The sequence below is a fragment of the Aegilops tauschii genome, chromosome 7, assembly GCF_002575655.3.
Source record: "Aegilops tauschii subsp. strangulata cultivar AL8/78 chromosome 7, Aet v6.0, whole genome shotgun sequence".
NCBI classification, from domain to species: Eukaryota; Viridiplantae; Streptophyta; class Magnoliopsida; order Poales; family Poaceae; genus Aegilops; species Aegilops tauschii.
The window spans coordinates 267718940-267863118 of NC_053041.3; the positions used below are offsets into that span (position 1 = coordinate 267718940).

Here is a 144179-nt window from a genome sequence, read left to right on the forward strand (position 1 = left end):
GAGCACATAGGGATCGAAGATTATCCAAGTAAAAAGCTTCAGGAGTGTGATACATTTTGAGTGGTTATTCAACCATTGGTTCAGTAGGTACAACTAATTTTTTTGGTATTTTGCATTTCCTACCCATAACTAGAGATAGAAAACAACTAAGAGCAGCAAATAAAAATTACTTACTGATAAAGCAAACAAGCACACACGAGAATATTCACCCCACGCTAAGACTCCCCGGCAACGGCGCCAGAAAAAGGTCTTGATAACCCACAAGTATAGGGGATCAATTGTAGCCTCTTTTGATAAGTAAGAGTGTCGAACCCAACGAGGAGCTAAAGGTAGAACAAATATTCCCTCAAGTTCTATCGACCACCGATACAACTCTACGCATGCTTGTCGTTCGCTTTACCTAAAACAAGTATGAAACTAGAAGTACTTTGTAGGTGTTTTTGGATAGGGTTGCAGGATAGTAAAGAGCACGTAAATAAAAAGTAGGGGTTGTTTACATAAAGACACAATAAAGTTAGTATAGCGAGTGTGGAAAAGTGGTGGTAGGAGTTGCGAAATTGTCCCTAAGCAATTGACTACTTTACTAGACCGATAGCAAGTTTTATGTGAGAGACACTACTGGAATCAGCTAATTTGCCATCTGCCAGCTCTTTGCCGTCTGCTAGCTGACGGCAAAGAAGCTCTTTGCCATCAGCTACCCAAAAGCAGACGACAAAGAAATGGCAGACGGCAAAGAAGCTCTTTGCCGTCCGCGAGCTCTTTGCCGTCTGCCAGCAGACGGCAAAGAATCTTTGTCGTCCGCTGGCAGACGGCAAAGAGAGAGGTGGCCCCCACCCCCCGCCCATTTGGAAAAAACTTAACGGCCCACCTCTTTGCCGTCTGCCAGCAGACGACAAAGAGGCAAAAGGGCGGACGGCAAAGAGAGGCGGACGACAAAGAGAGGCGGACGGCAAAGAGGAGACTACCTAACGGCCCGTACCCCCCCCCCCCCGCCCGTTACTCTCTGTTCTCTCCTCGCCGACGCGCCCCGCCACCACTTCCCACCTCACCGCCGCCGCCGCCGCCCGCCGCCCCCACCACTCGCCGCCGCCCGGTCGCCCCACCACCCCGCCGCCCCACCGGCCCCCCGCCCCGTCGCCACTGCCGCCCGGCGCCGTCGCCCCCGCCGCCCCGTCGCCCCTGCCGCCCTGTCGCCCCACCGCCCTGGCCCCCCGCCGTCCCACCGCCCCGTCGCCCCCCCCCCCCCCCGCCCCGGCCCCCCGTCGCCCCGGCGCCCCGGCCCCCCGCTGCCCCGCACCCCATCGCCCCGGGCCTGGCCCCCCGCCGCCCCAGGCCGCCCCCGCGCCCCGGCCACCTCCTCCACCGCCCCGCCCCCCTCCTCCACCGGCCACCTCCTCCACCGGCCCTGCCCCAGGTGAGCCCCCCTCCTTTTTTCTGTTTTTTTCCTTTTTAGTTTTAGTTTTAGATTTAGTTTTAGTTTTCGGTTTAGGTTTAGTTTTAGTTTAGTTTTAGGTTTAGATTTAGTTTTTTCCTTTTTTCTGTTTTATTAGTTTTAGGTTTATGTTTAGTTTAGATTTAGTTTTAGTTTTAGTTTTAGTTTTTGTTTTAGATTTAGGTTTAGTTTTAGGTTTAGTTTTAGGTTTAGTTTAGTTTGAGGAAAGAAGAAGAAGAGAAAAAGAGGAGAGGAGGAGAAGAAGAAGAGGAAAAAGGAAAGGAAGAAGAAGAGGAGGAGGAGGAGGAGAAGAAAGAAGAAGAAGAAGAAGAAGAAGAAGAAGAAGAAGAAGAAGAAGAAGAAGAAGAAGAAGAAGAAGAAGAAGAAGAAGAAGAAGAAGAAGAAGAAGAAGAAAGAGGAGAGGAGGAGAAGAAGAAGAGGAAAAAGGAAAGGAGGAAGAAGAAGAAGAAGAGGGAAAAAAGGAAGAAAAGGAAGAAAAGGAAGAATAGGAAGAAGAAGAAGAAGAAAAGGAAAAAAGAGGAAAAAAACCCGACCCGACACGGCACCCCGACCCCGACACGACACCCCGACCCCTAGACCCCGACCCCGACACCCCGACCCCGACCCCGACACCGACACGGCACCCCGACCCCGACCCGGCACCCCGACCCGACACCCCGACCCCGAGACCCCGACCCCGACACCGACACGACACCCCGACACCGACACCCTGACACCACACCCACCCTTACCCCGACACCGACACGGCACCCTGACCCCGACCCGACACCCCGACACCGAGACCCCGACCCCGAGCCTGACCCGACACCCCGACCCCGACACCGACACGGCACCCCCACCCCGACCCGGCACCCCGACCCGACACCCCGACACCGAGACCCCGACCCCGACCCCGACCCCGACACCCCGACCCCGAGCCTGACCCGACACCCCGACACCGACACTGACACGGCACCCCGACCCCGACCCGACACCCCGACCCCGAGACCCTGACCCCGACCCCGACACGGCACCCCGACACCGACACGACACCCCGACCCCCGACACCTCCCGAAAAGGTGTTCTTTGGCCTTCCAGAAGCCGACGGGGTCATATATTTGTGAATTATTAGTTAGGTCATATATTTTTCGATTTTGTTATGAAAAACATCATATATAATTGTGTTGATCGGGTAGTTTTAAATGTGCAGTTGTTTCATCGCTGCGAGGTTTGGTGTTTGACGACCTCGCCGTGCGTTTGACAAGCTCTGCCCCTTCGTTCGTGGGTGAGCACAAATGACATGTCCTCCTCCCCCATTAATTATTTGATCTATTCCGATGAAACTTGATAGCTAGCTATATATGTCTCTTGAATCATCAGTATGCGTAACCAATATGTGTCTCCCGTTCGAAAGCGTCATAGTTATAAATATGCATGCATTTGCATATTTATAACCTTGATTCTTTCGAATTTTCCAACGCTATCCATGGACAGCCCGAGTATGTTTAGATTGGGTTCGTTTTCCCATATGCTTTGCTCCGGATCCGACGCATAAATTTCGTCAGTGCCTCCCCTGTTGTTCTCCGGGTACACATCCTCTCTGTTTATTGCAGAGACGTGTATCAGGAGAACAGCGGGGAGGTGCTGCCGAAATTTTGCGTAGGATCCGGAGCATAGCATGGGAAAATGAACCCAATCTAAACATACTCGGGTGGGATTAGGACCTATCATTACCTATTAGAGTGTAGGTTGCATGGACGTAATAAAATTGACAAAGTAGATCAACTGACGAATATATACATGGTGAATTATATATATATATATATATATTTGTTGTGTGTCTAGTAGCTCTGAAAGTCAAGATGAGTGATCGTGTGTGGATGTACACCGGTCACACTGGTCAGAACAAATGGAGCACTGAATGGTTCACAAAAACCAAGGGGTTTGTGCGAGCCGCATTTGCAAATGGCCAGAGGAAAACCTGGTGCCCCTGTTTACGGTGCGGCAATTGGGAAAAGAGGACAGAGGCTGAAATGGGCAAACACCTGCAGAAGAGTGGTTTTACGCCCGATTATATGGTGTGGACATTTCATGGTGAGTCTGCCCAACGTGACCGAGCTAAGGTGGATCGTCGTCGCACCGAAGAGCATGGTACCGGGATGGAAAACATGGTGCAAGACTTCGATGATGCTCGGGATTCGGACGAGGAGATGGAGGAATCTGCAAAGGCCTTCAATGAAATGTTGGAGTCTTCAAAACGTCCGCTCCATGAGCACACTGAGCTTTGTCAGTTGGATGCCATCTCACATGTAATGGCTCTGAAGGCTCAGTTCAACTTGGGCAGAGAATGCTACGATGCAATGATGACAGTATTTAGACGCTTTCTACCCAAAGGCCGTGTAATGCCTGCAAACCTGTACCAGTCGGACAAAATCCTCCGTGCACTGAAGATGCCCTATGATAAGATACATGCCTGTGAGAAAGGATGTGTCTTGTTTAGGCTTGACTATGCGGACTTGAACTATTGTCCCATTTGCAAGTCTTCCAGGTATGTTGTGGTAGACAACGGTATGGGTGAGAAGACACAGACCAAAATCCCCGTTAGTGTTCTTCGGTATATGCCAATCGTACCAAGACTTCAACGTCTTTTCATGGTCGAAGAGACGGCCAGACAGATGACATGGCACAAAACGGGCAAAAGAACCGAACTAGATGCAGATGGGAATCTGATGATTGTACACACATCAGATGGTGTTGCGTGGAAAAAGTTTGATGAATTACATGGTGACAAAGCGGCAGATCCAAGGCATCCTCGAGTCGGCATCAGCACGGATGGGTTCAATGTGTTTGGTATGACGGCAGCCCAATACAGTTGTTGGCCCGTATTTGTCTTTCCACTCAATCCCCCCCCCCCGGACAGATTATGCAAAGAAAGAACATTTTCCTGACGTTGATAATTCCAGGGCCCAACTATCCGGGGAAAAATATTAATGTGTACATGCAACCGCTTAAGGACGAATTGCAAGAAGCCTGGGATAATGGGTTCAAGACATATGACGCCTATAGCAAACGGAACTTCATAATGCGTGTCTGGTACATGTACTCGACGCATGACTTGCCGGCGTATGCGCTATTCGTTGGCTGGTGTGTGCATGGAAGGTTCCCGTGCCCCACATGCAAGGGAGCTCTTGAGTTTCATTGGCTTCAGGCCGGTCGCAAGTTTTCTTGCTTCGACATGCATAGACAGTTCCTGAATCCTCGCCATAAGTTCAGGAAAGACAAGAAGAACTTCATCAGAGGTAGAGTTGTCAAAAACTCTGCACCACCTGCATTGACAGGCCAACAGACCCTGGATCAGTTAAACGCTCTCGAGCCAGATCCAGAGCGTCCAGGGTACTTCAAGGGGTATAATTCTAAGCACGCCTGGACTCACAAAACATGCTTATGGGATCTGCCTTACTTCAAAGACCTCCTTTGCCCACACAACATTGACGTGATGCACACTGAGAAGAATATCGCCGAGGCACTTTTTGGTGCATTGTTGGCATAGATGGGAAGTCAAAGGATAATACTAAGGCTAGAGTCGATCTGGAGGCGCTATGTGATAGGCCGTTACAAAACATGAAAGAACCGAAAGGAAAGCAGAACGGGACGAAGCCAAAGGCATGGTTCAATCTTGGAAGGCCATCTATGAGGGAAATTATCTTGTGGGTGAAAATGCAGTTCATGTTCCCCGATGGGTATGCAGCGAATCTACAGAGGGGAGCCAGTCTTGATAAATTGAAGATATTTGGTCTCAAGAGTCATGATTGGCACATATGGATTGAGCGGGTAATGCCGGTGATGTTGCGTGGCTTCATCCCTGAGGATGAATGGCTAGTACTGGCAGAACTCAGCTATTTCTTCCGTGTTCTTTGTGCGAAAGAACTATCGCCTGGCGTGCTAGAAGAAATGGAAGAGTTGGCGCCGGAGTTGATCTGCAAGTTAGAGAAGATCTTTCCACCGGGCTTCTTTAATCCAATGCAACATTTGATTTTGCATCTCCCGACCGAGGCAAGATTGGGGGGGGCCCGTGCAAAATCATTGGTGCTACCCAACTGAGAGGATGCAGAAGACGCTTCGACAAAAATGTAAAAATAAACATAGAATTGAAGCATCGATGGCTGAGGCATTCATCACTGAGGAGGCGGCAAACTTCGTGACAGCACACTATGAAGCCAAAAATCGTCATTTGCATAATCCGAAGCCTCGGTACAATGCTGACGACCCTAAAAAGGGTGGATCCAACCTCAGCCTATTCAAAGGGAATCTCGCACCAGCCAGTGTTTCAAATCTAGTATCTTTGGATAACGAACAATGGCGGACCATTTCGTTGTATATCTTCAACAACCTGATAGAAGTGCGGCCGTACATCGAGTATGTTCTCGGTACATAGTTTCGCAACTTCTATTTCCTTTGAACTGCTCTTATTCCTGGATATTTCATACAGTCGATACGTCGCCTTATTCTCGTATGGAGCGGTGATCCAAAAGGATTCTGTCGAAGAGTATGAGGTTCTCGCAAAGCAAGGAGGCGGCTATCCCGGTTTCATCTCTTGGTTCAAACAAACGGTAATTTCTATTAGACTTTTAGGCTAATTTGTAGGCGGCTATCCCGGTTTCATTCGCTAATTTGTGCGTAATGCAACAATCCTTTCATATTAAACTTGTAGGCTAATTCAGAGTCTATGGACGCTGAATTGAGACAAGTCGCTAATGGTTTTGACTATAAGGTCCATTCATTTGACAAATACGACATCAACGGGTATCGCTTTCGTACCTATGGCAAAGAGCTATCTATGGACGACCGAAAGTCTACAAATTGTTGTGTATCTGCTATCGGCGAAGGAGGTACCGAGTATTATGGTAGAGTTGAAGCAATTTATGAACTTCTATTCTATGGTGAAAACCCACCGAATGTCGTAGTCTTCAAATGTTATTGGTTTCAGCCGAAGGAGACTAGAAGGACTCATGAACATATAGGGCTAGTTGAAATCAACCAAAGCACCCATTTAGATGTTCCTGATGTCTATATTACGGCTCAACAGGCGACCCAAGTATTCTATCTACCGTGGGCCTGCCAAACTAATCCAAATCTGAAAGGTTGGGATGTCGTTTATGAAGTGCCGCCACGTGCTAGACTATCTCCCCCAAAGGAAGAGGATTATGAACCTCACATTAACCCAGACACATATGTAGGAGAATTCTTCCAAGAGACACGTCTTTCCAAAAAGCGTTTCAAGAACCGCTATACTTCACCCCAAAACATTGAACTAGACAGTGACAGTGAATCCGACATCACCCCAGAGGAGGAACAAGAAGAGCCGGAACAAGAAGAGGTTACTGCTGCGGATGACCTATCATTGCTTGACCGAATACGTCAAGGTGACCTTCCACATGTTGATGCCACTGAACCCTATGAGCCCGTCATTGATTATAGTGATGATGATGATTATGCATTTATTGATGATACTAATCGAGATTATCAGTAGTGTCAGGTATTAAATTTTTTTATGTTGTACTTGATGATGATACACTTAAGTGATACACATATTATTATTCATGTCGGTCTTTTTTTTATGTTGTACTAATTTCGTTTACTGTTTGTCATGGCAGGTGTTGAAAGATGGTGGGCGCTGGTCGGGAGCGCGCCAAGGCCCCTTCTTCGTCGGCGCGTGGTCTGAGGTCTTCCATTCCAGACGCACCTCTCCGCCGAGCGTTGCTGGACAGTATGGCCACACCGCCGGGCCCTTCTTCGTCGACCGCGGTGCCCAGCAGGGGACGGGGTAGGAAGAGAGGAGGTGGGGCACGTGGTCGCGGGAGAGGAGGTAGGGTGACTGCTACGACGCCTTCCTCGCCGCCACCCCCAGCAGTTTCACCCGAGCACGTGACTGCTAGGGTGGACTCGTCCGAGGAGGAGGCTACACGGACTCCGGTCCACGAGCCTCCGGTCCACGGGTCTTGGGCCCACGAGCCTCGGGTCGACTGGCCTTCGGCCCACGAGAGTTCGGCCCACGAGACCCCGGAGGAGCACACGTCCGGATGGGGTACCTGGCCGGATCAGCCCGAGGAGCCGAGTGGCCATGCTGATGATGGCGGGGAGCCGACTGATCTTGAGGAGGAGGGGGGCACCGTCTACCAGCGTGGTGCTACACGGCTCCCGTCCGTGCCGGCGACCCGCGAGCAGAGGTGGTTGATTTTCCCTGATGGGGAGAGGTACGTAAGTGCATTTAATATTTTTGTACCTTCTGCATTCATGTTTCTTCAAATAACTAATGCGTTGGCATTGTCATGCTGCAGGGGTTGGGACCACCATCATAGTGTCCGGCGGCCCAACTCCGTCCTTGGAGTTCTTTGCCGGCAAAACTTCCCGGGGTTTGTCACGTTGCCTAGTGAGGGTAGGCTTCCAGAGCTTGGATTGAGCTGGGAGCACTACGTGGCTGCCCCGGCCCCGCCGGATGAGATTATCGACGGTGTCGTGTGCGACACGAGGGCAGACATGGTGATCAGAAAGTTCTGGGTAATTTCTCCTTTACACATTTAAAAATCTTCAACTAGCTAGTTATTAATTGTACTAATCAATATTGTCTCATTTGATTGCAGACATTCTACAGGTGTGAGGAGGGATACGAGGAGGACGCGGCACATGTTATCGAGAACGTCTGCAAGCGCCTACTCCAGAACTTACGGCACGAGGCTCGGGTGCAGGCTGTTCGAGACTACTACGCCTTGCGTGGTATCAAGAAGACCAAGCCGGCGTGCCGCGATAAGTTCCTGAGTAAGGAGCAGTACATGAAGGTAATTCTTAAGGCCTTCTACTTAAGTTCCTTCATTTAGTAATTCTTAGCCGTAGCGCTCAAGTTTCTATTTGCTAACTTAGGCGCCTCCGAGATGGTGTGCGGATCGGATGGATTGTTGGGAGGTGTTGGTCGATGAGTGGTGCTCAAAAGAATGGCTAGCCCTCCACAACGAGGCCAAGGACAAACGTGCCCAAATGGAAGGTGTGCCACACCATCAAGGCAGCTCCAACTTATATCAGTTCGGGCACAAATGGGTATGTGGTTTGCTTCATGATTCATGCAATTCATTCATCATGCTAGCTTGAGCCCTTTAATTACTAATTTACATTGTTTCTCTCTTTCAGGCACGCCACAATAAGGTGGATAAGGTGCCAGAGGTGTACGACCTGTATGCCATGGCCCACACTGCCTCTTTCAAGAAAGTCAAGGCTTTCTCTCAGTCTGACCTCGATGATGCAAACAACTTCACCAACATCTCCTCCCACAACAAGCTCGTGAGATATAGAGATGAGGGGAAGGCGAGGAAAGGGGAGGACTTTAACCCGAGCTAGGGTCCCATTGATCCAGAGCTGGTGATGATATCTGGTGGCGGGAGGTCCCATGGCTCCATAGCCATTGGATATGGACTTATCCGTTGTCCTAGCACTCTCCCGGAGATCAAGGCGCGCCAGTCGAGCTCCGCTCCTGAGATAAGGCCTCGTGAACGGCCAGTGCAACTTGCCATCAAGGTTAGTGATACGTACTCAGTTATCTTTCTCCATTACATTGTGTGCGCTTCCATCAATGATTACAAATGGTCATGTGAGTGGTGTTGCAGGCTGCTATACAGAGCGAGAGAGATAGAACGGAGAAACTTCTGGCGGAGGCGGCGGAGAGGCAGCGGGAGTTGGAGGAGAGGATGACAAAGATGGAGGAGGAGAGGGCACAGAATGACATGCAGGCAAGGGCCATGTACGAGCTCCTTGTGGTAAGTTTCTTCTGCAGATTAACCAAAACATTCATGTAGTGTTTGTCTCATTACTAACTAGTATGACTGAGTCGTCAAAACCAAATGTGCAGTCTGTGTGCGAGAAGACAGGTCAGACCGCTCCGCCGATGCCAGTGATTGCTCCTGGGACCACGGTGAGTTTTATTTGAATGGACATTACTTGCTAGTCTTAACATTTGAGTGTCATCATGCTAACAAGACATTGGAAATGATCTTTGGTGCAGCGTAACTCCAGACAAGCATCGCACGATCCTTCTCCAGCTACCGACACGAGCCACCCCGCTCCTACACCTCCTGGATCTTGGTAAGTTTATCTAGTGTTTTGCTTAACACATGCATAAAGACCTAGACTTAGCTTTATTTCCTCCAATGCTTACCATAATGACCTAGACTTAGCTTCTTCTCCTCCAAAATGACTTAATAAGCTTACTGACCTCCAAAACCATCCATTTTACCTAAGTTAGCTCTAAAACGATCTGTACTTAGCTTACTTATGTCAAAAATTGCATAATTAGCTTAGTTAGCTCATAGACGATCCATTTTACTTAAGTTAGCTCTAAAATGACCCATTTACCTAGGTTAGCTTATAAATGATCCAGTTCATCCAAGTTAGCTCAAAAATGACCCATTTTACCTAGATTAGCTCCTAAATGATCCATTTTACCTATGTTAGCTTTAAAATGACCCATTTCAACTAGGTTAACTCCAAAATGACCCATCTTACCTAGGTTATCTCATAAACGATCCATTTCAACTAATTTAGCTCATAAACGATCCATTTCACCAAGTTAGATAAAAAACGATCCATTTCACCTAAATTAGCTCTTAAATGATCCATTTCACCTAAGTTAGCTCAAAAAGATCCATTTCAACTAAATTAGCTCATAAATGATCCATTTCACCTAAGTTAGCTAAAAAACGATCCATTTCAACTAAGTTAGCTCATAAATGATCCATTTCACCTAAGTTAGCTAAAAAACGATCCATTTCACCTTAGTTACCTCAAAAACGATCCATTTGACCTTAGTTAGCTCATAAACGACCCATTTCAACTAAGTTAGCTCATAAATGATCCATTTCACCTTAGCTAGCTCATAAACGACCCATTTCAACTTAGTTAGCTCATATATGATCCATTTCACGTAAGTTAGCTCATAAATGACATACTCTTCTTGTTCTAGTCTTCTTCTTGTTCTACTCTTCTTGTTCTAGTCTTCTTCTTGTTCTACTCTTCTTGTTCTAGTCTTCTTATTCTAGTCACCTATTTCTAACTTTCTTATTTTTCATTCTGCAGATTTCATTCACTTGACGAAAGCTTGCATAGATGGAGTGCTCCTTATCCCTTTCTCTGTTTCTTTTGTATCGTTGAACTATGCATGTATCGTTGGATGAAACTATTGTAATATATATGGTTGGATGCCTCTATGTTGAACTTGCTATGTATGATGGAACTATGCATGGAACTTGGTAGTTGGATGGAACTATGCATGGAACTTGGTAGTTGGATGGAACATATGTGATGAAGTTATGTGATGGAACTATGTATGATGGAACTATGCATGTTGGATATCTTATATGTTTGCTCTGTAATTGCCTTGTGAAATATACCTATATATGTCATATATATTTTCTGTGAAAATTGTTGGATTTAAAAAAAAACAGAAAAAGACCCAATATGCAGGCTCTTTGCCGTCTGACACCAACGGCAACGGGCTCTTTGCCGTCTGCCGCGGACGGCAAAGAAGCCACGTGGCATCCAGCTGTGCTTCCTAGGAGCTGACCCATTTGGTCAGTTTGCCTACAGTGGCAGACGGCAAAGAGTAAACGAGTTTGCCGTCAGCGGCGGACGGCAAAGGCCTGCCATGTAGTGACGTGTAGATGACATCATACGGCGGACGGCAAAGACAGTAGAAAGTTTGTCGTCCGCTGGCAGACGGCAAAGGCACTAGAAAGTTTGCCGTCCGTGGCGGACGGCAAAGGCCTGCCGTTAGCCACTTAACGGACTGAGAGCACAATTATTGCCATCCGCCCTCTTTGCCGTCCGCGGCAGACGGCAAAGGGCCTTTGCCGTCAGCCGCCAGGAAGCAGACGGCAAAGTAGCTGTTTACCGGAGCCTACTTTGCCGAAGCCTTTTGTCGTCCGCGGCTGACGGCAAAGGCCTTTGCCATCCGCCGTTCATGCCTTTGCCGTCCGCCATGGCAGACGGCAAAATAGCTGATTCCTGTAGTGAGAGGCCACTGCTAGCATGTCATCCCTGACTTGGAATTCTATGCACTTATGATTGGAACTATTAGCAAGCATCCGCAACTACTAACGTTCATTAAGGTAAAACCCAACCATAGCATTAAGATATATTGGTCCCCCTTCAATCCCGTATGCATCAATTTCTATGCTAGGTTGAAGCTTCTGTCTCTCTTGCCCTCCAATACATAGTCCTATCAACATACAACTAACCCTATGGTGTGATCCACGCGCACGCTCATATGATGGGCACCATAGGACAACAACATAACCACAAGCAAATTAAATCAATCATAGCAATTCATCAACCACCGATAGGACAACGAAAATCTACTCAGACATCATAGGATAGCAACACATCATTGGATAATAATATGAGGCATAAAGGACCATGTTCAAGTACAGGGTACAGCGGGTTGCGGGAGAGTGGACCGCTGTAGATAGAGGAGGAAGGTGATGGAGATGTTGGTGAAGATGGCGGAGGTGTTGGTGAAGATCGCGGTGATGATGATGGTGGCCACGGCAGCGTTCCGGCGCCACCGGAAGAGAAGGGGAGAGGGGCCCCCTTCTTCTTCTTCTTCCTTGACCTCCTCCCTAGGTGGGAGAAGGGTTTCCCCTCAGGTACTTGGCATCCATGGCATGGGAGGGGCGAGATCCCCTCCGAGATTGGATCTGTCTCTCTGTCTCTCTCTGTTTCTGCGTTCTGGTATTCTGCCCTTTCACCGTTTTTATATATCCGAAGATCCGTAACTCCGATTGGATTGAAACCTTTGCCCAGATTTTTCTCTGAAAATTAGCTTTATTGCGGCCAAAGGAGAGCAGCAACCGCCTTATGGGGGGCCCACGAGGGTCAGGGGCGCGCCCAGGGGGGCAGGTGCGCCCCCTACCTCGTGGCCACCTCGGGAACCGTCTCGCGTTGATTCTTCTTCCCATATTCTCCAAATATTCCAAAAATATTCTCCGTCCGTTTTTATCCCGTTTGGACTCTGTTTGATATGGGGTTTCTGCGAAACAAAAATCATGCAATAAACAGGAACTGGCACTGGGCACTGGATCAATATGTTAGTCCCAAAAATAGTATAAAAAGTTGCCAAAAGTGTATGAAAGTTGAATAATATTGGCATGGAACAATAAAAAATTATAGATACGACGGAGACGTATCAGCTAGCCGGATACAACTTGTCTGTTCTAGCAACTATGACCCCTACGCCTGGTTTCCACGCATACCCCGGTCTATCTTGTCGCTCAGGTATTCGGAAACACTCCACACCTTCGGGTACAGAGGTTGAAGCGAAAAGGTCTGCCATGACGATCGTTTTACAATCCGACTAGGGACAAATATGTCAAGGAAAGTACATAGTCACTGCGACTCAAAAATTTCCTCCTCTATGGCATCTAACAGGTTGTCTAACTTACAATCCTGTTGGGAATATTTTGCGGCTACTTTTACCTGGTCATATACCAAACTAACGGGAATTTCCTTTCCGTCCGACCCTAGAGGTCCAACCCGGGCCATATGGTTTGGATCAAGCTTGGTGTACCGTGTCTTCACCATGGCTCAGGCCTCTCGCACACCTTCTTGGCAGGCTGATATCTTCCATAATTGAATACGCTGCCGGGCTCCTTTGAAAAGCTCCACGATCTCCGCCATACTTCCTGGAGGGGAGGTGGATGGCCATAAAGCCTTGGCAACACTCCGCATTGCTTGCCGAACTCGCTCGTGCCTTTGGGAAAGCTCTTGTAGCAGGTCGCCTTGAGATCCGGACATTTCCTCTTCGGGACGGCCATTCAGCATACCTGCAGACATAAATCTGTCAGTTCTGGCCCTCGCCGAATTACAGGGAGACAAGTTCGAAAAGCATACTGAATATGCCGCCTCGTAGCTTTTTATACTCCTTCACGGAGTCGGCTAGCTGGGCTCGCACATCTTTTAGTTCTTCGCCCAGCAGAGTGTTGGAATCCTGCAGCTTATTTTTCTCATCCCTGACCCGTGTCAGCACACGATCGCCCACGGCCAGTTGCCTTTTGGCTTCTTGCGCGACTTGCAGGGCCTCCTTCAGTTGATCTGACGATCCTGCCAGGGCAGATACAAAAAGTATTAATATTGCTGGTACATGATTATATTTTCTCGATGGATGGGAACATTACCAGGCGATGCCTCCTTGGATTTCTCCAGTTCGGCGGTAGCAGCAGCCAGCTGGGTCCGAGATTTTTCCAGCTCTTGAGAGAACAGGTTGTTCTTCTCCGTGAGCACCTGGGTATACAATGATCCTTAAAACAGTTGTATCAACTGCTTCAAGTCTCGGGGGCTACTGGTATATAATTATCAGATTCGTACAAATGTGTACTTACCCGCATATCTTTCAAATGCTGGTATGTGGCTCTAGTAAGCCTGTCTCGAGCAGCTCGGATGTATGCATCAGCCGAGCTGAAGGCGTTGAATGCCTCCTTTGTAAAGCCGGGGTCGCGAAGAGTGTCCCGCCGGCGCCGATGATTCATGGCGCTTTCCACTTCAGAGTTTGTGACGAATACACCATCCGACTCCTCTGCCGAAGGACAATCCGGCATCACTCCCGTATCAGCCCTTGCCTTTAAATTAGGTTCAGGAACCTGACTTGTGGAGGCGCGGCCGGCAAGATCCCCGGACATAGTCCCGCGAACGTTTTTCCTGATAAGACACAGCGGATAATGTCATAGTTTGATGTGAATGCTAGGGGGCATGATCAAAAACCATACCTATTTGTTGAAGGCTCTGCCGTGTTGTCGTTCGTTTTCCTCTGCGAAGATTTGCTTGGCGCGGGCGCTGCTCTCTTAGGAGATGCCTCTGGCGCACGTTGAGGCATCGGGCGCCTCCCCTTTGGAGCACAAAATTGTGCTGTGAGTGGGCGTAATGAGGAAGCTCTCTCAAAGAAGGTGTCTCTTGATCACTTACATGCGAGGCAGGGAGGAGACCAGGATAGTTGGCGGTGATGGCCACTTCCGTGCCGTCATAGCTCGCCTGGTAGAACACCCCATCCTCGAGCTCCACGAATATGTCCGGGTCCTCTTCGAATCCGGGGTCAAGGTCCCGGTTGTGATCCTCTGGATGTGGGGCGGGGCTATGGATCCCTTTGGTAACCTTCCGCCATCCCTCTTACAAATGGATGGGTTAATGTCCATTAAAAGTGACTTAGGGAGAGGATTGAGTAAGTGGTGGGATTAGAACTCACCCAACTAGGAGGATTGTACATGGAAAATCCATCTCGATGTTTAATACGAGTGAACTCCTCTTTCTCCCCTTTGTACAGTTCGGCCAATATTTTGGCCAAAGCGGTGGGGGTATCCGGACCCTTCCAACCACAGCGGGAGGCGTCATCTTCCCCATTATAGTGCCACATGGGAAGCCCCCGTATTGGAGTGGCTGAACCCCTGCACTATGGAAGTCGCCATTACCTCGACTATTGATAATCCGGACTGGGCAAGCGTCTTTATCTTGCCCATCAATTGACAGACTTCCACGCTATCTTCCTCCTCGAGGCTCCGAGGGCGCCAGCTGTGGCGTTTCTTTAACGGAGCGCTTGAAAATTTGGGAAGACCCATTCGGACTGGGTCGGGAAGGGCGACATCCTCAATATAGAACCACTTGGAAGACCACTCTTTGGACGCCTTCTTCGGCCTGCCGGACAGGTATCCGGTCTCGGCGATGCGCCATACCTCGGCTCCACCCACTTCGAATATTGATCCCTCTTGGTTACGAGGGACGAGGCAGAATAGTTTCCTCCATAATTCAAAATGGGCCTCACAGCTCAGGAATAGCTCACAAAGAGCAACGTAACCCGCAATGTGCAGGATGGAGGCAGGAGTGAAATTGTGCAGTTGGAGGCCATAATACTCCAGAAGTCCTCGGAGGAATGGGTGGATTGGAAATCCGACGCCCCTTAGCAAGTAGGGAATGAAGCACACTCGTTCCCCTTGGATGGATTGGGGAAATTCTCCGCCTGAGCCCCGTCGTTGAAGGAAGTCAATCCTGCTCGAACGGGGACTAGATCCGTGGGGGGAAGAAATCCCTATGTTTGCAGCTTCACTAGCTGACCGTGGGATATAGAACATCTCTCCCAATCGCCTTTTTTGGAGCCGTGGGGACGGGAGGAAGAACTGGGGAGCGCTAGCCATGTTGGACTGGTTCCTCCTAGCAAGCTCTGAGGATTTTCCGCGTGGTGTGGAACGGATCTGAGATCGAATCTCTTTAAATAGACACTTTTCTTACATGGCCGGGGTGTTGTGTGCAAAAAATACCCTGACCTCTCATATTCGCTCGACATGTGGAAGCTGAAGCCATGGATGCACAGAAGCCGATGGGTATGACATTAAATGGAAGGCCGAATACAACTCTTTGAAGTCATTAGAGGAGGAACCCGCCTTGTAATGTCGAAGACAATCTGTGCGCCGGACACATCGTTATTGAAAGCGTAGTTCGAGGACTACTGAGGGAATCCTGGATTAAGGGGTCCTCGGACGTCCGGCCTATTGGACATGGGTCGGACTGATGGGCTATGAAGATACAAGACCGAAGACTCTCACCCGTTGTCCGGATGAGACTCTCCTTGGCGTGGAAGGCAAGCTTAGCATTCGGATATGAAGATTCCTTTCTCTGTAACCGACTTTGTACAACCATAGTCCCCTCCGGTGTCTATATAAACCGGAGGGTTTAGTCCATAGGGACAATCATAATCATACAGGCTAGACTTCTAGGGTTTTAGCCATTATGATCTCGTGGTAGATCAACTCTTGTAATACTCATATTCATCAAGATCAATCAAGCAGGAAGTAGGGTATTGCCTCCATAGAGAGGGCCTGAACCTGGTTAAACATCGTGTCCCGTGTCTCCTATTACCATCGACCTTAGACGCACAGTTTGGGACCCCCTACCTGAGATCCGCCGGTTTTGACACCGACACCCCACATAACTAACTAGGCCATGGACGTCGTGAGAGATGTCTACGGGCACCATCGCCATCTTGTCAACCTTGGAGAACCTAACAGAGTAGTATTTCCACTCATAAACATGACGATGAAGACAGTCCGCATTAGATTTGTCGGGAAGCTTTACAAGAACCACACCCTTCGTAATCGAAGGAACAGCTAGGGAATTGTTGTGGTGAAGTACACCCTCGAGAACACGGCTGACAACAATGTTACATGAAAACACTTGTTCACGACACATGGCGACAAGGACACAATAGATGGATAGTTTAGTAGTAGAACTCATCCTCAGGTCTTCCAGTTCACATGGCATGACTTTGAGAACTTCATCTCCACCGCAGACCTAGATCTAAATCAAACAGAAACCAAATATTTTATTACCACCTCCGTTCAGAAATATAAGATGATTTTCGATATTTTAATCCATATAAGACTACATATACGCACATAAATGAGTGAACAAAGACACTAGAACATGTCTTCAAAGGCATGAGAGTAGAGGGATTACTTGCAATATCCATAACACACGTTACTGAGGCTACTATACTCTCTTCAAAGGCATGAGAGCTAAAATCTTGCATTGATGTTCATAAAGTAGTTGAAAGTAATCTATAAGAAATCAGTGCTATGTGCAAAAATCGTATTTTGGTCAAAAGAGCAATTTAGAACCATCATTTGGCACACAAAAATCACATGCAAGATCACCCAGAAAGTTGTACTACTAGTACTAGTACTGCATGTTAGATGAAAAGGCACGATTAAGATTGCCAAAAAGATCGTCAAGAAGAGATATTACCTGGACTGGCTTAACGAGGGATCCCGGAGAGGTGGGCTTGGATAGGGAGATGGCATTGAGGTTGTTTTCGATAGTCTCAGTGGGGTGCTTGCGCTTCTTCGTACCATGAGCCTCGACGATTTTGCCCACAACCATAGACATCACTTCGGCTGGTGCTCCAGGGTCCATCAAGAAACTATCAAATAGAAATAAAAGGAAAGAAACCATAATCACAAACCCAAAATAAGAACTGAGAGGGAGTTATAGGATCAATTGTGGGGTTGCAAGACCGGGCCTTGCCCAGAATCAACACCATTGATGCGCTCACCTTTCCTTCTTTGGGAGAGAAGAACAATGGCAGAAGCGTGTCGGGGTTTTCTTGAAGAAATGAGGAACAAGATGAGGGAGAAGCGAGCTGGGGTTTTCTTCAAAAGAGGAAGCTGAGGGAGAAGAGTGAAATGATGGTTGCTTCGTCCATCCAACTTACTGCTGGAAAGGTGGGGGTTTTGTGATTTGACGGCTCATTGGGCATTACTACGGCGCTTTGGCCGGGGTAGTCTACCGTGTAGTTGTGCACTCTAGTACTGAGTAATTTAATGCATGGCAAGTGGACCCCGATGCTGGCTGTCCCACATGTCAGCGAAAGTGAGTAGCAAGGTTCCCGACGACCGTCGAGGAGGATCCGCACGGTAGAGTGTGTCCATTGTTTCTGAAAAACAAAAATGATTACAGCGAGCGTTTCCACTCTTACGACGGAGGAGTGCAAAACACGGCAGCCACTTGAACACATAGTACTCCTACTACTAGGCATGTGCAGTGGTTCCCGACGACCTTAGACACACAGTACCATAATATTGTTGCTAGTGTAGTAAGATATGACGATAAAAATGATGTTGTGCGCATGTCAACTATGAACAGTAATGTAACATGCCCCTTTTTTGACTATCCGGTCGAGAATGAACGGTGAGATAAAAGTTAACAGAACTAGGTCTAACAACACACAGAGAGTATGGTGCTACAGTACTCCACAAAACATGAACCATATGAAGCACGGATCAGTGTTACGTAGGGTGTATGAAGGGCACATGGGAGCAAAAGTTCCCTTCTCAACCCACTTTTGGGTGTTTGGCAGAGTGCATGAGTCCACACTAGGTTAACACAAATACACTAGGAGCATGTAGAGCATGCATGAAGAGGGGTGCTGAGATGAGCATGTTGTCGGATTCAGGGCTCCGCAGACCCAAGAAAGGTTCGAACTCTAGGGCATGTGCGAAGAACTCAACCTATCCAGCCTACTAGCCCGTCGCCCCACGGCCTAGCTCGATTCACATGAACAAGGAAGAAGATGAACCCGGCAGTTTACCCAGGTTCGGGCCACCTTGCGGTGTAAGACCCTACTCCTGCTTCGTGGTGGATTGGCCTCACGAGGGGATGAGGATGAACTAGTCCAAGGGATAAACAACCTCACGAGGTTCGGGGGTGAAGGATTCAGTCGACCCCTTCTACGGTGGTGGCTAATCTATACTTATAGTGGCCTCGGTCCTCTTCCCCCAAAACTTAGGCGAGAAGGGATCCCACAGTGGCCAATTTGAAAGGGGACTGATACGTCTCCAACGTATCTATAATTTATGAAGTATTCATGCCATGTTTACAATAGTTTTATATGATTTTGGTATGATTTGATTAGAACTAACCCGGACTGACGCTGTTTTTAGCAGAACTACCGTGGTGGTGTTTTTGTGTAGAAATAAAAGTTATCGGAATGCAATGAAAATCAACGGAGAATTTTTCTGGAAAATATAAAAAATACTGGAACGAAGAGTTACCGGAGGGGAGGCCCGTGGGCCCCACGAGGGTGGAGGGCGCGCCCCTGTGCCTTGTGGACTTCCCGTGGGGGCCCCTGACTTGTTCTCGATATCAACCTCTCCTATAAATACCCAAACCTCCAGAAAATAACCTAGATCGGAAGTTCCACCGCTGCAAGCCTCTGTAGCCACGAGAAATCAATCTAGGCCCTCTCTGGCACCCTACCGGAGGGGGCCATCATCACCAGAGGCCATGGAGGAGGATCCCGGAGGGGCCATCATCGCCATGAAGGCCAAGGACCAGAGGGAGAACCTCTCCCCATCCAGGGGGGAGGCCATGAAGGAGGAAGCACAAGGGGGAGAAGCTCTCCTCCTCTCTCTCGGTGGCGCCGGAGTGCCATCGGGAGGGGAATGATCACCGCGGTGATCGTCTTCATCAACATCACCATCAACATCACCATCCTCATCTATTTTACGCGGTCCACTCCCCCGCACCCCGTTGTAATCCCTACTTGAACATGGTGCTTTATGGCACATATTATGATCCAATGATGTGTTGCCATCCTATGATGTTTTGAGTAGATATCCTTTGTATTTGGGTTGATTGATGACCTAGATTGGTATGAGTTGTATGTTTTATTTTGGTGCTGTCCTGTTGTGCCCTCTGTGTCGCGAAAGCGTGAGGGATTCCCGTTGTAGGGTGTTGCAATACGTTCATGATTCGCTTATAGTGGGTTGCTTGAGTGACAGAAGCATAAACCCGAGTAAGGGGGTTGTTGCGTATGGGATAAAGGGGACATGATGCTTTAATGCTATGGTTGGGTTTTACCTTAACGATCTTTAGTAGTTGCGGATGCTTGCTAGAGTTCCAATCATAAGTCCATATGATCCAAGAAGAGAAAGTATGTTAGCTTATGCCTGTCCCTCATATGAAATTGCAGTGACGACTGCCAGTCTTGTTAACGATTGCCTAGGATAATTCCCGACACCGACCCATCATTATTCCACACTCGCTATTTATAATATTTAGTAATATATTCTAACTTTATGATAACAACACCTACTTTTATATTTCAGCTCTCTGATACCATGCAAAGTTATCCTCTTCATACGCACAACGTAGTTTTATTTCTCGTTTCTAGTTGGAAGCAAACGTTCAGTGTACGTAGAGTCGTATCAGTGGCAGATAGGACTTGAGAGAATATTGATCTTACCTTTAGCTCCTTGTGGGTTCGACACTCCATACTTATCACTTCCACCATTGGGAATTGCTACGATGATTCCCTGCACTTGGGGATTATCAAGCTCTTTTCTGGCGCCGTTGCCGGGGAGCAATAGCGTGGGCTTGATATTCTCGCGTGTGCTTGTTTGCTTTCTTCACTAAGTAGATTTTGTTTTTCCTTTTTGTTTCTGTTTAGTTGTGGGTGAAAAATACAAAAAAAATTAAAAGAATGAAAATACAAAAAATTTGACTTGCCTCTCATGCCTAAAAAGTTTTTCAATAAGAGAAGTGATTGGAAGGTTATGCATTGAAGAAGTGAGGGTCGACCTTGAGCACTTGTGTTCATGCTCATGGAAACAATGCAAAAAAATTCATGGAAGCTTCTCTGAAAATAATTATCCCCTTGTATATATCCATTGTATTATAAAAATAATGTGCGAAGCTTCGCTTTTAGGATGATTAGTTTGCTTGTTTACTTTGTGCTGTACTAAAACAGAAATTTTGGCTGTAGCGCGTGAATTTACATTTTTTTTACTAGAAATTCAAATGGTTCTGAAACTTTTTGCACATTACTTCTATACAATTTTTTTACATTTTCATATTTTTTTAAGAATTTTTGGAGTTGCAGAAGTATACTAAACTTCCAGATTACTACGGACTGTCCTATTTTTGCCAGATTCTATTTTCTATGTGTTGTTCGCTTATTTTGATGAATCTATGGGTACTATCGGGGGGTACGAACCATGGTGAAGTTGGAATACAGTAGATATAGTTCTAATATGAAATTGTAATAAGTTTGCAACAGTACCTAAAGGTAGTGATTTGCTTTATTATACTAACGGATCTCACAAACTTTTTGTTAAAGTTTTCTGTGGATGAAGTGTTCGAAGATCGAGGAGCTATCAATATGAGAAGAATAAAGAGAGGCAAGAGTTCAAGCTTGGGGATTCCCAAGGCACCCCAAGTAAATATTTCAAGGATACGCAAGCATCTAAGCTTGGGGATGCCCCGGTTGGCATCCCATCTTTCTTCTTCAACAATTATCGATATACCTCGGTTTTTGTTTTGTTCACATGATTTGTGTCCTTTGTGTTTTTGTTTTTCCTTTAAGAACCATGCTAGTATGAGATAGACCTTCATTGATTTATAGAATACTTCATGTGCTTCACTTATATCTTTTAAGTATGATCTTATAGAATTGCTCTTTGTGCTTCACTTAAATCTTTTGAGTATGGTTTTATAGAATGCTTCGTGTGCTTCACTTATATATTTTGAGCTTGGATATTGGTTAATCTATATTAATTGTAGAATGCTCCATGAACTTCACTTATATCTTATGGAGTATGAATAATACTATAATCTAAAGTGGGGTTGGAAGAGTGTCAACTTTAGGAATTAGTGATCCCACTATTTTGGAGGGTGTTGAATCTTAGTGTGATATTTATGAAAGTAGATTTGGAAGAGTGTCAACTTTAGTTAGTAATGATTCCACTATTTTGGAAGAGGTTCCAATTGATTATGAGAACAAAGCTGCTATCTATGATGATTATTGTGGTGACATGTATGCTATAAAGAATAATGTTAACCATGAAACTTGTCATCATGATTTTAATTGGATTATGCCTCACATGACCATTATTCTGTTGAGTTTGCTCCCATTATTCCGAATGAGAAGAATTTTGCTTATGTGGAGAGTAGAAAAATTTCTATGCTTGTAGATCATGAAAAGAATGCTTTATGTGATGATTATATTGTTGAATTCATTCATGATGCTACTGAAAATTATTATGAGGGAGGAATATATGCTTGTAAGAGATGCAATAATATCAAGTTTCCTCTCTATGTGCTTAAAGTTTTGAAGTTATACTTGTTTTGCCTTCCTATGCTAGTTGATTCTTATTCCTATAAATTGTGTGCTCACAAAATCCCTAGGCATAGAAAGTGGGTTAGATTTAAATGTGCTAGTCATATTCTTCATGATGCTCTCTTTATATTTCAATTCTTATCTTCTATGTGAGCATCATTGAAATCATCATGACTAGCTAAAAGGCATTAAAGAAACGCGCTTGTTGGGAGACAACCCAATATTTAACCTTACTGTTTTTGTGTGTTTACATGATTAAGCTACTGTAGTAATCATGTTTTATAGCTTTTGTTTCAATAAAGTGCCAAGTAATACCTTTGGGAAGACTTGGGTGAAAGTTAATGTAATCTTGGTGTAAAAAATAGAAACTTTGCGCTCACGAGATTAGCTGACATTTTTTACAGAAGAGTGCTTTTGAGTTGATTATTTTTGCAGAATATTAATAGCCAAATTCCTCGCGTCCACCAATTTATTTCATATTTTTTTGAGTAGCAGAAGTATGGTTGCTGTTCAGATCATTACAGACTGTTCTGTTTCTGACAGATTCTGTTTTCATTGCATAGTTTGCTTGTTTTCTAGTTTATATGGCTTATATTTCTCAATATAAATTGTAGAAATGATATGGTACAGTAGGCATTGTGTGAGAACAATTATGAACCTTGTCTTTGACAGTACCAAAGTGAATGGTTTACTCTTTATCATACTAACCTATCTCACGAAGTTCCGTTAAGTTTTGTGTGATTGAAATTTTCAAGCTTTGAGTGAGATATCGATGTGAGGAGAAGGAGTGGAAAGACCCTAAGCTTGGGGATGCCCAAGGCACCCCAAGGTAATATTCAAGGAAGACTCAAGCCCATAAGCTTGGGGATGCCTCCGAAGGCATCCCCTCTTTCGCCTTCAAAACTATCGGTATACCTTACTCGGAGCTATATTTTTATTCGTCACATGATATGTGTTTTGCTTGGAGCGTGTTTTCATTTTTACTTGATGTTTGAATAAAATCATTGGATCTGAAATCTTGAATGAAAATACTCCCATGGCTAGTTAATTATTTGACTACTCAGTGTTCTTCACTTATATCTTTGTGGTGTAGTTTGTCATTTACTCACGTGCTTCACGTATATCCTATGAGTAAATGGTAGAATGAATTGAATATCATAAATCTGAATTTATATATGTTTCATATGCTTATAACATGGGGAGTAATGACTTCACACATAATAAGTATAGGTAGTAAACTTATTGAAAGTTAGCAAACGCATAATTGGTCACTTGAACAATTCATGAAAGAATGTTGAAGGAAGAGAGATTTCACATATAAATATACTATCTTGGACATCTTTTGTAATTGTGAGCACTCATTAAAATATGACATGCTAAAAAGTTGATGTTGGACAAGGAAGACAACTTAATGGGTTATGTTTTCCTATATCCGAAACGTTATATTGTCTTGGATCATCCAACATGTTGAGCTTGCCTTTCCCTCTCATGCTAGCAAAATTCTTGAACCAAGTAGAGATACTACTAGTGCTTCCAAACATTCCTTAACCCAGTTTTGCGATGAGTGTCCACCATACCTACCTATGGATTGAGTAAGATCCTTCAAGTAAGTTGTCATCGGTGCATGCAATAAAAATTGCTCTCTAAATATGTATGATCTATTAGTGCGAAGAAAATAAGCTTTATGCGAACTTGTGACAGGGAAGAAATAAAAGCGACGGACTGCATAATAAAGGTCTTTATCACAAGCGGCAATATAAAGTGACGTTCTTTTGCATTAAGATTTTGTGCATCCAACCATAAAAGCGCATGACAACCTCTGCTTCCCTCTGCGAAGGGCCTATCTTTTACTTTTATCTTCTACCCTTATACAAGAGTCATGGTGATCATCACCTTTCCTTTTTACACTTTTTTCTTTGCAAGCACTTTGTGTTGGAGCGATCCGGATATATATATCCACTTGGATGTAGGTTTTCATAAATTATTATTGTTGACATCACCCTTGAGGTAAAAGGCTGGGAGGCAAAACTATAAGCCCCTATCTTTCTTTGTGTCCGATTAAAACTTTGAACCCATAAATATCGCATGAGTGTTAGCAATTATGAAAAATTAAATGATAGTTGAGTACCTGGAGTTTGCTGAATCAAAGCTCTTACATAGACCCTTCCCGAAAATAAGATGAATTGCAATTGTTTGATAACTAAGAGCACGGTTTGTTAGTTTTCAAGAAAGTTTATGATCTATACTTTAACATGTGAATAGCTTGTTACTTGATCATGAGAAGTTTTATGAGTTGAGGTACTGTTATCATACATAATGATGCTAGAAAAAGTGATTGGAACTATCATTGATCAAACTTATGCACTTGCTAGCATTCACACTTCATAAATTATTTCTTTTATCATTTACCTACTCAAGGACGAGCAGGAATTAAGCTTGGGGATGCTGATACGTCTCCAACGTATCTATAATTTATGAAGTATTCATGCCATGTTTACAATAGTTTTATATGATTTTGGTATGATTTGATTAGAACTAACCCGGACTGGAGCTGTTTTCAGCAGAACTACCGTGGTGTTGTTTTTGTGCAGAAATAAAAGTTCTCGGAATGCGGTGACAATCAACGAAGAATTTTTCTGGAAAATATAAAAAATACTAGAACCAAGAGTTACCAGAGGGGAGGCCCGTGGGCCCCATGAGGGTGGAGGGCGCGCCCACCCCCCTGGGCGCGCCCCTGTGCCTCGTGGACTTCCCGTGGGGCCCCTGACTTGTTCTCGACGCCAACGTCTCCTATAAATACCCAAACCTCCAGAAAATAACCTAGATTGGAAGTTCCGCCACCGCAAGCCTCTGTAGCCACGAGAAATCAATCTAGGCCCTCTCTGGCACCCTGCCGGAGGGGGCCATCATCACCAGAGGCCATGGAGGAGGATCCCGGAGGGGCCATCATATCCATGAAGGCCAAGGACCAGAGGGAGAACCTCTCCCCATCCAGGGGGGAGGCCATGAAGGAGGAAGCACAAGGGGGAGAACCTCTCCTCCTCTCTCTCGGTGCCGCCGGAGTGCCATCTGGAGGGGAATCATCACCGCGGTGATCATCTTCATCAACATCACCATCATCACCACCATCCTCATATATTTTATGCGGTCCACTCTCCCGCACCCCGCTGTAATCCCTAATTGAACATGGTGCTTTATGCCACATATTATGATCCAATGATGTGTTGCCATCCTATGATGTTTTGAGTAGATATCCTTTGTCTTTGGGTTGATTGATGATCTAGATTGGTATGAGTTGTATGTTTTATTTTGGTGTTGTCCTATTGTGCCCTCCGTGTCGCGCAAGCGTGAGGGATTCCCGATATAGGGTGTTGCAATACGTTCATGATTCTCTTATAGTGGGCTGCTTGAGTGACAGAAGCATAAACCCGAGTAAGGGGGTTGTTGCGTATGGGATAAAGGGGACTTGATGCTTTAATGCTATGGTTGGGTTTTACCTTAATGATCTTTAGTAGTTGCGGATTCTTGCTAGAGTTCCAATCATAAGTCCATATGATCCAAGAAGAGAAAGTATGTTAGCTTATGCCTCTCCCTCATATGAAATTGCAATGACGACTACCGGTCTTGTTAACGATTGCCTAGGATAATTCCGCACACCAACCCATCATTATTACACACTCGCTATTTATAATATTTAGTAATATATTCTAACTTTATGATAACATCACCTACTTTTATATTTCAGCTCTCCGATACCATGCAAAGTTATCCTCTTCATACCCACAACGTAGTTTTATTTCTCGTTTCTAGTTGGAAGCAAACGTTCGGTGTACGTAGAGTCGTATCAGTGGCGGATAGGACTTGAGAGAATATTGATCTTACCTTTAGCTCCTTGTGGGTTCGACACTCCATACTTATCACTTCCACCATTGGGAATTGCTACGATGATTCCCTGCACTTGGGGATTATCAGGGACAAGTAGTACATCTTATCCTAACGAAAGGTTGTCTTCGCCTGCAAAGCTTCTGGTCATGACGCAGTAGTGGGCTCGGCGATGACATCCGTCCTACCGCACTGGAGGTTTTGGTCTCGTTGCATCAGAATGGAACCTTTGCCAGATTCCTCGGGAACCCATGCCTGTCCTTGCCTCCTTAGCACCAATGAGGAAACTTCCTTCACTGCGCCCGCTGGTGCCCGCCAGCCGTGGTCGTCATGGCCTGCGTCATGGTAGCCTCCTGAGGCTGGGTACCTGCATAGAAATCTCCGCTCCTCGGGAGGTCACCTGGGGAGGCCACTCCCTCGGGAGGTCTTGGTGTCGTCCGCCTCGCGAGGCTTGGCCCCTCGCGAGGGTCTTGCCTTGGCGGTCTTGTAGATTGGCCATACCAGGCCGTCGATGGAGCCACGCCGTGGGCCGCAGGAAGACAAGTATGGGTACCCTGGTTCCAGAACACCGACTGTAGCCCCCGGGCCCAAGGCGCGCTCAGACTTGGCTTCGAGGCGAAGCCAAGGGGCAAGGGCGAAGCGCCGCGGTCCCCAATCACCTGTGGGCCAGGCTGACGTGTGGCGCTCGACGGGACGTGGGCGTCTCCACTTCCTCACACCACCTCGGCAACTGCCCAGGCTCACAAAAGACTGGCGCCCGCTATCATGCCGTCATTGTCGCCCTTTCGCCTTGCTCCAGATCCCGTTTCTCCCAGCCGAGAACATCTCCAGATCCAATCGAGCTTGACCCCTCGTCCTTCTACAACTCCGACGTTAGTGACATCATCGATTGCTCCCAAGAAGCCGCAGCCCACGGCGCACGCTGCAAGCTCTTCCTCCTCTCATGCACATGCACTCAACGCGTCCTCCATCACCAAGTCGGGGCACCTTGTCCTCGTGCTCCCGTATACGGCGAGTGAGGAGAACGAGTGGAAGGAGACCATAGTCTGGGCCGGCTCCGCCAAGCAGCGGATCCCTGGCGCGGACAGTTTACCCCTTCTTCCTCCTTAGCATCTTCACGGGGCTCGTGCCCCCTCTCTCTGAGTTCTTCACCACCGTCCTCGACCATTACCAGGTTCAGTCCCTGCACTTCCAACCTCTCTCCATCCTCCTCCTATCCATCTTTGCCTTCTACTGTGAGGAGTTCATGGGCGTGAAGCCCTCCGTGCCGCTCCTCCGGCACTTCTTCTACCTGTGACTGCATGATCCGACCCATCGCTCTGGCTGTGGTCCTTTGTCGCAGTCCACAAGAGCAACGTGCTCATGAGCACCAGAAAGAAGGTGGAGAACTTCCGGTGCCGGTGGGTCTTCATGGATGCCAAGGGCCTGAACGCGTGGCTGGAACTGCCAACCCAGCTACCGGAGAAGCTCGATAGCTAGGGTCATGAGAAGTTCTCCGACCAACGGGCGGTGCCCTTCCCGAGGAAGATGACCGCAGATATGGACGCCAGGGCGCTGACGGGGGGCATGCTCATGAAGGAGTTCCTGAGGCAGCGCTTGGCTCCGCTCCTGTCGCACACGCACCCTATGTGGGAGCTCCAGGGCACGGAGGACAAAATCAAGCTGCGCCCGGGAAGCCTGACAGGCGAGGAGCTGGACAAGGCCAAGAGCATCCTACTCGAGGGTGAGCCAGGGGACCTCCTAGAGGCCTACGTCCCACTGTACTGCTGTGCCGACGGGGAGGCGATGGTCGCCGCCATGCCCGTCTTTAATGAACTGGGGCTCGCGTCGCCTAAGCACCCCAACGCCCCGGCGCTGGTGTCCTAAAGCGACAACATCGACAAAGAAGGCAAGGAGGACTCGGAGGCTACCAAGGATGACGTAGCGAAGATCTCTCCCCCGTCACGAGGTGAACTCCTCCATGGCTTCACTGACGACGACGACGTCGACGAGACACCAACCGCGAAATCCCCGCGCTCCACCGGAGTCCTCACAAGGTTGGCGGCCACCCCTCGGGCCCTCCGCAGGCCGGGACAAGCGATGCCGAAGAAGAGTGGGGCGGCACCCCCTCAGGGCAACGTCTCTGCCGTGCCAAGCGGCGGCGTCGCCCCGAGGCCGGCGCAGAACGCCCCACTCACTCCCCGGGCGCGACGAAAGCCGCGCCCAGTAAGAGCGGGGGTGCGCCAGCCTCAGTCAGGAAGAGGGTGTACATCGACCCCGACGAGTAAGTACCTTACCTTGTTTCTGTTTAGCATACATTTGCGCCGTGCTCACAGTGCTGCCGCCCTGATGACCTGGGTGGGCGTCGTGGTGAAGAAGAGGAAGGAAGGGGACCGTAAATCTGGAGGTGCCTCCTCTCGCTGCATCCGTAGCGGCTCCGGCACAGGCGGGGGAGGTTGTCCCCCATATCCTCGCGGCAGAGCAGGCCCCTCAGGACGCGACCGTACCGCCTCGGGAGGAGCTGGTCCCTGCAGGCCAGCAGGCCGCGGAGCTGTCTGCGCCCGTTGCGCCCGAGCAAGGTTCAGAGCCCGTGGCAACCCAAGTCGACCTCGTCAGCACCTACGGAGCCGTGGAGCCCCCACTGCGCTCGCGCCGCCTTCTCCTCCAACCCTTGTGCTTGCGAACTACGATCCCTTGGTGATGGTAGCTGCAACTACGTCGGTATTTCCGCGAAGAGGGAGGGATGATGTAGCACAGCGAAGGTAGGTACTTCCCTCAGTTATGAAACCAAGGTATCAAACCAGTAGGAGAACCAAGCAACACAACGTAAACAACACATGTACACAAACAACAACACCTTGCAACCCGACGAGTTAAAGGGGTTGTCGATCCCTTCCGGGGTACGGCGCCTCTAGATAGGCAAGCGAACGTGAGGTAAATTGTAGTAGATTGATAGATCGAACACCAAATAAAATAAATAAAGATAAAACGCAGCAAGGTGTTTTTGTATTTTGTTTGGTTTATTACATCTGAATAAAAATGCAAAGGAAAAGTAGATCACAAGGCAAATATATGAGAAAGAAGACCCGGGGGCCGTAGGTTTCACTGGTGGCTTCTCTCGAGAAAAATAGCAAACGGTGGGTAAACAAATTACTGTTGGGGAATTGATAGAACTTCAAATGATTATGACGATATCTAGGAAATGATCATTACATAGGCATCACGTCCAAGATTAGTAGATAGACTCCTGCCTGCATCTACTACTATTACTCCACACATCGACCGCTATCCGGCATGCATCTAGTGTATTAAGTTCATGAAAAAACGGAGTAATGCAATAAGAAGGATGACATGATGTAGACAAGATCCGTTTATCTATATGGCGGTAGATATAGATCTCGTCTTTTTATCCTTAGTAGCAACAATACATACGTGTCGTTTCCCTTTCTTTCACTGGGATCGAGCACCGTAAGATCGAACCTACTACCGGGCACCTCTTCCCATTGCAAGATAAATAGATCAAGTTGGCCAAACAAAACCCAAATACCGGAGAAGAAATACGAGGCTATAAGAGGTCATGCATATAAGAGATCAAAGAAACTCAAATAACTTTCATGGGTATAAAAAGATATAAGTGATCATAAACTCGAAGTTCATCAGATCCCAACAAACACACCGCAAAAGAGTTACATCATATGGATCTCCAAGAGACCATTGTAACATCCCCAGCATCACAATACAGTAATCTCCCCCTAATGAAGGTCATGTCATCATGATCATCATGCCAAAATGCCACTTGTCCAAAATCTGCTTCAAATTCAAATTCAAATTGCATGTCAAATATTTGCTTCTTCTTTCATGCAATTAAAATAGTTCATCCTATGGAAAATAATCCCTAGATATTTGTCATGTTGAAGCCAACATTTTTGGAATTCCCAAATTGCCCCTGGGAATTTATTACCTGGTCCAGCAGTATTTAAGATGTCCTTTTCATTTTCTAAAAATGCTTGGACAACTCCCGATGGCCCACAAACTTTTTGTGGCAGTGAAAAATATTGCAATATATTTAAATGGCCAATCTCTGTAATTTTGCAAAGTCATTTGGTGGCTTATTTAATTACAAACAGTGGCTGTTTTAATTGTCAAAAAAGGGGAAAAGGCAAACTAGCAACTGTGCTAATGGGCACTACCTACTACAGTAAACGGCCCAGCCCACTACCAGGGCCTTTCCTTCAATCTCTGTACAGAGGGAACAGAGGCCATGGCGTGGATTCCGCACGCCCGTCCATGCCGCGGATGTCGCTGTGGCGACCATCCCGCGGTCGTGTAGTTGGATAAGAGCATCGTCGCGAGTCTCCTGGCAAACCCTAGAACACTTCCCCCTCTCCTTTCCTCCCTCGTTCGCCTCTCTCTCGATCTGGATCGGAGCCGAGCGTCGCGATCGTCGTGGCTCTGGAATCGCCGCGGCCACCCTCCTCCCCGAGCTGCGCCAAGGTGTCCAGGAGGACCGGCGCCCTCGTTCTCGTCCTTCTCGAGTACCAGGACGAGCCGGACCGCCCCGCAGCTCGCCGACATCATCGTCCTTCCCCGCACACGCTCCTCTGCTTCGCCACCTCCCTGAGTCGCTCCCGAGCCCCTGTTACTACGCCCGTCCACGACCCGAACACACCCGCACGCGCCCTGCTCCCCTCAACCGCGCCCCGTCCACTGGTGCCTCCGCCCCATGCCCGCGCGCCAGCCGCCCTGCTGCAGCCGTGCCCACGCACTCCTAGCGCCGCCCGCATTTTGCTCCGGCCGTCCGGTGCCTCCCGCTGCTATACTGCTGCTGCTTTTGTTGCCCTTGGCAACTGTTCCTGTGCCGCTAGCAGCTGCTGTCGCTCCGGCCACCTGATACTGCCACTGTGTTGGTTGCTGCTGCTTGCTCTGCCCACTGCTACTCCACCCGCCACTGCCTGACCGCGCGCTCTTCGCGCCCGGGCCGCGCCCTAGGCTCTCCGGTCGCGTGCCCACCCACGCTAGCCGCCCCTGTCGCTGCCCCGCACCCCGCCGTGCGTGCCCGCCGATCCGCTGAACCGCGCTCCCGCCATAGACGCCTCCGGCCACTCCTTCTCGGCCAAGCCCGAGCCCCCACCCCACGCACGCGCACAACCGCGCCCTCCTGGCCCCTCCCGCGGCCGCGCCCGGCCCGCTTTCCTTCTCGCGTCGCTTCCCCGCTCGCCCCTCGCCTTGCCGTCGCTTCTGCTGCTACTCCTGCAACTGCTGCCGCCGCCGGTCGTAGCCGGCCGCTGGCCGCGCCCGGCCTCTGCCCCGAGCGCGCCGCCTCGCCGAGCCCCGCTGCAGCCTGGCCACCCGCGGCTGCTGCCGCCCACGCACCGCGGCCGCCGTGCGGGGTGCGCTCGCGCGTGTGCGTGCGTGCCCCCGCTTGTGTGGCCAATCAGGGTCACTGCCCTATGGGGCCGGCCCTTAAAAAAATAAAACAGAGGAAAAAAACATGAATGAAGATGATGCACTTACAGGTGGGCCCCCATGAACAGTGTTGTTGACTAATCAACCCCTTTGAGTGGGTCAACTGGGTCCCCCTGGACCCCACTGTCAGCCTCTGTGTACAATCTGTGTACACAGGGCTGGGTACCCATAGCGTTTTAATCTTATTTCCGAATTAAAATTAATTTCAGAATATCTCTAAAGTTTTAGAAAATCATATAAAATAATTCGTAACTCGGATGAAAAAGTTTTGTATATGAAAGTTGCTCAAAAAATCCAATGAATCCGAATACGCGGCCCGTTCATCTGTCACATGCCTCTAACTAGCTGAACATTGGACATTCCCCCTCCGGTCATCTGTCTGACATAGGTCCGGAACCGGGAAAACATTCCCGGTTGATTTCCCCCTTCACCTATATCGTGTAGCCATACGTTAGGCCACACCCGGCACATCATATTGTCATGTTATGCTTTGTAATGCTATGTTTGCTTTATATTTATTGGTTCTTCCCCCTCTTCTCTCCGGTAGACCTCGAGACCGATGCCGCCCGTGTGATCGACTACGTCGACGACGACACTTCTTTCTTTTCAGCAGAGCTTCCAGGCAAGCCCCCCTTTTATCATCCCGATATCGCCCATTCCATTCTCTCCTTCTTGCATTAGATTTTGCTTCTGTTATTGTTTGCTCCTATTCTGATGCATAGCCTGTTTATTGTAACATGCTGTTGTTACCTACCTGCTTATCCTAAAACTGTTTAGTATAGGCTGGGTAGAGACCCATCAGAGACCCCCACTTTGTCCTGACTGCCCCGCTGGATTATCAGAAGACCCAATCAATGGGATCGAAGACCAGGCCCCGGCACCGCACTTCACTTTCCCCTTGGTGTTAGACACACGATTACTTTGGTTACTATGACTTTACACTAAACCATGTTACTAAAGACGGGTCGGCCCTGAGGGGTACCCGCGCGAGCTTAATTGCGAGTGACGAGGAGTCGGGTTGACCTGGAGGGTGCCCGCGAGATAATTACGAGGCGTGGCTGGGCATTCTTAGCCCTTTCCGCAAGTCCTCGAGACGGGGCGACGCGGTCACATCTTTTGTGAGTCTCTGCTTATTACCGCGCGTTCCTAATCCACTACGATTTGGATATTTGATCCAAGGGGCCTCTGGCCTGATAGCATTTACCATCACGTGGGCATAGTATGGGCGTTCTGCGTCGTATACATCAGCCGAAGCTTAATAGACAGCGACTGAGCGGCGCGCGCTGGGTTGGACTGCGTAAGCACCTGCCTTTTTTAAGGAGGTAGCTAGGTCTGCTCACTGGCCGCGTTCACAACATGCAGGAGTTCCCGGGGCGATGGCCCATGACCCCTGGGGGCATAGGTTTAGTCCGGCGTGCTGACCTCTCTATTAAGCCTAGGTCGGGTTGCGGCGTATTGTTTGGCCGAGGCCGGGCATGACCCAGGAAAGTGTGTCCGACCGGAGTTAATCGAGTGTGGTGGGTAAGTTGGTGCACGCCTGCAGGGAAGAAAACATCTATCGATAGCCTGTCCTATGGTAACGGACACTTGGAGTTGTATCCCGATCGATACAACTAGAACTGGATACTTTTGATGAGAAATGGATAGTATGGCTCTTGCTTTCTCGCAGGGAGTCGAGAAAGGATCTCTGGCCAAGGTTGATAACACTACTACTACTACTTTACTTTATGCTACTCTTATCTCTTCTGATGTTGCAAGATGCTTGGAGCTGCTTGGGTAAAACTTGCGAAGATGCTCGATGTTCCAGGAGTTGCTCACTGGGACGGCATCTTCGGTCTCCAGGTGGACTGCACCGGGCCTGGTGACTCGTATTACCCGATAAGGGCCTTCCCACTTCGGCGTCAACTTTTTGGTATTCTTGGCCGACTGAACGCGCCGAAGAACAAGGTCGCCTTCCTCAAAGATTCAGGCATGAACCTTGCGGCTATGGTAGCGGCGCAAGGCTTGCTGGTAGCGCGCTGCTCTCACAGCCGCATGAAGACGATCTTCCTCAAGGTGCGTCGCGTCATCTTGGCGCAACTGCTCTTGCTCAAGCTCATCATAAGCGAGCACTCGAGGTGACCCGTATATGAGTTCCGTGGGGAGAACTGCTTCTGCCCCGTGGACCAGGGCAAAAGGTGTTTGGCTGGTGGCTCGATTTGGCGTCGTCCTGATCGACCAAAGAATCGCCGGCAATTCATCAAACCAGCGCCTTCCGCTCTTGCGCAGCTTATCAAAAGTCTTTGTCCTTAGGCCTCGCAACACTTCAGCATTTTCCCTCTCCGCTTGGTCGTTGCTCCGTGGGTGTGCCACGGAAGCAAAATAGACCTTGCTGCCGAGGTCTTGAATGTATTGCATGAAGGTGTGGCTCGTGAACTGCGTGCCCTTGTCGGTGATGACTCTGTTTGGCACACCAAAACGGCAGACCAGCCCCTTGAAAAACTTGACAGCTGACTGAGCAGTCACCTTCCTCACTGCTTCCACCTCTGGCCACTTTGTGAACTTGTTGTTTGCAATGTACAAGTACTCAAAGCCCCCCGACAGCACGGGGGAAAGGGCCCAGTATATCGAGCCCCCAGACCGAGAATGGCCAGGAGAGAGGGATTGTTTGAAGGGCTTGGGCTGGTTTATGAAGCTTCTATGAATGGAACTGGCACGCTTCACACTTGGTTACTAGTGCCGTCGCATCCTGGAGGGCGGTGGGCCAGAAGAAACCTTGCCGGAACGCCTTCCCGGCAAGGGCCCTCGACCCTATGTGGGAGCCACATATGCCTCATGTATCTCCGCCAACAGCTCCAGTCCTTCCTCCCGGGGGATGCACTTCGGTTTCACACTGTTCGGCCTTCTTCGGTACAGGACGTCATCGACGAACTGGTACAGGGCAGACCGACCAGCTACTTTCTCCGCTTCTTCCTGCTCCTTAGGAAGCTCCCCTGTTTGGAGGAATTGGACGGTATGATGCGCCCATGCCGGAGCCTGGGGCTCGACGGCAAGGACCAAAGGCATCTCTTCCGCCATGGGAGCAGTTGTCTCTACAGCCAGGGCTTGACGCCCTGCCGGAGCCAGTTTCTCTTGGGCAGGCTCAGCGTCCGCGGCAGCACCCTTGCCGGCAGCCCCAGGGGGCTCGGTAGGAAAGTACTTGCCGGGACCTGGTTTCCTCCGCTTGTTCTTCCCCGCTGATGGTTCAACGGATGGTTGAGTTAACCAGAGCAAAAAGGTACCTGGTTCCACAGGTAGCTTGAATGCGGCACGCTTTGACAGGTAATCAGCGATGTCGTTCTCCGCTCGGGGGACATGCTCCGCCTGTATACCGTCAAAGCGTTCCTCCAGCTTCCTCACCTCATCTACGTAAGCTTCCATCAATGGGCTCTGATAGTCCTTGTTGACCTGCCTGATAACGAGCTGTGAGTCACCCCTAATGATGAGCTTCTTAACCCCGAGGTCTGCCGCGATCCTGAGACCGGCAAGCAATCCCTCGTACTCAGCAGTGTTGTTGGTGGACATCTCCCTGGGGAAGTTCATCTGGATCACGTACTTGAGGTGTTCTCCGGTGGGTGCGACGAGCAGCACACCGGCACCGGCGCCTTGCAGCGAGAAAGCCCCATCAAAGTACATGATCCAGTCGCGGTCTGGTTCCTCGCCGGGGAGAGTGGTCTCCTGGATTTCTTTGTCAGGCGTCGAGGTCCATTCTGCGATGAACTCCGCCAAGACTCTGCTCTGAATTGTCGAGGTACTTTCAAACTTTAAACCGAAGCTTGACAGCTCCAAGGCCCATTCCACAATCCTTCCGGTTGCGTCTGGGTTGTGCAGTATCCGTTGCAACGGGAGGTGGGTGACGACAGTGATCTCGTGGGCTTGGAAGTAGTGACGCAGCTTCCTCAAGGCCATAAGGAGGCTGAAGAGCAATTTTTGCACGCCGGAATACCTCGACCTAGCCCCCTGCAAGAGGGAGCTGGCAAAGTAAATCGGGTGCTGCATCATCTTCTTCTTCGGCACCACCTCACTCGACTGCGTGGGCACTGCCTTGGTGGCACCAGACTCTGCCGGGGGCCGTGCCTTGTTGGCACCAGGCCCTGCCGGGGGAATCTTTGGCTTGCCATCCGCTGGTTCTGCCGCCATTGCTGCCTCCTCGTCGACCTCCCTCTGTGCCACCAGTGCAGCGCTGACCACTTGATTCGTTGCCGCCAGATACAGCAGCAACGGCTCTTGTGGTTTAGGCGCAACCAGTATTGGCGTGGAGGAAAGGTATTTCTTCAGATCCTGCAGTGCTGCCTCGGCTTCTGGGGTCCACTCTATTGGGCCTGCCTTCTTCAAGATTTTGAAGAAGGGAAGGGCGCGCTCGGCGGACTTGGAGATGAATTAGGACTTGGAGATGAATCGGCTCATTGCGGCAATGCAGCCGGTGAGCCGACGCACATCCTTGATCCGCTTGGGTGCCTCGATCTGCTCAATAGCCTTGATCTTGTCTAGGTTTGCCTCGATCCCGCGCTGTGGCACAAAGAACCCAAGAAGCTTGCCGGACGGAACACCGAAGACACACTTCTCAGGGTTCAGCTTGAGGTTGATCTTGCACAGGTTAGCAAATGTCTCTTCCAGATCTTGCACAAGAGTTGGCCTGTCCTTCGTTTTGACCACTATGTCATCCATGTAGGCGTCCATATTTCTATGGAGCTGAGGTTCAAAACCAATTTGGACTGCTCTTGCGAACGTCGAGCCAGCACTCTTCAACCCGAAAGGCATCCGTAAAAAGAAATACGTACCAGATCAGGTTCAGGCCGGCCCCGCCGTCAACCAACATCTTGTTCACTCTGAGGTTGCGTATCGTTGGTGAGACCAACAATGGCAAACACCCGACCGCGGTAGTGCGGTCAGGGTGGTCCTCGGCGTCAAAGATGAGGGGCATGCTGGACCACTTCAGTGGCTTCTGAGCATCGAACGACGGCTCTGCTGCTGTAATCTCACGCGCCCACTGCTTGAGCTGGCGATGAGAGGTATGCAGCAAGGCACCGCCATCGACGCACATGGCCTCCGTAGCCTTCTGGAACCCTTGCTCACCAGACTCGTCGTCCTCGTCGTGATCATCGTCTTCTTGTTTCTTGTCGCGGCCCCGGGCGGGCCTCTCTTGCTGGTTGTCCTTGCCGGGGCAGCCTCCTTGGCCGCCACGCTTCTTGCCGGACCCCTCCGCACCGTCCTGGTCCTTCTCCTTGTCCCACCTCTCGTACTCAGCCTTTTGCTTCTCAGCAAGCAGCTCGACTTGTCGGCAGTTCTGGAGGTCGTGGCCCTTGGTGCGGTGGATCTTGCAGTATTGCTTGCCGGAGCTTCCTGGCTTGTCGGTAGCCGCCAAGGCCCGGCAGGCGGCGCACCCGGCAATCACCTTCTAGGGGACGTATGCCCTGACCTTCTTGCTAGCACCGGTATCGTCAGATCCCTCAACGGCGAGCACGGCCTTGCCTTTGCGTTTCCTGTTGCAACGCCGGCCCTTCTTCATCGGGGTGGCGGCGTTTTCATTGGTAGAGTCGGTTTCCGTGCCGGCATCTTCGCCGGGGTACTTCCTTCCCTCTTCAACCCGGGCACACCTATCGGCCAGAACGTAGAGCTCGGCCACATCCTTAACCTTGGTCATCGCCAACTCCTCGCGCATCTTGCGATTGCGCACGTTCTGGTGGAACGCGCTAATCACAGCGGCGGGATGAACGTCGGGGATGTTGTATTGCACCCAGCTGAATCTCTGGATGTACTTGCGCAGGGTCTCCCCTTCCTTCTGGGGTATGATATGCATATCACGGGCCTGGCCATGAGCTTGGTGGCCCCCTGTGAAGGCGCCAACGAACTCATGGCACAGATCCGACCAAGAAGAAATGGAATCCACCGGCAAGTGCATCAACCAAGACATCACATTGGGCTTGAGCGCCAGCGGGAAATAGTTGGCTAGCACCTTGTCGTCGCGAGCTCCAGCAGCCTGCATCGCAATGGTGTAGATGCTGAGGAACTTGGACGGATGGGTCTTCCCAGTGTACTTCTCGCCGATGTCGGCCTTGAACGTGTGGTGGGACGGCCACTGGAACTGCCGCAGCTCACGTGTAAAGGCTGGGCAGCCCACCTCGTAAGGTAGGCCGCCGGAGCCCCCCGGTGCTGGGTGTTCCATAGCGGGTCCCGACCGCTTGTCCGACTGGCGGTGCATTTCGCGCCGGTGCTCGATGGTGGTTCGAGCGTCTTCGTGAGCTTGCTCCCGGAGGACCTGGAGCTGGTCGCGGAGGGTCTGCGGGTTGGAAGACGCCATGGAGATGTTATCACAAGCGTCGTCGTGACGGGCCGACGCTCGCGGCGGCTGGCGAGCAGGAGGAGAGTGCACCGTGGCCGCAGCTCCCCCGGTCCTCCCAGCGCCAGCATGTGGTGGCTCGGTGGGGCACCGACCCGAGGGCCCCGCTGGTCGCGGATCATCTTTGTTGGCGATGGCGACGAGGCTCCGGATGGTGGCCCTCCACTCGTCGAGCTTCTCAGCAGGAGGAGGGAAATCGAGGAGCAGCTGCGCGCGCGCCAAAGCTTTCGCTGGTGTGGGCGGCGGCGACAACTGCGTGGATCGCGGCGCGCTTCGACTTCTAACTATGTTAGAAGGAGCTCCGTCACGACCCAGCAGCTACGTGCCATTTCCGCCAGCGCTTCGGCGAGCGTGCTGAACCCCTTCATCTTGCGGGTGATGCACAGGGCTCTTCCCACGGCGGTGCCCAGGGTCACCAACATGGTGACGCTGCTCGACGTGCACACCATGGGACGAGCGTGCGGTGGTCGCCGGTGTGGGCGTCTTGGAGGTCACTGTGCCGCCCGGAGGTGGCACAACGACACCCCTGGAGGGCCTCGTGCCGCTTGCGGGGGGCCCGGCTCAGTCTTTGGATCTGGCGGCGTGCGGCCGGTCGTCTGGCGTGCGAATGACGCTGCTCGCCTGGCTCTGACTGCCTGGGCGATGCTGGTGCTCGCGAACCGCGGCCCGGGTCCTGTCCGCGACCGGTCCACTGCTTGTCCGCACCGGCATGGGCCGTTCGGCTCCCAACGAGCCGATCGCCATGGTCGTCTTCTTCTTAGGAGCCCTGGCGACGAGGACTGCTAGGCTAACTACTAGACTAGGTTCTCACAATTGCGTCCCCTACCTGGCGCACCAAAGATGTCAGTGTGGAACGACACCTATGGGATCACAAGAATCCCTACTACGGTTGCCGGGGCGCAGGGTTGCGAGGAGAGCAGGGCCTCCTTTTATAGTTGAAAGGGGCAGCCACAGTGACACACAGGAGGTGGAAGGCGTACAGTGCCCTGAGCTTATCGCTCGTATTACAGGACAAGACGCATTTAATGCGTAGCTTAGGTGTCCTCTCGCTTTATCGGGGACGGGAGCGAGGCCCATCCCGTCCGTCGCCGCTCCTCCTTGCTTCGACACGCGCCTCTGCCAGCGATGCGTGCGGCGCCATGTAGGCAGGCAGGCAGCTGAGGTGGCGCGGTGGAGGATCCTTCACGAAGATCTGCATGGCGCCACGCAGGCGCTCGATGAGTTGGCCTGGGGAGTTGCATGTTGCCACGCAGGTGCCCGCCCAGCTGGTTGGGATGGCAGCTGCATGTGAATGGCGGTGGAAGCTTGGTTCGCGCGGGCCTGGCGGTGGCCCTGCTGGCGTTCTTGGTGAGGACCTTGCCGGGTGGCCCGGCAAGGGTCTTGCCGTGTGGCCCGGCAAGGGTCTTGCCGTGGCACGCTATCGTCCCCGGCAAGGGCTTTGCCAAGGGTCTGGTGGCCTTCCTCGGCAAGGATCTTGCCGAGGATCGTCGTCTTCTAATCCTCATCTGATCTTGAATGTGTCTTCACAAAAATCTGCATGCCACCAGAGAGGTGCCTTCCCGAGCCCTGGCCCCACGTGGATGATGGCGTTGGGGACCGTGGGCTCAAGGGTGGCTCGCTCTATTGGTGTGGGGCGAGCTGCCCCGACAAGGGTCTTGCCGGGGCTGCTGAGGCCCTTGCCGGGGGGAACCTACTTTGTCCCTCTGCTCTTTGAGGTCTTGGTCTTGGCGTCGCTCTGATCATCTTGGGCTTCGGTCTTACCTTGGCTCACCCACCTGTTCTGCTTAGCGTGATCGTAGGCGCGGCTCCGACTGCTCGCGCACAGGTATAGGGGTACAAAAACACACCCCTCTTTTCGTACACCGACAGGCTGGATGAATATTTCGTCGACTCCCCTAGGGTTCTGGTATTTTTGGGGTATTTATAGAGCAAAGAGGCGGTACGGGGGTACCCGAGGTGGGCACAACCACTGGCGCGCCCTGGTGGGTTGTCCCCTCCTCTGGACTCCCCCCAGGTGCAACCAGGGCCCACCTGCTTCCTTTTGGCCCATAAAAAATCATCGTGAAGTTTCGTGGCATTTGGACTCCGTTTGATACTGATTTCCTGCGATGTAAAAAAACATGGAAAAAACAGCAATTGGCACTTGGCACTATGTCAATAGGTTAGTACCAAAAAATGACTATAAAGTGATTATAAAACATCCTAGATGGATAATAAAACAGCATGGAACAATCAAAAATTATAGATACGTTGGAGACGTATCACTTGGTCAGGCCCGGGGCCCTGGACGAGGCCTACGTTGCGCTTGGTCGTCTCTGGCGGACCTTCAAGATGCCGACAGATGCTTCGTGAGGGAGCGCCTGGGCTTATCTCGGGGTGGGCCCAGGCCAACTCCGCCATTGAGAAGGCTTGGACCCAGGCTGAAGCCGCCAACACCGAGAGCAGGAACGAGGCCGCCGACGCCAGGACATCTCGCAACACGGTGCAGGCTGAGGCTGTGTCCGCCGTGAAGCACTGCAGGGAGGAAGAGGAGAACTTGAAGGCCCTTCGGGAGGAGCAAGACGCGGCTACGTCGCGGCTCCGCCAATAGGAGGAGGGCCTCGAGCCCCGTGAGGCGAAGCTCGCCGACCGAGATGCCAAGCTGGCCGACCACCAACCTGGCGATGGAGCGGGACCGCCTAGCGAAACTGAAGGCGGAATTGGACGAGGCCCAGGTGTCCCATGCCCGGCATGTCTCCGAAGCAACAGCCGGCTAGAGGTCAGGGAGAAGGCCCTCGTCGCCACCGAGCAGAAGGCGGCCACGGACCGCGAGACCTTCCTTTCCCTCGAGCTCGGGTCCCGCAAGGCGTTGCGTTCCATCTGCGGGGGAGGATACGAAGAGCCGCTGGCGACCCCTAAAGACGGCCTTGCAGGGCTCCTCCCCATGGTTGCCGAAGCGCTCAAGGGTGCCGCCGCTGTGGTGCACTCCTTCCTGGAGGTGAAGTGTCGCTCGCTTTTCACCGCGGCCGCGACGCGCGTCTTCAACCATCTCTACCTCCAGGACCCAAGCTTTGACCTCGGTGCGCTGATCCACTCAGTAGCTCACGAGTCCCGCGCCGCTGCTGCGGAGGCCGTGAAGGATCACGTAGACGCCCTGCTCAAGAAGTTCCTCTGCGTCCCCGACCCCGAGGCTCCAGCAGCGGAGGTTGGGGTGGCGGTGACGACGGGCTTCCAGCGGCCAGGGGGAGCGGTGGCGACGGCCAAGGCGGTGGTGCCGCTTCCTCCAAACTTTATTCCTGCAATCATTTACTGCGCCTCGTGGAGGCGTAAACCTTCTGCTTGAATTTGTGAAACACTTCGTGTTTTGTAATAACTACTAGAACTCCGCGATTTCCTTTCCGTGCTTGGTTTCCTTCATGTTTGCCTTAGCGTTCTTCATCAGCAGGGCTTAGCCCCGTGCATACCTCGACCGCCGTTGGGCCGTCCGAATCACCAGGACGAGAACAAGGGGCGAGGGGCTATCTGACTAGTGAGGCCCCTGAGTCACGATGCTCAGGGGTCCCCCTTGACGTACGGACAGCCTCAATGTTCTGCGTCGGCAGGGCCCTGCCCCGCGCATACCCCGTCCGACGTTGGGGCGTCCGGATCTCCAGGACGAGACCGAGGGGTGAGGGGCTACGTGACCAATGAGGCCCCTGAGTCGTGATGCTCAAGGGCCCCCCTTGACGTACTGTAGCGACCAGACCTCAAACAGTCTGTGCTGCTGTGCACCAGTGTCATCCCTGGATCAGTAATGCTGACACGCACAGTACAAATGGAGGATTTATAACAGAGTAGCAATCACACACTTATTACAACAAATATCTCAAAAGAGAATAAGTATGATAAATATGGCTTAAGGCCATCTATTAACGATAACAGCGGAAGGCTTGGAAGATAAGTGAGTCCATCAACTCCAACGGCATCACTGAGTATAGGACCACGACCTAAGGCACCTTACTCGTCGTCTGAAAAGTCTGCAACATGAAACGTTGCAGCCCGAAAACGGGTCAGCACATGGAATATGCTGGCAATGTAACACATCGAGAATAATGAACATAATAATGCTATACTACATGCATATATACCTGGTGGAAAGCTCTATGGTTACAGTTTTGCGAAAAGCCAATTTTTCCCTACTGCAAAGGAATAAATTTTATTTAACTATCATGGTGGTTGTTAAACATTGAGAATGGTTGACAGCATTCTCAATCCCAATTAAGTATCATCATTAACCCAACAAGATTAATTAAAGTAACATGATGAGATTCACATGATAATCCAAGTACTAGATACTCAAGTTGTCCATAACCGGGGACACGGCTAACCATGATTAGTTTATACACTCTGCAGAGGTTTGTGCACTTTTCCCACAAGACTCGATAGCCTCCGCTTGGTTCTCGCACTACATGATGTTTGAGAAACGGATGACCGAGACACAGTCTTTCAGAAGTGTTTGCACCTTACGATGTGATAGACCGTACCACCTACATCCCCTACATCTGCTAGTCTACCACTGTAAGAGTTCACACAACTTAATCAACTATGCTAGAGCCCATAATAGCTTGCGACTGCACACGGAAGTTTCTAGCATGAATAATCTCATGATCCCTTTGAACCTGGGTGGCGGTCCAAAAGAAAAACAGGCAATCTGGAATACCCAGGTACCTCAATCCACCCAGATGTGAGTTTTAGTTGCCACCTTAAGTAAACCATTAATTAACAATCTCACATCTGTCATGAATACTCTCAAACCCAATCCACGTCTACGGGCATAGCATGGCAATATAATAGCAAACGTAGAAGTAACTCCCAAGGGTTTGATAATAAAACAGGTAATAGGTACTACCTCAACTACTTCCCAATACCCACAATTTAATTAGATCCTAACCATGCAATGTTTGAGGATTGATCTAATGCAATAAAAACTGGGTATGGAAAAAGGTATGATCAAAGTGTTACTTGCCTTGCTGATGATCCGCGAAACCTAGAGATTCGAAGTAACAAGCGGCGCACTCCGGGTACTCTATCGCAAACAAACAAGCAAACAATAAGTACTCATCTAATTTACAAGTAAAACTCAAATAAAAGATCCAACCAGAAAGTTCAACTTAAGAACTCCGGTTTGCAGAAAGAATCAAATCGACCGAAGCAACGAAAGTCAAACGGCGAAAGAAACAAGCTTCGTTTACTAATCTGAATCTAGGTCAAATTTTACAGTAGCAAAAACTTGTTTGAGTAGGTTAAACGGAAAGAGAATTTCGAGACGAAACTCTAGGCGCTTGAATCGCCTGATTCCGATAAACGAGCGAAAAGTTAAACGAAAACGAAGATCTGATCAGGAATCGAGATCTGGAAAAATCGCGGAAAATCGATGAAAAAGAAAACTGACGAACAGTTAAACGAACGGACGTTCGTTAACAGCGAAAATCCGACGAACACGTTCGTTAAAACGAACGGGTCAGTGAACGTTCACTAAATAATAAAACCGAAAAAAATAAACCGATCTGAAAAAAACGAAAACTAGGGTTTAAAAAAAACGAACGGTTTTTTTAGAAAACCGGCAAGGCGGCGGCGGCTCGGCTACCTCGTCGGGACGGGCTCCGGCGGGGTCGGGCGGGGCTCCGGCGGGGCTCGGCGAGGGCGGCGGGGCTCAGGGCGGGGCTCGGGGCGGCTCGGGGCGGCGTCGGCGGCGGCGTACGGCGTCGGGGCGGCGAGCTCCTCGGGCGGCGGCGTCGGGCTCCGGCGGCGGCGGCTTGGGGCGGGGACGGGGTGAGAGGGAGGGGCGGCGGCGGGGTATATAAGATGGGGGCTCCCTTGGAGGAGGAGGCGAGGCGGCGTCGGCGAGCGGGACTCGGGCGGCGGCGGCCGTGCTCGCCTCGGTCTCCAGGAGGGAGACGGGCGCGGGATGGGCCGGCCTGGCTCGGCTGGGCCTCGGCCCGGTCGGGCGCGGTTTTTTTTTTTAATATTCCGCCAAATCTAAAACAAATCACAGAAAAATAAATAAAAATCCAAAAATGATAAAACAAATTTTCCCCGTCTAATTAAAATAATTAGAACAAGGTGAACATTGTTTTGACCCAAAAATGCAGTTTTTGAAAACGTGCAATTCTTTTAATGCAAGTAAAATTGCAAATAAAATCCGAATAAAATCCAATATATGATTTTAATATTTTTCCTCCAATATTTCAATTGTTTTAGAGAAGTCATATTTTCTCCTCTCATTTATTTAATATGAAATATTTTTCGGAGAGAAAAATAATTAAAACCAAAAATCCTCGTTTTATTATTTGATAAAATCAAATATGAAAAATCGGGAAAATCCCCAACTCTCTCGGAGGGTCCTTGAGTTGCTTAGGATTTATCGAGGATTTGCCAAAATGCAATAAAATATGCTATGCAATGATGATCTAATGTATAACATTCCAAATTGGAAATTTGGGATGTTACAAACCTACCCCCTTAAGATGAATCTCGCCCTCGAGATTCGGGTTGGCTAGAAAATAGGTGAGAGTGGTCCTTCCGTAGATCTTCCTCTCGCTCCCAGGTGGCTTCATCTTCCGTATGGTGACTCCACTGGACTTTGCAAAACTTGATAACCTTACAGCGGGTAACTCGGCTGGCATACTCAAGAATCTTAACTGGTTTCTCCTCATAGGTCAAATCACTTTCCAGCTGAATCGCTTCCAGTGGCACTGTATCTCTCAGTGGTATCTCAGCCATCTCTGCATGGCACTTCTTCAACTGGGAAACATGAAATACATCATGAACTCCTGACAATCCTTCGGGCAATTCTAGCTTGTAGGCAACTTCTCCCATACGTTCCAAAACTCTGTATGGTCCGATAAAACGGGGCGCTAGCTTTCCCTTAACTCCAAAGCGCTTCACTCCTCGGAGTGGTGATACTCGAAGATAAACTCTGTCTCTGACTTCGTGAATTGTCTCCTTGCGTTTAGAATCCGCATAACTCTTCTGCCTGGACTGGGCTACCTTGAGCCTATCGCGAATCAACCTCACTCTCTGTTCAGACTCCTTAACCAAATCTGGTCCAAACAATTGACGGTCTCCAACTTCATCCCATAACAATGGTGTTCTACACCTCCTTCCGTACAAAGCTTCGAAAGGGGCCATCTTCAAACTAGTTTGATAACTGTTGTTGTAAGAAAACTCTGCATATGGCAAATTGTCGTCCCAACTAGATCCATAATCTAGCGCACAAGCTCTCAACATGTCTTCCAAAATCTGATTGACTCTCTCAGTCTGTCCATCTGTCTGTGGGTGAAAGGCTGTACTGAATTCTAGCCTGGTTCCCAAAGTTTCATGTAACTGATTCCAAAAATTCGAGGTAAACTGGGTTCCTCTATCTGATACAATGGTCCTCGGAACTCCGTGCAAACATACGATTCTGGTCATGTATATCTTTGCCAACTTAGCACTGGTGTAAGTGGTCTTCACTGGGATGAAATGAGCTACTTTCGTCAAACGGTCGACTACAACCCATATTGAGTCATAGCCTGAATGAGTCCTGGGCAATCCCGTGATAAAATCCATGCCTATTTTATCCCACTTCCATTCGGCTATCGGCAATGGTTGTAACAATCCCGCTGGCTTCTGATGTTCTGCCTTCACTCTCTGACATACATCACAAACTGCTACATACTCTGCAATATCCTTCTTCATTCCGGTCCACCAGAAAGTATCCTTCAAATCCAAATACATCTTGGTATTTCCTGGGTGAATCGAATACGGTGAATCATGGGCCTCTTGCAAAATCAACTTCCTGATCTCCGGATCATTGGGCACATAAACGCGGTCCTCAAACCATAAGGTATCGTGCTCATCCTCACGAAATCCCTTGGCTTTTCCTTTACTCATCTTTTCCTTTATCTCGATAATTTCCTTGTCTGTCTTCTGAGCTTCTCTGATCTTTTCCATCAAGGTAGACTGAATCTCCAATGTCGCTAAATAGCCTCTTGGGACTATCTCCAAACATAGCTCGCGAAGGTCCTCGGCTAACTCCTGAGGTAACTCTCCTGTCATGAGGGTGTTGACATGACTCTTGCGGCTCAACGCGTCTGCTACTACGTTAGCCTTCCCTGGGTGATAATGCAATCTCATATCATAGTCCTTAATAAGCTCCAACCATCTCCTCTGCCTGAGATTCAACTCCTTCTGCGTGAAAATGTACTTCAAACTCTTGTGATCCATGTACACCTCACAATGGTTTCCGATGAGAAAATGTCTCCATGTCTTCAATGCATGCACTACGGCTGCTAATTCCAAATCATGCGTGGCATAATTCTTCTCATGGGGTTTAAGTTGTCGTGAAGCATATGACACATCTCTTCCTTCCTGCATAAGCACTGCTCCAAGTCCTCGACGAGAAGCGTCGCAATAAACTTCATAATCCTTGCGTTGATCTGGTAGAATCAACACTGGTGATGTAACCAATCGTTTCTTCAACTCTTGGAAACTAGCTTCACATTCCTCAGTCCAATTGAATTTGGTGTCCTTCTTTAATAGCTCAGTCATGGGTTTTGCAATCTTCAAGAAATTTTCGATGAATCTCCGGTAGTATCCTGCAAGTCCAAGGAAACTCCGGATCTCTCCAACTGACGTGGGTGATTCCCAACTTGTTACTGTGTCAACTTTGGCGGGGTCTACTGCTATTCCTTCTCCGGATATAACATGTCCGAGGAATCCAACTTCCTTCAGCCAAAATTCACATTTGCTGAACTTGGTGTATAACTGATGTTCTCTGAGCTTCTCAAGTACCAAACGCAAATGCTCCTTATGCTCTTCTTCATTCTTGGAATAGACTAAAATATCGTCAATGAACACCACGACGAACTTATCCAAAAACTCCATAAACACCTTGTTCATCAAGTTCATGAAATAGGCAGGTGCGTTAGTCAGACCAAATGACATAACGGTATACTCATATAGCCCGTATCTGGTGGTAAAAGCCGTCTTAGGTATATCTTGCTCTCGAATCTTTAACTGATGGTATCCTGATCGTAGATCAATCTTGGAAAATACCTTAGCTCCTTGTAAGCGGTCGAACAAATCATTGATCATCGGCAGTGGGTACTTGTTTTTGATGGTCACTTCATTCAATCCACGGTAATCAACAACCATCCTCAACGATCCATCTTTCTTCTCCACTAGAAGTACGGGCGATCCCCAAGGTGACGAACTTGGGCGAATATAGCCTTTATCCAATAACTCCTTAATCTGCTTCTTAATTTCCTCCAAATTTTTTGCGGGCATCCTGTACGGTCTCTTAGATATTGGCCCTGTGCCTGGCAAAAGTTCAATCAGAAACTCAATGTCTCTATCCGGTGGCATGCCTGGCAACTCCTCTGGAAATACATCCGGGTAATCCTTCACCACTGGCACTTCCTCCTGTACAACTCCTGATAAGGAATTCACTTGAGTCCTCTTTGGCACATGCCGGGATACATACTTGATCCTTCTTCCTTCTGGGGTGGTAAGCATAATCGACTTACTGGCACAATCGATGTTCCCTCCATACTTTGATAACCAATCCATGCCTAATATCACATCCAAACCTTGCGATTCCAATATTATTAGGTCTGAGGGAAACACGTAGTTACCAATCCTTAATGGTAACCGATCACACCATAAACTAGCCATATACTCTGCTCCTGGCGAGTTTAATAACATGGGTGACCTAAGGGCTTGGGTTGGCAGTTTATACTTATCCACAAATCCCCTTGATATGTATGAATGCGATGCACCAGTATCAAAAAGAACGAGTGCAGTAAATGACTTAACCATAAACTTACCTATTACTGCATCAGGCTGTGCTTCAACCTCTTCCACGCTCACGTGGTTCACATGTCCTTTATTGAAAGGGTTCGGCTTCTTCCCAGATCTTCCATTTCCATTACCATTCTGGGCTTCAGGACATTCATTGGCATAATGTCCAGTCTTCTGGCACTTAAAGCAAGTGACTTGGCTCAGGTCCCTCTTAGCTGGGGTTGAAGGGTTGGTACGGTTCTATCCGTTGCTTCCTCCGTTCCCATTACCATTCTTGGAGATGGTTGTGCGAACTACCTCCTCCATGGGTATGCTGAAACTATCCTCCCGATTTCGGGGTAAAACGTGGCTTCTGCTGAGCTCCAGAATTGTACTTCCCTTGTCCATACTTCCTCTTACGGTTTTCAATCTGCTGCTGCTTCCCTTCAATCATGAGTGCTCTATCTACCAACTCCTGGTAGTTGTTGAAGGTTGCTACCATTAGCTGCATGCTCAGCTCATCATTCAATCCTTCGAGAAACTTCTCCTGCTTGGCTGCATCCGTAGCAACGTCATCTGGTGCATAACGTGCTAACTTACTGAAATCCTCCACATACTGGCCTACGGTGCGTCCTCCTTGGCGTAGGTTGCGAAACTCACGCTTCTTCATAGCCATAGCTCCTGCTGAAACATGGGCTGTACGAAAAGCTTGCTGAAACTGGTCCCATGTGACAGTGTCAATAGGGTGTGTGGCTGTGTAATTCTCCCACCATGATGTTGCGGGTCCATCAAGCTGATGTGCGGCAAAACGCACTCTTTCCGCATCTGTGGATCCTGCAATGGCCAACTCTCTTCCAACTTTGCGGAGCCAATCATCTGCAACAATCGGCTCGGTGCTGCTGGAAAACACCGGCGGATCTAGCCTCAGGAAACGGGCTAAGTGATCAACAGGTGGTGGTGGTGGGTTGTTGTTGTTGTTGTTGTTGCCTTGGTTCTGTACTAACACTTGCATCAGGGCATTCTGTTGCTGAATCAACTGTGTGATCTCCGGTGGGAAAACAAATCCGGTGTCGCGTCTCGGAGGCATCTGATAGGTTAGAAAAGATGAGAGTTTAGAATAGAATGAGGTCTAGAGAAAAAACACTACCCATATGCTCATGAGTCAAACACATTCAATATCACTCAATCAATCCAAACAAGGCATACAATCGATCTAACTAGCGTTACAAAAGTGCTTGAACTATACTATATAAATGGGGGAAAACTACTACTGATATGGTGGTCTACTAGAAATTCTGATCAGTTGAAGACTCCATGATATCTGCTCCAGCTTCATCAACAAAGTCATCTTCGCTGGGGTCCGAGTCGGTGTCGTCGATGATGATGTAGTTATCCGGGCAAGCGCATTCATCATCTTCTGCTTTTGGCACTAGATTTCCCATGAATACTCCAATCTTCTTCTCCAGGTCGTCATTCTTCCCTACTAGCGCGACGATTTCCTCCAAATAATCCTCGCGTGTAGCCTTGAGTTCTTCCTCCAGCTCCTTGATCTTCATCAATGCCTTCTTCAGATCTATCTTGTCTGAGCACATCTGGTTCTCCTGGCGACGAATGTGTTGGTTTTGCTCCTGGATGAAAGCTCCAATTGATCCATCCTTCTTGGTGCTGATCATTTCCCATTGCTCGTCTCGGCGTCCACAAATCTGATAAATAGTATCCTTAAGCTCCCTGTGGTAGACTTCTCCAATGCGTCCCATGGCGATGTGGGCTGCCATGCTCTTCCCTAAACTCCAGGTTGGTGCTTCAAAAGACAACTTTATAGGCTCAGTGACTGGCGCAATCGTCCTTCCTGGAACTTGAACTTGAATCTTCCAGCTCTCCTCTTCAGGTAATGTGGCGTTGTAGGTTCCGGTGATGCTTGGTATTCCTATGTTCAAGTACTTAGTGACTTCCTTCAAGTGACGTCCAAAAGGCATATCCTCATCTGGTTGCATGAACTTGCTCCTTGCATCCGCCATTCCTAAAAGAGTAGAAAGTGGAGAGGGGTCAAAAATGAGAAGAGAGAAGTGTTCTAGGGTTTAAGCTTAGTGGTCGTGTCCTATAGTCAGCGTGTGCTCTGATACCACCTTTGTAGCGACCAGACCTCAAACAGTCTGTGCTGCTGTGCACCAGTGTCATCCCTGGATCAGTAATGCTGACACGCACAGTACAAATGGAGGATTTATAACAGAGTAGCAATCACACACTTATTACAACGAATATCTCAAAAGAGAATAAGTATGATAAATATGGCTTAAGGCCATCTAAGAACGATAACAGCGGAAGGCTTGGAAGATAAGTGAGTCCATCAACTCCAACGGTATCACTGAGTATAAGACCACGACCTAAGGCACCTTACTCGTCGTCTTAAAAGTCTGCAACATGAAACGTTGCAGCCCGAAAACGGGTCAGCACATGGAATATGCTGGCAATGTAACACATAGAGAATAATGAACACAATAATGCTATACTACATGCATATATGGCTGGTGGAAAGCTCTATGGTTACAGTTTTGCTAAAAGCCAATTTTTCCCTACTGCAAAGGAATAAATTTTATTTAACTATCATGGTGGTTGTTAAACATTGAGAATGGTTGACAGCATTCTCAATCCCAATTAAGTATCATCATTAACCCAACAAGATTAATTAAAGTAACATGATGAGATTCACATGATAATCCAAGTACTAGATACTCAAGTTGTCCATAACCGGGGACACGGCTAACCATGATTAGTTTATACACTCTGCAGAGGTTTGTGCACTTTTCCCACAAGACTCGATCGCCTCCGCTTGGTTCTCGCACTACATGATGTTTGAGAAATGGATGACCGAGACACAGTCTTTCAGAAGTGTTTGCACCTTACGATGTGATAGACCGTACCACCTACATCCCCTACATCTGCTAGTCTACCACTGTAAGAGTTCACACAACTTAATCAACTATGCTAGAGCCCATAATAGCTTGCGGCTGCACAAGGAAGTTTCTAGCATGAATAATCTCATGATCCCTTTGAACCTGGGTGGCGGTCCAAAAGAAAAACAGGCAATCTGGAATACCCAGGTACCTCAATCCACCCAGATGTGAGTTTTAGTTGCCACCTTAAGTAAACCATTAATTAACAATCTCACATCTGTCATGAATACTCTCAAACCCAATCCACGTCTACGGGCATAGCATGGCAATATAATAGCAAACGTAGAAGTAACTCCCAAGGGTTTGATAATAAAACAGGTAATAGGTACTACCTCAACTACTTCCCAATACCCACAATTTAATTAGATCCTAACCATGCAATGTTTGAGGATTGATCTAATGCAATAAAAACTGGGTGTGGAAAAAGGTATGATCAAAGTGTTACTTGCCTTGCTGATGATCCGCGAAACCTAGAGATTCGAAGTAACAAGCGGCGCACTCCGGGTACTCTATCGCAAACAAACAAACAAACAATAAGTACTCATCTAATGCACAAGTAAAACTCAAATAAAAGATCCAATAGAAAGTTCAACTTAAGAACTCCGGTTTGCAGAAAGAATCAAATCGAACGAAGCAACGAAAGTCAAACGGCGAAAGAAACAAGCTTCGTTTACTAATCTAAATCTAGGTCAAATTTTACAGTAGCAAAAACTTGTTTGAGTAGGTTAAACGGAAAGAGAATTTCGAGACGAAACTCTAGGCGCTTGAATCGCCTGATTCCGATAAACGAGCGAAAAGTTAAACGAAAACGAAGATCTGATCAGGAATCGAGATCTGGAAAAATCACGGAAAATCGATGAAAAAGAAAACTGACGAACAGTTAAACGAACGGACGTTCGTTAACAGCGAAAATCCGACGAACACGTTCGTTAAAGTGAACGGGTCGGTGAACGTTCACTAAATAATAAAACCGAAAAAAATAAACCGATCTGAAAAAACGAAAACTAGGGTTTAAAATAAAAACGAACGGTTTTTTTAGAAAACCGGCAAGGCGGCAGCGGCTCGGCTACCTCGTCGGGACGGGCTCCGGCGGGCTCCGGCGGGCTCCGGCGGGGCTCGGTGAGGGCGGTGGGGCTCGGGGCGGCGAGGGGCGGCGTCAGCATCGGCGTACGGCGGCGGGGCGGCGAGCTCCTCGGGCGGCGGCGGCTTGGGGCGGGGACGGGGTGAGAGGGAGGGGCGGCGGCGGGGTATATAAGAGGGGGGCTGCCTTGGAGGAGGGGGCGAGGCGGCGTCGGCGAGCGGGACTCGGGCGGCGGCGGCCGTGCTCGCCTCGGTCTCCAGGAGGGAGACGGGCGCGGGATGGGCCGGCCTGGTTCGGCTGGGCCTCGGCCCGGTCGGGCGCGGTTTTTTTTAATATTCTGCCGAATCTAAAAAATCGCAGAAAAATAAATAAAAATCCAAAAATGATAAAACAAATTTTCCCCGTCTAATTAAAATAATTAGAACAAGGTGAACATTGTTTTGACCCAAAAATGCAATTTTTGAAAATGTGCAATTTTTTTAATGCAAGTAAAATTGCAAATAAAATCCGAATAAAATCCAATATATGATTTTAATATTTTTCCTCCAATATTTCAATTGTTTTAGAGATGTCATATTTTCTCCTCTCATTTATTTAATGTGAAATATTTTTCGGAGAGAAAAATAATTAAAACCAAAAATCCTCGTTTTATTATTTGATAAAATCAAATATGAAAAATCGGGAAAATCCCCAACTCTCTCCGAGGGTCCTTGAGTTGCTTAGGATTTATCGAGGATTTGCCAAAATGCAATAAAATATGCTATGCAATGATGATCTAATGTATAACATTCCAAATTGGACCCTCATGAAGGAAAAGCGAGCAGTCGTCCAAGCTAATCCGGAGTCCTCCGTACCTTTGCTCACCAGCTTTCACCTAGGGGGGAGCGCAAGAAGACCAGGTGCATGTACCTGGTAGGGTGGCGTATACCAGGCATGGCCCGAGCACAACCCCCGTTTCCAGCCCCCTCGCGCGATCCTCTCGAGGGGAAAGCTATGGGGTGTTACCAGACGAAGAGCCGAGAGGCTGCCTTAGGTCGGTGCGGCCACGAAGGCGCCCTCAGTTGTTTATTCACCGGTGCGGAGCATGGTGCTTCCACTTTGGCGTGGGCATAGCCTCTCCTCGACTGTGTCATCTGCCAGCGCGGAGCATGGGGCCTCCACTAGTGCGTGGGCATAGTCGCTCCTTGACCGTGTCGTCTGCCAGCGTGGAGCATGAGGCTTCCACTGGTGCGTGGGTGGGAGTTCCCTCTGGGGGAGACTCCGGGGTGTGTACAGCCCCGTTCGTACGTGTGGCTAGGACGACAGAACTGGAGGAGGTGTATTTGGGCACTCGCGAGCCAGCGGGGGACTCACGAGGCCCTACCTCAAGGCAGGTTGCGCCTGATTTTTGCGGCACGGGGCACGTGTAAGACACCTATGGGGCGATGGGGGGTCCTGCGCCAAATGCCCCTCCGGAGGTTATTGCATGAGAAGACCGGACACCAATGACCCAGGAGGTGATGTGTATGGGGCCGCCCAGCCAGACAGAGCTCAGCCATTGGTTTTATTGATGCTGCAAGGATGGACCCAAGCACACACGTCGTGCCAAGTCTTCTCATGCAACGATCCCATGGAAAAACAGCCGGCGCACGGCTCCCGCTGTGGCAAAGTGCCGAGCCGTGGTTGTACGAACCAGGCCGCGTGCCCTTACTTGCCCACACACATTAGCTCATGCGAGAACAAGGCACCAAGGACCACGGGAGGTGACGTGCACGGGGGCTAGCCCGCGGGACAGAGCTCGGTCGCTAGGATTTATCAACGCTGCATGGACGAACCCGAGCACAGACGCCGTGCCAGTCCTTAATCATGAGGCGGTCACGGGCGAGTTTGCAAGGGCGCGGCAACATCGTAGTGACGAAGCACCGGACATGCAGTTGAAATACTTAGGAAATTCATGAAGGCAAGGCCAGTTCTAATACATGCGCAAAAACGATAGAGCTGCGGGGCCGGGCCCTAGCAGCCTAAGGATAATGCAGCCCGAGGGGCGCCCTCAGTCGAACAAACCAAAAAGTCACCTAGCACCATCGTCGTCGAAGGGTTGGGGTAGCTAAAGATGCGTGCTGCAGAGATCGTTCCTCATGAGCCAACCGGCTCCTGAGGCCCGGGAGGCTCTGGAGGTCCGGAGGGCTCGTGAGGGTCTGGCGCCTCCTCCGTCAGGATTGCCTGGCGCCTTGCCTCGCGGGCCACCAAGGCTCCCTGCATGAAGCGCTGGTACGAGGCGGCCACGTTCAGCAGGCCGAACAGCATGCAGACGTAGCTGCAGGGGTAGCCCCCGCTCCGGTCAACACAGGATGGCCGGAAGAGGCCCTACGAAGCAGCCCTGTTCAGACCTGGGATGTTGACGCAAACCATGTAGCTTGCCACCCATGTCAGGGGCCGCGGCTGCACCCGGTGGTGTGGGGCGACGCTCGCGACGCATGGATCGCACCTCCTGAAGCTCCTCGATTGCCTCGATGATGAACTCCTGAGCGCCTTGCGCCTTGCTCACGGGGGCGCGTGTCGAAGCACGCCTCCACGTGGTGCCTGAACGCCTCCCTCGCAACGCTGGTCAGGTTAGAGGCCCTCCAGATGAGAGCCCGCGAGCCCGTCCTGAGGGGGGCGCCAGGCGTGCCTTCCTATGCGAGAGGGAAAGGCGCCCCAGCAGAGGGCACATGGCCAGGGGCACCACCGGTAGGCGCCACAGCTTCCTGACAGCCCTTGAGGAGGAGTTGCTTCTTCAACTTGGGGACGACCTCAAGAGGTAGGACGGCACCCTCTTGATCAGAGTTCTCGACCGCCACAGCCTGATAGGCGCACTTGAGGGAGCACACCGCATCCTTTTCGTCACAGGCAACCGTGATGATACCGCCACTCCCTAGCATCTTGAGGAAATTGTAGCCATGGTGAGTTGCTGCCATGAACTTGGTGAGGGCGGATACCCGAGGACGGCATTGTAAGGGAGGCCGATGTGGGCGACGTCGAAGTCCATGAGCTCGTTGTGCTAGTTGTCGTGCTTGCCGAAGGTGACAGTGAGGTGGATCTACCCTATGGGAACAGTGGAGCCATCGGTCACATCTGAGAAAGACTTGGTAGGCAGAAGCTGGTCATAGGGCACTTAGAGCGTCTCAAATGTCTCGACGGAATGAACATTGAGCCCTGCTCCTCCATCGATGAGGGTTTTGGTGACGAGGACATTGCTGATGGTTGGCGTGCAGAGCATCGGGAGCGCGCCAGCGGTGGCTGAGCACTTGAGTTGGTCCATGGAGTCGAATGTGATGGCGTGCTTGGAACACCTGAGGGGACACGATGCCTCAAGCTTGGGTAGGGCCACATTCACCTCCCAAGCCAACTGCTTGAAGATGCAATGGGAGGCGGGAGCCTGAGCGCCACCTAGGATGCAGGCGATCGCATGAGGATCTTGGAAGCCCCCAGCTCCATCATCTTGGCGGTTGTCGTCGTTTCTCCATGGCAGTAGCGGCAGTGGAGGGAGGCTGGCATTGCCCTGAGGACGGTCCTCACGAGGCTGGTCTCGCCAGGGGCCATCATGAGGCTGGCCCTGCCAGCAGTCCTCACGGGGTTGGTCGCGCCAATCCTGGCCGGGGTCGCAGTTGTCCCAGCGGCCTCCACCACAGCCTCCTCCGCGGCCGTAGCCGCGATCGCTGCGCTCGGGGCGGAAGCCGAGATGCCTGTCGTGGATTGACCTGAGCTCCTGGCAGTCGTTGGTGTTGTGGCTGTGGACATTGTGGAAGACGCAGAACGGGCGATTGCCCCTGGAGGGCTCATCGTGGTCACGGCCACGCTTCATCTCGGGCTCCGCAGCCAGCACGGCGGGGGCCTTACACTTCACTTCCTTAGCCTTGGCCTTCTTGTCTTCATGATCGACCTCTGGAAGCTCCAGGAGGGAGAGGCGACCTTCCTCTACCCTCGCGCACCTGGTTGCCATGTTGAACATCTCTAGAGCCGAACACAAGTCCTCGTGTATGGCGAGCTCCTCCTTCATCCTGACATCCTAGACGCCATCAGAGAACGCCGAGATAATGACCTCGTCCGACACCTTCGGGATCTTGAGGCGAACGTTCGTGAAGCGTTGTATGTACTTGTGCAAGGTCTCGCCTGGCTGCTGCTTACGTGTCGCAGGTCGCCTGCTGCTGGAGCGTGGTCGCGAGTGCCCTGGAAGTTAGCGATGAAGCACTCGCGGAGCTTGTCTGAGGAGGAGATCGACCCCACCGGGAGGTTCAGGAGCCAAGAACATGCACCATCCTTGAGGGCCATGGGGAACCCGTTCGCCATGACCTTGTCGCTGCTATTCGCCGCCTCGATGCTCAGCTCATAGAGCTGTAGGAATTTCGCGGGGTCAGGAGTGCCGTCGTAGCGTGGAGGTAGATCCGACTTGAACTTGCCGGGCCAAACGACGTGGCACAGCTTCGGGGTGAAAGCACGGCAGCCTGCCGCACTCACGGGTGCCGGTCCCATTGGGGGAGCTTGATCCTGGCGCCTGCGCGCCACTGCCCCTGGTGGCACGCGGTCTTGACGTGGTGGCGCTGGAAGCGCGTGCGCTTCTCCTTGGGGCCGCTGCACCACCTGGCAGCTTTCTTCATCGCGCGCCGGCGCCCTGCGCGGCGGTTATGTTGGGGTGCCTCACGCCTGGGCTCGAGGTCCGCGCCGTGCATAGGAGGAGGAGGAGGGGCGCGCCGTGAGCCACGTCGCCCGCCAGGGACGGGGCGAACGGGACGGTGCAGGGGCTTCGCCGGTGGCGTTGATGAGCTCGGCGATCCGACCGAGCCAGTCGTCGTAGAGGTCGTTGGCCAGACGGTAACGCAGAAGCTCACGCGCCATGAGCAGCACAGCCTGCACGTTTGCCAGCCCACGACGAGCGTGGGAAGACGACGCCGTGGCTGGAGTGGGTGATGGAGTTGCGGTACGGTCGTCACGCCGCACGGACGGTGGCAGCGACGAATCCTGCTATTCGCGAGCAGCAGGGTCAGTGGTGGCGTTAGCCACTGGGGAGGCGGAGCAGTGAGGAGCATCATTGCCCACGGGTGCTGTCTCAGCGACACAAGCGGCCTGGCGCTCGGCACGAACATGGCGAGTGTCGGCCATAGGAGCGATAAAACGGCGATGGAGCGAACGGTGGAAGAGAGGCTTCGAAACGCCCCTACCTCGCATGCCAAATGTCGGATTCAAGGCTCCGTAGGCCCAAGAAAGGTCCGAACTCTGGGGCGTGTGTGAGGAACTCAACCTATCCAGCCTACCAGCCCGTCACCCCATGACCTAGCTCCGTTCACATGAACAAGGAAGAAGATGAACACGACAGTTTACCCAGGTTCGGGCCACCTTGCGGTGTAAGACCCTACTCCTGCTTTGTGGTGGATTGGCCTCACGAGGGGCTGAGGATGAACTAGTACAAGGAATGAACAACCCCCGAGGTTCAGGGGTGAGGGATTAAGTCGACCCCTTCTACGGGGGTGGTTAATCTATACTTATAGTGGCCTCGGTCCTCTTCCCCCAAAACGTAGGCGGGAAGGGATCCCATAGTGGCCAATTTGAAAGGGGACAAGTAGTACATCTTATCCCGACGAAAGGTTGTCTTCGCCTACAAAGCTTCTGGTCGTGACGCAGTAGGGGGCTCGGCGATGACATCCGTCCGACCACGCTGGCGGTTTTGGTCTCATTGCATCGGAATGGAAACCTTTGCCAGATTCCTCGGGAACCCACTGTCGGTGTCAAAACCGGCGGATCTCGGGTAGGGGGTCCCGAACTGTGTGTCTAAGGTTGATGGTAACAGGAGACGGGGGACACGATGTTTACCCAGGTTCGGGCCCTCTCTATGGAGGTAATACCCTACTTCCTACTTGATTGATCTTGATGAATATGAGTATTACAAGAGTTGATCTACCTCGAGATCGTAACGGCTAGAACCTAGAAGTCTAGCCTGTATGACTATGATTGTGATCGTCCCCATGGACTAAGCCCTCCGGTTTATATAGACACCGGAGGGGACTAGGGTTATACAAAGGCGGTTACAGAGGAAGGAATCTTCATATCCGGATGCCAAGCTTGCCTTCTACGCCAAGGAGAGTCCCATCCGGACACAGGTGAGAGTCTTCGGTCTTGTATCTTCACAGCCCATCAGTCCGGCCCATGTCCAACAGGCCGGACGCCTGACGACCCCTTAGTTCAGGACTCCCTCAGTAGCCCCTGAACCAGGCTTTCAATGACGATGTGTCCGCCGCGCAGATTATCTTCGGCATTACAAGGCGGGTTCCTCCTCCGATGACTTCAAAGAGCTGTATTCGGCCTTTCATTTAATGTCATACCCTTCGACTTCTGTGCATCCATAGCTTCAATCTCCACGTGTTGAGCGAATACGAGAGGTCAGGGTATTTTTTTGCATATAACACCCCAGCCATGTAAGAAGGGTCTATTTAAAGGGGTTGGATCTCAGATCCGTTCCACATTACGCGAAAAATCCTCAGAGCTTGCCAGGAGAGATCACTCCAACATGGCTAGCACTCCCAGTTCTTCTTCCCGTCCCCACGGCCCTGAAAAAGGCGATTGGGAGAGATGTTCTGTTGTAGCGACCAGACCTCAAATGGTCTGTGCTGCTGTGCACCAGTGTCATCCCTGGCTCAGTAATGCTGACACGCACAGTACAAATGGAGGATTTATAATAGAGTAGCAATCACACACTTATTACATCGAATATCTCCAAAGAGATTAAGTATGATAAACATGGCTTAAGGCCATCTAATAACGATAACAGCGGAAGACTTGGAAGATAAGTGAGTCCATCAACTCCAGCGGCATCACTGAGTATAAGACCACGACCTAAGGCACCTTACTCGTCGTCTGAAAAGTCTGCAACATGAAACGTTGCAGCCCGAAAACGGGTCAGCACATAGGATATGCTGGCAATGTAACACATAGAGAATAATGAACAATAACAATGCTATACTACATGCATATATGGCTGGTGGAAAGCTCTATGGTTACAGTTTTGCGAAAAGCCAATTTTATCCTACTTCAAAGGAATAAATTTTATTTAACTATCATGGTGGTTGTGAAACATTGAGATGGTTGACAGCATCTCAATCCCAATTAAATGTCATCAAAACCCAACAAAATTAATTAGAAGTAACATAATGATGAGATTCACATGATAATCCAAGTACTAGATACTCAAGTTGTCCATAACCGGGGACACGGCTAACCATGATTAGTTTGTACACTCTGCAGAGGTTTGTGCACTTTTCCCCACAAGACTCGATCGCCTCCGCTTGATTCTCGCACTACATGATGTTTGAGAAACGGATGACCGAGACACGGTCTTTCAGAAGTGTTTGCACCTTACGTATGGGTAGACAGTTACACCTACTTTCCCCTACATCTGCTAGGCTACCACTGTAAGAGTTCACACAACTTAGTCAACTATGCTAGAGCCCATAATAGCTTGCGGCTGCACACGGAAGTTTCTAGCATGAATAATCTTATGATCCCTTTGAACCTGGGTGGCGGTCCAAAAGAAAAACAGGCAATCCTGGAATACCCAGGTACCTCAATCCACCCAGATGTGAGTTTTAGTTGCCACCTTAAGTAAACCATTAATGAACAATCTCACATCTGTCATGAAAATCTCTCAAACCCAATCCACGTCTACGAGCATAGCATGGCAATAGTAATAGCAACGTAGAAGTAACTCCCAAGGGTTTGATAATAAACAGGGCAATAGGTACTACCACATCTACTTCCCAAAACCCACAATTTAATTAGATCCTAATCATGCAAGTGTTTGAGGAAAACAGATCTAATGCAATAAAAACTGGGTATGGAAGGAATATGATCAAAGTGTTACTTGCCTTGCTGATGATCCACAAAACCTAGCGATTCGAAGTAACAAGCGGCACACTCCGGGTACTCTATCACAAACAAACAAGCATACAATCAGTACTCATCTAATGCACAGGTAAAACTCGAATGAAAGATCCAACCAGAAAGTTCAACTTAAGAACTCCGGTTTGCAAAAAGAATCAACTCGAAAGAAGCAACGAAAGTCAAACGGCGAAAGAAAATAGCTTCGTTTACTAATCTGGATCTAGGTCAAATTTTACTGTAGCAAAAACTTGTTTGAGTAGGTTAAATGGAAAGAGAATTTCGAGATGAAACTCTAGGCGCTTGAATCGCCTGATTCCGATAAACGAGCGAGAAGTTAAACAGAAACGAAGATTCGAACAGAAATCGTATCTGAGAAAAATAGCGGAAAATCCGACGAAAAAGAAAAACGGATGAACGGTTAAAGAACGGACGTTCGTTAACAGAGAAAAACCGACGAACGCTCGCAAAATAATAATACCGAAAAAAACGATCTAGGGTTTTTTTTTAACAAAAACCGGCAACGACGAACGGGCAGCGAGGCAGTACCTCGTCGGGGCGGCTTCGGCGAGTGCTCCTGGCGGGGCTCCGGGCGAGGGGCGGCGAGGGCGGCGAGGTGCGGGGCTCGGGGGGGCGCGAGGGGCGGCGAGGGGCGGCGGCTCCGGCGACGAACGCGGCGGCGGCGGCTCGGGCTTCCGGCGGCGGCGGCGAGGCGAGTGCGGGCGGCGGCGGCGACTTGATGAGAGGAGAGAGAGAGGGGGGGTATAAATAGGAAGGGGGTAGCAGCTTGGGGGAGGGGGCAAGGTGCGGCAGCGGGGCTTCCCGTGTCCGCCATGGACACGACGACGGCGGCGTCGTGCTGGGAGAGGAGTGGGGCGCGGGTGGGCCGGCGGCCTGGGCTCGGCCCAGCGGGCGCGCGTCCTTTTTTTTAAATAAGTACCGTGGAAAATAATTCACAGAAAAATAAATAAAAATCAGGAAAATATAAAATAAATTTTCCCCGTCTAGTTAGAAAATCTAGAATAGGGTGAACATTTTTTTAACACAAAATAAATATTTTGAAAACATGCAATATTTTTAATGCAATAAAAATTGCAAATAAAATCCAAATAAATTCCAATAAATGATTTTAACATTTTTCCTCCAGTATTTCAATTGTTTTGGAGAAGTCATATTTTCTCCTCTCATTTATTTTGTTTAATGAAATATTTTTCCGGAGAGAAAATAATTAAAACCAAAATCCTCGTCTTATTATTTGATGAAAATCAAATATGAAAATTCGAGAAAATCCCCAACTCTCTCCGAGGGTCCTTGAGTTGCTTAGGATTTATCGAGGATTTTATCAAAATGCAAATAAAATATGATATGCAATGATGATCTATGTATAACATACCAAATTGAAAATTTGGGATGTTACAAACCTACCCCCCTTAAGATGAATCTCGCCCTCGAGATTCGGGTTGGCTAGAAAACAGGTGGGAGTGGTCTTTCCGTAGATCTTCCTCTCGCTCCCAGGTGGCTTCATCCTCCGTGTGGTGACTCCACTGGACTTTGCAAAACTTGATAACCTTGCTGCGGGTAACTCGGCTGGCATACTCAAGAATCTTAACTGGCTTCTCCTCATAAGTCAAATCACTTTCCAGCTGAATCGCTTCCAGTGGCACAGTATCTCTCAGTGGTATCTCAGCCATCTCTGCGTGGCACTTCTTCAACTGCGAAACGTGAAATACATCATGAACTCCAGACAATCCTTTGGGCAATTCCAGCTTATAGGCAACCTCTGCCATACGTTCCAAAACTTTGTATGGTCCGATAAAACGGGGTGCTAACTTTCCCTTAACTCCAAAGCTCTTCACTCCTCGAAGGGGTGATACTCGAAGATATACTCGGTCTCCGACTTCGTGAACTGTCTCTTTTCGTTTAGAATCAGCATAACTCTTCTGCCTGGACTGGGCTACCTTGAGCCTATCGCGAATCAACCTCACTTTCTGTTTAGACTCCTAAATCAAATCTGGTCCAAACAACTGACGGTCTCCAACTTCGTCCCATAACAACGGCGTTCTACACCTCCTTCCGTACAAAGCTTCGAAAGGGGCCATCTTCAAACTGGTTTGATAACTGTTGTTATAAGAAAACTCCGCATATGGCAAATTGTCGTCCCAACTAGATCCATAATCTAGTGCACATGCTCTCAACATGTCCTCCAAAATCTGGTTGACTCTCTCGGTCTGTCCATCTATCTGTGGGTGAAATGTTGTACTAAATTCCAGCCTGGTTCCCAATGTTTCATGTAACTGCTTCCAAAACTTCGAGGTAAATTGGGTTCCTCTGTCTGATACAATGGTCCTCGGAACTCCATGCAAACATACGATCCTGGTCATGTATATCTTTGCCAACTTAGCACTGGTGTAAGTGGTCTTTACTGGAATGAAATGAGCCACTTTCGTCAATCGGTCAACTACAACCCATATTGAGTCATAGCCTGAACGAGTCCTGGGTAATCCTGTGATAAAATCCATGCCTATTTTATCCCACTTCCATTCGGGTATCGGCAATGGTTGTAGCAATCCTGCTGGCTTCTGATGCTCTGCCTTCACTCTCTGACATACATCACAAACTGCTACATACTCTGCAATATCCTTCTTCATTCCGGTGCACCAGAAAGTATTCTTCAAATCCAAATACATCTTGGTATTCCCTGGGTGAATCGAGTACGGTGAATCATGGGCTTCTTGCAAAATCAACTTCCTGATCTCCGAATCATTTTGGCACATATACGCGGTCCTCGAACCATAAGGTATCGTGCTCATCCTCACGAAATCCCTTGGCTTTTCCTGTGCTCATCTTCTCCTTTATCTCTTCCATCTCCTTGTCTGTCTTCTGAGCTTCTCTGATCCTTTCCATCAAGGTAGACTGAATCTCCAATGTCGCTAAATAGCCTCTTGGGACTATCTCCAAGCATAGCTCGCAAAGGTCCTCGGCTAACTCCTGAGGTAACTCTCCTATCATGAGGGTGTTGATATGACTCTTGCGGCTCAACGCGTCTGCTACTAAGTTAGCCTTTCCAGGGTGATAATGCAATCTCATATCATAATCCTTAATGAGCTCCAACCATCTCCGCTGTCTGAGATTTAACTCCTTCTGCGTGAAAATGTACTTCAAACTCTTGTGATCCGTGTACACCTCACAATGGTTTCCGATGAGAAAATGTCTCCATGTCTTCAATGCATGCACCACGGCTGCTAACTCCAAATCATGCGTAGCATAATTCTTCTCATGGGGTTTAAGTTGTCGTGAAGCATATGACACAACTCTTCCTTCCCGCATGAGCACTGCTCCAAGTCCTCGACGAGAAGCGTCGCAATAAACTTCATAATCCTTGCGTTGATCTGGCAGAATCAACACTGGTGATGTAACCAATCGTTTCTTCAACTCTTGGAAACTAGCTTCACATTCCTCAGTCCAATTGAATTTGGTATCTTTCTTCAATAGCTCAGTCATGGGCTTAGCAATCTTCGAGAAATTCTCGATGAATCTCCGGTAGTATCCTGCAAGTCCAAGAAAACTCCGGATTTCTCCAACTGTCGTGGGTGATTCCCAACTTGTCACTGTGTCAACCTTGGCAGGGTCTACTGCTATTCCTTCTCCAGAAATAACATGTCCAAGGAATCCAACTTCCTTCAGCCAAAACTCACATTTGCTGAACTTGGCGTATAATTGATGTTCTCTGAGCTTCTCAAGTACCAATCGTAAATGCTCCTCATGCTCTTCCTCATCCTTGGAAAAGATTAAAATATCATCAATGAATACCACGACGAACTTATCCAAAAACTCCATAAACACTTTGTTCATCAGGTTCATGAAATAGGCAGGTGCGTTCGTCAGACCAAATGACATAACGGTATACTCATACAATCCATATTTGGTAAATGCCGTCTTGGGTATATCCTGCTCTCGAATCTTTAACTGATGGTATCCTGATCGTAGATCGATCTTGGAAAATACTTTAGCTCCTTGTAAACGGTCAAACAAATCATTGATCATCGGCAGTGGGTACTCGTTTTTGATGGTCACTTCATTCAATCCTCGGTAATCAACAACCATCCTCAGCGATCCATCTTTCTTCTCCACTAGAAGTACTGGTGATCCCCAAGGTGACGAACTTGGGCGAATATAGCCTTTATCCAGTAACTCCTTGTTCTGCTTCTTAATTTCCTCCAAATCCTTTGCGGGCATCCTGTATGGTCTCGTAGATATTGGCCCTGTGCCTGGCAAAAGTTCAATCAAGAACTCAATGTCTCTATCTGGTGGCATGCCTGGCAACTCTTCTGGAAATACATCCGGATAATCCTTCACCACTGGTACTTCCTCCTGTACAACTCCTGATAAGGAATTTACTTGAGTCCTCTTCGGCATATGTCGGGATACATACTTTATCCTTTTCCCTTCCGGGGTGGTAAGCAAAATTGTCTTGCTGGCACAATCGATGTTTCCTCCATACAACGATAGCCAATCCATTCCCAAAATCACATCCAAACCTTGCGATTCCAAAACAATGAGGTCTGAGGGGAAAACATGCCTACCAATGGCCAATGGTATCTGGAAACATCCTAGGGTGGCCATATACTCTGCTCCTGGCGAGGTTACTAACATAGGGGTTCTGAGAACTTTGGTGGACATCTTAAACTTATTCACGAATCCCCTTGATATGTATGAATGCGATGCACCAGTATCGAAAAGAACGGTTGCAGTAAATGACTTAACCAAAAAATTACCTATTACTGCATCAGGCTGAGCTTCAACCTCCTCCACGCTCACGTGGTTCACATGTCCTTTGTTGAACGGGTTCGGCTCAGGTCCCTCTTGGCTGGGGTAGATGGGTTGGTGCGGTTCTGTCCGTTGCTTCCTCCATTCCCATTACCAGTTTTAGAGCCATTATGGTTGTGCGAACTACCTCCTCCATGGGTATGCTGAAACTGTCCTCCCGGCTTCGGGGTAAATCGAGGCTTCTGCTGAGCTCCTGAGTTATACTTCCATTGTCCATACTTCCTCTTACGGTTTTCAATCTGCTGTTGCTTCCCTTCAATCATGAGAGCTCTGTCTACCAGCTCCTGGTAGTTGTTGAAGGTTGCTACCATCAACTGCATACTTAGCTCATCATTCAGTCCTTCCAAAAACTTCTCCTGCTTGGCTGCATCTGTAGCAACGTCTTCTGGTGCATAACGTGCTAACTTACTGAATTCCTCCACATACTACCCTACGGTGCGTCCTCCTTGGCGTAGGTTGCGAAACTCACGCTTCTTCATAGCCATAGCTCCTGCTGAAACATGTGCTGTACGGAAAGCTTGCTGAAACTGGTCCCATGTGACAGTGTCAATAGGGTGTGTGGCTGTATAATTCTCCCACCATGATGTTGCGGGTCCATCAAGCTGATGTGCGGCAAAACGCACTCTTTCCGCATCTGTGCATCCTGCAGTGGTCAACTCCCTTCCAACATTGCGGAGCCAATCATCTGCAACAATCAGCTCGGTGCTACTGGAAAACACCGGCGGGTTTAGCCTTAAGAAACGGGCTAAGTGATCAACAGGTGGTGGTGGCGGTGGGTTGTTGTTGTTGTTGTTGCCTTGGTTCTGCACTAACACTTGCATCAGGGCATTCTGTTGCTGAATCAACTGGGTGATCTCTGGTGGGAAAACAAATCCGGTGTCGCGTCTCGGAGGCATCTGATAGGTTTAGAAAAGATGAGAGTTAAGAATAGAATGAGGTCTAGAGAGAAAACACTACCCATATGCTCATGAGACAAATTCAATCAATATCACTCAATCAATTCAAACAAGGCAAAACAATCGATCTAACTAGCGTTTACAAAGTGCTTGAACTATTCTATTAAATGGGGGAAAACTACTACTGATATGGTGGTCTACTAGAAATTCTGATCCGTTGAAGACTCCATGATGTCTGCTCCAGCTTCGTCAACCCAGTCATCTTCACTTGGTTCTGAGTCAGTGTCGTCGATGATGATGTAGTTATCCGGACAAGTGCATTCGTCGACTTCTGCTTTTGGCACTGGATTTCCCATGAATACTCCAATCTTCTTCTCCAGGTCGTCATTCTTCCCTACTAGTGCGTTGATTTCCTCCAAATAATCTTCGCGTGTAGCCTTGAGTTATTCTTGGAGTTCCTTGATCTTCGTTAATGCCTTCTTCAGTTCTTCCTTGTCCGTGCACATCTGGTTCTCCTGGCGACGAATATGTTGGTTCTGCTCCTGGATGAAAGCTGCAATTGATCCATCCTTCTTGGTTCTGATCATCTCCCATTGCGCGTCTCGGCGTCCACAAATTTGGTAAATTGTATCCTTAAGCTCCTGGTGGTAGACTTCTCCAATGCGTCCCATGGCAATGTGTGCGGCCATGCTCTTTCCTAAACTCCAAGTTGGTGCTTCGAAAACCAATCTTATGGCACTAAACATCCTTCTTGGAATGATAACTTGAATCTTCCAGCTCTCCTCTTCGGGTAATGTGGCGTTGTAGGTTCCGGGGATGCTTGGTATTCCTATGTTTAGGTACTTGGTGACTTCCTTCAAGTGTCGACCAAACGGCGTGTCTTCATCTGGTTGCATGAACTTGCTCCTTGCATTCGCCATTCCTAAAAGAGTAGAAAGTGGAGAGGGGTCAGAAATGAGAAGAGAGAAACTTTCTAGGGCTTAAGCTTAGTGGTCGTGTCCTACAGTCAGCGTGTGCTCTGATACCAACTTTGTAGCGACCAGACCTCAAATGGTCTGTGCTGCTGTGCACCAGTGTCATCCCTGGATCAGTAATGCTAACACGCACAGTACAAATGGAGGATTTATAACAGAGTAGCAATCACACACTTATTACATCGAATATCTCCAAAGAGATTAAGTATGATAAACATGGCTTAAGGCCATCTAATAACGATAACAGCGGAAGACTTGGAAGATAAGTGAGTCCATCAACTCCAGCGGCATCACTGAGTATAAGACCACGACCTAAGGCACCTTACTCGTCGTCTGAAAAGTCTGCAACATGAAACGTTGCAGCCCGAAAACGGGTCAGCACATAGGATATGCTGGCAATGTAACACATAGAGAATAATGAACAATAACAATTCTATACTACATGCATATATGGCTGGTGGAAAGCTCTATGGTTACAGTTTTGCGAAAAGCCAATTTTATCCTACTTCAAAGGAATAAATTTTATTTAACTGTCATGGTGGTTGTGAAACATTGAGATGGTTGACAGCATCTCAATCCCAATTAAATGTCATCAAAACCCAACAAAATTAATTAGAAGTAACATAATGATGAGATTCACATGATAATCCAAGTACTAGATACTCAAGTTGTCCATAACCGGGGACACGGCTAACCATGATTAGTTTGTACACTCTGCAGAGGTTTGTGCACTTTTCCCCACAAGACTCGATCGCCTCCGCTTGATTCTCGCACTACATGATGTTTGAGAAACGGATGACCGAGACACAGTCTTTCAGAAGTGTTTGCACCTTACGTATGGGTAGACAGTTACACCTACTTTCCCCTACATCTGCTAGTCTACCACTGTAAGGGTTCACACAACTTAGTCAACTATGCTAGAGCCCATAATAGCTTGCGGCTGCACACGGAAGTTTCTAGCATGAATAATCTTATGATCCCTTTGAACCTGGGTGGCGGTCCAAAAGAAAAACAGGCAATCCTGGAATACCCAGGTACCTCAATCCACCCAGATGTGAGTTTTAGTTGCCACCTTAAGTAAACCATTAATTAACAATCTCACATCTGTCATGAAAATCTCTCAAACCCAATCCACGTCTACGAGCATAGCATGGCAATAGTAATAGCAACATAGAAGTAACTCCCAAGGGTTTGATAATAAACAGGGCAATAGGTACTACCACATCTACTTCCCAAAACCCACAATTTAATTAGATCCTAATCATGCAAGTGTTTGAGGAAAACAGATCTAATGCAATAAAAACTGGGTATGGAAGGAATATGATCAAAGTGTTACTTGCCTTGCTGATGATCCGCAAAACCTAGCGATTCGAAGTAACAAGCGGCACACTCCGGGTACTCTATCGCAAACAAACAAGCATACAATCAGTACTCATCTAATGCACAGGTAAAACTCGAATGAAAGATCCAACCAGAAAGTTCAACTTAAGAACTCCGGTTTGCAAAAAGAATCAACTCGAAAGAAGCAACGAAAGTCAAACGGCGAAAGAAAATAGCTTCGTTTACTAATCTGGATCTAGGTCAAATTTTACTGTAGCAAAAACTTGTTTGAGTAGGTTAAACGGAAAGAGAATTTCGAGACGAAACACTAGGCGCTTGAATCGCCTGATTCCGATAAACGAGCGTGAAGTTAAACAGAAACGAAGATTCGATCAGAAATCGAATGTGAGAAAAATAGCGGAAAATCCGACGAAAAAGAAAAACGGATGAACGGTTAAAGAACGGACGTTCGTTAACAGAGAAAAACCGACGAACGCTCGCAAAATAATAAAATCGAAAAAAAACCGATCTAGGGTTTTTTTTAAATGAAGGGTTTTTTTAACAAAAACCGGCAACGACGAACGGGCAGCGAGGCAGTACCTCGTCGGGGCGGCTCCGGCGAGGGCTCCTGGCGGGGCTCCGGGCGAGGGGCGGCGAGGGCGGCGAGGTGCCGGGCTCGAGGGGGGGGGGGCGAGGGGCGGCGAGGGGCGGCGGCTCCGGCGACGAACGCGGCGGCGGCGGCTCGGGCTTCCGGCGGCGGCGGCGAGGCGAGTGCGGGCGGCGGCGGCGACTTGATGAGAGGAGAGAGAGAGGGGGGTATAAATAGGAAGGGGGGTAGCAGCTTGGGGGAGGGGGCAAGGTGCGGCGGCGGGGCTTCCCGTGTCCGCCATGGACACGGTGACGGCGGCGTCGTGCGGGGAGAGGAGAGGGGCGCGGGTGGGCCGGCGGCCTGGGCTCGGCCCAGCGGGCGCGCGCGTCCCTTTTTTTAAATAAGTACCGCGGAAAATAATTCACAGAAAAATAACTGAAAATCAGAAAAATATAAAATAAATTTTCCCCGTCTAGTTAGAAAATCTAGAATGGGGTAAACATTTTTTAATACAAAATAAATATTTTGAAAACATGCAATATTTTTAATGCAATAAAAATTGCAAATAAAATCCAAATAAATTCCAATAAATGATTTTAACATTTTTCCTCCAGTATTTCAATTGTTTTGGAGAAGTCATATTTTCTCCTCTCATTTATTTTGTTTAATGAAATATTTTTCCGGAGAGAAAATAATTAAAACCAAAATCCTCGTCTTATTATTTGATGAAAATCAAATATGAAAATTCGAGAAAATCCCCAACTGTCTCCGAGGGTCCTTGAGTTGCTTAGGATTTATCGAGGATTTTTATCAAAATGCAAATAAAATATGATATGCAATGATGATCTATGTATAACATACCAAATTGAAAATTTGGGATGTTACATCTGTGTCCCACGGTCAGCTAGTGAAGGTGCAAACACAGGGATTTCTTCCCCCCGCGGATCTAGTCCCCATTCGAGCAGGATTGACTTCCTTCAACGGCGGGGCTCAGGCTAAGAATTTCCCCAATCCATCGAGGGGGGAACGAGTGTGCTTTGTTCCCTACCTGCTAAGAGGTGTCGGATTTCCAATCCGTCTGTTCCTCCGAGGACTTCTGGAGTATTATGGCCTCCAACTTCACAATTTGACTCCTGCCTCCATCCTGCACATCGCGGGTTACATTGCTCTTTGTGAGCTATTCCTGGGCTGTGAGGCCCATTTTGAATTATGGAGGAAATTATTTTGCCTTGTCCCTCGTAACCAAGAGGGATCAATATTCGAAGTGGGCGGAGCCGAGGTATGGCGCATCGTCGGGACCGGATACCTGTCCGGCACGCCGAAGAAGGCGTCTGAAGAGTGGACTTCCGAGTGGTTCTATATTGAGGACGTCGCCCTTCCTGACCCAGTCCGAATGGGTCTGCCCAAATTTTCAAGTGCTCCGTTGAAGAAATGCCACAGTTGGTGCCCTCGGAGCCTCGAGAAGGAAGACAGCGCGAAAGTCCGTCAATTGATGGGTAAGATAAAGACGCTCGCCCAGTCCGGATTATCAGTAGTCCAGGTAATGGCGACTTCCATAGCGCGGGGGGTTCAGCCACTCCAATAAAGATGGCTTCCCATGTGGCACTATAATGGGTAAGATGACGCCTCCCGCTGTGGTCGGAAGGGTCCGGACACCCCCGCCGCTTTGGCCGAAATATTGGCCGAACTATTCAAAGGGGAGAAAGAGGAATTCACTCGTATCAAGCGCCGGGATGGATTTTCCATGTATAATCCACCTAGCCGGGTGAGTTCCAATCCCACTACTCTACTCAATCTACTCCCTGAGTCAATTTTAATGAACGTTAATCTGTCCATTTGTAACAGGAATGGCGAAAGATCACCAAGGGGCTCCGCAGCCCCACCCCATAGCCAGAGGACCACAACCGGGACCTTGACCCCGGATTCGAAGAGGATCCGGACATATTCGTGGAGCTCGAGAATGGCGTGTTTCATACATCTCTGTCGTATCTACTTTTCCAAACACTTTTGCCCTTGTTTTGGACTCTAACTTGCATGATTTGAATGGAACTAACCCGGACTGACGCTGTTTTCAGCAGAATTGCCATGGTGTTATTTATGTGCAGAAACAAAAGTTCTCGGAATGACCTGAAACTTCACGGAGATTATTTTTGGAAATAATAAAAAATACTGGCGAAAGAATCAAGGCCAGGGGGCCACACCTTTTCCATGAGGGTGGGGGGGCGCCCCCTGCCTCGTGGGCCCCCTGGAGCTCCACCGACCTCAGCTCCAACTCCATATATTCGTGTTTGGCGAGAAAAAAATCAGAGAGAAAGATTCATCGCTTTTACGATACGGAGCCGTCGCCAAGCCCTAAACTCTCTCGGGAGGGCTGATCTGGAGTCCGTTCGGGGCTCCGGAGAGGGGAATCCGTCGCCATCGTCATCATCAACCATCCTCCATCACCAATTTCATGAAGCTCACCGCCGTGCGTGAGTAATTCCATCGTAGGCTTGCTGGACGGTGATGGGTTGGATGAGATTTATCATGTAATCGAGTTAGTTTTGTTAGGGTTTGATCCCTAGTATCCACTATGTTCTGAGATTGATGTTGTTATGACTTTGCTATGCTTAATGCTTGTCACTAGGGCCCGAGTGCCATGATTTCGGATCTGAACCTATTATGTTCTCATGAATATATGTGAGTTCTTGATCCTATCTTGCAAGTCTATAGTCACCTACTATGTGTTATGATCCGGCAACCCCGAAGTGACAATAATCGGGACCACTCCCGGTGATGACCATAGTTTCAGGAGTTCATATATTCACTATGTGTTAATGCTTTGGTCCGGTACTCTATTAAAAGGAGGCCTTAATATCCCTTAGTTTCCGCTAGGACCCTGCTGCCATGGGAGGGTAGGACAAAAGATGCCATGCAAGTTCTTTTCCATAAACACGTATGACTATATTCGGAATACATGCCTACATTACATTGATGAATTGGAGCTAGTTCTGTGTCACCCTATGTTATGACTGTTACATGATGAACCGCATCTGGCATAATTCTCCATCACCGATCCAATCCATACGAGCTTTTCACATATTGTTCTTCGCTTATTTACTTTACCGTTGCTACTGTTACAATCACTGCAAAACCCAAAAATATTACTTTTTCTACCGTTACCGTTACTTCCATACTACTTTGCTACTAAATACTTTGCTGCAGATACTAAGTTATCCAGGTGTGGTTGAATTGACAACTCAACTGCTAATACTTGAGAATATTCTTTGGCTCCCCTTGTGTCGAATCAATAAATTTTGGTTGAATACTCTACCCTCGAAAACTGTTGCGATCCCCTATACTTGTGGGTTATCAAGACTATTTTCTGGCGCCGTTGCCGGGGAGCATAGCTCTGTTCTTTGAGTCACTTGGGAATTATATATGCTGGTCACAATGAAGAACTTGAAAGACGCGAAAACAAAAATTTATCCCTCAACTACGAGGGGAGGTAAGGAACTGCCATCTAGCTCTGCACTTGATTCACCTTCTGTGTTTAGTAAGCTTGCGACACCTAAACCTGCTTTTGCTATTAATTCTGATATGTCGCATGTTATTGATTATGCCACTTCTGCTATGCATGATACTTATGATGAAACTACTTCTATGCTTGATACTACTGTGCCACTTGGTGAATTTCTTGATGAACAATTTGCTAGGGCTAGAGAGAATGAAATTATTGAAACTGATAATATTGATGAAAGTGATGATGAAGATTCTCCCCCTAGATATGAATTGCCTGTTGTGCCTGAGGGATATGTTATGGATGAAGAAACTGCTAGAGACATTCTTGCTTGCAATGATAGAAGTGATCTAAAGAAATTATTAGCTAAGCTGAAACAAAAAACTCTGAATGCTAGAATAAAATATGATCCTGCCTATGCTACTTCACCTATCTTTGTTACTGATAAGGATTATGAATTCTCTGTTGACCCTGATATAATTACTTTGGTTGAATCTGATCCTTTTTATGGCTATGAGTCTGAAACTGTTCTGGCACATCTCACTAAATTAAATGATATAGCCACCTTGTTCACTAATGATGAGAAAACTCGCTACTACTATATCATTAAAATATTTCCGTTCTCATTAAAAGGTGATGCTAAGATATGGTTTAATTCTCTTGATCCTGGTTGTGCGCGTAGTCCCCAGGATATGATTTATTACTTCTCTGCTAAATATTTCCCCGCTCATAAGAAACAAGCTGCTTTAAGGGAAATATATAATTTTGTGCAAATTGAAGAAGAGAGTCTCCCACAAGCTTGGGGGAGGCTTCTCCAATTAATTAATGCTTTTCCTGATCATCCTCCTAAGAAAAATGAAATACTTGATATCTTTTATAATGGACTAACCGATGCTTCCAGAGACCACCTGGATAGTTGTGCTGGTTCTGTTTTCAGGGAAAGAACACCAGATGAAGCTGAAATTCTATTGAATAATATGTTGACAAATGAAAATAATTGGACACTTCCTGAACCAACTCCGAAGAAAAGGGGTGTTCTATTTCTCAGTCCTGAAGATATGCAAGAGGCAAAGAAATCTATGAAAGAAAAAGGTATAAAAGCTGAAGATGTTAAGAATTTACCTCCTGTTGAAGAAATACATGGTCTTAATTTACCGCATGTTGAAGAAATACATGATTTTAATCCATTACCTATTGAAGAAGTACACAGTCTTGATAACCCGACACAGGTAGTAAAGGTAAATTCTTGCTATAGATTTGATGAAGGTGATATTCCTCGTTATAAGTCTGCTAGCCAATGCTTAGATGAGTTTGATAATTTTATTGTCAAACAAGAAAACTTCAATGCTTATGTTGGTAGACAATTGAAACACAATGCTTATATGCTTGAACACTTGAGTGATTATATGTCTAGAGTTAAAGGTGAACTTAAACTCATTAGTAAACATGCTTCTATGGTTACCACTCAAGTAGAACAAGTACTTAAGGCTCAGAATGATTTGCTCAATGAATTGAATAGTAAGAATAATGATTTTGCTGTTAGAGTGGCTACTAGAACTGGTAAAATGACTCAGGAACCTCTGTATCCTGAAGGCCATCCTAAGAGAATTGAGCAGGATTCTCGGAGAAATAATATTGACACACCTAGTCCTTCTAAAAAGAAGAAAAAGAAAAATGATAGGACCTTGCATGCTTCTAGTGAACCTGTTGTAGACACACCTGAGAATCCCAATGATATTTCTATTTCTAATGCTGAAACACAGTCTCGTGATGAACATGAACCTAGTGATAATGTTAATGATAATGTTCATGTTGAAGCTCAACCTAGCAATGATATTGATGTAGAAGCTGAACCTGCTGTTGATCTTGATAACCCACAATCAAAGAATCAACGTTATGATAAGAGAGACTTTGTTGCTAGGAAACACGGTAAGGAAAGAGAGCCATGGGTTCAGAAACCCATGCCTTTTCCTCCCAAACCATCCAAGAAAAAGGATGATGAGGATTTTGAGCGCTTTGCTGAAATGATTAGACCTATCTTCTTGTGTATGCGTTTGACTGATATGCACAAAATGAATCCTGATGCTAAGTATATGAAAGAAATTGTTACAAATAAAAGAAAGATACCGGAAGCTAAAATTTCCACCATGCTTGCTAATTACACCTTTAAGGGTGGAATACCTAAGAAGTAAGGAGATCCAGGAGTACCCACTATACCATGCTCCATTAAAAGAAACTATATTAAAACTGCTTTATGTGATGTTGGAGCCGGTGTTAGTGTTATGCCTCTCTCTTTATATCGTAGACTTGATTTGAATAAGTTGACACCTACTGAAATATCTTTGCAAATGGCTGATAAATCAACTGCTATACCTGTCGGTATTTGTGAGGATGTGCCTGTTGTGGTTGCAAACGTTACTATTTTAATGGACTTTGTTATTCTTGATATTCCCGAGGATGATAGTATGTCTATTATTCTTGGAAGACCCTTTTTGAATACTGCAGGGGCTGTTATTGATTGCAACAAAGGCAATGTCACTTTTCATGTTAATGGCAATGAGCATACGGTACACTTTCCGAGGAAACAACCTCAAGTTCACAGTATAAATTCTATTGGAAAAATTCCATCGATTATTTTTGGAGGTTTTGAATTTCCTCTTCCTGCTGTCAAGAAGAAATATGATATTCTTATTATTGGGGATGTGCATATCCCCGTTGAGATAACATAGTGTTATTCGAAATTTCTCCGGTTTCATGATATTCGAAATGAGTTTGTTAACAAGACCTGATCAAGCATGTTAATGGATTCCTTTTGATGAGCATGAGATGGATGAAGTTAGAAAGCACAACCTTCTGTACCCTCCTTTTACTTTCTGTTATTTAGTTGAAATAAAGCAAAAATAGTATTTTCTATCTGTTTTCTGAATTATCCGTGCAATAAAAAATACCCCGAAAATAAAAGTTCTCCAAATGCCCAGAAATTGAAATATGATTTTTTCTGGAATATCTGAGAATATCTGGCACTGAGAACACATCAGGCGGAGCTGGCACCTGGCCACGAGGGTCCAGGGCGCGCCCACCCCCCTGGGCGCGCCCCCTGCCTCGTGGGCCCATGGTGGTTCCCCTCCACTTATTCCAGCCACCACACGCTCCTTCTTCCTCCCAAAAAAATCACCAACCAGCTCAAGCATGAGTTCTAGCTCATTTTGCTGCGATTTTCTATCTCCTTGCTCAAAGCACCTCTCAGAAAACTGCTTTGGGGGATTGTTCCTTGGTATGTGACTCCTCCAATGGTCCAATTAGTTTTTGTTCTAGTGCTTTACTCATTGCAAATTTGTGCTGCCTAGGTGACCATGTTCTTGAGCTTGCATGTCAAATTTGTTTGGTCCCAAGTAGTTCTAATGCATGATATAGGCTCTAGGCATTTGTGGGAGTAGTTACTATCAATTTTGTTGAGTTTGGTTCACTTTTATTTGAAGTTACTAAAATTTTCAGAAAATGATGAAGAGATTTTTGAGGGGCTCTTCGAGCCGACGCTCAAAGGATAAACAAAGTGAAGAAGAAGAGAGGCCCAAATATAATCTGCCTCGCACCGCGGAGGTTCGGTCGTGTGAATGGCCTTGCGATGATTTCTTGAGAGCAGCCGGGATTTATGATGATTTTTATGAATTGGCTGAGAATGCAGGCCTCACCGACTTCCTCCGCGACCAACGCGAACAGTATCTCTTACTCACCAATACCTTTGTGCAAAATTTTCATTTCCATTCTAGGAGGTCACCACCTACGGTGGATTTTTATTTATACGATGAGTATAAGGAGATGACCCTTCATGAATTCTGTGAGGTTTGCAAGTTACCTTTTCCGGGTTTCATAGAGGAACCACATCGTAATGATGTGGAGGGGTTTATTGATACAATTGTTGTAGGGGAAACGAGGAAGGTTTCCAACGCACGAATCACTAGCATGCATTTTCCTGTTCTACGTACTTTGCTATATTTGCTAGTAGGTGCTTAATTGGTCGCGGAAACTGTGGAAACTTGAGTGTCCCTGATATTATTATTTTGTGCCATGCCTTGTTTCGTGATGATACATTTAGTATGGGCGCTATTGTTGCAAAGCGGTTAAATCTTAACAGTACTAAGGGCCCCATCTTGGGAGGCATCTTCGCCTCGCGCCTCGCTGCATACTATAACATACCTATTAGGCACTATGAGAAAGAACAAAAATTGATGCCTACTATTTTTCTAGACTATAAGAGTATGGTAGCGCATGATTTTGTTGTTAAGAATAGGGAAAGGGCGCTTAAATACAAACTGTTGTTTGATAAGAATCACCCTGAGACTATTACCTTGCCTGCTCCTTCCTTGTTTGATTTATCTGCAGGCCAGTATCTCGTTCCGCTGACGGCCATCCACGCCTACTGGAACCCTACAGAGCTAGAGCCGGAACCACAATTTGATCCTCCACGACAGTCTAATTACCAGTGGGATCCGGAGGCAATTGCCAACCAGTGGCAATCCGAGGCTTCTTCACAGTACGACCCCAATTATAACTATGGATATACGCCAGGCCAGCCTTGGCAATAGACCAACTTAGGCCAAAATCCTAAGCTTGGGGGAGTACGTATCTCTCACCGACATTACATTTATGTTTACACATTCATTGCTAGATGTCGGTGCTCATACTTTTTCACTGTAATATCCATGCTAGTTTATTTTCTTTTTATGCTTTCTTCTTCTGTGTTTGAAAAACCTTAAGAAAACAAAAAAATTAGTTGTAGTGTTTAGCTAGCTTACTTTCTTGCTGTAGTAGTAATAATTAAAAGAAAACCCAAAAATATTTCCCGTTCTTCTTTTGCTTGTTGGGAGCTTTCCCGTGTAAATAGTTTTATTTCTATTCTTTTCTTTGGGGGTCGATAGGAGAAGACCATAATAAAATTGTTGAAGTGGCTCTTATATGCATTATTGTTGATTTAACCAAGAGCCCATATTGCCTTGTCTTCTCCTGTTTATTGAATGCTCGCAGATTCCAGCTTAGTCCAATGCACGTGCACTATTATTATTATTCACATCGTTCGGTCGTGCAAGTGAAAGGCAATTATGACGATATATGATGGACTGATTGAGATGAGAGAAGCTGGTATGAACTCGACCTCTCTTGTTTTTGTAAATATGATTAGTTCATCATTCCTGATTCATCCTATTATGAATAAACATGTTTGCAATGACAATTAGAGATTATAGTTACTTATGCCATGCTTAATTAGCTAGGAGTTTATAATGGTTTACCTTGCGTGCCAACATGCTATTAAAATGGTTGTGATGTGGTATGATGGGGTGGTATCCTCCTTTAAATGATTCAAGTGACTTGACTTGGCACATGTTCAGGCATGTAGTTGAAACAAATCAACATAGCCTTCACGATATTTATGTGCATGGTGGATTATATCCTACTCATGCTTGCACTCAATGTTCATTAATTTTAATGCATGTTCATGACTGTTGTCGCTCTCTAGTTGGTCGCTTCCCACTCTTTTTCTTGCCTTCACTTGTACTAAGCGGGAATACTGCTTGTGCATCCAATTCCTTAAACCCCAAAGTTATGCCATAAGAGTCCACTATACCTTCCTATATGCGGTATCTACCTGTCGTTCCAAGTAAATTTGTACGTGCCAAACTCTAAACCTTCAAATGACATTCTGTTTGTATGCTCGAATAGCTCATGTATCAACTAGGGTTGTCCGTATCTTCCATGTTAGGCGGGTTATTCTCAAGAGGAGTGGACTCCGCTCCTCACTCACGAGAAAATGGTTGGTCACCGGGATGCCCAGTCCCATGCTTTATGCAAATCAAATCAAAATAATTGCAAACAAAACTCCCCCAGGACTATTGTTAGTTGGAGGCACTCGTTGTTTCGAGCAAGTCATGGATTGATGCTTGTTGGTGGAGGGGGAGTATAAACTTTACCATTCTGTTTGGGAACCGCCTATAATGTGTGTAGCATGGAAGATATCGCCATCTCTTGGTTGTTATGTTGACAATGAAAGTATGCCGCTCAAAATATTATTTATCTCTGCTTTAAAATCGAGCTCTGGCACCTCTACAAATCCCTGCTTCCCTCTGCGAAGGGCCTATCTATTTACTTTTATGTTGAGTCATCACCCTCTTATTAAAAAGCACCAGCTGGAGAGCACCGCTGTCATTTGCATCCATTACTATTAATTTATATTCGGTATGACTATGACTGGATCTCTTTTACCATGAATTACAATGTTTAGTCAGTTCTTGGTCTTTAAAGGTGCTCTGCATTTATGTTATGCGGTCTCAGAAAGGGCTAGCGAGATACCATCTTGTTATATCATATTATGATTGTTTTGAGAAAGTGTTGTCATCCGAGATTCATTATTATTGCTCGCTAGTTGATTATGCCATTGATATGAGTAACATGACACCTAAGAGTTATTGTGAATATGGTTAGTTCATAATCTTTGCTGAAAACTTGAATGCTGGCTTTACATATTTACAACAACAAGAGCAAACAGAGTTTGTAAAAGTTTTTCTTTATCACTTTCAGTTTGTCAATTGAATTGCTTGAGGATAAACAAAGGTGTAAGCTTGGGGGAGTTGATACGTCTCCGTCGTATCTACTTTTCCAAACACTTTTGCCCTTGTTTTGGACTCTAACTTGCATGATTTGAATGGAACTAACCTGGACTGATGCTGTTTTGAGCAGAATTGCCATGGTGTTATTTATGTGCAGAAACAAAAGTTCTCGGAATGACCTGAAACTTCACGAAGATTATTTTTGGAAATAACAAAAAATACTGGCGAAAGAATCAAGGCCAGGGGGCCCACACCCTGTCCACGAGGGTGGGAGGCGCGCCTGGCCCCCTAGGGCGCGCCCCCCTGCCTCGTGGGCCCCCTGGAGCTCCACCGACCTCAACTCCAACTCCATATATTCGTGTTCGGGGAGAAAAAAATCAGAGAGAAAGATTCATCATGTTTTACGATACGGAGCCTCCGCCAAGCCCTAAACTCTCTCGGGAGGGCTGATCTAGAGTCTGTTCGGGGATCCGGAGAGGGGAATCCGTCGCCATCATCATCATCAACCATCCTCCATCACCAATTACGTGATGCTCACCGCCGTGCGTGAGTAATTCCATCGTAGGCTTGCGGGACGGTGATGGGTTGGATGAGATTTATCATGTAATCGAGTTAGTTTTGTTAGGGTTTGATCCCTAGTATCCACTATGTTCTGAGATTGATGTTGCTATGACTTTGCTATGCTTAATGCTTGTCACTAGGGCCCAAGTGCCATGATTTCAGATCTGAACCTATTATGTTTTCATGAATATATGTGAGTTCTTGATCCTATCTTGCAAGTCTATAGTCACCTACTATGTGTTATGATACGGCAACCCCGAAGTGACAATAATCGGGACCACTCCCGGTGATGACCATAGTTTGAGGAGTTCATGTATTCACTATGTGTTAATGCTTTGGTCTGGTACTCTATTAAAAGGAGGCCTTAATAACCCTTAGTTTCCGCTAGGACCCCGCTGCCACGGGTGGGTAGGACAAAAGATGTCATGCAAGTTCTTTTCCATAAGCACGTATGACTATATTCGGAATACATGCCTACATTACATTATTGAATTGGAGCTAGTTCTGTGTCACCCTATGTTATGACTGTTACATGATGAACCGCATCCGGCATAATTCTCCATCACCGATCCAATGCCTACGAGCTTTTCACATATTGTTCTTCGCTTATTTACTTTACCGTTGCTACTGTTACAATCACTACAAAACCCAAAAATATTACTTTTGCTACCGTTAGCGTTACTTCCATACTACTTTGCTACTATATACTTTGCTGCAGATACTAAGTTATCCAGGTGTGGTTGAATTTACAACTCAACTGCTAATACTTGAGAATATTCTTTGGCTCCCCTTGTGTCGAATCAATAAATTTGGGTTGAATACTCTACCCTCGAAAACTGTTGCGATCCCCTATACTTGTGGGTTATCAGTGTTCTACCAGGCGAGCTACGGCACGAACGTGGCCATCACCGCCGACTACCCCGGTCTTCTCCCTGCCTCACACATAAGTAATGAGGAGATATCTCCTCCGAAAGAGCTTCCTCATTCTACCTCACCCACCGCACTGTCTCATGCTCCAAAGGGGAGGCGTCCGGCACGCCATGCCACACTAGGGGCAACTCCAAAGAGAGCGGCGCCCACGCCGGGCAAGTCTTCGAAGAGGAAGGAAAACGAAGACACAACCGAGCCTTCATGAAAGAGGTATGGCTTTGTAAATATGCTCCTTGGCAGTCACATCCAACTATGACATTATCCGCTTGTGCCTTATCAAGAAAAGCATTCGCCGGACTATGTCTAGGGGTCCTGTCGATCACACTCCCAACCGCCAAGTTCCAGACCCTGCCGTAAAGACGGGGGCTGATACAGGAGTGACGCCGGATTGTCCTTTGGCAGAGGACTCGGATGATGTATCCGTCACAAACTCGAAAGTGGAGAGCGCCATGAATCATCGGCGCCGGAGGGCCGTTCTACGCGACCCTGGCTTTATGAAAGAGGCATTCAATGCCTTTAGCTCGGCTGATGCATACATCCGAGCTGCTCGAGACGGGCTTACCAGAGCCACAGACCAGTATTTAAAAGATATACGGGTAAGTTTACGTTGTCCAAATATTATATACCAGTAGCCCCCGAGACTTGAAACAGTTGATATAACTGATTTAAGGATCATTGTACAACCAGGTGCTTACGGAGAAGAACAACCTGTTGTCTCAAGAACTAGAAAAGTGTCGGACCGAGCTAAATGCCGCTACCGGTGAACTGGAAAAATTCAAGAAGACATCGCCTGGTAATATTCCCCTCCATCGAGAGAATATAATTATATACCAGTAATGCTAATATTGTTTCATATCTCATGAGCGTTAGATAAACTGAAGGAGGCACTGGAAGTCGTGCAAGCGGGTGAACAAGAAGCCAAAAGGCAACGGGCCACGGGCGAACGTGTACTGACACGGGTCAGGGAGGAGAAAAACAAACTCCAGGATACCAATACCCAGCTGGGCGAAGAGCTAAAAGATGTGCAGGCCCAGCTGGCTGACTCCGGGAAGGAAAATAAGAGGCTGCGAGGCGGCATATTTAGTAAGTGTTCAAACTTTCCTTCGTGTAATTCAGCGAGGAAAGGAAATGACAGAGTTACGTCCATAGGTATGCTGACTGGCCGTCCCGAGGAGGAGATGTCTGGATCTTCGGGCGATCTGCTACAAGAGCTGTCGCAAATGCATGAGCGAGCTCGGCAGGCGATGCGAAGTGTTGCCAAGGCCTTATGGCCATCTGCCTCCCCTCCAGGAAGTATGGAGGAGCTGGTACAGCTATTCAAGGGAGCGCGGCGGCATTTCCGGTTATGGAAGATATCGGCCTGTCGGGAAGGTGCGTGAGAGGCCTGGGCCATGGTGAAAACACGGTATACCAAGCTTGATCCAAATCATATGGCCCGGGTCAGACCTCTAGGGTCAGATGGGAAAGAAATTCCTGTTAATTTGGTATATGACCAAGTAGAAGTAGCCGCCAAATATTCCCAACAGGATTGTAAGTTAGACAGCCTGTTAGACGGTATAGAGGAGGATATTTTTTAGTCCAAGTGACTATGTACTTTCCTTGACATATTTGTCCCTAGCCGGATTGTAAAACGATTGTCATGGCAGACCTTTTCGCTTCGACCTCTGGACCCGAAGGTGCAGAGTGTTTCCGAATACCCAAGCGGCAAAATAAACCGGGGTATGCATGGAAACCAGGCGTAGGGGTCATAGTTGCTTGAACAGACAAGTTGTATCTGGCTAGCTATGTTATATTACATTGTGATTGTAAGAAACATCTTCTAGAGAGAATAGTTCCGTTAAGGGTTCCTTTCCCTGGGTGTACATGCGTTAATGTGCATGTCCGAACTGTGATTGAAAAATCGCAGTATACGTAACATCTGGGGGTTCATAGTGGAATGAATGTAAAAACATCCTTAGTCTGCTGACCGAATATTCCCTTAAGAACGCTAGCTTTCGGCTTCACCCAGTCTGAGGTACACATCCGGATGACCCGGCAGTAACAATCGTAGAGGTGCTCCCTTTATGCCCTAGCCGAACTAACGGGAACGTAGGGCATAAGCACAGGAGCCAGCCAACCCAGCTTGGCCAAAACTTAAGTCATATCTATGCATATAATGGCGAAGAAAAGGTACATATGAGGAAAAACGCATATGTGATGAGCTTGATGCTCGGAAAATAACAATAATAAGCTTCTGTGCCAGAAGCCCCCAAGTATAATGGACGTACATATTTGAGGATGTGGACGTCATGGGTGCAAGGTTTTAGCGAAAAGAAAAAAGAAAAAGCGAAAAGAGAGGAAAAATAATGAAACAATAGGGAGAAGGAGACGAACAAAGAGTTCGACGCTAGGCATAGAATCTTCGGAGTCTGGCCGCGTTCCAGGGGTTCGGCTCTAGGCGATTGTCTGATGCATCACGCAGGTGGTACGCTCCTCCAGTGAGAACTTCGTCAATGATGAAGGGACTCTCCCACTTGGGCTTGAGTTTGTCCTTTTTCTTATCCGGTAGGCGTAGAACGAGTTTGCCAACATTATAAGTCTTGGCCCGTACTTCTCTGCTTTGATATCTGCGGGCCTGTTGTAGATAAAATGCGGAACGGGCCTTTGCAATGTCGCGCTCCTCCTCCAGGGCATCTAAGCTGTCCTGCCGATCAAGCTCGGCCTCTCTCTCTTCGTACATGCGCACTTGAGGTGAGTCATGAATAATGTCGCAGGGTAACACAGCCTCTGCGTCGTACACCATGAAGAAAGGTGTATATCCGGTAGTGCGATTGGCCGTGGTCGCAGCCCCCAGAGTACGGAGTCGAGCTCCTCCACCCAGTGCTTGTCTGATTCTTTCAAAGACCGCACTAGTCTGGGCTTAATGCCGCTCATAATAAGACCATTTGCTTGTTCGACTTGACCATTTGTTTGCGGGTGATAAACGGAGGAGTAATCGAGCTTAATACCCAGATTAGCACACGAGGTTTTCACCTCATCGGCTGTGAAATTGGAGCCGTTATCGGTGATGATGCTGTGTGGAACACCATAACGGTGCACAACACCGGATATGAAGTCTATCACTGGTCCATCTTCGGCCGTTTTAACTGGTTTGGCCTCTATCCACTTAGTGAATTTATCCACCATGACCAACAGATATTTTTTCTTATGGCTTCCTCCTTTGAGGGGTCCGACCATGTCAAGCCCCTAGACCGCGAAAGGCAAGTAATGGGGATTGTTTGTAGAGCGGTAGGTGGCATATGGCTTTGGTTGGCGAAAAGATGGCATCCGACGCAGTGTTGGACAAGGTCCTGTGCATCTGCTCGGGCCGTCGGCCAATAGAAACCTGTACGGAAGGCCTTGCTTACAAGGGCACGAGCCGCGGCATGGTGACCACCGAGACCGGAATGAATTTTAGCCAATAGCTGCCACCCCTCTTCCTCGGAGATACATCTTTGGAGTACTCCGGTAGCACTTATCTTGTAGAGTTCTCCGTCGTGAACTTTGTAGGATTTCGAGCGTCGAACAATGCGGCGAGCCTCATTTTGACCCTCGGGGAGTTCTCGCCTATTAAGGTAGGCCAAGAAGGGTTTGGTCCATGGAGCAATGACTGCCATGATAAGATGGGCCGACAGTGTTATTTTGGTGGCTGAGCCCCCGATGATATCGGTGTGTTCAGAATCTGAGGTTATGATCGGATCCGGACTGGTGTTGCCGCTCTCCCCTTGCCACGGCACGGATGGCTTGAAAAGCCTTTCCAGAAAGATATTAGGTGGGACGGGGTCGCGCTTGGCGCCGATGCGAGCAAGGACATCCGCCGCTTGATTACTTTCTCGAGCCACATGATGAAACTCGAGTCCCTTGAACCGAGCCGACATTTTGAGAACGGCGTTACAATAAGCCGCCATCTTCAGATCTTTCGCTCCGAAATCTCCATTTATTTGAGATATTGCGAGGTTTGAATCCCCGCGCACTTCCAGGCATTGTATGCCCATGGAAACAGCCATTCGAAGACCATGCAATAAGGCCTCCTATTCGGCTGCATTGTTGGAGTCTGTGTATAGTATTTGGAGTACGTACTAAACCGCATCTCCAGTGGGGGATGTTAAGACAACGCCCGCCCCTAATCCCGCCAGCATTTTGGAACCATCGAAGTGCATAACCCAGTTGGAATATGTGCCGTACTCTTTAGGGAGTTCGACCTCTGTCCATTCGGCGACGAAGTCAGCCAGTACTTGGGACTTAATGGCTCGGCGCGGTTTGTATGTTATGTCCAATGGAAGGAGCTCAATGGCCCACTTGGCAATCCGGCCCGTGGCATCGCAGTTGTTTATTATGTCATTGAGGGGTACTTCGGAGGCCACCGTGATTGAGCACTCTTGAAAGTAGTGTCGTAGCTTCCGGGATGCCATGAAGACCGCGTATGCTATTTTTTGGTAATGAGGGTACCGGGATTTGCATGGTGTGAGGACAATGGATACGTAGTATACCGGTTTCTAGAGCGGGAACTTGTGTCCGTCCTGCTCTCGCTCGACAACGAGCACGGCACTCACCACCTGGTGTGTTGCCGATATGTATAATAACATGGGTTCGCCGAAGTTCGGCGCGGCCAGGATTGGGTTGCTCGCTAAAAGGGCCTTTATTTCTTCCAGTTCGGCCGTTGCCGCATCCGTCCACTCAAAGTGGTCAGTGCGTCGGAGAAGGCGATAGAGTGGCAATGCTTTTTCTCCTAATTTGGAGATAAAGCGGCTTAAAGCTGCCACGCATCCTGCTAGTTTTTGCAGCTGTTTAAGGTCTGTTGGTGTAGCCAATTGTGACAAAGCTCGGATTTTGGCTGGATTTGCCTCAATTCCTCAATTGGAGACGATGAAGCCCAACAGTTTTCCAGCGGGAACGCCGAAAACACACTTTTCCGGATTGAGCTTGATGTCAATCTATGAAGGTTGTCAAATGTGAGACGTAGATCGCTTATCAATGACTCGACATGCCTAGTTTTGATGACGATGCCATCTACGTATGCTTCAACTGTCTTGCTGATCTGTTTCTCCAGGCATGTTTGAATCATGCGTTGGTAGGTGGCCCCGGCGTTTTTGAGCCCGAAGGGCATAGTGTTGAAGCAGAATGACCCATATGGCGTAATGAATGTCGTTGTGGCTTGGTCGGATTCCTTCATTTTGATTTGATGGTATCCGGAATATGCATCGAGGAAACACAGTGAGTCGTGTCCTGTGGTAGCATCGATAATCTAGTCGATGCGGGGAGAGGGAAGCGATCCTTAGGGCAGGCCTTATTAAGGTCTTTGAAATCGACGCACAGGCGCCCGGATTTATCCTTCTTTGGCACCATCACCAGGTTTAATAGCCAGTCCGGGTGTTTTATTTCTCTAATGAATCCGGCCTCGATTAACTTGGCTAGCTCCTCTCCCATAGCTTGTCGTTTGGGTTCAGAAAAACGCCGCAGTGTTTGCTTGACCCGTTTATATCCCTTAATATTGAGGTTGTGTTCGGCCAGCTTGCATGGGATTCCTGGCATATCAGAAGGGTGCCAAGCGAATATGTCCCAGTTCTCACGCGGGAACTCTCGTAGCGCGGCGTCGACCGTTGGGTCAAGTTGTGCCCCGATGGATGCCGTCTTCTTGGGGTCCATCGGGTGGACTTGAAATTTAACTATTTCGTCTGCTGGTTTAAAGGAGGTGGATTTGGGTCGCTTGTCCAGGATTATGTCATCCCTATCCACAGTGGAGCGCAGCGCGGTTAGCTCTTCGGCCGCGAGGGCTTCAGACAATGCCTCGAGGGCCAGGGATGCAGTTTTATTTTCGGCGTGGAGTGCTATGTCCGGATCACTGGCAAGAGTGATGATACCGCTGGGCCCTGGCATCTTGAGCTTCATGTACCCGTAATGAGGTATAGCTTGGAAGCGTGTAAATGCATCTCGCCCCAATAGGGCGTGGTATCCGCTGTTGAAAGGGGCCACTTGGAAAGTTATCTCTTCGGACCGATAATTCTTTGGCGCATATCTGGGTGGGTGGGTGGGTGAATTTAAATCCGAGCCCTGACCCAATTGGGGATCCAGAGTTTGGGAAATCTCCGAACTTAACGATTCGGGCTCCGGGATATCTGCCGATTTTTCCGGCCCATCATCCGATTCTAGGTTCGGAGGACAGGGCACAACGCTCGGCGGGCAGGTATCCGGCTCTTCGAGCTCAGAAATCCGGACATAGTTCATCGTCAATATAGAGGAAGCGTTGTCGTTCTGCTCCTCTACTACATCTATCTGATGGGTGATCGGCGAAGATTTGATTTCTCTCCGATCTGGTTTAAGCCCAATCTGCTCGTAGTCTGTAGCGACCCCCAAAGCGGCGATGCGATCTAGGAGTTCGTTCAAAGATGACAACTCCGTCGGATCCATCCATTCAGAGTATTCGGAGCTAACACGGAGGTGGTTTTCGATGACCCGAGAAGTCATCGTTTGCTTAACGGCCGTAGGGGCGGTCATGGTAAAGCCGCCTAGCCAGAGGGTTTGGCCTGAGGCCAGGGCACCTCCGGAGGTGATACTGTCCTTGATAACAAGGCGAGCCATCAATCATGTCTTTGACATCACAGCGGAACTCTCAATGAAAGCACCAATGTCGGTGTCAAAACCGGCGGATCTCGGGTAGGGGGTCCCGAACTGTGCTTCCAAGGTTGATGGTAACAGGAGACGGGGGACACGATGTTTACCCAGGTTCGGGCCCTCTCTATGGAGGTAATATCCTACTTCCTGCTTGATTGACCTTGATGAATATGAGTATTACAAGAGTTGATCTACCTCGAGATCGTAATGGCTAGAACCCTAGAAGTCTAGCCTGTATGACTATGATTATGATCGTCCCCACGGACTAAGCCCTCCGGTTTATATAGACACCGGAGGGGACTAGGGTTATACAAAGTCGGTTACAGAGGAAGGAATCTTCATATCCGGACGCCAAGCTTGCCTTCTACGCCAAGGAGAGTCCCATACGGACACAGGTGAGAGTCTTCGGTCTTGTATCTTCACGGCACATCAGTCCGGCCCATGTCCAACAGGCCGGACGCCCGAGGACCCCTTAGTCCAGGACTCCCTCACCCACGCCTGTCCTTGCCTCCTTAGCACCAATGAGGAAACTTCCTTCTCTGCGCCCGCTGGTGCCCGCCTGCCGTGGTCGTCATGGCTTGCGTCATGGTAGCCTCCTGAGGCTGGGTACCTGCATAGAAATCTCCGCTCCTCGGGAGGCCATTGATTTAGGGGTTATATGGAGAATCTGTTATAACTTGCAATTTTGTCTTGGTGAATGCCATTGATTTAGGGGTTATATGGAGATGCTTGGTAATCATGTTTTGCCATGTTTAACCTGTACTTGAATGCCATGCTTTTGCTTGCTATGTTTTTGCACTGTAGCATCATTGTTCCATGCCTTCAATATGTCAACATGTTATTTCTGCTCACATGTATGCTCTGTTTTTCACTAAGTCTTAATTTGTGTAATAAAGTTGTTTTTTGCATTGATCATATTGGTTTAATCTTGATGCCTATGAACCTGAACTTTGATGTTATTTGAAGCATGTTACCTGTTCTTCAAGTGCATGTAATGGTTGTGTCAATCTTATTCTTGTAGCATGTTGTTTTGATGCTTGCTATATGCCTAGTCGCTGTTTTGGACATCTTGTCCTTTAAACTTGTTTCATGCATGTGTATGTGTTGAACCATGGCTCTGTTTGGAGCATGCTCCATATGAACTTGCTTGGTGTGTGTAGTTTCAGCATGTCATGTTGCATGATTGATTTGAGTATGTGTGCTTGATGTTTGAATGCATTTTGCATCAATGCCATGTTTAACTTGTTTTGCTCATATCTTCTAGGCCGTAGCTTCGAATTAAATGAACTTTATATGTAACTTGACTAGAAAGACGCGTAGATCATCATGGTGTAATTTAACTTGCTGTTTAACAACTTCAACATAATGTTCTATTCAGATCTGGACCAATTTCGAAATTTGCATATGAGGGCTTACCGGAATTGTTACATGTTGTTTCTGGCCTCATTTGAACTTGCTTTGATGTGGTGTTCTTGTATGCATCCTCTCTTGCCATGAGTAGCATCATGTAGCCTTGTCATGCATCATACTTGGTTGAGCATCATGTCGTGTTTATGTGTTGTGTGTTTACCATGTTGTTTGCTTCTTTCTGGTTGTGCTTCCTCTCGATAGTTCCTGTTTCGTTGCGATCGTGAGGACTCGTTCGACTACGCTTGGTTCATCTACGTTGGTTCGTCTTCTTCATGGACTCGATCTTCTTCCTAGTGGGATTTCAGGCAAGATGACCGTCACCTTGGATCTCACTACTATCTTTGCTATGCTAGTAGTCTCGATGCTATCGCTATGTCGCGCTACCTACCACTTGTTTATCAAGCCTCCCAATATGCGATGAAACAGTCTCTAACCTTTTCCACCATCCCAACAAACTTTTGTTTGGCTATGTTACCGCTTTGCTCAGCCCCTCTTATAGCGTTGCTAGTTGCAGGTGCAGTTGCAGGTTGTTCCATGTTGGGACATGGGTTTCATGGATATCTTGGGATATCACTATATCTCTTATTTAATTAATGCACCTATATACTTGGTAATGGGTGGAAGGCTCGGCCTTTTGCCTGGTGTTTTGTTCCACTCATGCCGCCCTAGTTTCTGTCATACCGGTGTTATGTTCCTTGATTTTGCGTTCCTAACACGGTTGGGGTTTATGGGGCCCCCTTGACAGTTCGCTTTGAATAAAACTCTTCCAACAAGGCCCAACTTTGGTTTTAACATTTGCTCAACATAATAAACCTGATAATTAATTAATTGGCATAGGGGGTCGCGTCCCTGAGGATTCTTTTCAACATAATACGGGGGGCTAGTGCTGATGATGTTGGTCCCAAAACAGAGCCACTTGCGGTGCCACCCCTTCACCTAGGATTTTCGGTTGGCGTACGTAGTGTTCATCCGGTCGTGGCCTGCGACGAGATACGCACGGCTACTATCGTGGTTTTGTCACAGCAGATGTCCTTAGTGTCAGGACTTAGTCGCGAGGCCAACGCATCTATGTGGTAGCTTGAGAGGGGTTGAGTGAGACGAGAGACGCAGGGCGGATCAACACACAAGACAAGGGTTTAGACAGCTTCGGGCCCCGGGAAACATCATCCGGTAATAGCCCTACATGCTGTTTGTGGCTAGGTCTCATTATCATCACGAGGGAGTCGCCGTAAACCGGTTCTTGTGTCTAGCCCTAGAGATTGTTTCTTTTTGCTTGTCCCTCTTTGGGGAGCCCTGCCCCTCCTTATATATGTTGAAGGGGCGGGCTATATGTGGAATCCTATTAGGATTAGGACTAGTCTATCTCTAATAGATACAAGTCCAGGTCTTAACTCCTTGTAAAACTAATTTTCCTCACGCCTTTCCTCTTAAACCGGCCCACCATAGTATGAACCGGCCTTCATGAACCGCCCGTTGGGCCACCGGGTCTTGTCGCTCCTCTGACCCGCCTGCCGGATTACCAATGAATCGTAAACCGCCAGGTCCAAACGGGTCGCCAGTGAATCGTTAAGTCTCAGTCGGGTCTCAAGTAAACCGCCAAGTCCGGCCGGGTTATACTTCCGGCCGGTTTACGCCGCGGGGTATATCCCCGACATTAGCCCCCAGTTTAATTTGGATTTATCCATGTTAAACTGATCCTGTAAAATAAACACAAGAACAAATTTGACAGATTACGCTTTGGGTTAAAAATTCTTGTAAACCGGCATCTGATGATCCTTAAGTCCTTGTCATTTCCTCCTTCTAGAAAATCCAGGTTAACAAGCCAGCTTCATACTCAATTTGCTGACATTGGTTTCTCATAGAGAAATATTGTGAAGAATAATCCACTTGAGTCGGCTTCCAAAGCGCCGGTTTAAGAAATATTGCTTTTGAAATACTCATCTGATATTCAACCGATTTGAAGATGTAGAAACTTGCCGGTTTATCATTGCCAACACTGCCGGGTTATAAAAACTGATAATTCCGGGTTATGATTGTTGCCAACGCCGGTTCATGATTGTTGCAGACACCGGGTCATAATGATTGGTGATGCCGGGTCAATCTGGTTTGCTCAAAACTGAAAATCGGAAGATATTTCTCCCTTATATCCATATTACTTGTAGCCCCCAAGTCTTGAACAGAAAAAAGTGATGATTTGAGACTTGTTTCCATATAATTATTGCCACTTTGAAGAAATCCATTTTGTTCATCTCTAGTAAAAACTGAATACTCCATATATGTTGTAGCCCCCAAGTACCGGGTTGTCATGCTTGCAGCAACCTGGGACTTGTAATTGCTTATAAAAACTTCAATCAGTGTAGCCCCCAAGGGCCGGGTCATTATGCAATAATGAGCAGGGACTTTGTAAATATAATCATGTAGACTTGAGCAGTGATGTGTAGCCCCCAAGGGCCAGCTCATTAAGGTAATACTGAACTGGGGCTTGATATATACTTCAATGAAAATACATCTTATAATGTAGCCTCCATCGTAGGGCTTGAATTTTTACAGGAGCAATTGGTAGCCCCCAAGGGCCGGCTCATTATGATGTGATGAGTCAGGTCTTCAATAAGGCCAATAAAAATGACTTTGCATTAGCCCCCAAGTGTGATGGTGCATGCTTGCAGCGACATGAGACTTGCATATTTGATATAATCTCAATTTAAATAATGTAGCCCCCAAGTGTCGGGTCGTAAGCCTGCAGCGACTCGGGACTATTTCCTCCATTGTAGAATAAATCATATCAATTGATAAAATAATAGCCATTGCGCTGAAGCGACTTTGAAAACCTCAATCATAATACTGTTTATTGATAACCATAATAAAAATCCAGCCATATTGCCTATTAAAGATTTGAACTTATACCCAATGATTTATGAGTGCATGATTCCAATGGCCAATCCAAATATATACTGGCGACTTATAGTCCAAAGCCAGGCCGGGTTAACAAACACCGGATAATTTCTCATCATACACTGGCGACTTATCGTCTTAAAGCCAGGCCGGGTTAATAAACACCGGTGATTTATAATTATGCTCTATTCAACGTGTTTCTGCATACAACAAGTTTAAAGTGTCCTGGCGGTTTACCGCCGGACGGGTCATAATGCCCAACATATAACCTGGGTTGATAACCAAGGCTGCACTTAAGAATAATCAAATATGAAATATATCATACCTGTGACATTAAATCACATCATTGGTTGGCCAACTATATTGTAGTAAAGGTGATAACCCCAATCTTGAGTACTGATAACTTCTTCCATATTGTGCCGGTTGATAAAACTGTGCCGGGTTGTGATAAACACCGGATTAACCATATATAACACTGGCGACTTATAGTCGAAACCAGACCGGGTTAATAAACACCGGATTATAATTGATCATGTACTGACAACTTGTAGTTGAAAGCCTAACCGGGTTGATAAACACCGGTTTGAAAACATCACCAATCTTACCAAAAGAAAGAGAAACTTAGCAAAAGGCAAATAAAACCGTTGTAGTCGAGGCTTTTCACGGGCTGCCAGGCCCTAAACTCGACAGAAAAAAATCTCCAAACAACATTGTGAGCTGTGCTCAGTGGGTGCCTATGTTTGAGCTGTTGTTTTACAACACTCTCTTTGGCCCCGGATTGATGTGGCTTTGAGCCGATCAAGAGGTGTGACTGTGGTTCGGATACGACCAAGCCCCCAAGTGATGTTGTGGCATTGCGCCGATTAAGAGGTGTAGCTATGGTTCGGATACGACCAAGCCCCCAAGTGATGCTGTGGCATTACGCCGATCAAGAGGTGTAGCTATGGTTCGGGTACGACCAAGCCCCCAAGTGATGCTGTGGCATTGCGCCGATCAAGAGGTGTAGCTATGGTTTGGATACGACCAAGCCCCCAAGTGATGCTGTGGCATTACACCGATCAAGAGGTGTAGCTATGGTTCGGGTATGACCAAGCCCCCAAGCGATGCCGTGGCATTGCGCCGATCAAGAGGTGTAGCTATGGTTCGGATACGACCAAGCCCCAAGTGATCAATAATATGATAAGCCAATAAGGCATGATACCCATGTTTGAACCGCGCCTCATGGCAGCAGGTCCTCTTTGGCACCCTTTAACTTTTTGCAAGAGATAAATTCTTCTTGAACCGGGATTTTGAACCGGATATTGAGAGCTTCAAAGCTTTGTGGGAGATATCTTTCCCTTGAACCGGATTTTAAACCGGAATCTTCATTTTCAGCCGGATATTTTCTGAATGCCTTTAAACTCGAACTTGCGAGAAGTTAATTCCTTTTTGAACCGGACATTGTTAAACCGGATTTGAGCGCTTCAGAGCTTTGTGGGAGAATAGATTTCCCTTGAACCGTATTGTAAACCGGATATTGAGAGCTTCAGTGAGACTGACTTCCCTTGAGCCAGATTTTAAACCGGAATCCTTTCTGATGACCTGGAACTTCTTCATTGAGCCGGGATTTTGTAACTGTCATATACTTTCTAAGCCGGAAATTTTCTGACGGTCTTTAAATTTTCATCAATATAACAGTAGCCATCGGGACCGTGTTATCTGTCCCTCCATCGTCCTGGGGTTCTTAAATTTGCTGAAACTGGCAAGATTTGCTGAATCATGTCATCATAGCCCCCGAGTCTCAAAGGTGACTCGAGGAGTTGGCTTGAGATTCTCCATATTTTGACCGTGATATAAACCGGCATAACTTATATATCATTGGTGTTGATAGCACGATGTGAATCCACAGAAGGTTGAGGTGACTGCGACGGGTTGTAAATGATCCCGTATGAGCCGTGTCAGCAACTCGGCCAATGGTTCCTTCCAACTGGTGATTCGAAGTTAACCAAACTATAGTGGTGGCGACTTGTGCGCCTGCCCATTGAACCACCTAGTGCAGACGGCGGTTGAGAGTATATGATAATTTGCCTCCATTTTGTTGAAAGAAAACCGGGCTACCCAAGCTGTGACTTGCTCATACTCAATAAACAGCTCATGCAGACAGGTGCGACCCAGTGTGTTGAGGTAGACCAGGCCGCGAGAGACGGACGACAAAGACGACCGCGGCTTCAGAGGCGGCACAGACACATGAGTCGACCGCGGCGTTGTAAACCGGCGAGTTAGCCACATTATATTGATGTAAACCGGTCTGCAAAATGGTGGTTTGCACATATATTCATCGATCTTGATGGCATGGTAAGATACTAGCACCTTATAATGGTGGCGCGAGTTATATATCCATGACACAACCATAGCTTCTGCAGTGAATAATTGTCCTGCATAAACAATATTGCAGACCAAGGCAAAGATAAACTAATCTTTGACAAAAAATAATATGTGCTAATAAAATATTTTTTAGATGGACATCACCTGATGTGTTTAGGCCGAAAAATAATCCGCCATGAAGTTGATGATCACTAGGTGAAACTGAAATCCCTCACGGGTGAATCGGCCGCGGGAGCAGACAGATAAATCAGCCACGACGTTTGTAAGCCGGTGCGGACGAGCAAGTTGTCCTCCGCGTTGTAAGCCGGCGCGGACGCGTGAACCGGCGGCGAAGGCAGACGGGCAAGTTGTCCGTGGCGTTTTAAGATGGTGCGGACGGGCGAGTCGGCCTGCGCGTTGATGTAAACCGGGCCGTTGGGGCGACGGCTGTATATAACAACACTATAGAGCAGAATGGTTGTTTTCAAAAAATTAATAAGTGCTGATAAAAATAAACTGGATGGATATCACCTGAACCGGAGCAAGGCATGGACGCTCCCGCGAGTCATTTGAAATAAGTCCGCCGCAGCGGCAGGTTGGAGAGGCGCGGCCGAACCGGCGACTTAATATAACCCTAGCGGCTCAAAGCGGCAAGGGCGGCTCAACGCGGCTCCGGCGGGTTGATATAGATTAAGCTGCACGGGCGGCGACTCAACATCTGGGGTCGGCGGCTCAATGCGATGGTGACAGAGGTGAAGACGGCGACGGCGGCGGTTGTTCAGGGCAGTTCTTGGCAGAGGTAGCGTTTGAGCGGCGGTTCAACGCGACCGCAGCAGGCTCAGCGTGATGCGGCCTTGAGCGGCCGTCGGGCGAACCGACCCGGAGACGGCCGCAACAGAGGTGAGGGCGATGGCAGCAAGGAGAATCGTGACCAGGGAATCCCGATGGTGGCTCGACGCAGCTGCTGGTGAGGAGGCCCGCGGCCGGGCGAGTCATGGTGGTGACTCGGCGAAGGTGAATCCAGAACAGAGGGCGCGCGTGGCACGGAACTTGGTGATTCCCGCTCGGAGTCGTGCAGGCGCGACCACGAGGAGAAAGAACGCAATCGACGAGGCACGGAGGCGCATGAGCTAGAGGCCGGGACAGAGACGCGCAGGCCAGAGGCCCGCGGCCGGAGGCGGCTTTGCGCAGGCAGGCTTAGAAGTGCTGCGGCAGAGACGTCTGGGCCGAAACCGGCAGTCGCGGCGCAGATGCCCGATCGTGGAGCCCAAGTTCAAAGAGTACTACTAATCCCATCAAGAATATCTGCGTACATACATGCCTTACTTTTCCTTTGATTGATCCTTCACGTGAGGCCACGGTAGCAAGTACTACTCCACGGTTGAATTGTTTATTAGCAAGTACTACTCCTTCACGTGGACTGTAGCTTTTTCCTTCCTTAATCCTTGAATTAATCTTCTAGCAGATTCCTTATAGCCATTGGAGTCGACCAAATAAGACCGGTTCGGCTTCAGATAATTTTGGAACAAATCAACTTTGTCTTGATGTGATGTACGTACGCGGCGGTGGCAATTCGGCGAATCTTCGAAAATAATCACAACTCGGCGGATCGCAAAAAACGGCCGGCTGATGCATATCCTTCAAACTGATTCTTTCTTCATCCGAAAAATTTGCAAACTTCTCGAACCTTAGAAGAGATCCCTTCAAGAACTCAACACCACCGTGCGCAGGCCCCATGGTGGGCGCCAACTGTCGTGGTTTTGTCACGGCAGATGTCCTTAGTGTCAGGACTTAGTCGCGAGGCCAACGCATCTATGTGGTAGCTTGAGAGGGTTGAGTGACACGAGAGATGCAGGGCGGATGAACACACAAGACAAGGGTTTAGACAGCTTCGGGCCCCGAGAAACATCATCCGGTAATAGCCCTACATGCTGTTTGTGGCTAGGTCTCATTATCATCACGAGGGAGTCGCCGTAAACCGGCTCTTTTGTCTAGCCCTAGAGATTGTTTCTTTTTGCTTGTCCCTCTTTGGGGAGCCCTGCCCCTCCTTATATATGTTGAAGGGGTGGGCTATATGTGGAGTCCTATTAGGATTAGGACTAGTCTATCTCTAATACAAACCGGATACAAGTCCAGGTCTTAACTCCTTGTAAAACAAATATTCCTCACACCTTTCCTCTTAAACCGGCCCACCATAGTACGAACCGGCCTTCATGAACCGCCCGTTGGGCCACCGGGTCTTTTCGCTCCTCTGACCCGCCTGCCAGATTACCAATGAATCGTAAACCGCCAGGTCCAAACGGGTCGCCAGTGAATCGTTAAGTCTCAGCCGGGTCTCAAGTAAACCGCCAAGTCCGGCCGGGTTATACTTCCGGCCGGTTTACGCCGCGGGGTATATCCCCGATAGCTACTATCAGGGTGTCGGCACGCCGGGAGGTCTTGCTGGACATGTTTTACCATTGTCGAAATATCTTGTGAACCGGGAATCCGAGCCTGATCGAGTGGTTCTGGGAGGAGGATTTTCCTCCATTGATCGCCAGAGCTTGTCATGGGCTAAGTTGGGACACCCCTACAGGGTTTAAACTTTCGAGAGCCGTGCCCGCAGTTATGTGGCAGACGGGGATTTTTAATATCCGGTTGTACTGGACTTGAACCAAACTCAAATAAAATACACCAACCGCGTGTGTAACCGTGACCGTCTCTTTTCAATTCGAGAAGAGAACACAGTGGGGTTATGTTTGAACACAAGTAGTTCAGGATCATTTCTTGATCATTACTAGTTTGTGACTGTTTGCGTAGTTTTTCTTCTTATTCTTGTATTCGTAAGTTAGCCATCATACAATGCTTAGTCGTGTGTTGCAATCTCACCACTTATCCTTTCCATACCCATTAAGCTTTGCTAGTCTTGATACCCATGGTAATGGGATTGCTCAGTCCTCGTGGCTCACAGATTACTACAACAACAATTGCAGGTACATGTAATGCGATGACCATGACGTGAGAGTTATGTTTACTTGTTTTGGAGTTCTACTTCTGCTTCTCCTTCGTTCAGGGGATAGGTTCCTGGTCGGCAGCCTGGGCTAGCAGGGTGGATGTCGTTTGAGTTTCTATTTGTGTTTCATCCGTAGTCGGATGTTGTTCTTATGTATGATGTTTGATGTATTCTTGTGGCATTGGTATGCCTTTGTATGTACCCCCAGCTATTATGTAATGGTACGATGTAATGATATCCACCTTGCAAAAGCGTTTCAATATGCGTTGGCGCCCGCCTGCCGTGATCGTCATGGCTTGCGTCATGGTAGCCTCTTGAGGCTGGGTACCTGCATAGAAATTTCCGCTTCTCGGGAGGCCACTCCCTCGGGAGGTCTTGGTGTCGTCCGCCTCGCGAGGCTTGTCCCCTCGCGAGGGTCTTGCCTTGGCGGTCTTGTAGATGGGCCATACCAGGCCGTTGATGGAGCGACGCCGTGGGCCGCAGGCAGGCAAGTCTGGGTACCCTGGTTTCCAGAACGCCGACACATGCACGAAGAGGAAACAACTATATTGAGATGAGAATGCAACCAAACACACCCGCACGCTTTGTGCTAGCGTGACTGATCTGCACCGTCTGAGTTTGATCCAACGGTCATGTTGCACCAGGACAGGCCCATGCAGAGGAAGCCTAAACACCACCGAAGTCCCTCTACTTCTCGAGGGGCGCGACGTTGGTGATGTAGGGTGCCACCGCCTGTAGAGCCCGCTCCTGATCGATGGGAGCCAGCTCATCAAAGACGGCGTCCAATGGCACGAATGGATTCCGGTGACGAAGCCCTAAGAGGATTCGCCTGGCGACGGCCGCTCGCAACCCCTCCCTGTCCAGCTCTGCCCCCACCATCACGCGGAGATGGCTCAGCTCATCGGAGTATAGGTGAAGAAGGAGACCAGGCCAGGAAGCCGCAGCTTGTTGAAGTCGATGGGGTGGTCGAACGGGTTTAGTCCGATGGCCGGCATGGTCGTGCTGGCATGACGGTAGTCATCGTGCAGCCGCAACACATGCGTAGCAACATGGTCCAGCAAGTAGTTGAGGCGATCCTGGACCTCGTGACGATCGGCTCGCTCGCGCTCCAGCCGGCTCGCCTGACCGCCTATCATATCTCCCGCTTTCTGCAGCAACACCGCCGATGCCTCGAGCATCTTTGTGGTGGACGCCTGTCGCTTTTGAAGCTTCGTGAACTCCCGCACATAAAGGAGGAGCATGGCACTCCTCTCCTCCTTGAGCTCATGGAGCTCCACGTCCTTGGCCCTGAGCTCCGCATCCTTGGCCCTGAGCTCTGCATCCTTGGCCTGGTGCTCCTATGTCAGGCGCCTCACCTCAGACTTCGTGATCTGGTGCGCTGCCATGGGACCAGGTAGAAGCAATGGGGAGAGGAAGCAAAGTGGGCGAAATGACTAAAAGGCAATGCAATCTACGGGAAGGCGGAGGGAGCCAGCCGAGGAGCGGGGTGAATCTTTTGGTTTTCACCATGGAAAACACCAGTCGATGACTTTTCACATTAGAGTCATCATGACTAATTGCTATCGCGCCTGCTCCCGTCAATCAAAAAAATAAAAATCCTGCCGTGCATGTTGCACCCAAAGACCAAAGCAACGCCGCGGTGTATATTTAAACTTACCTGCCGGCAAGGAGAGAAAAAAAGGGGTGAAAAAAATGTGGTTGTGGCCTAGCTAATCGGTTGCACTAGCCCAACTAGCTAGCCATCGTGCTTCACTGATGTACTCAGCGGGAAAGGTGGGCTTTTTTTATTTGACGACTCATTTACTTGCTTCGGCGCTATGACCGAGGAGGACCCAGAAAACACGCGGTAGGGCGTCCCACGTCTCGGCAAGGAAGGAAATATGCGTGCACCACTCGGGAGGACCCAGAAACCTCGTGGTAGGGTGTGCCATGTCTCAGCACGGAGGAAAAATGTGCGTGTAAAAATATACTGTATCAGAGGTACTACCTATGGTTTGACCTCGGGACCCAGCCAGTCGGTCGAAAACACCCCACTAGCCACACAGCTTCATCATGCTAACATGGCAGGGAGGATGGGTGTGGTTAGCTCCGTCTCGACCAGCCACAACGTCTCTTGTTCTAGGTGATTCTTCTATATTCCAAGCATTTTTTTAGTTATAATAACACCACGGCAAGCTCGCGCCACTCTTCGTGTGTGCCCGTGCATCAAAAGGTTACTAGATGGAGAGGAGAGAGAGATCGCAGACATGGACCCACCAGTAAGTGAGTCAATGGTCATGCATGTATTGACGAGCCACTGCCTCTACTCTACTCAATGTAATACTGTATAAATTCAAGTTATGCGACAAAGCCAACAACCGTTGCTATTTCAGGTTATCGACTTACACTTTGTAGTCCAAGTTGCCAGTTCGAATCTCGTCTTTCAGATTTGTTAGTTTTAGGTCCAAATTTGATCAATGACAAGTGGGACCCCCGTGTGTTGTTCCGGTATTTCAGTGTAGGATGGTTTTTTTGCACAAACACTTTGCGCGGTTTGACAAGTTACGACACCAGTTACACGTATTTTGCAAGTTTAGGAACAAAAATGACAGCGGCATAGAATATCACATCCACCCCGCAGCTTAGATGCTATGGTGATACGATATTTTACGTCGTTGGATGTGAGATCCAATGGCTTGGGAGTAGTCTTTGTAATTATGCGCAATTTCCAAACTCTCCAAGGTTTTTTTGCAAATAAAACATTTAGGCCTCGTGTGTGTCGCTGCACCGTGGATCCAATGGCTCCCAGTAGCTCATATTAGGTGCTCCCCGCAGCTTAATTAGCCGCTACGATGATACGAGCATCTAGGTCGTATGATCTGTGATCAGATGCAACATGCATAGTACTTGTACTTTCTGCGAGTCTGAGTAACTTGGGGGTTTGTGCTTGTGAGCAGTGCCTGAACTCTTTGGGGGTTTTTCTGCGAGTCCGAGTAACTTGAGTAAGAATATCATGTGCATCTGAGTAGTCTTTGTGCTTGTGCTTGTAAGCAGTGCCTGAACTCTTTGGGGGTTTTTCTGCGAGTCTGAGTAACTTGAGTAAGAATATCAAGCACAAAGGTGTGGGGGCACATGATATTCTCCCGGGGAGGGGGGGTGTGCACAACCCATCAGTGTTTGGGAGGGTGGGGACAAATGTAAGGTTCAAAAAATATAATCTAAACAATCCTAAACAGAGCTTTGCAATTTTATCTAAGGTCGAGGGGTTAACCCCTGATAATCTACATAGCTCCGGCTATGCAAGAGGTGTAGTGCGAGCGTCTATGTGTGAGAGAGACGACGCGAAAAAGCGAGGTCAATCAAGTCATTTATAGAGGGAGAGATCGAGGGAGTGTGGCCTAGCGTACACTCGATGTTAAAGACGATACACCGAGATATCGTGTGACGAAGTGGTGGTGAGGGTTGGAGGGAGATAGTTACCGAGAGAGTGGCCTAGATAGAGTTTGTGTGTGCGTGCACGGTGAAGGTGTTTTACAAAGGCAACACATGTGTCTTGAGAGAGAGGGAGCGTTTTTCATGGAGGGCATGATGAGGTTGTGCGTGAGAAAATACATTTGTTGAGAGTGTGAGGGCGGGAATGACATAAATGGAGATCGAAACATGAAGAGCAGTAATGAGCGTGCGTGTGTCGAATACCAATAGCTCTATTAACAAAGAAATGAACATCAATCGATACATGAAGTATGTGTGTGGGGGGGGGGGGTCGATGGAGAGACCTAAACACAACATTTGCATGTATGTAGTACTAGACTTAATATCCATGTTTCAGTTTACTGTGCATTTTAAATATTGAATTGACGACCATGCATGCCTTACCTTTTACTCTCCTAAATATTTGTCTTTTTAGATATTTCAAACGGACTGCCACATACGGATGTATATAGACATATTTTAGAGTGTAGATTTACTCATTTTTCTCTGTATGTAGTCACTTGTTGAAATCTCTAAAGGACAAATGTTTAGGAACATAGGGAGTATTTTTGAATTCGTGTCATACATGCATGGTCTAGAAAATAGACGCACTATACTTACTGGATTGTTGTTGTATTCGTGTGTGTGTGTGTATGTGTGGTCATATGCTTGATACATACAAAGTTTTCTCACCACTTTAAAAAAAATTCTGCAATGAAAAACTTACTGGGGATACCATGAAATGTGAAATCCACGTTGAGATCACTATATCACAAACTCTCTCTAATTCAAGAACTCGCAATAAATCAATTACCGTGCCTTTTGGAATGACCAGTAATTTGCAAGAAAAATATGGGCATTGTAATACATATAGATTCGTTCGGAAATTTAAAAGATCCTTTTGTATTCTCGAATGGTAGCACCAGACGGCGTACTACCAGACCCGGGCTCGTGTTGATCCTCAAAAATAACCAGGCTCGTGTCCTTCTAGTGGCGTGCGTGGTACGCACATTAGCCAACCCCAACCACTCGAGCATCCACTCGAGCCTCCGCATTTCGAGTCAAAATATCTGGCGGCCAGAATTCCAGCCCTAGGAAATTCCCCTCATGTCCCCGGTCCATAATGACTACCGATGAACAATGGAGGAATGCTTTAGTAACTACCACGTTACCTACCTTGCCGACACGGTTCAATTCCCTCGGTCGCCGCTACCCAAGGTCACCCGTCAACTCATTTGCCTAGTACTAATAGGAGTACTACACCAGGATGAGCACATAATTGAGCCCTGTTTGTTCGTGCCAAGTACTAGAGTTACTATACCAGGCAATGCACTAATACAGAGGGATTATCTTTTTACTCTCCATATATAACTTGTCTGAAGTCTAACTAAGCAAAATGTTTGACCAAATCCTTTCTTAAGAAATATTAACATCTACAACAGTAAAAGATGTATTGCTTGAAAATTTATTTCATGGTGCAGGTTATGATATTGTTTCGAATACTGGATTTTAAATTTTAGAAAATCCAAAATTGACCTGAAATTCATGAAACTGAGCATGGTCTCGTGATATGGCACAAATATGATGTCGTAGTTTTTTTGTTCAATTTGAGACAAGCTGCTTATGAAAAGTTGCACAAATGAAGAGCCAAGGTAGTTTGAAACAAAGACCTGTCACATTAACGCGAACGGTTTCACTATTCAGACCGTGGATGTTTATGTGCCGCCAAGAGTCCCGCTTCATCGGCAGGTGACGTCCGAGCAAGCGTGTGAGTCGACGGGAGGCGTGCAAGCAGACCGTTGCGCCGGCTGACCGGGAGGCGTGCGAGCAGGCTGCTGCACAGGCTCACCGGGAGGCGAGGCCTTTGATCAGGCTCCGCCGCTCACCTTCGTCCCAACTGCCCCCACTTTTAATGGCGCTGGCGCCGCAGTTTAAAATCACCCCCGCACTACCAGGTATCGCTACAATCTTCTCTCTTCCTCTCCGATTCTCCTGTCGTCTACCTCCAACCAGCCTGGCCTAACCTTAGGCCATGCCGCATCATGATGGGCTGCGCTTAGTCTTCCAGTTTCCTGAGGAAGACACCTAGCTGGAGTCTCAAGAACATAAGGCGCTTTGGGACAAGCTTGAACTGGCCTTGCGGGAAGATGCCACGCCTGTCCCCGCTCCCGTTCCAGCTCCCGGCGCCCCAACTGCGCCAGTTCCCATCCCCGTCGCATTGATGGGTTGGGAGCCGCACATTGTCGCCGAGATTGATGCCACGGGGTTCCATGAGGTCCCCGCCGACTTTCACGCACCTGTGCACCTGCCAGCGCATGCGCCTGCGCATGCACTGACGCGCGCGCCCGTGCCGGTGCCCACGCACCTGCCAGCGCATGCGCCTGCGCGTGCACTGACGCGCGCACCCCGTGTCAGTGCCCGTGCACATGAATGTCTTCGTCACGCCGTTGCCAGCGCTTGTCCCCGCGCGGGTGCCAGTGCCCCCCTCAGCGGCATGGGTCGCCGCCATCGACCGCTTCCTTGCACCAACACCAGTCGCCTCCTCCCGCCAGTTCACTCACTTCTGGAGACCGAAGTCCAGAACATTCTGGCCTTCCTTGAAGATAGGGCCAACGTCCAGGTGTACGCCAACAACAGCGCAAGACGCCGCCGTCGCCGTCGGTCAGTGGCTCGAGAACACACAGAGCACGACAGAGGAGCCGCTTCCCACCACAAGATGCCCCCATCGCCGCCGCGTAATCTAAATTTGCCATGGAAAACGTTCGGATCGCCATGCTTAAAATCCAAATGTTTGGGATTTATCATTTCCCTTTATTTTAGTTCGATCGTTGTATGAATGTAAATCGGAGTCAGACTGAATGAAATCTATGGTTTGATCGATTGAATGTTCTGCTAGAGCCGTATCAAATTAAATATAAAACTTCATCAAGCCACATGTATTCCTTCTCATCGCAAACATTTCATATTAAATACCATGTCAACTCCAAATATATTTTTAGGGAAGTCAATTCCAAATACTTGTAGGGCGCGACCAGGCCCCTTGTTCGAGCACTAGGCGATACATCTATTTATCCACGCATTTAATTATTATGGAGTAGTAGATAAATAGTACTACAACTAGCCTAACTTGTCCGTCACGGTCACTCTTCTTCCTAAACTTGTTACATGTATAATACTAGTAGTATGTGAAACTGGTGCCGTAACTTGTGAACGCGTCCAGATATGGTCAATGGCAACATCGCCCGTGCGTTCTTCGTGTTTGCCCGTGTGTCTAAACGTAGAAGGGGAGGAGAGAGAGAGACAAAGACAGAGAGAGAGAGAGAGAGAGAGAGAAAGCAGACATGGAACCCATCAGTAAGTGAAAGCGAATAGTACGTGCTAACGAGCCGGTCTCACCAATGTACTAAAATTAATATTATCCATTAAATAGGCTGTGGTAATATAAAAACATTATATGAACTAAGGGGGTACAACAAACATTGCCACCATGTTGCCTATTGACGTGCGGCTTGAAGGCCCTAATCGCATGTTCGATCCTCGTCATTTTTTATTTTTAATTTATATATGGGTCCAAATTTGTTCCATGACAGGTGGGCCCATCGGTGTGTAGTCTATAGCACTTTAATTTTTGGGTCAAAATTTGTTCCATTACAGGTGGACTATCGGTGTGTAGTTTGTAGCTTATTTGGAATAATTAAAGAGAACAACAGAGTTTTTTGCAAAAATACCATGGTTCGACGTGGAAGGTGAGAAAGGACGTGCGAGAGAGCGGTGACCGAGCCAGAGGGAAATCAATTGGGGGAGGTGCAGGGGCTGCAACGGTGTTTGGAGTAGTTGTGGGACGAATGCTACGAAAATATAATCTAAACCCATCGGAATAAATGCCTTCAAAAATTAATCCAAGGTTAGAGTCCCCTTCGCAATGTAAATCGCTCTGGCTCTGCGAGGGATGGAGAGTAGCTTCAATGTGTGGAAGATACGGCGTGAGAAAGCGAGGTCAATCTAGACATGGATAGATAGACAAAGTGAGTGTGGTCCGACATTCGTTGAAAAGATATATATATATATATATATATATATATATATATATATATATATATATATATATATATATGATGAGTCTATTATGATAACATCCTTAAGACCCTTATTCTGCTAACACCGGAGCCTTATTCTGCTAACACCCGCGATCTGACCCACCCTAACCGCGGCAAAAAGCCACCCCCTCCCCCCAATCCAAATCCCCACCTACCCTCACCTTCTACCATGTCCGCCGATACCGCCCCCGCGCACCTTCTGTCGTTCTGCCCCGCCCCCGTCCACCTTCTGTCGCGCAGCCAGAGCACCACCCAGGCCACCGCCATGCCCCGCCCAACCCTCCGCCACCTTCTTCCAACACCCGCCGCTGGAGCCCACTCCCAGGTCGCTGTCGCGCCGCCCTCCCGCACTGCCAGGGCTCCCCGAGCCACCTTCCTCTCGACTGCAATCAGCCCCACCACCTTCTCTCCGTCGCCGGCTGCCGCGAGCCAGCACCGCCTCGCCACCAACCTCTCCGCTCGCGGCCACCGTCGCTCAGCCGACTCCATCTTTGTGAGCGGCCTCGGCAAGCCAGCGCAACCCCTCCACCTTCCTCTCCGTGCCTGGCCACCGTGAGCCGGCGCCGCCCCGCCATCTTCTTCTCCGCGCCCGACCTCCATGAAGTGCGACCCCGACCACATCTTCACCGGCCAGGCGACGGGATCGAGGAGCACGCCTCCGCCTTCCTCCCCCGTCCCCATCCCGGACCCCTCCTCTCGCGCCGCCCCTTCCTTCAGTTGGTTGCAATGGCCATCGCTTCATCCCCGCAGCTCACCTCCGCCCCTCTGTGCAGTTCGCCAGCGCTCCCGGCCGCTCTCCAGCGACAGATCGGCAGTCCCCGACCACCGGACGACGGACGGCATGTTCCACCGGTGAGAGGCCTCTCAACCCCTCAGGCACATCTCAGAAGCGCACCCCCAGCAGTCCATCCGTCCGGCGGACGACGGCCTGCACTCCACAATCCCTCCCGCGTGTGCAGTCCGCTACGCACGCCCGTACATTTTTTTTGCCATTTTTCTCTTTTGTAGTTCATGTAAAATATGTACTGTATTTGGGGATATTCCCTTTTGCTCCTACGTGCATATGCACCCATATGCTGTATTTGCAAATAAACAAAGCCATGCAGTTCTCATCTTGTTTTTTATTTGCTTCCCTGTTCCTTTCTTGTTGTGCAGTTTCGACGAGCAGGAAGAGATGCGGTTCGGTCGCTACACCCGTGTAGTTTGGCTGGCATTCGAGGTGGTGCTCACTGTGCAATGGAATTTTTGGTGTGTTTCACATTTTGTTTTTTGCAGTTCGACGGGGGCGCCGGCGCCTTGCTGTTCACTGCCTCCGGGCGCGAGCAGTGCAGTTTGCTCTCGCTGCAGGTTAGTTGGGTCGTCGGTGCAGTACGCAGGGGCGTGAGAGGATGATAAGCATGCATTTACTTGGCGCGTGAGAGTTTGGTTGGAACGTGAGAGGTCGACGGGCGTGCAGTTCCCTAGCGCTTGGGAGTTAGGTTTCGGCCGTCCGCCGCTGCAGTCCGGATGCACGCGGCATGCATTTTGCTTGGTCTGGGGAGGAGGTTCTCCTGCTACCCCATGCAGTTCCTTTTGAGTAAAAACATGCATTGCTTAGGTGCAGAGACCATTGCCTTTCATTTTCATCTGTATTTTTTTAGAAAATGGCTATGCATTGTGGAGTGCAGTTATGTACTGGGTATGTGTAAAAATGATTAGATTGGATAAAGGGAATAGTGAATACGATTCACTAATGTGAGCGTGGTTGTTTGTAAATATTTCCTTTTAAAGCAGTCCACTTAGCCCATCGACGGGTTGTGCGTCTTTTTGTTGGGAAAAAAGTTAAGTGGAATGCGGTTCAGTTAACTCTATTTTGCAGGGGAAGACGAAAAACAAAGTGCACTGCACATGTTTGTTGAGCCTAAAAAAAGGTGAATTGCACATCTAGGTTTTAGAATAAAGGTGCAGTGCACTGGTCTCAACTGGTAATACATTTTTTTGCTTTTGCAGTTCACTGCTCACGTTTGGGGAGCTCACTATATTTTTCTTTTCGTTTTTTGGGTGTTCATACAAAAACTAAAGATTTAGTTTGTAATTATTGAGGAGATTTGATGTATTATTTCATTTGTCTGAAGACTTGTGGTTAGCTGTGTAAAAAAGAAAAGGAAAACCCACGATGAAGCCCTTCTCTTGATTACGTCACGTGGTGTAGACTCGTTAAAAAGAAAAATGTTATAAAATGAAAAAAAATGTAGTACACTAGTCTTCAGAGTGGTTCACTACTCTTGACACTGTAGTCCACTCCCACTAACAAGGATGTATGCGGGTTGAAAAAATCTAGTGCATATAGCCAACGACGGATGCAGTGTGGTTTTCCATCTGAAGCAGTGCGGTCGGCCGTATGATGTTGTTCATCCCGTAAGTGCAAAAAAATTATTACGGAAGCGAAAAAAAGTAATGCAGTTCACTTCTTGATAGTGTTGTGGTTCATTTACACCCGATGTGAAGTGCACTCCACTTTCTTGTCCTTGAAAAAATTATGTTTGAATAAAAGAAACCATGCAGTTCTCTTACCGGTTTGATACAGTGCGGTTTTTCGTCCGATGCAGTGCGGTTTTCAGTCGGATGAAGTACGCACGTCGACTTGGGTGTCGCGAAAAACAGAGTGTCCGCATTTCTGTAAATTCGAAATTCCTCTTAAACCTTAAAGAACTAGAGAGAGTGTTGTACATGAAAAAGTTGTGCCGCGTCGATATCTTTCCAACGGCGTATCGTTTGAATCATTCCGACCAGCGGTTTGTAAAAATTTCGTGAAAAAGGCCGCTGCCACTCGTCGTCCGCCGCATGATTTCAAAATTAACTTAAAATCGTAAGGAATCTCAAAAACATTTCAACATTTGAAAGTTGCGCCTCGTCCATAGCTTTTCAACGGTACATTACAAGCCTCGTTCGACAAACGGTTATAAAACTGGAGTGAAAAGAGTACCGAAAAATTGAAAAAAAATTGAAAAACAGAATTCCGCGATTTAGTAAATTTGAAACTGCTGTTAAACCGTAATGAATTAGAGAAACAAATAGATATGAAAAAGATGCGCCTCGACGATATCTTTCCAACGGTGTCTCATTTGCTTCATTTCGACGAGCGGTTTAGAAAAAAACGCGAAAAAGCGCTCGCTGCCACTCATTGTGGGCCGCACCATTTTCAAAACTGCTCTTAAACCCCGAGGAATCTCAAAAATTGTTCGACATGGTGAAGTAGCGCCTAATCCATAGCTTTTGAACGGTATATTACACGCCTTGTTCTGACAAACGGTTAAAAACTAGAGCAAAAAAGGTACCGAAAAAACACAGTGTGCAGTTTTTTGCGACGGGAAGTTCACTCGCGTGAGTACTGCAGCACACTTGGTTCAAACAATCACGTGCACTTGCGTTAAGCGTGCAGTGCGGAAGTGTTATCAGAATACTTATTCTGCTAATATTAGCAGAATAGACCGGCTGTATATATATGGCAAATTGGGCTCAAACATGGAGATATATCGTTTGTGTCTGAGAAAGAGCGAGGTCAATCAAGACATACATAAAGAGAGAGAGAGAGAGATTGAGCGAGCGTGGGCCGCCATGAGGTCGAAAGAGTGGGGGCGGCTTGGATGGACTGACCTAGATAAACAATCTGCATGAGAGAGTATAGAGTGTGTCGATCGAGGCCTGAACGGGGAGATATATCATTTGCATGAGAGAGAAAGCGAGGTTAATCGAGACTTAGATAGAGAGAGAGATTGAGCGAGTGTGGGCCACCATGTAGAAGAAAGAGTGAGGCAGTCTCAAGAGAGTGACCTAGATATATAGCCAATGTGCGTGCGTGCGCACGAGAGGGGGGTCTAGATAGGTAATGCATGTATCTAGCGAGAGATGGTGGGATGGAGAGAGAGCTCAGCATGGAGTGCACTAGCGCGTGTGTGAGAGAGATACATTTGGTAACAGAGTGGAAAAATGGGGTTGTGTAGTTGAGAGAGTTGGAGATCGAAACATGGAGAGAAAGAATGATTTTTATACGTGTGTCATAAACCAATAGCTTTGTAAGGTGGTTAGGAGAGGAAGATTGATCGATACAAGAAGTATGTAGCGTGTGTGCCGGTGGGGCGTGGGGCTAAAAACAACATTTGAATGTAGATAGTACTAGACTTAATATCGACGTTTCAATTTAGTGTACATTGTAAGATTTGAATTGAGGACCATGCATATGGCTTCCGTAATTATTTCAAGTTCGTGCCATACTAGTTTTGGAAAAGTTGACATTGACTCGATTGTTGTGGTATTTTGTAGGTCATATGTTTGAATCCATCCAAAGTTTTCTCACTACCATGGTGTTCATCTTATACATATGAATTTGTATTAAAAAAGTAGCGTAGATACCGTGACATGCGAAATCCATGTTAGAATTGGAGATCGCTATGTGACACACACTCTAATTCAAATAACTCCTCATTAATTAATTTATAGTATCTCATTTCGAATGACTAATTATTTGCAAGGAAAACACGGGCATGGTAACACATAAAGATTCGTTTACAAATGAAAGAAGATTCGTTTGCATTCTCAAATATAGGCGCAGCAGCCAGACCAGGGTCGTGTCGTGGTGGTCGCGTGTGTCATACGGACGCTAGCACCCAGCCACCCACCCCCTCCCTCCCCCCCCCCCCCAAAGAACGACGACCAAAAAAAGTTCGTGCTTCCATGTTTCGGATTGAAATATCTGGCTGTCCCAATTCCAGCCCTGCAAAATCTCCCTTCTCCAACATCCCCTTCCGCGCCCAGAGCGCTTAAATCCCTAATTTGCCCCCAACCCAAGCGAAGTTCGAATCGCCCCTCGTATCATCTCTTTCCCCACCTCTGTGCCGGATGACGAAGACGAAGACGACGGTCGTGCTTCACCACCGCACTGGAGCTACCTCATCTACGCCCTTGTCCGCCGACAACGTCGGCCGCCGCAACCGACATGCCTCACAGACACCGACTTCCACCGCATCAGGTGCACTTCACCGATGTCGTCTCCCTCCTCACCGGGACTACTTCACCGAGCACAATGTCGCACCTCCACCCCCGAGGCCGTTGGGGCTTCACCAACTGCCTCGTCCATCGCATCATAGCACTCCGCTGCCGCTCAAGATCTGCATCCGTGCACGGCTAGCCAATGCCAGCGCATCACCCTCAACGGTTCTGAAGTGACCCGCACTCTAGCTAGGCGAGCATGCCCAAACGCCGGACCGGACTAGGTATCCACATATCACTCCCTTGTGCACTGTTTTGATTATGTTTGGATATCCTTTTACTGCTCTCTTAGCTTACACGCCTATGCAACTCTGACTTTAACTCTTATTTCTTCTGGAGATATCATCTGAAACAAGAAAAACCATTTTTTAGCGAAGCATGACGGCGCTACGGGATCTGGTACACATCTTGCACACCGGTATAACCTTGTAAGTACATTTCCTCTGGTACAATAGCAAGGTCAATTCCTCTCATTTGATCAACCATTCATCGTGTAAAAATGCAGAGGGGGATGCAAGGAGCACAAGGCCTGCACATCGAAGCAAGTGGTAACATGGACTTGTACATGGAACATCCCAAGCACAAGCAAAGCTGAAGTGAGCCTGTACAATGACCTAGCATAAGTCCCTGCATTTCATTTAATTCGTACTGGCCCGCGTGTATGATTTGTGTGAAGTGGCGGATCCACGAATTCAAATTACCAGGGGCGAAAATTTATCAAAAATACGAAGGCACTTGCACTCCGGAAATCAACATAACTTGATAAATGTGAAGCTACATGCACTTTGAAAAATAGCTAATGATCCAAAGTAGTTCCAGATTATAAAATATTAAATGTAAGCACCAAAAAACACAAAATGCAACATGGTGTACAAGGACTACTAACATGGACGGTACCTGCTTGAATTATTCGTTCTCTGGATGAAAATATCCAAGTGTAATTGCACCTATAACCAGTGCACAAACTGCATATCAATATATCTATCATGCACAAGTATGCTAATAGTTTCAAACAACTGGCTAGAAAAGTATTTATGTTACGTTGTCATGATATGGGTACTTTCTGGTAGATGGCCTCGACGTTTCCTCAAGCCATGAAAATGTACTATAATTTGCTTGTCATCAATTCCTGCAAATCTCTATCTCTCTCTCAACACAACAGATCATCATTAGACAGTAAATCCTTGAATGGGAGCTTGCAAAATGCTTGCATTAGATCCCTCATTAGACACTATATGTTCATCACCAGGAGCATGTAAAATGTTTGCATCAAATCCTTCATTAGCAGTCTGTTCATCACCAGGAGAATGTTTGCACCGGAAACTTGATTAGACACATCAGGTTTAGTCAGTTCAGTATTGATTGGGGGAGTTATAAAATAAGCAGAAATTGGTTTGATTTTCTTATAGATTCCCTACATACAAGCAGTTTTACAACATCGTCAGGTTTAACTATTGGCCAGAAATTGAACAGTTGAATTAGATATAATCAGGGATGTGATGTACCTGCTCGTTGCGCATGTTGCTCTTACAAGCTGCGACTGTCCGTTTGCGCAAGCTCGATGCCATGCCTGTGCTGCCGCCGCTGCCTCCCACGCAGGCTACACCCAGGGTTGGATCTTCATCTTCTTGTCCTTCCATTCGCTTGAAGCCCGGCGACCGGTGTCCAACGAGGGCGCGAGGAAATGTTGTGTCGGTCTGTCCAGCGGTGGCTAGGTTAGGAGCGAACCAGACTGGATGCTGGAGGGAACGAATAGGGGATTTTTCCTGCTGTCGATTGATATGGGAGGCGCTCGTTTGGGCCGCGAGCCTGCTATAGGGCCTGCCTTGCACTTACATTATTGGCCCATCCAAATTGAAACGTGTTTCTTCATTTTTCACATTGCCTGGTCATGTGCTGGGACAGACAAAACTAGCCTGTGCCAACCTGGACGACTCAAACTAGGTGCACACTTTCCAAACACCCGAGGCAACCGCCCATACCAGCCCCTACAGTGGCGTCGCCCCTTTTTGCGTGTATGATTGGGGTAGTGAAAAATATTCCAGTGGCACTTTTGATATACCCACAGAATGGTTGAATTGCTTGTTCTATGTATTGAGTTCGCCAATAATGTGAAGGATGCCAACCTTTTCATCCTATTGTAGATTGCTTAGATCTCGATATGTGTGGCACCCCGATCCAAATGGAGCAGGGGGCCTTCGCACGTCAGCCCATGATAACACCTGACGCACTACAGGTACATGATACAGCATTCCAAGTACAAAAATATTCATCAATTACATGACATAGAGCAGTACATGATTGATGAATACAATGTGTGGCATAGCTCTAAGGCTATCTAAATGGCGACGGAAGTCTTGGTTTGGCGGCTCGACGACTCTGGCTGGGCTCCACAACTCACAGGACTGGCAAGGTTACGGCCTAGCGTGACAAGTCTCCTCCTGCAATCTGGCCACGTGCAAGGCCAGGTGAGTACTTTGAATGTACTCGCAAGACAACCAAATACATAGCGTCCAAACAAGCAGATGACAAAGCAAGTACCATGCGCATACAAGAATTTACCTCATAACAATGACTAAGCATGGCATGATATTAACAAGGAACATGGATCAAACTAAACATTAACATATCACAACACATTTTAGCACGACAACAACATAACATGGCATATCATAGCAATTCATCACATAGAATGGCATAGCATAGATGCATCTACAAGACATGGATATATGCATGAAACTATGCTCGAAAGTAAACTACCATTTACCTCCCATGAAGAATTACAGTATTATCCTGATTCATCAATCACTTACTCTGCCACTGCCCCACGGGGCCAAGTCATGACTCACCGAGATCTCATCTCATGATCATGCTCGAAACAACTCCGTGACTTCTCGCGACTATCTCAAAGTCTGATTCACCACATTCTTTATATCACATTCTTAATCACGTATTCATTATATTAGATTTGTCCTCCATTTCGACCAAGACCCGATAGTGTGACCTAGTACGAACTTGTGCCCATGTCCGAGGACGCGCTATCGATAGATTATACACACTCTGCAGAGGTTAGCACATTGTACCCACACCACAGAACCCATGGCCTCGTACTCCCATTTGGGTGGACCAACGGCATTCTGACAAAACCAATCTATTGCCATCACACTCTCCCAACCACTCTGACAAACTCCCCTTTGGGCTAAGTCATGGGCGGCCCCAATGTCAACTCATGACATCCGCCACCTACTGTTGGGGAACGTAGTAATTTCAAATAAATTCTACGCACACGCAAGATCATGGTGATGCATAGCAACGAGAGGGGAGAGTGTTGTCCACGTACCCTCGTAGACCGATAGCGGAAGCGTTTAACACAACGCGGTTGATGTAGTCGTACGTCTTCACGATCCAACCGATCAAGTACCGAACGCACGGCACCTCCGAGTTCAGCACACGTTCAGCTCGATGACGTCCCTCGAACTCCGATCCAACCGAGTGTTGAGGGAGAGTTTCGTCAGCACAATGGCGTGGTGACAATGTTGATGTTCTACCGACGCAGGGCTTCGCCTAAGCACCGCTACGATTTTATTGAGGTGTAATATGGTGGAGGGGGGCACCGCACACGGCTAAGAGATCAATGATCAATTGTGTGTCTAGAGGTGCCCCCCTGCCCCCGTATATAAAGGAGCAAGGGGGGGTTCGGCCGGCCTAAGGGAGAGGCGCGCCAGGAGGAGTCCTACTCCTACCGGGAGTAGGACTCCCCCCCTTTCCATGTTGGACTCGGAGAGGAAGGGGGAAAAGGTGGAGGGGAGGAAGGAAGGGGGGGAGCCGCCCCCCTCTCCTTGTCCTATTTGGACTGGGGGAGGGGCGCGCGGCCCTGCCCTGGCCTCCTCTCCTCTCTTCCACCTAGGCCCACTAAGGCCCATTAAGTTACCGGGGGGTTCCGGTAACCTCCCGGTACTCCGGAAAAATCCCGATTTCACCCGGAACACTTCCGATGTCCAAACATAGGCTTCCAATATATCAATCTTTATGTCTCGACCATTTCGAGACTCCTCGTCATGTCCGTGTTCACATCCGGGACTCCAAACAACCTTCGGTACATCAAAACATATAAACTCATAATATAACTGTCATCGTAACGTTTAGCGTGCGGACCCTACGGGTTCGAGAACTATGTAGACATGACCGAGACACCTCTCCGGTCAATAACCAATAGCGGAACCTGGATGCTCATATTGGTTCCTACATATTCTACGAAGATCTTTATCGGTCAGACCGCATAACAACATACGTTGTTCCCTTTGTCATCGGTATGTTACTTGCCCGAGATTCGATCGTCGGTATCTCGATACCTAGTTCAATCTCGTTACCGGCAAGTCTCTTTACTCGTTCCGTAATACATCATCCCGCAACTAACTCATTAGTCACAATGCTTGCAAGGCTTATAGTGATGTGTATTACTGAGTGGGCCCAGAGATACCTCTCCGACAATCGGAGTGACAAATCCTAATCTCGAAATACGCCAACGCAACAAGTACCTTTGGAGACACCTGTAGAGCACCTTTATAATCACCCAGTTACGTTGTGACGTTTGGTAGCACACAAAGTGTTCCTCCGGTAAACGGGAGTTGCATAATATCATAGTCATAGGAACATGTGTAAGTCATGAAGAAAGCAATAGCAACATACTAAACGATCGAGTGCTAAGCTAACGGAATGGGTCAAGTCAATCACATCATTCTCCTAATGATGTGATCCCGTTAATCAAATGACAACTCATGTCTATGGCTAGGAAACATAACCATCTTTGATCAACGAGCTAGTCAAGTAGAGGCATACTAGTGACACTCTGTTTGTCTATGTATTCACACATGTATTATGTTTCCGGTTAATACAATTCTAGCATGAATAATAAACATTTATCATGATATAAGGAAATAAATAATATTTTATTATTGCCTCTAGGGCATATTTCCTTCAGTCTCCCACTTGCACTAGAGTCAATAATCTAGATTACACAGTAATGATTCTTACACCCATGGAGTCTTGGTGCTGATCATGTTTTGCTCGTGGAAGAGGCTTAGTCAACGGGTCTGCAACATTCAGATCCGTATGTATCTTGCAAATTTCTATGTCTCCCACCTGGACTAAATCCCGGATGGAATTGAAGTGTCTTTTGATGTGCTTGGTTCTTTTGTGAAATCTGGATTCCTTTGCTAAGGCAATTGCACCAGTATTGTCACAAAAGATTTTCATTGGACCCGATGCACTAGGTATGACACCTAGATCGGATATGAACTCCTTCATCCAGACTCCTTCATTTGCTGTTTCCGAAGCAGCTATGTACTCAGCTTGACACGTAGATCCCGCCACGACACTTTGCTTAGAACTGCACCAACTGACAGCTCCACCGTTCAATGTAAACACGTATCCGGTTTGCGATTTAGAATCGTCCGGATCAGTGTCAAAGCTTGCATCAACGTAACCATTTACAATGAGCTCTTTGTCACCTCCATAAACGAGAAACATATCCTTAGTCCTTTTAAGGTATTTCAGGATGTTCTTGACCGCTGTCCAGTGATCCACTCCTGGATTACTTTGGTACCTCCATGCTAAACTAATAGCAAGGCACACATCAGGTCTGGTACACAGCATTGCATACATGATAGAGCCTATGGCTGAAGCATAGGGAATATCTTTCATCTTCTCTCTATCTTCTGCAGTGGTCGGACATTGAGTCTTACTCAATCTCACACCTTGTAGTACAGGCAAGAACCCTTTCTTTGCTTGATCCATTTTGAACTTCTTCAAAACTTTGTCAAGGTATGTGCTTTGTGAAAGTCCAATTAATCGTCTTGATCTATCTCTATAGATCTTGATGCCTGATATATATGCAGCTTCACCGAGGTCTTTCATTGAAAAACTCTTATTCAAGTATCCCTTTATGCTATCCAGAAATTCTATATCATTTCCAATCAGCAATATGTCATCCACATATAATATCAGAAATGCTACTGAGCTCCCACTCACTTTCTTGTAAATACAGGCTTCTCCAAAAGTCTGTATAAAACCAAATGCTTTGATCACACTATCAAAGCGTTTATTCCAACTCCGAGAGGCTTGCACCAGTCCATAAATGGATCGCTGGAGCTTGCACACTTTGTTAGCTCCCTTTGGATCGACAAAACCTTCCGGTTGCATCATATACAACTCTTCATCCAGAAATCCATTCAGGAATGCAGTTTTTACATCCATTTGCCAAATTTCATAATCATAAAATGCGGCAATTGCTAACATGATTCGGACAGACTTGAGCATCGCTACGGGTGAGAAAGTCTCGTCGTAGTCAATCCCTTGAACTTGTCGAAAACCTTTCGCAACAAGTCGAGCTTTATAGACAGTAACATTACCGTCAGCGTCAGTCTTCTTCTTGAAGATCCATTTATTTTCAATGGCTTGCCGATCATCGGGCAAGTCAACCAAAGTCCATACTTTGTTCTCATACATGGATCCCATCTCGGATTTCATGGCTTCAAGCCATTTTGCGGAATCTGGGCTCACCATCGCTTCTTCATAGTTCGTAGGTTCGTCATGGTCTAGTAACATAACCTCCAGAATAGGATTACCATACCACTCTGGTGCGGATCTTAATCTGGTTGACCTACGAGGTTCAGTAATAACTTGATCTGAAGTTTCATGATCATTATCATTAACTTCCCCACTAATTGGTGTAGGTGTCGCAGAAACTGGTTTCTGTGATGATCTACTTTCCAATAATGGAGCAGGTACAGTTACCTCATCAAGTTCTACTTTCCTCCCACTCACTTCTTTCGAGAGAAACTCCTTCTCTAGAAAGGATCCATTCTTAGCAACGAATGTCTTGCCTTCGGATCTATGATAGAAGGTGTACCCAACAGTCTCCTTTGGGTATCCTATGAAGACACATTTCTCCGATTTAGGTTCGAGCTTATAGGGTTGAAGTTTCTTCACATAAGCATCACAAACCCAAACTTTATGAAACGACAACTTTGGTTTCTTGCCAAACCATAGTTCATAAGGCGTCGTCTCAACGGATTTCGATGGTGCCCTATTTAGAGTGAATGCAGCCGTCTCTAAAGCATAACCCCAAAACGATAGCGGTAAATCAGTAAGAGACATCATAGATCACACCATATCTAGTAAAGTATGATTACGACGTTCGGACACACCATTACGTTGTGGTGTTCCGGGTGGCGTGAGTTGCGAAACTATTCCGCATTATTTCAAATGTAGGCCAAACTCGTAACTCAAATATTCTCCTCCACGATCTGATCGTAGAAACTTTATTTTCTTGTTACGATGATTTTCAACTTCGCTCTGAAATTCTTTGAACTTTTCAAATGTTTCAGACTTATGTTTCATTAAGTAGATATACCCATATCTGCTCAAATCATCTGTGAAGGTGAGAAAATAACGATATCCGCCACGAGCCTCAATATTCATCGGACCACATGCATCTATATGTATGATTTCCAACAAATCAGTTGCTCTCTCCATAGTTCCGGAGAACGGTGTTTTAGTCATCTTGCCCATGATACACGGTTCGCAAGTACCAAGTGATTCATAATCAAGTGATTCCAAAAGTCCATCATTGTGGAGTTTCTTCATGCACTTTACACCGATATGACCTAAACGGCAGTGCCACAAATAAGTTGCACTATCATTATCAACTCTGCATCTTTTGGCTTCGACATTATGAATATGCGTGTCACTACTACCGAGATTCATTAAAAATAGACCACTCTTCAAGGGTGCATGACCATAAAAGATATTACTCATATAAATAGAACAACCATTATTTTTTGATTTAAATGAATAACCGTCTCGCATCAAACAAGATCCTGATATAATGTTCATGCTCAACGCTGGCACCAAATAACAATTATTTAGGTCTAATACTAATCCCGAAGGTAGATGTAGAGGTAGCGTGCCGACGGCGATCACATCGAATTTGGAACCGTTTCCCACGCGCATCGTCACCTCGTCCTTGGCCAGTGTTCGCTTAATCCGTAGTCCCTGTTTCGAGTTGCAAATATTAGCAACAGAACCAGTATCAAATACCCAGGTGCTACTGCGAGCTCTGGTAAGGTACACATCAATAACATGTATATCACATATACCTTTGTTCACCTTGCCATCCTTCTTATCCGCGAAATACTTGGGGCAGTTCCGCTTCCAGTGACCAGTCTGCTTGCAGTAGAAGCACTCAGTCTCAGGCTTAGGTCCAGATTTGGGTTTCTTCTCCTGAACAGCAACTTGCTTGCTGTTCTTCTTGAAGTTCCCCTTCTTCTTCCCTTTGCCCTTTTTCTTGAAACTAGTGGTCTTATTGACCATCAACACTTGATGCTACTTTTTGATTTCTATCTCCGCTGCCTTTAGCATTGCGAAGAGCTCGGGAATTGTCTTATTCATCCCTTGCATAATATAGTTCATCACGAAGCTCTTGTAGCTTGGTGGCAATGATTGAAGAATTCTGTCAATGACGCTATCATCCGGAAGATTAACTCCCAGTTGAATCAAGTGATTATTATACCAGACATTTTGAGTATATGCTCACTGACAAAACTATTCTCTTCCATCTTGCAGCTGTAGAGCTTATTGGAGACTTCATATCTCTCAATCCGGGCATTTGCTTGAAATATTAACTTCAACTCCTGGAACATCTCATATGCTCCATGATGTTCAAAACGTCGTTGAAGACCCGGTTCTAAGCCGTAAAGCATGGCACACTGAACTATCGAGTAGTCATCAGCTTTGCTCTGCCAGACGTTCATAACTTCTGGTGTTGCTCTTGCAGCAGGCCTGGCACCCAGCGGTGCTTCCAGGACGTAATTCTTCTGTGCAGCAATGAGGATAATCCTCAAGTTACGGACCCAGTCCGTGTAATTGCTACCATCATCTTTCAACTTTGCTTTCTCAAGGAACGCATTAAAATTCAACGGAACAACAGCACGGGCCATCTATCTACAATTAACATAGACAAGCAAGATACTATCAGGTACTAAGTTCATGATAAATTTAAGTTCTATTAATCATATTACTTAAGAACTCCCACTTAGACAGACATCCCTCTAATCATCTAAGTGATTACGTGATCCAAATCAACTAAACCATAACCGATCATCACGTGAAATGGAGTAGTTTTCAATGGTGAACATCACTATGTTGATCATATCTACTATATGATTCACGCTCGACCTTTCGGTCTCAGTGTTCCGAGGCCATATCTGCATATGCTAGGCTCGTCAAGTTTAACATGAGTATTCTGCGTGTGCAAAACTGGCTCGCACCCGTTGTAGATGGACGTAGAGCTTATCACACCCGATCATCACGTGGTGTCTGGGCACGACGAACTTTGGCAACGGTGCATACTCAGGGAGAACACTTTTATCTTGAAATTTTAGTGAGAGATCATCTTATAATGCTACCGTCAATCAAAGCAAGATAAGATGCATAAAAGATAAACATCACATGCAATCAATATAAGTGATATGATATGGCCATCATCATCTTGTGCTTGTGATCTCCATCTCCGAAGCACCGTCATGATCACCATCGTCAACGGCGCGACACCTTGATCTGCATCGTAGCATCGTTGTCGTCTCGCCAACTATTGCTTTTACGACTATCGCTACCTCTTAGTGATAAAGTAAAACAATTACATGGCGATTGCATTGCATACAATAAAGCGACAACCATATGGCTCCTGCCAGTTGCCGATAACTCGGTTACAAAACATGATCATCTCATACAATAAAATATAGCATCACGTCTTGACCATATCACATCACAAAATGCCCTGCAAAAACAAGTTAGACGTCCTCTACTTTGTTGTTGCAAGTTTTACGTGGCTGCTACGGGCTTAGCAAGAACCGTTCTTACCTACGCATCAAAACCACAACGATAGTTTGTCAAGTTGGTGCTGTTTTAACCTCCGCAAGGACCGGGCGTAGCCATACTCGGTTCAATTAAAGTGAGAGAGACAGACACCCGCCAGTCACCTTTAAGCAACGAGTGCTCGCAACGGTGAAACCAGTCTCGCGTAAGCGTACGCGTAATGTCGGTCCGGGCCGCTTCATCTCACAATACCGCCGAACCAAAGTATGACATGCTGGTAAGCAGTATGACTTATATCGCCCACAACTCACTTGTGTTCTACTCGTGCATAACATCAACGCATAAAACCAGGCTCAGATGCCACTGTTGGGGAACGTAGTAATTTCAAAAAAATTCTACGCACACGCAAGATCATGGTGATGCATAGCAACGAGAGGGGAGAGTGTTGTCCACGTACCCTCGTAGACCGATAGCGGAAGTGTTTAACACAACGCGGTTGATGTATTCGTACGTCTTCACGATCCAACCGATCAAGTACCGAACGCACGACACCTCCGAGTTCAGCACACGTTCAGCTTGATGACGTCCCTCAAACTCCGATCCAGCCGAGTGTTGAGGGAGAGTTTCGTCACCACGATGGCGTGGTGACAATGTTGATGTTCTACCGACGCACGGCTTCGCCTAAGCACCGCTACGATTTTATCGAGGTGTAATATGGTGGAGGGGGGCACCGCACACGGCTAAGAGATCAATGATCAATTGTGTGTCTAGAGGTGCCCCCTGCCCCCGTATATAAAGGAGCAAGGGGGGGTTCGGCCGGCCTAAGGGAGAGGCGCGCCAGGAGGAGTCCTACTCCTACCGGGAGTAAGACTCCCCCCCTTCCATGTTGGACTAGGAGAGGAAGGGGGAAAAGGTGGAGGGGAGGAAGGAAGGGGGGGCGCCGCCCCCCTCTCCTTGTCCTATTCGGACTGGGGGGGAGGGGCGCGCGGCCCTGCCCTGGCCTCCTCTCCTCTCTTCCACATAGGCCCACTAAGGCCCATTAAGTTACCGGGGGGTTCCGGTAACCTCCCGGTACTCCGAAAAAATCCCGATTTCACCCGGAACACTTCCGATGTCCAAACATAGGCTTCCAATATATCAATCTTTATGTCTCGACCATTTCGAGACTCCTCGTCATGTCCGTGATCACATCCGGGACTCCGAACAACCTTCGGTACATCAAAACATATAAACTCATAATATAACTGTCATCGTAACGTTAAGCGTGCGGACCCTACGGGTTCGAGAACTATGTAGACATGACCGAGACACCTCTCCGGTCAATAACCAATAGCGGAACCTGGATGCTCATATTGGTTCCTACATATTCTACGAAGATCTTTATCGGTCAGACCGCATAACAACATACGTTGTTCCCTTTGTCATCGGTATGTTACTTGCCCGAGATTCGATCGTCGGTATCTCGATACCTAGTTCAATCTCGTTACCGGCAAGTCTCTTTACTCGTTCCGTAATACATCATCCCGCAACTAACTCATTAGTCATAATGCTTGCAAGGCTTATAGTGATGTGTATTACTGAGTGGGCCTAGAGATACCTCTCCGACAATCTGAGTGACAAATCCTAATCTCGAAATACGCCAACCCAACAAGTACCTTTGGAGACACCTGTAGAGCACCTTTATAATCACCCAGTTACATTGTGACGTTTGGTAGCACACAAAGTGTTCCTCCGGTAAACGGGAGTTGCATAATCTCATAGTCATAGGAACATGTATAAGTCATGAAGAAAGCAATAGCAACATACTAAACGATTGAGTGTTAAGCTAACGGAATGGGTCAAGTCAATCACATCATTCTCCTAATGATGTGATCCCGTTAATCAAATGACAACTCATGTCTATGGCTAGGAAACATAACCATCTTTGATCAACGAGCTAGTCAAGTAGAGGCATACTAGTGACACTCTGTTTGTCTATGTATTCACACATGTATTATGTTTCCGGTTAATACAATTCTAGCATGAATAATAAACATTTATCATGATATAAGGAAATAAATAATAACTTTATTATTGCCTCTAGGGCATATTTCCTTCACCTACGTGGCCGGCCACCGTCGTGGCAAAACAAAACGGTCCCAAACGGGGACATGAGCTCAAAACCAAACACGGGCACACAAGGCTTATGTCTGCCGACTTGATCAGGGTAGCACGTGCCCATAACCTTCCCTCGTTGGAGGCACCGGCGAGAAGCATGACAATAGATCGCATTAAGGCCTTCCCATGAAGGCAAATGTGGCTGCACTGAAGAAGCTCGATTTTGTGGCACTATGACTCGATCCCATCGATGACGGTGGAGGTTTGTTATTATTAAGTCATGTTATTATCTTCTTCATCAGCATCAACATGCAAGCATGATTAACATGGATGCAACAATGAGCATGAAACATACAAATGCATGAACAAAATACTAAGCTTCTCGAGTGAACAACTATAGCATATGGAACATGGCAATACAAGGTACTAGCATATCAACGGTGTACCAAAATCATTATAGCATTTATATCAATGGCGTGAAACTAAAATAGAGCAGTGACATGACCTTATCAATAACAACGTCCTAGCTAGCATGGCAAAAGATAACCTGAAAGCGCAAGCACGCATGGCAAACACTACAAGCATAACGAAAATAACTGCAGACAAAACTGATAAGAAACTACTACAACTACACACAAACAGGGTGCAAGCAAAGTCAACATACAAGTTCGGGGCTCATGATAAGAGGTTGGCTTGCCTGGGGTCGACGAATACTCCGGTAAGGAATGTAATCACCTCACGGAAAAATTTGCCGAAGAAGGGTTCTCTCTCAAAGGGGCTGGACATAGGACATGGGCAAAATGGGTATTTTTAGAATGTGCAAACATTATGAAAATAATACCAGCAGAAAAGGCTCAACGAACAGAGAACATGAGCGCTGGAATCACCATAATCGGAGCTACGGTTGAAAAGTTGTGGCCATTCGTTCGTTAGGCAGAAACCGAATAAAAATCTGTCCATTTCTGCTGCTAACGGGTGAACGTTCACAAAGTAGCAGTTTCAGAGCGGCCGGCTGAAAACAGAAGGCGTATTTGCCCGAATACTCTTTCATCGCACAGAGATGGCTTCGGGGGGAAGGCGCTTCCCCCCACTTATCCGACGTGGCCAGCTGGGCCACGCCCTTCTGTCGCCCGCGCCTCCTTCTCTCTCCTCATCTTGTTCTCCTTTCTCCTCCTCCTCTGTTCCCCGATGCGACGGTGAGGGCACTGGCTCCGGTGCGGCCACGGCGCTCCAGCAAGCTACAGGTCCAGGAGATGGCGTGGAAGAGGCCGCCAACGATCACCGCATCCGGGGAAGGGTAGCGCGGGCGCCGGTGGTGGCTGGAAGTGCGGCGACGCGCGGAGACAGAGGGTGGCGGGGTCAGGCGATTGGGCGGCTTCGGTGGGGGAAATGGACGGGCGGTGGGCCGGGGACGGTCGCCGGAGAGTGGCGCATCCATCCATGGGTTGCACGGGGCGCGGGGGAGCTCGGGTGAGGGAGTAGGCGGCGGAGCAGAGGGGGAAGCTCGCCATAAATCTGAGCGCTCCGGTGAGGGATACGGCTGGTCCAAGGCAGGCGAGGACTAGAGATAGAGGGGAGGGGTGGAGAGGATTGGATAGCTCGGGGAGGCCCGGGCTCTGGCTATTTATAGCCGAGGCGAGGAATATCCGAGCCGAGCTCCGCCGGCGAGTCCGGCCAAAGCTCTGGCGGCCACTGAGGTCACGGGGAGGAGCAGGAACATGACGAGGGGGAGCGGACGAGCTGCAGAGGTTCACGGAGACGAGCAGCACCCAGGGTCACGAGGAGGAAGAAGACAGAGGAGGAAGACGACGGCGCACACAGGCGCGTACTGTGCGGCGGCGGGGATGGCTCGTCGGAGAGAAATCAGGAGCTGGAGAGGGGTCCAGGGAGAAAACGACGTCGAGGGGTAACTGTTGGACATGCCCGGACAATCGAGGGCTGGCCAGAGCAGGCCTGCCGGCGACTACAGGAGCTAGACCACCGATTTGGCCGGCTACACCTGTGGTCACCACGTAAACTTGGCATCGACACTCGTTCTGGATGCCCCGTTTATGCCTGGCGAGTCGATCACTCCCCCACTAGAGGTTTCGAGCAAAGATACAACACACAGGGCTCACGGTGAGACTGTACGTTGCTCATGTCTAAAACAACAGCAACCTGTTTGATATAAATATTGGGCAGTGCACAGCTTCATTAGGCACGGGATTTGGGTAAGTGTTGTCATCTACTAAGGTGACCAGTGTGCCAAAATATCAGCCCAAAACGATGAGGCTAGATGGTACTTCATGTGCAACCTGCCCAGCTGACCAGAAATGCAAATGAGGGTGCTGGGAAAAAATGGCTAAGTGGAATGAGCTAATTTTTGGTGGAGGGTGATGATATAATCATTAGAGACTGCTCGAAAAGTTTCAGCTCATTTTGATCATCCATGAGGGTACTTCCTTCACAGAGAAGCAATCTGAACAGAAACTTGAGAAAATTGCAGGAGAAGATTGGTTGATGGGTTGCGCTGATTTTTGGTATCCATGGGTGCTTTATCAATGTTAATCACACCCTGAAAAATTCCAGCTCAAAAAGATCAAGGGGTCAAGCACTTCCTTTGCAAAAATTTCAGACATGACAGAAACTTGCATTGGATCATGTGCTCAAATTATGGACTGTGAAGCATGGATTTGGATGGAAATGGTGAATATACAGCAAGGACAAGCTCCAAAAATTATTTGGGAATTTTCCTTGCTACCAAATGGTAGTTCCTTTAGAATGTGGCAGAAATGCAATATTGGCCTAAAATAAGAAAAGACAATTTTCCTTAATTAAATATGGCTAATATTTTTAGGAGATCTCAATATGGTCATAAAGAATATCTCCACAAGTTTTCAGGAGCGTTGGAGTCAGATAGATATTTTCCTGGATTTAATTCCTTTAAACAGCAGAAAAAGGAATTAATTTGAAATGAAAAATATTGCAAATGACTTGCCAATATTTTTGCGTATCCAGGGTTTATAGGTGTAGGAGGATCTCTGGGAATATTTGGAAGATCAACATATCAAGAGAAGTGATGGCTCCTTTGTAATCACAAAGGACATGTCCAAATTCAAAATTTTGGAATTTGAATTATGAGAGAGTTTGAGATGGTGCAAATGAAGTCTTGCCCACTAACAAAGACATGAGCAAGATTTTGAGCATTTGAAGATGACAAGAAGTATCAGAGTCATCCAGCAAACTCAGGAGAAAGATTTGAAAATAATTGCCAGGAAGGATTAACAGCACACAAATTGATAAGCCAATTTTGGGGCTGTTACAAACCTTCCCCCCTTAAAAGAATCTCGTCCTCGAGATTCCTAGGTTACAGCAAAAATGAAATGATAGCCACTCCGGGGAAAAACCTCTGGGTTAATATTTAACCCTTCGGTCAGATACATGCGAGTTGGGGTACCAATAATTGGTACACCCAGCGAGAGATAAGGGAAAAACATGGTTATCTCCACGGCTAAGGGCACTCGAGATCAAATTCTCGAAATATGCTGGATGCACCCCAATGAATAGTGGTTTCACCTGCTAACACGTGGGTCCAGGGCCCACTGGCAGCCTCCTACTTCTACCTCCAGCTTGTTGCTTCTCCTTCGCGGCTGCTCCGCGTGCGGCTTGGCACAACGTGCATCTAGCTCCTAGGGCGATGAGGATCCTAGTACCATAGTGCGCGGCGTGCACGGTGCCAGTGCAGAGAGCACTCACGTCGTGGGCCAGCATCGTGTTGGCACTGCTCGCGGATTCACCTCCTGGACGCCGGTGATCGAGCGACGAGCGGTTCTCCTGGACCTCACTCACCGTACACCGGGGTTGGGCTACAAAAGAAGGCAACACGGCTCTCCTCCAACACACAAACACAATGCCGCTCTACTACCTCTTTGGTTCGTGCGAGATCGAGCGAAGCTCCTTCGGCGAGGAAGTGCTCTTGGTGGCGCTGCGGTTGTTCCTCGCCGCGCTGCTGGGCATGCTGATCGGCTCGTTGATCATCTTGCAGATACTCATCAAGAATGATCGAACTAGAGGCAACGTGCGACCAGATGCGGTGGCTTGAGATGCGGGAGATGGTGGTGCACTGGGTGGTCCTCCGCCATGCTTGATCCTCCGTCGCTTCCCGCCGGTGGAGTAATCGCGTGCTGCGGTGGGAGCAGTGGTGTTGACTTGCCTGTGCCACGCAAGGCACTGTCGGTGGTGGTGATGGGGTCCAGATGCAGGTGAGGTGGTTGCACCAACTCAGGAATCACACTGGGGTACGGGGAAAATTTCGTGGATAGCTCCACAAAAAGTAGGTGTCGAGGTAGAATCGGAGTCAAAATCTCTATTGTGGTAGATGTACTGGATCGAGCGAAATAAAGTTGGGAGTGTTCCTCTGAAAATGCAATTGGGGTTACAGAAAAAGAATTAGGGACGAGGAATTACCAGACGGAAATGCCTCTGTGGGGCTCTGGATCTGGAAATCTGGCACATGGGGTATGCACAGATAGAGATGGATAGGTGACTTTGCATTCCCCCAAGTACTGCCCAAATGTACTCGTGGCTGAACCGGGTATGCATGCAGTATGCAGTACAATCTAAACTAACATGCAGACAGATGCAACAAATATCCAAAGGAAAAACACACCAGACAAATCATACTAAGGTGTTTTAATGCTAGTGGGTATACGTACTCCTGGTACACTACTGGAATTAGCTTATTTGCTGTCTGCCAACTCTTTGCCGTCCGCTGGCTGACGGCAAAGAAGGTCTTTGCCGTCAGCCACACGAAAACGGACGGCAAACATGTGGCTGATGGCAAACAAGGTCTTTGCCATCAGCCAATTTTTTGTCGTCCGCTCGCTGACGGTAAAGAATCTTTGTTGTCCGCTAGCAGATGGCAAAGAGGTGGGTGGGTCTAGTTATTGTTTAACCAACTCAAGCCCACCGGCCCCACCTCTTTGCCGTCCGCAAGCGGACGACAAAGAATCTTTGCCGACCATTGGCTGACGGCAAAGAGGCGGGTACGTTAACGGCGGTCCCGCCCCCGTCGTCTGTCTCTTCTTTCCACTCTCTCATTCCCTCCCCACCCACACCCGCGCCGCCGCCGCTGCTACCTCTTGAGCACTGCGTTGGTTTTTCCCTTGAAGAGGAAAGGGTGATGCAGTAAAGTAGCGTAAGTATTTCCCTCAGTTTTGAGAACCAAGGTATCAATCCAGTAGGAGACCACGCTCAAGTCGCTCGCACCTACACAAACAAATAAGAACCTCGCAACCAACACGATAAAGGGGTTGTCAATCCCTTAACGGTCACTTACGAGAGTGAGATCTGATAGATATGATAAGATAATATTTTTGGTATTTTTATGATAAAGAGAAATAAAGATGCAATGTAAAATAAAAGGCAATAAAAATAACTAAGTGTTGGAAGATTAATATGATGGAAAATAGACCCGGGGCCATAGGTTTCACTAGTGGCTTCTCTCAAGAGCATAAGTATTACGGTGGGTGAAGAAATTACTGTCGAGCAATTGATAGAATTGAGCATAGTTATGAGAATATCTAGGTATGATCATGTATATAGGCATCACGTCCGTGACAAGTAGACCGACTCCTGCTTGCATCTACTACTATTACTCCACACATCGACCGCTATCCAACATGCATCTAGAGTATTAAGTTCATAAGAATAGAGTAACGCTTTAAGCAAGATGACATTATGTAGAGGGATAAACTCATGCAATATGATATAAACCCCATCTTGTTATCCTCGATGGCAACAATACAATACGTGCCTTGCTGCCCCTGCTGTCACTGGGAAAGGACACCGCAAGATTGAACCCAAAACTAAGCACTTCTCCCATTGCAAGAAAGATCAATCTAGTAGGCCAAACCAAACTGATAATTCGAAGAGACTTGCAAAGATAACCAATCATACATAAAAGAATTCTGAGAAGATTCAAATATTGTTCATAGATAAACTTGATCATAAACCCACAATTCATCGGTCCCGACAAACACACCGCAAAAGAAGATTACATCGAATAGATCTCCACAAGAATCGTGGAGAACTTTGTATTGAGATCCAAAGAGAGAGAAGAAGCCATCTAGCTAATAACTATGGACCCGAAGGTCTGAGGTAAACTACTCACACATCATCGGAGAGGCTATGGTGTTGTTGTAGAAGCCCTCCGTGATCAACGCCCCCTCCGGCAGGACGCCGGAAAAGGCCCCAAGATGGGATCTCACGGGTACAGAAGGTTGCGGCGGTGGAATTAGGTTTTTGTGGATACTTCTGTTGGTTTGGGGGTACGTAGGTATATATAGGAAGAAGAAGTACGTCGGTGGAGCAACGTGGGCCCCACGAGGGTGGAGGGCGCGCCTGGGGGGGGGGTAGGCGTGCCCCCTGCCTCGTGCTCTCCTCGTTGCTTTCTTTACGTGGACTCCAAGTCCTCTGGATCACGTTTGTTCCGAAAATCACGTTCCCGAAGGTTTCATTCCGTTTGGACTCCGTTTGATATTCTTTTTCTGCGAAACACTGAAATAGGCAAAAAACAGCAATTTGGGCTGGGCCTCCGGTTAATAGGTTAGTCCCAAAAATAATATAGAAATGTATAATAAAGCCCATTAAACATTCAAAACAGAATATAATATAGCATGGAAGAATCAAAAATTATAGATACGTTGGAGACGTATCAAGCATCCCCAAGCTTAATTCTTGCTCGTCCTCGAGTAGGTAAATGATAAAAACAGAATTTTTGATGTGGAATGCTACTTGGCATAATTTTCAATGTAATTCTCTTAATTGCGGTATGAATCTTCAGATCTGAAAGATTCGAGAGAAAAGTTTAATATTGGCATAAATATAATAATACTTCAAGCATACTAACTAAGCAATTATGTCTTCTTAAAATAACATGGCCAAAGAAAGTTATCCCTACAAAATCATATAGTCTGGCTCTGCTCTATCTTCATCACACAAAATATTAAAATCATGCACAACCCCGATGACAAGCCAAGCAATTGTTTCATACTTTTGATGTTCTCAAACTTTTTCAGTCTTTACGCAATACATGAGCGTGAGCCATGGACATAGCACTATATGTGGAATAGAATGGTGGTTGTGGAGAAGACAAAAAGGGAGAAGATAGTCTCACATCAACTAGGCGTATCAACGGGCTATGGAGATGCCCATCAATAGATATCAATGTGAGTGAGTAGGGATTGCCATGCAACGGATGCACTAGAGCTATAAGTATATGAAAGCTCAACAAAAGAAACTATGTGAGTGTGCATCCAACTCGCTTGCTCACGAAGGCCTAGGGCATTTTGAGGAAGCCCATCATTGGAATATACAAGCCAAGTTCTATAATGAAAATTTCCCACTAGTATATGAAAGTGACAACATAAGAGACTCTCTATCATGAAGATCATGGTGCTACTTTCTTCCTCAAAAAAAAGATCATGGTGCTACTTTGAAGCACAAGTGTGGTAAAAAGGATAGTAGCATTGTCCCTTCTCTCTTTTTCTCTCATTTTTTTCTTTGGCCTTTTCTCCCCCTTTTTTTATGGCCTTTTTTTAGTCCGGAGTCTCATCCCGACTTATGGGGGAATTAATCATAGTCTCCATCATCCTTTCCTCACTTGGGACAATGCTCTAATAATGATGATCATCGCACTTTTATTTTCTTACAACTCAAGAATTACAACTCAATACCTAGAACAACAATATGACTATATGTGAATGCCTCCGGCGGAATACCGGGATATGCAATGAATCAAGAGTGACATGTATGAAAGAATTATGAACGCCTTGCCACAAATACGATGTCAACTACATGATCATGCAAAGCAATATGACAATGATGGAGCGTGTCATAATAAACGAAACGGTGGTAAGTTGCATGGCAATATATCTCGGAATGGCTATGGAAATGCCATGATAGGCAGGTATGGTCGATGTTTTGAGGAAGGCATATGGTGGGTTTATGATACCGGCGAAAGGTGCGCGGTATTAGAGAGGCTAGCAATGGTGGGAGGATGAGAGTGCGTATAATCCATGGACTCAACATTAGTCATAAAAAACTCATATACTTGTTGCAAAAATCTATTAGTTATCGAAACAAAGTAGTACACGCATGCTCCTAGGGGGATAGATTGGTAGGAAAATACCATCGCTCGTCCCCGACCGCCACTCATAAGGAAGACCATCAATAAATAAATCATACTCCGACTTCATCACATAACGGTTCACCAGACGTGCATGCTATGGGAATCACCAACTTTAACACAAGTATTTCTCAAATTCAAATCTACTCAACTAGCATGACTCTAATATTACCATCTTCATATCTCAAAACAATTATCAAGCATCAAACTTCTCATAGTATTCAACACACTCATAAGATTTTTTTTACTAATCTTGAATGCCTATCATAATTAAAGCAAATTACCACGCTGTTTTGTAGGACTCTCAAAATAATCTAAGTGAAGCATGAGAGAACAATAGTTTCTATAAAACAAATCCACCACCGTGCTCTAAAAGATATAAGTGAAGCACTAGAGCAAAAACTATATAGCTCAAAAGATATAAGTGAAGCACATAGAGTATTCTTATCAAATTACGAATCAAGTGTCTCTCTCTCAAAAGGTGTGTACAGCAAAGATGATTGTGGCAAACTAACAAATAAAGACTCAAATAATACAAGATGCTCCAAGCAAAACACATATCATGTGGTGAATAAAAATATAGCTCCAAGTAAATTTACTGATGGATGAGGACGAAAGAGGGGATGCCTTCCGGGGCATCCCCAAGCTTTGGCTTTTAGGTGTCCTATCTTGGGGTGCCATGGGAATCCCCAATCTTAGGCTCTTGCCACTCCTTGTTCCATACTCCATCAAACCTTTACCCAAAACTTGAAAACTTCATAACACAAAACTTAACAGAAAATCTCGTGAGCTCCGTTAGCGAAAGAAAACAAAACACCACTTCAAGGTACTGTAATGAACTCATTCTTTATTTATATTGGTGTTAAACCTACTGTATTACAACTTCTCTATGTTTTATAAACTATTTTACTAGCCATAGATTCAAAATAAGCAAACAACACACGAAAAACAGAATCTGTAAAAAAACAGAACAGTCTGTAGTAATCTGTAACTAACGCAAACTTCTGGAACTCTAAAACTTCAGCCAAAATAGGAAGACCTAAATAATTTGTTTATTGATCTGCTGCAATTGGAATCAATATTTTATCACGTTCTGGTAATTTTTAACAATTGTTTTCGTGAACAGAAAGTTTCTGGAATTTTCAGCAAGATCAAATAACTATCATCCAAGAAGATCCTATAGGTTTAACTTGGCACAAACACTAATTAAAACATAAAAACAAATCTAACCAGAGGCTAGATTAAATATTTATTCCTAAACAGAAGCAAAAAGCAAAAAACTTAAAATAAAATTGGGTTGCCTCCCAACAAGCGCTATCGTTTAACGCCCCTAGCTAGGCATAAAATCAAGGATAGATCTAGGTATTGGCATAATAATAAGATAGATCACGAAAACTCATTTCATATTCTCTACGTTCAGCAGCAAGTTTTCTTTAAGGAAAGCAAAAGTAATCAAAAGGGCTAAATTTAATGGGACAGAAGTACCCAAGATCAACCTTTGGAGGTATAGGTTCCTCCTTTGGCCCTTCATATTGCACAACCAATTCATCATTATAAGCGTTCTTTTGACAAAATTTCGTAAGCCTATACTCGAGAGAGTATCCTAGCTCATTATTTCGAATAGCAAAATCATTATTAAGTTCAGAAATTCTATCAACTAGAACATTAGTAGGAACCCTTTTTCTAAGGTTTTCATTAAAAGCAACATAGTCTAGAGATTGAAAACGCATTATTTCTTCTTGATCAAAGAGGATAGTCTCTATGGGAGGACGGCCATCATCCACCCTATAGTGCGCAAAGATTTCTTGGCCTCTTTTATTATAAATCTGAACTCATGAGCCAAAAAGATAGTAGCAGCACGCTTAACAGAAGAATGCTCAATATTAGAAAATTCTAGGAAAATCCTTTGTATGCAAGGGTGCATGTGCATAAATTGCCCTTCAAGTTCAACTACAAGCATGGCAATAGCGTCCACAAGACTACTAGTTCTATGAAGAATAGAACTACCCATAGAAGGCAAAGCACCGACACAAGTAAAGAAATCTTGAATAACCCCTTTTCCAATAATATTATCACTACCGATTCGGAATTTTTTTGTATGTAAGATAGGGGGTTCTTCAGCAAGAGCATCAGAATTTTCCATGTTATTATTATTGTCCATATCGACAATAATTTCGCCAATTTCAGACATAACGGCAACAAACTCAAGGAACGCGAGAAAAGAAGGAACGAAAAAGGAGAGGGCGAATAAAACGACAAGGGTGAAGTGGGGGAGAGGAAAACGATAGGCGAATGGCAAATAATGTAATGCGAGGGATAAGGGTTTGTGATGGGTACTTGGTATGTCTTGATTTTTGCGTAGACTCCCCGGCAACGGCGCCAGAAATCCTTCTTGCTACCTCTTGAGCACTGCGTTGGTTTTTCCCTTGAAGAGGAAAGGGTGATGCAGTAAAGTAGCGTAAGTATTTCCCTCAGTTTTGAGAACCAAGGTATCAATCCAGTAGGAGACCACGCTCAAGTCGCTCGCACATACACAAACAAATAAGAACCTCGCAACCAACACGATAAAGGGGTTGTCAATCCCTTCATGGTCACTTACGAGAGTGAGATCTGATAGATATGATAAGATAATATTTTTGGTATTTTTATGATAAAGAGAAATAAAGATGCAATGTAAAATAAAAGGCAATAAAAATAACTAAGTGTTGGAAGATTAATATGATGGAAAATAGACCCCGGGGCCATAGGTTTCACTAGTGGCTTCTCTCAAGAGCATAAGTATTACGGTGGGTGAAGAAATTACTGTCGAGCAATTGATAGAATTGAGCATAGTTATGGGAATATCTAGGTATGATCATGTATATAGGCATCACGTCCGTGACAAGTAGACCGACTCCTGCCTGCATCTACTACTATTACTCCACACATCGACCGCTATCCAACATGCATCTAGAGTATTAAGTTCATAAGAATAGAGTAACGCTTTAAGCAAGATGACATGATGTAGAGGGATAAACTCATGCAATATGATATAAACCCCATCTTGTTATCCTCGATGGCAACAATACAATACGTGCCTTGCTGCCCCTGCTGTCACTGGGAAAGGACACCGCAAGATTGAACCCAAAGCTAAGCACTTCTCCCATTGCAAGAAAGATCAATCTAGTAGGCCAAACCAAACTGATAATTCGAAGAGACTTGTAAAGATAACCAATCATACATAAAAGAATTCAGAGAAGATTCAAATATTGTTCATAAATAAACTTGATCATAAACCCACAATTCATCGGTCCCGACAAACACACCGCAAAAGAAGATTACATCGAATAGATCTCCACAAGAATCATGGAGAACTTTGTATTGAGATCCAAAGAGAGAGAAGAAGCCATCTAGCTAATAACTATGGACCCGAAGGTCTGAGGTAAACTACTCACACATCATCGGAGAGGCTATGATGTTGATGTAGAAGCCCTCCGTGATCAGTGCCCCCTCCGGCAGGATGCCGGAAAAGGCCCCAAGATGGGATCTCACGAGTACAGAAGGTTGCGGCGGTGGAATTAGGTTTTCGTGGATGCTTCTGTTGGTTTGGGGGTACGTAGGTATATATAGGAGGAAGAAGTATGTCGGTGGAGCAACGTGGGCCCCACGAGGGTGGAGGGCGCGCCTGGGGGGGTAGGCATGCCCCCCTGCCTCGTGCTCTCCTCGTTGCTTTCTTGACGTGGACTCCAAGTCCTCTGGATCACGTTTGTTCCAAAAATCATGTTCCCGGAGGTTTCATTCCGTTTGGACTCTGTTTGATATTCTTTTTCTGTGAAACACTGAAATAGGCAAAAAACAGCAATTTGGGCTGGGCCTCCGGTTAATAGGTTAGTCCCATAAATAATATAAAAGTGTATAATAAAGCCCATTAAACATCCAAAACAGAATATAATATAGCATGGATCAATAAAAAATTATAGATACGTTGGAGACGTATCAGCCGCCGACCCCGTCTTCCGTAGCCGGCCACCCCGCCGCCCCGCACCCCTCCCCTGCGGCGCCTCGACCTCCACCGCACCCCCGCAAGCTTGTGAAGTACGGAGATGAGGGGAAGACGAGGAAAGGGGAGGACTTTAACCCGAGCCAGGATCCTTTTGATACATAGCTGGTGATGATATCTTGTGGCGGGAGGCCCCATGGCTCTCAAGCCATTGGTGATGGACTGATACGTTGTCCTAGGACTCTCCCGCAGATCAAGAAGCACCTGAGTAGCTCTGATCCTGAGATAACGCCTCGTGCACGGCCTGCGGAGCTCGCCATGGCGGTTAGTTATACGCACTCTCTCACCTTTCCTCCATTACATTGTGTGTGCGTTCGTCAATGATTACAATGCTAACGAGGAGTGGTGTGTTGCAGGTAGTGGTTTAGAAAGAGAGACTGAAGACCCAGACGCTTTTGGAGGAGGCAAAAAGGGAGGCGCGGAGAGGGAGAGGGAGATGGAGGAGAGGACGGCTAAGCTGTTGGAGGAGGAGAGGAACCGGAACGACAGCGCTAACCGGGCCCGATACGAGCTCATCGTGGTACGTTTCTCGTGCATATAAGCCCAATCATGCACGTAATGTTCGCATTACTATCTAATATGACTGACTCGTGAGAACCAAATGTGCAGACCATGTGCGAGAAAAACGGTCAGGCCCCTCCGCCGATGCCCGAGATTGCTCCAGCGACCACGGCGAGTTTGATTTGAATGGTCGTTAGTTACTACTATTCACATTTCAGTTTGCGAACTTGCTAACGAGACATTATTGGAAACGATCTTTGGTGCAGCATGGCTCCCGACAAGCATCGACCACTCCTTCTGCCAATGCCGGAACCCCGACCGGTCCTTCACCTCCGTCTGCCACTGGCACAGCCCCGACCATTCCTACACCTCCGTGATAACGGTATTTTTCTTCTTATTTAGCCTGTTTAGTCCATTTTTGAAATAATTGAGCCTATATAGTCCACAAATGACATAATAAGATGAAGAAAATCAAGGAAGAGGAAGGAAAGAAGGAATAGGAAGAAAAGAAGAAGAAGAAGAATGAAGAAGTGTCTTCTTCTTCTTCGTTCTTCTTCTTCTTCTTCTTCTTCTTCTTCTTCTTCTTCTTCTTCTTCTTCTTCTTCTTCTTCTTCTTCTTCTTCTTCTTCTTCTTCTTCTTCTAGTCTTCTTCTTCTTCTTCTTCTTCTTCTTCTAGTCTTCTTCTTCTAGTCTTCTTCTTCTTCTTATTCTTCTTCTTCTTCTTCTAGTCTTCTTCTTCTTCTTCCAGTCTTCTTCTTCTTCTTCTTCTTCTAGCCTTCTTCTTCTTCTTCTTCTTCTTCTTCTTCTTCTTCTTCTTCTTCTTCTTCTTCCAGTCTTCTTCTTCTTCTTCTTCTTCCTAGCCTTCTTCTTCTTCTTCTTCTTCTTCTTCTTCTTCTTCTTCTTCTTCTTCTTCTTCTTCTTCTTCTTCTTCTTCTTCTTCTAGTCTTCTTCTTCTTCTTCTTCTTCTTCTTCTTCTTCTAGCCTTCTTCTTCTTCTTCTTCTTCTTCTTCTTCTTCTTCTTCTTCTAGTCTTCTTCTTCTTCTTCTTCTTCTTCTTCTTCTTCTTCTTCTTCTTCTTCTTCTTCTTCTAGTCTTCTTCTTCTTCTTCTAGTCTTCTTCTTCTTCTTCTTCTTCTTCTTCTTCTTCTTCTTCTTCTTCTTCTTCTTCTTCTTCTTCTTCTTCTTCTTCTTCTTCTTCTTCTTCTTCTTCTAGTTTTCTTCTTCTTCTTCTTCTGGTCTTCTTCTTCTTCTTCTTCTTCTTCTTCTTCTTCTTCTTCTTCTAGTCTTCTTCTTCTTCTTCTTCTTCTTCTTCTTCTTCTTCTTCTTCTTCTTCTTCTTCTTCTTCTTCTTCTTCTTCTTCTTCTTCTTCTTCTTCTAGTCTTCTTCTTCTTCTTCTAGTCTTCTTCTTCTTCTTCTTCTTCTTCTTCTTCTTCTTCTTCTTCTTCTTCTTCTTCTTCTTCTTCTTCTTCTTCTTCTTCTTCTTCTTCTTCTTCTTCTTCTTCTTCTTCTTCTAGTTTTCTTCTTCTTCTTCTTCTGGTCTTCTTCTTCTTCTTCTTCTTCTTCTTCTTCTTCTTCTAGTCTTCTTCTTCTTCGTCTTCTTCTTCTTCTTCTTCTTCTTCTTCTTCTTCTTCTTCTTCTTCTTCTTCTTCTTCTTCTTCTTCTTCTTCTTCTTCTTCTTCTTCTTCTTCTTCTTCTAGTCTTCTTCTTCTTCTAGTCTTCTTCTTCTTCTTCTTCTTATTCTTCTTCTTCTTCTTCTTCTTCTTCTAGTCTTCTTCTTCTTCTTCTTCTTCTTCTTCTTCTTCTTCTTCTTCTTCTTCTTCTTCTTCTTCTTCTTCTTCTTCTTCTTCTTCTAGTCTTCTTCTTCTTCTTCTTCTTCTTCTTCTTCTTCTTCTTCTTCTTCTTCTTCTTCTTCTTCTTCTTCTTCTTCTTCTTCTTCTTCTTCTTCTTCTTCTTCTTCTTCTTCTTCTTCTTCTTCTTCTTCTTCTTCTTCTTCTTCTTCTTCTTCTTCTTCTTCTTCTTCTTCTAGTCTTCTTCCTCTTCTTCGTCTTCTTCTTCTTCTAGTTTTCTTCTTCTTCTTATTCTTCTCCAAAATGAAGTTAGCTCTAAGTTATATCAAAAATGGAATAATATGCTTAGTTAGGGCAAAAATGGCATAATTAGCTAGGTAAGCTCAAAAATGATATTTTTCTTCTTATTTAGCCTGTTTAGTCCATTTATGACATAATTGAGCCTATATAGTCCACAAATGACATAATAAGATGAAGAAAATCAAGGAAGAGGAAGGAAAGAAGGAATAGGAAGAAAAGAAGAAGAAGAAGATTCTTCTTCTTCTTCTTCTTCTTCTTCTAGTTTTCTTCTTCTTCTTCTCCAAAATGAAGTTAGCTCTAAGTTATATCAAAAATGGAATAATATGCTTAGTTAGGTCAAAAATGGCATAATTAGCTAGGTAAGCTCAAAAATGGCATTTTTCTTCTTATTTAGCCTATTTAGTCCATTTATGACATAATTTAGCCTATTTAGTCCACAAATGACATAAGAAGATGAAGAAAATCCAGGAAGAGGAAGAAAAGAAGGAATAGGAAGAAAAGAAGAAGATCTTCTTCTTCTAGTCTTCTTCTAGTTTTCTTCTTCTTCTTCTCTAAAATGAAGTTAGCTCTAAGTTATATCAAAGATGGCATAATATGCTTAGTTCACTCAAAAATGGCATAATTAGCTAGGTTAGCTCCATTTTACCTAAGTATGCTTACTTCTTCTTCTTCTTCTTCTTCTTCATTTTCTTCTTCTTCTTCTAATTCTATTCTTCTTCTTCTAACTTTCTTGCTTCCCATTTTGCACATTTAATGCACTATATGGAAGCTTGCATGGATGGAGTGCTTGTTTCCCTGTTCTTTTTTTCGTTTGTATCGATGAAAAATGTGGAACTTGTTATATGGATGCATGGAATAATGTGTTGGATGAACATTGTGATGTTACTGTAATATGTATGGATGGAACCCTGTTTCTTATGTATATATGTATCATATGTCTGCTGTGCATGTGAAAAAATATATATCTATATCTGTGTGTGAATTCCTGTGAAATTAAATGGATTCAAATAAAAACAGGGGATATATAGCCTCTTTGCCATCTGCTAGCGGACGGCAAAGAGGACACGTGGCAGCTACCTGTACATACTGGGAACACTGGCTGCCTATTTGGTCACTTTGCCGTCCGCCAGCAGACGGCAAAGATTCAGATCACTTTGCCGTCCGCTGGCAGACGGCATAGCTGGCCACGTGGCAGCTTCCCAGTGCTGCCTAGCTGAGCTCTTTGCCGTCTGTCAGCGGACGGCAAACATCTTTGAATCTTTGCCGTCCGCTGGCGGACGGCAAAGAGCGTCGTTAACCCCCTAACGGCTCTCACCCCACCCCACTGCCGTCCGTTATCTTTGCCGTCTGCTGGCCTCGGATGGCTGACGGCACAATCCTTTGCCGTCCGTTTCTAAGAAGCGGATGGCAAAGAAGGCCTTTGCTGGCACGTGTTCAGACGGACAGTTTGCCGTCTGCTAGCGGACGGCAAAGATGTTTGCCGTCCGTGATCTATGCCTTTGCCGTCTGCCATGGCGGACAGCAAAGAAGCTGATTCCAATAGTGGTATATGCATATACCTACACCAGCGCATTTTTTATTATAGACTCGAGATGAGTCAATGTTATTTAGTGTATGTGTTCTACTGATTAGAATCTTGTTAATTAGAAACACATTGCCAACCCTGTCACACATTTCTGCTTGACAGAGAGACAACTAAAAACAAAACCAAAAAGGAAGAAATCATACATAAAACACAACATACGGGTTACGAATAGTACAAGCATACGACAAGGCACGAACGCGCTACGCACTAAAAGAAACAACTCACTCCGAGATACATAGTTCTATCCTCATATCAAGGATGAACAGACAGACCGACCTACTCACGGAATCACCTAACTGCGTGACTGAGGTCACCCAGAGGACTGGTCTTGCTGGGGCTCTCCTGGAAGACGAAAACTGAGCCAATATTCACCTTCAGCATCGGACACTTCTATGGGTTGGGGCTCAACTGCTTGGGACGTGGCTAGAGCTTGCCCAAGCAAACCTTTATACCGAAGACGGTTAATGGCCTTGTTGATGGTGTCCCGGTTGATGATGCCTGGCCTCAGCCAAGGCACCAGATGAGAGCATAGCACTGGGCTGGATGGTATGGGATCAGTGGCTTGAGATGCAATCTGGCGGCCCTCACAACATGCTTTTGTGATGACCTGAGAAGCTTCGCGGTCCAAAGGCTTGAACTCCTTGATCAGGTTACCAATCACCACTCCCTGGGCAGTAATGAACTGCACCAGACGAGCGTTGGCTGGATCATCTTCCTGGACAGTGATGGGATGCTCAGTCCCTAGGCTGGCTACAACGAGGAAGAAACAGAACTCCCGTCGTCCCGCTACTTGCGGAAACTGGGATAGCTTCCACAGCAGTTGTTTGAATAGAAAACTCTTGAGTGGTCATGGGTTTGCCTTGGATGATCAAGGACTGACCATCCTCAGCTAGACCTGCACAGATTTGCACCTTGGTCTGGAATCGGCAAAGAGGAGGGGCGGGTATTGCTTGGAACACTAGATACTCGGGACTAGAGGAACAACCAAGGGCTTGGGTGAGCACATCAGTGAGGAGAGTCAGAAAGCCAATGTGACCAACCGCAAAGGTACGACTGTAAAAGATGGGCTCTCGGAGAAAGCCGGATGTGGCTCTCGATCTGGAGCTACTAGCTAGGCTTCTCAGTAGGGACATGGCTGACTGTGTGGGGAGCGATGCGGCTAGCAGAAAGGGGGCTTTATAGGCAGCTATATGAGACACACCCGCATGGCGTGGCCCCTTTCCCTTAATGGCGAAGGGTACACTGTGCGGCCGACCGGAAAGGATAGGGTTGCTATCCGATCCACGGAAAACTAGGCGGGGGGCAGTGGGGTAGGGACGTGTCAGTCCCGGCTGCACCACCTGTTTCTCAACAGTGGTCATGCCGGATGCCAGGGATGGGTCAAATCCCTTAGGGTCATTTCGGGTTGATGATAGCGGTGATCTAATGCTAGGATAACCTATGCCAGCCTGGCTGCTCTGATACCATCTCCTATGGCACCAAGATCCAAATGGAGCAGGGGGCCTTCGCACGTCAGCCCAGGATAACGCCTGATGCACGACAGGTACATGATACAACATTCTATATACAAAAATATTCATCAATTACATGACATAGAGCAGTACATCATTGATGAATACAATGTGTGGCATAGCTCTAAGGCTATGTAAATGGCGGCGGAAGTCTTGGTTTGGTGGCTCGACGACTCTGGCTGGGCTCCACAACTCACAGGACTGGCAAGGTTACGGCCTAGCGCGACAAGTCTCCTCCTGCAATCTGGCCATGTGCAAGGCAAGGTGAGTACTATGAATGTACTCGCAAGACAACCAAATACCTAGCATCCAAACAAGCAGGTGATAAAGCAAGTACCATGCGCATGCAAGAATTTACCTCCTAACAATAACTAAGCATGGCATGATATTAACAAGGAACTTGGATCAAACTAAACATTAACATATCACATCATATTTTAGCACGCTAACAACAAAACATGGCATACCATAGCAATCCATCACATAGCATGGCATGGCATAGATGCATCTACAAGACATGTATATATGCATGAAACTATGCTGGAAGTAAACTACCATTTACCTCCCGTAAAGAATTACAGTATTATCCTAATTCATCAATCACTTACTCTGCCACTGCCCCTCGGGGCCAAGTCATGACTCACCGAGATCTCATCTCATGATCATGCTCGAAACAACTCCGTGACTTCTCGCGACTATCTCATAGTCCGAGTCACCACATTCTTTATATCACATTCTTAATCACATATTTATTATATTAGATTTGTCCTCCATTTCGACCAAGACCCGATAGTGTGATCTAGTACGAACTTGTGCCCATGTCCGAGGACACGCTATCGATAGATTATACACACTCTGCAGAGGTTAGCACACTGTACCCACACCACAGAACCCATGGCCTCGTACTCCCATTCGGGTGGACCAACGATGTTCCAACAAAACCGATCTATTGCCATCACACTCTCCCAACCACTCCGACAAACTCCCCTTTGGGCTATGTCATGGGTGGCCCCGATGTCAACTCGTGACATCCTCCACCTGCGTGGCCGGCCACCGTCGTCGCAAAACAAAACGGTCCCAAATGGGGACATGAGCTCAAAACCAAACACGGGCACACAAGGCTTATGTCCGCCTACCTGATCAGGGTAGCGCGCACCCATAACCTTCCCTCGTTGGAGGCACCGGCGAGAGGCATGACAATAGATCGCATTAAGGCCTTCCCATAAAGGCAAATGTGGATGCATTGAAGAAGCTCGATTTGGTGGCATTATGATTCGATCCCATTGATGATGGAGGAGATTTGTTGTTATTAAGTCATGTTATTATCTTCTCCGTCATCATCAACATGCAAGCATGATTAACATGGATGCAACAATGAGCATGAAACATACAAATGCATGAACAAAATACCAAGCTTCTCGAGTGAACAACTATAGCATATGGAACATCGCAATGCAAGGTACTAGCATATCAACGGTGTACCAAAATCATTATAGCATTTATATCAATGGCATGAAACTAAAATAGAGCAGTGACATGACCTTATCAATAACAACGTCCTAGCTAGCATGGCAAAAGATAACCTGAAAGCGCAAGCACCCATGGAAAACACTACAAGCATAACGGAATAACTGCAGACAAAACTGATAAGAAACTACTGCAACTACACACACGCGGGGTGCAAGCAAAGTCAACATGCAAGTTCGGGGCTCATGATAAGAGGTTCGCTTGCCTGGGGTCATTGAATACTCCGGGAAGGAATGTAATCACCTTGCGGGAAGATTTGCCGGAGAAGGGTTCTCTTAGAGGGTCTGGATATAGGGCAGGGAAAAATGGGTATTTTTAGAATGTGCAAACATTATGAAAATAACACCAACAGAAATGGCTCGACGAACAGAGAATGTGAGCGCTGGAATCGCATCAATCGGAGCTACGGTTGAAAAGTTGTGGCCGTTCGTTCGTTAGGCAGAAATCGAATAAAAATCTGTCCATTTCTGCTGCTAACGGGTGAACGCTCACAAAGTAGCAGTTTCAGCGCGACCGGCTGAAAACAGAAGGCGTATTTTGCCCAAATATGCTTTCATCGCATAGAGACGACTTCAGGGGGAAGGCGCCTTGATACGTCTCCAACGTATCTACTTTTCCAAACACTTTTTCCCTTGTTTTGGACTCTAACTTGCATGATTTGAATGGAACTAACCCAGACTGACGCTGTTTTCAGCAGAATTGCCATGGTGTAATTTTTGTGCAGAAATAAAAGTTCTCGGAATGACCTGAAACTTCACGGAGAATATTTTTGGAATTAATAAAAAATACTGGCGAAAGAATCAACACCAGGGGGCCCACACCCTGTCCACGAGGGTGGAGGGCGCGCCCACCCCCTCGGGCACGCCCCCTGCCTCGTGGGCCCCCTGAGGCTCCACCGACCTCAACTCCAACTCCATACATTCACGTTCGGGGAGAAAAAAATCAGAGAGAAGGATTCATCGCGTTTTATGATACGGAGCCACCGCCAAGCCCTAATCTCTCTCGGGAGGGCTGATCTGGAGTCCGTTCGGGGCTCCAGAGAGGGGAATCCGTCGCCGTCGTCATCATCAACCTTCCTCCATCACCAATTTCATGATGCTCACTGCCGTGCTGAGTAATTCCATCATAGGCTTGCTGGACGGTGATGGGTTGGATGAGATTTACCATGTAATCGAGTTAGTTTTGTTAGGGTTTGATCCCTAGTATCCATTATGTTCTGAGATTGATGTTGCTATGACTTTGCTATGCTTAATGCTTGTCACTAGGGCCCGAGTGCCACGATTTCAGATCTGAACCTATTATGTTTTCATGAATATATGTGAGTTCTTGATCCTATTTTGCAAGTCAATAGTCACCTACTATGTGTTATGATCCGGTAACCCTGAAATGATAATAATCCGGACCACTCCCGGTGATGACCATAGTTTGAGGAGTTCATGTATTCACTAAGTGTTAATGCTTTGGTCCGGTACTCTATTAAAATGAGGCCTTAATATCCCTTAGTTTCCAATAGGACCCCGCTGCCACGGGAGGGTAGGACAAAAGATGTCATGCAAGTTCTTTTCCATAAGCACGTATGACTATATTCGGAATACATGCCTACATTACATTGATGAACTGGAGCTAGTTTTGTGTCACCCTATGTTATAACTGTTGCATGAGGAATCACATCCGACATAATTATCCATCATTGATCCATTGCCTACGAGCTTTTCACATATTGATTTGATTAGTTACTTTTCCGTTGCCACTGTTACAATTACTACAAGAACTGCTACTATTACTTTTGCCACCGTTACCGTTACTTCTATATTACTTTGCTACTAAATACTTTGCTGCAGATATTAAGTCTTTTAGGTGTGGTTGAATTGACAACTCAACTGCTAATACTTGAGAATATTCTTTGGCTCCCCTTGTGTTGAATCAATAAATTTGGGTTGAATACTCTACCCTCGAAAACTGTTGCGATCCCCTATACTTGTGCGTTATCAAGACTATTTTCTGGCGCCGTTGCTGGGGAGCATAGCTCTATTCTTTGAGTCACTTGGGATTTATATCTGTTGATCACTATGAGGAACTTGAAAGACGAAAAAACCAAGATTTATCCCTCAAGTACGAGGGGAGGTAAAAATCTGCCATATAGCTCTGCACTTGATTCACCTTCTGTTATGAGTAGACTTGCGACACCTACTCCTGCCATTGATTCTAATATGTCGCATGTTATTGATGATGCCACTTCTGCTTTGCATGATACTTATGATGAAACTACTTCTATGCTTGATAATACTGTGCCATTAGGTGAATTTCTTGATGAACGACTTGCTAGGGTTAGAGAGAATGAAATTATTGAAACTGATAATATTGATGAAAGTGATGATGAAGATTCTCGCCCTAGATATGAATTGCCCGATGTACCTGAGGGTTATGTTATGGATGAAGAAACTGCTAGAGACTTTTTTGCTTGCAAAAATAGATATGATCTTAAGAAACTGTTTGCTAAGCTGAAAGAAAAATCTCTGAATGCCAGAATGAAATATGACCCTACTTTTGCTACTTCACCTATCTGTATTTCTGATAAGGATTACGATTTCTCTGTCGACCCTGATTTAATCACTTCGGTTGAATCTGATCCTTTTTATGGCTATGAATCTGAAACTGTTGTGGCACATCTTACTAAATTGAATGATATAGCCGCCCAATTTACTCATGAGGAAAAAATTCGTTACTACTATATCCTTAAGTTATTTCCTTTCTCATTAAAGGGTGATGCTAAAACATGGTTTAATTCTCTTACTCCTGGTTGTATGCGTAGTCCCCAGGATATGATTTATTACTTCTCTGCTAAATATTTCCCCGCTCATAAGAAACAAGCTGCTTTAAGGGAAATATATAATTTTGTGCAAATTCAAGAAGAGAGTCTCCCACAAGCTTGGGGGAGGTTTCTCCGGTTACTTAATGCTTTGCCTGATCATCCTCTCAAGAAAAATGGAATACTTGATATCTTTTATAATGGACTAACTGATGCTTCCAGAGACCACTTGGATAGTTGTCGGATCTTGGGTTCTGGCAAAACCCTCAAGGTTCGAACACTGGGGTGCACGCGAAGATCTCCCCCTACCGATCCACGTCCTAGCTTCACTAAGATCTCACCGACTAACTCGACGAACTCACAACACAAAGGACACAAGATTTATACTGGTTCGGGCCACCGTTGTGGTGTAATACCCTACTCCAGTGTGGTGGTGGATTGCCTTTCGAGCTATGGATGAATAGTACAAGGGGAAGAACAGCCTCCTGAGGTTGAGGTGTTCTTGTGTTTGGTGGGTGTGAGGATGAACTGAATGAGTTCGAGGCTAGTCTAGTTGGGCCAGGAGCCCCCTGCCTAATGTGGTGGCTAGTCCTATTTATAGAGGCCCTGGTATTCTCCCCAAATATTGAGCGGGAAGGGAGCCAACAACGGCCAATTTGAAAGGGGACAGCTAGTACTGCTTATCCTGACAAAAGCAGTCTTCGCCTGCGAAAGGCTCTGGTGGTGACGCCGCTTTGGGCTCCATGGTGACCTCCGTCTTGCCATCCTGCTGGTCTTAGTCTCGTTGCACCGATATGGAAACCTTTGCTGGACACCTCGGTACTCCGCGCCTGCGCTTGCTCCCTTAGCACCAAAGAGGAAACAAGGACACTGCGCGCACTGGTGCCCGCCTGGTCTCGATCGTCATGGCTCACGTCACGAGAACCTCGCGAGGTTTGCCATGCCTTGATCTCTCCGCCCCTCGCGAGCCAACCTGGTGAGGCCGCTCCCGAGGAGGCCTTGTGTCGTCCGCCTCGCGAGGCTTGGCCCCTCGCGAGGGTCTTGAATGCTTGTTGGTGAAGATGGGCCATACGGGCCCGCTCGCAGAGCCACGCCGTGGGCCGCAGACAGGCAATTCTGGGGACCCCCGTTCCCAGAACGCTGACAGTAGCCCCCGGGCCCAAGGCGCGCTCGGGCTTGGCTTCGAGGCGAAGCCAAAGGTCAAGTGTGGAGCGCCGCGGGCCCCAATAGCCTGCAGCCTTGGTCGACGCGTGGCGGTTGATTGGACATGGGCGTCTCCGCTTCCCCACGCCGCCCTTGAATCCGCCTGGCTATGCGGCCACCGCAACCTACACAGTTATTCTTCCATCACCCGCGCCATACTTCCCCAATTCTTCTGCTTCCCCAGGACTCCACTCCTCTTTCCAATCTGACCTGAGCTCTACTCAC

The 144179-nt window shown here is 47.3% G+C and overlaps 1 long non-coding RNA gene across 1 annotated transcript; it reads right to left on the reverse strand.

Annotated features, from left to right (window-relative positions):
* Positions 1-120477: 120477 nt before the first annotated feature.
* On the reverse strand, positions 120478-123388 carry LOC120969371 (uncharacterized). Its single transcript, XR_005763515.3, has 2 exons — positions 121415-123388; positions 120478-121305 (listed from the first exon to the last, which is right to left on the reverse strand). It is a non-coding gene; the product is annotated as an uncharacterized lncRNA (long non-coding RNA).
* Between the last annotated feature and the right edge of the window lie 20791 nt (positions 123389-144179).